This window comes from Malania oleifera, chromosome 9 (genome assembly GCF_029873635.1).
Source record: "Malania oleifera isolate guangnan ecotype guangnan chromosome 9, ASM2987363v1, whole genome shotgun sequence".
Classification (NCBI taxonomy): Eukaryota; Viridiplantae; Streptophyta; class Magnoliopsida; order Santalales; family Ximeniaceae; genus Malania; species Malania oleifera.
In genome coordinates, this window is record NC_080425.1 from 41,002,721 (window position 1) to 41,146,899 (window position 144,179).

The following is a 144,179-nucleotide window of genomic DNA, read 5'->3' on the forward strand; positions in this document are numbered from 1 at the left end:
GGTCGAATCTTTGTTACATTATCTTGACATATTAAATATTTTTATTGTTGTGGTTGGTATTTTACACTAATTAATTTATTATTATTGATGCAAATTCTTGTTGGGAGTTTCAGTGTTTAAAGGTCATATCTTGGTTACATTAGATGGACATATTAAATATTTTTATTGTAAATTTATTGTTGTCGATAGTATTTTAATGGTGGATCTTTATGTTTAGGTTGTTGGTTGTTATATTGTATCATCATGGAATTTATAATATTTGTTCTTAAAAATTTTAATCTCCAAGTTCATATTTTTGGTGTTAGTATTCATGTGTGTTCATAGCTTAAAACTTTCCTATCGCTTGTATATCATTATTAGTAAGATTATTATTACGCTGATTGTATATCACTATTAGTAACATTACTGTATTCATTAGATATTATTATCAATATTATTACTACATCGATTACATCAGTACTATTATCACATCGATCTTACTAGTATAAGCAATCCGTTGCTTGCATATTATTATTAGTATTATAGGTGTTGGGTTAGCAGTAAAATTATACCCTTTTGTACATGATTATTGGTAATATTATTATATTGTTCGTGTATTAATATTAGAAACATAAGTATACTACTTGTACATTATTATTAATATTATTGTAATTATCATCATCATTAGCATTATTATTATTTTTACTATATTCTATTTTAAAGTATACGTATATTCGATTGTGTTATTTTTAGTATTTGTATTAGCTTGTTGTTATTTTAGTATTACTATATTTTAGTTATTAAGTACTTTCGATTTTAATCCCTATGATTTTATTGCGGGGGGTATTAGCCTTTGGGCTTCACGTACCCTTAAGCTCTGAGAGAATATATATGTATATATTTATTTATTTATTTATCTATTTATTTTTCATAGGTATTTATAAATTCACAAAAAGGAGCAATTTAAAGACTTATTAGATTAACTTAGGGATAATTTCAAATTAATTAGGTACCGTTCGTAAGAACGGGCGCGTAGGGGGTGCTCGTACCTTCCCCTAGCGTAACCGAACTCCCGACCCCAACTCTGGTGATGTAGACCGATTCTACCCCTAACGGGGTAGTAATCATGTGTTCTAACCGCACTAAAGGTTAGTGGCGACTCCGACATTCCATGTTTTTCCATGAAAATATAAAAATTGATTTTTAGTTCGCCGCCCGGGGCACACGCGCTCCCGGGACGTCGCGACAAATGTCATGGTGATGCATCAATATAGGGAAGACAATAGTGCGGCTGATTTTCTTACTAAAGAAGGAGAAATGAGAACCAATGTAATCTACGAAAAACAGTACCTTCTACCACGTTATCTGAAATGTATTCTTCATATGGATAGGTGGGGCCTCATTTCCGTTCATCGTTAGTTCAACTCTAGATTTTTATTTGGTGTATTTTGATTTGTTTTTTGTTATATTTATGTTTTTATCTTCTTTGTTAGTTATGTTTTAGTTTTGTTATCTTGATTTGGTTGGTTGTTGGTATTATTTTTTTGGGAGGATTTTTCTATAATCTCTCTTTTGTTTATCTTGTAACCACGTTATTCCTCCACTAAAAGTGAGGGTATATTAATAAATAAATGGAAGTGCCGCCTTCTTTTAGTAAAAAAAAAAGTGAAAGAGAGAAATGGCTTTTATAAAGCTGGGGAGGCTCCCCTCCCTCATGAATTTTTGAAGTGGGACAAAAAGAATAGGAGATCCGCATACATGTTGAATGGCTAAAGTCATTACTCAATGCTCCCCATCCATTCTTGTCCCACATCGGATATGGTAGATATGTGAAGTCTCTCCTTCCTCTATAAATATAGGTTGTCCCCATCTACTTGATCACCAATCTGGCTATGCTTGCATTTAGTGTGCCTAGCGCACATTAGACTCCCCATCAACTTGTTTACCAATTGAGGTAGGCTGGCCTTTAGTGCGCCTAGCCCGGATTAGACTCCCCATGTTGCAGTTGAGTCCTTGAAATTTAAATATTTCATAGCTTGAGAGGCCAAAAATTTTAGAGGTTTCCAAATATGGGTTTATTATCCAAACCAAACCTTAGAACTGCTAAACCGATTAGAGAGAAAACTGTTGGTTCCGGTTCGGTTCGGTTTCGGTTTAGTAATTTTAGAAACCAAAATTTGCAGCTTGGTGTTTGGTATTGGCTAAGACCAAATCACACCGAATTGAATTCACCCATAATAAAGACTTCAATTTCATTTTACTGCAGGTACTAGTGCTCATAGTCATACCCCATGCTAATATGCTACATTGGGTGGATATATGGACTCCAAGATGAAGCAAAGCAATAAGCATCAAAGCTTATAAGCATAGTGCTCATGTTAACCTCATTTTCCCTTCTTTTCTTCCTATATGGTTAGGAAATTGGGTTGCACAATTCATTTAGGATAAATGAATATTTTAGTTAATTTCTTCCTGTAGACACCCAGTTAATAGATCATCAGTTCGTTCATTTCACCTCCTTAAGAAGGCTGACTACCGAGCACAAATGACGACCAAAATTGTGATGGAGTTCTACAAATTGCGTCTGGATGGGCCAATATTTGTTCCCAGCACAAATCAGGTCAATTGATTAAAACCCTCAATGGGCCATCCTTCAACCATGTTATTTAGATCGTTTGGAGTTGCTTAAGCCAAGCCAAGAATTTTGTCCGGGGTACCTGCTCCCCTATACTAGGATGTGAAGTTCCCATGCCGACAACAGACGATCAATCATCAATTTTTCACGGCTTTCCAAAAACGATATCATTACATGGTGGTGAACTAACCAAAAGCATGGTTGAAAGATGGTAATCCAATAGTCATATAACATAACTAATTCACGATTTAATTAAATTCCATCAAGCATAAAACAGCATCGTCTTCTGTTTCATTTAGAGTTCAGCGTATTATTCACTTCATAATCCTAGCCGGGAGAAGGAAAAAACAAAAAAAAAAATTCAATTAGGGAAACTTTTGATTAGCAGTTAAAGACGTTCTTCTTTTCTCGTTTTTGAGATGCACAATTAGTGCAATTTATTGTCCTTTAAGAGCTTAAGTAAGCGCTAAAAAGAACAATTCCTAGATATTTCATCATTTAGACAGAGCAGCATAAACAAACAAAATTCAAATTTTCCTTCATCGTTCCCCCTTACTCTCTTGTTATCCAAGCAGCTAAACAAACGGTAACATAATTAATTCAAATTAAAAAAATCGAAACTTTTTCTAATCGAATAATCATTCGCGTGTTGAAGCAAAATTTTTGAAAGGAAATTGAAGTCATGAAAGAAAAGCGATCGATTGGTTGATCAAAGGAATTGTCGCGAGAAGGTGGAAACTCTAATTATTCAGCTTGGAATCAAGATATCAATAAAAGAGCTTCGATCAAAACGGAAAAAGAACCGTACTTTTGAGGGAGGAAATTGTTCTTGGAAAGGCAAGCTTGAATGTTGCAGGCTTCCTTCTTGCAGGGCTCTTTGCTCCGCTGAGCCATCTTCGATTCCCCTGAGTCCCTGTCTCCCGACCTGCTGCAATCTTCAGTGAGTTAGAGACGTGCCGAAAACAGGAGCCGAGTCGGTCGAGTCGGGAGATTCGGTGAAGTCGGTGTGCCGGATGCAGTTTGCGTTCATGAGAAGCAATTCTTTTAAGTTTTTTAAATTATTTTATAAAGATTAAATTTTTACTATCGTGTATTCCCTATCATACATTATTGCATTATTAACTGAAACAGTTGGGAGCATTAATCTGGACATGAAAAAAAATAGGTCACCAGATAAAATTGAATTGCAGTAATCGGAATTAGAATGGATAATAAAAGTTATGAGAGGATGAATGTGGATTTGGAAATAAAAATGAACTTGGGAGATTATCTTAGACTTTACTGTATCATATGATTTTAATATAATAAATATTTATTTCTACTATATTATATGATTTTATTATAATGAATATATGTTTTAAGAAAAAAGAAGAACACTTATTTACCTTTAAAAGTGAACAAAATAGAAGTCAAATAAATTTTTTTAACTAGAATGATAGAAAATTTATCATTTAAATATTGTAAAGTTATTCGAAGTGAAAGTCTAACCTGTCGATATCTCTATTTTAATCAGGCATTCCCATGGAAACCTGGTGTAATAAAGTTAGCTTTGAGTCCGAAATGAAATCTTTTTTCAACAAAAATCAAGTCCTCGAGTCCTCTAGTTTCATACTTGAGTCCCAATATTTTATTGCAAGTCCTAGGAATTTTAGAAAAAATAGAGCCTCATTTTATTTCGAGTTTCAGTTAATTTTCGAGTTTCATTTGTTTGAAATATGATTTTTTCCAAAAAGATTGAGTCCATTTTTTTGTTTAGTTTAAATTAGAGTCAATGCCACTCAATATCAAAATTAATTATGGATTAAGCCCCATAATCACAAAAAAAAGTCCTCAATCTTAGTTTGAGTTTTCCTAATTTTTTATTAAATTCTTTGAATTTTGAAATTGGGTCCTTTATTGTTAATTTGAGTCTTAGATCTTAAAGTGAGTCTTTTAATTTTTGAAAAAAAATTAAGTCTTTTAATACTTGAAATCGGTTTTCAGTGGAATCACAAGTTCACTTTATTACCTGGCATTCTTAGGCAAGGTCAAAATTTGAAAAAGCAGATAAGATCACATTTTATTGAAAGGGGAGGGGGACATGTGCCCAATTGCAGTGCCGGGTACACGCATGAAGTGCAAAATACAAAAGAAATGTACATACAGAGAAATAAAATGACATACATACATAAGAAATAAAGTACTGGAGATATGCAGGATGTACAAAAAGATGTTGCAGGGAAAACAACCTGTGGGTACATACATCACAATACAGCAAAAAGGAAACTACAAAAATAAAAATAAAAAGATAGTGGGTTTGATGCCATGCCTGCCACTCCCAAACTGCCACCTGGAAGCACCCCAAAAGGCTCGCAAGTCCTAGGTTGCCACCTGGACCTTCACTTGCTCACAAAAAGGAAAATAGTGCAATTGGTTAACAGAAATTCAAAAAATGATAAAATAAATCACACGTGCAGGTTGTTAAAGGGAATTATTCCCTAACATGGGCCGTTGGTGGGAAAATTGGTTAAGGAATTGGCACCAAATGCACTCTCAGACTCCCTATAAATAGGGAGTCGTAGCACTGTAGATGGACACCTCTCAGGGTACAAAAGCACCCTGCAAAAATTGAAAGAAAAAGAGAGCGCAAAAGCACTCTGCAAAAATTGAGAGGAAAGAGTAATTAGGAGAAGCAAGGGAACTCTGCCAAAATACAGAGGGTGGAGAGAGGGTCGAGAAGAGAGAGAGAAAGATAGAGCAGAAGCTCTGCCCAAGTTATAGAAAGCAGAGGACCCTGAAGAAGTTCAAATACAAAAGGCCGAGGAGCTTACTCGGGTCACTCACTCGATTAGACACTAGACTCAAAAGCATTCAGACTCGAGTCTCCTCTCGTCTTCTACCTCTGCCCCCTACCATAATTACCTCTCCTTCACTAGCTCCGACAAGATCCCTGCTGATAGCCTGAAGGTGTGGACCTTTTCTTCTGTCCCTGCTCGTTTGCACCCATCCGCTCACCAACCTCAGCCACAGCTGCTCTATCTACCAACTCAGCAAAGTCTTACACTTTCAACACTGCCACCTGCTTATAAATTTCTCGCTTCAGACCTTTTTCAAACTGCCTCGCCTTCTTAATATACGGGGCAAAGCGGGATAATTCTATGAACGTGCTGGACTGACTGTTGTCTCTGCTTCAGATTCAGGAACTCCTTCACTTTGGCCTCCCTGATAGTGGCCGGAAAGTACCCGTCGAAGAACAAATCTTTAAATTGACATCGAGTCAAAGCTATAGGCACCACCCTTTGTTCCTCCAATAATTTCATCACAGTCCACCATCTTTTAGCCTCCTCTGTCAGTTTATAAGTGGCAAATAAAACCCTCTGCTCCTCTGTGCATTGTTGCACTGCCAAAACTTTCTTTGTCTCTTGCATCTAGTTTTCAGCGACTGCAGGATCCGCTCCTCCTAAAAATGCTGGAGGATTCATCTTGGTAAATTTCTCTATCGTGCACCTGTGGCCTGCAGACGGGCTTCCCTACTCTTTGGAACTCCATGCGATCTCAACTATGACCTACTAAGCCACACTGCGTAATACTGCATCTGAATCAACCCTACCTGCACCTGAGGGCCCTGCACCCTCACTACCATTGGCATGAGCACTGCCACTACCCGGGTCCATCCTAAAAAGATAATAAACATAGCTTAGGGACCTCATCCTTACAACTTACGTATCTAACCAAAACTCATATTATCCCTTTATATTGACATCCCTATCTTAATTCAAGATCAATTCTACACTTCAGAAACACAACCCGACAATAGTTTATTACAGCTTTCCTGAAATCGTCACCCCGGGAAAGGCATAGAAATCACCAAGGAAGTCTTGCCTCTAAACTGCTGAACAAAATCCCAAATCCTTTTCCTATACTCTGGTATTGTTTTCACTACACTCTAGAGTCTACAGAACCTAACAACTTAGGCTCTGATGCCAAACTATAACAACCTGCCTATTTTTCCATATATATATATATATATATATATATTTCCACATAATAATAATCCTACTAAACTGTTATAGTCGTAATCCACCTGGACTCATGAGTATTAGGGATATATCTGTTATACAACTCTGATACCTAAGTAGTGGGAAACATTAAATTACATACGTGCCATAAAACACCATAAATCATACCAAAGTTCTATTAAATCTATCACATACATATACATACAGTCATCCACAAAAGACCAAAAAGTACTCCTATGGTCTCAACCTAAAAATTCATCTAACCCTAACTCATCTACTTACCCTACAGATAGGGTAGTCCAGTCCTCTCTGTAAGTTCTCGTCGATGAAACACACGTCCATGTCGGCGAGCCTAAGAAGTCTGTTCGTTGATGAGAACTCCGCACTTGTCGATAATATCCTGTTGAATCCCTTTTTGAAAAATCCTTTTTCTCTCATTCCTTTTATTATTTAATTATTATAATTCTTTAGATCACTACAAATACTCTCAAAGATGATTTTCAAAATAAAAGTTAAGTGAGAGTAAAAGTTATGGATCAACAATACGAATGCCAAAAAAAATGTACTCTCTTCAAGAATATTTTTGAAATAAAAGAATGGAAGAAAATTGGAGAGATTTGTTTGAAAAAATTTTTCCTAAAGAAGAGATTTTTGCAATAAAAATGATTTTGGGGAACTTTTATTAACAAGGGATTTAAGAGAAAATTTAGGTTAATCAAAGTTACTAATTTGAGTTATGGAGGGAGTATTTATAGATTTTCAAGAAATCTAACCGTTGAGGGACACACTTAGTATTTTGAAAAAGTTTAATTAAAAAATTAATGAATTTTTAGCCCTTAAAAAATTTTAAACCCAAGAGGTTCGGTCGACCCAGGTAAAGGTTCGGTCGACCAATTTTGTAAGTTCAGTCGACCAGGGCAAATTTGAACTAAGGATATGGTCGACTGTCTCAAGGCGATTATGAACCCTTTGTGGGTTCGGTTGACCAAGACAAAGGTCGGTTGACCATTCATATAGATTTGGTTGACCAAACTCTTTTTGAACTATAAGTTCGGTCGACCAAGTAGTTGGAAAAAGTGTATTTGTATAGGTCGGTCAACCGAAGAAGGTTAGTTCAAAAACAATTCGGTCGACCAAGACATGGTCAACATTTTTTATTCCAGGGCGAACAATGGTTTAGTCGACCGTGGTAATATAACACACAATCGGTCGGTTAATCAAGCATGCCAAAATTATAAATATGCCCTCGGTGCGAGTTCAGTCGACTGAGGTCGGTCGACCGAGACTTTACAGTATATGCCTCACGTGGCAGGTTCGGTCAACCGAGTCATTTAGTACGTGAGGGTTCGGTCGATCGAGGCTTATTAACTAAGCCAAAAATCCAACGTCGGTCAACCGTGTTTTTGCCCCGATTTTGACCATAACTAATTTAAATCTTTTTGTATGATTTAGTTGTTAAGAAAAAAGGTTTTCTATGAAGTGTGTTGGTCCCTCTGGTCTATCTACGGTCGTTTTGAGCTTTCATCCACATAATGCAGACGTATGCATTATTACATACCAAAATAATAAAAATTAAATGTAATACAAATAAAATCAAAATGCGTTTTTCTTTTGCCATTTATTTTCCATGGAATTCGCAAGGAGAGTGAGCTTTATGTTTCTGCTAGCTTCCATTTTTCGATATCTTATGTTCGTGCTGAAATGAAAAACCTGTTCACATACTAAATGCACATATAAGATACTAGAACCTTGTCAGCATCAAAACATGGATCAGACTCAAAAAGTCAACAATTGTAACCCAAAGGTGTAAGCTTTAACATTATTCATAGTGAAAACCGAAGTACTGCTCCTGTGGACGTAGGCTTCTGATGAACCACGTATATCTTATGCGTTCTAGTTATGTTTTGCTTGGTCTTATTATTATTTGATTACTTTTTAGTATATTTCATCATTGAGTGTTTGCATTAGTGAGTGTTGAGTGACTTGTGATTGATTTTGTGCTTCCATTACGCATGTTCTGATCAAACGAAAACACCAACAGTATAATCGCTATTTCGTTTCTCAAAATTAATTACACGTATGGAGAATCAAGATTATGAGGAATCAATTGATTTTAAAACTTTAGAAAAGTAGAATTGAAATTATTTTAATTAAATCATTTATCTATCCATGCATATAGGGGTGGGAAAATGGGTCGAAACTTGACGAGTGACCCGTGACTCGTCCGTTTAAATCGGATTCGGGTTTGGTAGAAGTTGACCAATTTATAAGCAGGTCAACCAAAACCCGACCTGTTTAATAAATGAGTTAGGCGAGTTTGGGTTGGGTACCTGTCGGGTGACCTGTTTAATTTGATATATATATATATATATATATATATATATATGTATGTATGTATGTATATTACATTACAAAATATATTAATTAAAGAGATGTACTATTTTCTACATTTTATGTTTTTTTGTTAAGATATTAATAAATAAAATAAAAGAGTGCAATTTTTTTAATGAAAATATGTCATTTTATATGGAATGTTTTAAAAAATTTTAAATAAATAAATTATATTTTTAAACGGGGTCTTAATTGGTACCCATTTATTAAATGGGCAAATTTGAATTTATATGTTAGTCATTTGTTAACAAACAGGTCAACCCGAACTCGTTTGCAACCCCTTTAAACTCCACCCGCTAACCCATTTTGTCACCCCTATATGCATAATTTGTAAACGTCGAAGTAAAACTATAACTTGTATATTGAAAAGGATTTATTTTTATTTTTGTAGAAAGATGATTGTAGAAAATTGATTGAAAACTGCCTTGATTATACACACACACACACACATACTTGATCGGTTTGTGTACTGATGAGAATGTAAAATGTCATATTTTTCTCCCTTAAAATGTACTCATTATTCTTATATTTTGATTTAGGATGCAAATAGAGACGTTAAGTGGAAAATGAAGTTAATTGAGCGAATTTGGACAGTTTCAATATTGTTTCGTAATCTAAGCATAACTTTCTCATCCAAACTTTGATTGAAATGATTCAAGATGCTATGGAACTCCAAGAAAGAGTTCTACAACTTTCATGCTTTGAGTGTTGAGAGATACTAACTGCATCAAGGTCGAAATCAGGTTTCAAGTTGCTGCACGTGCACTACTAATGTTTTGGAACGTTCCTCAGCCTGTAATTCTAATACGCGGATCTGATGCGGTTTGTTTTCAAAAGTTTCCAGATTTGGTGCACAAAAAATTTCAACTTTAAAAACCACTTTCCTAGTTATATTAGGACTTTATTTTATTTTTAATATTTTCCTTAATTAGTTAGATTTTGATATTGTTATTAGAATATTTTTAGGAAATTTGGTTATTATTATTAGAATATTTTTAGGAGATTTGGTAGGCTTCTAATATGGGGAATGAATGTGTAAAAGGAAGAGAAATCATCAAACTTCTCACAGGCCTCTCTCTCCCCTCTTCTCACATGCCTCTCTCTCTCTCCCCTCCTCTCTAACTTCTCCTTCGAGTTTTCATCATGGCCCTGAATGGCTAATTTCTCCTTTGAGTATCAGATGTTCTTCTGTGCCTATTTTTTATTTTTGTCTCGTTTAATTACTAGAAGGCCTACTAATTTATTATTTGTTGCAATCTACTGCTAGGTTAGATATCAAATCCATAATTGTTTGATCCCTTTAATTTGTGAAGCAACTAAGATTTAATGATTTGCTGCACCGAAAATTATTAGCTCTTAGGAAGAATGCTCAACTATATTAAATGCAACCGCTTGTGCTTGTGTTGTTTAACTTTATCGATTTCTCTAATTCTTAAGGCTGCTACTAGATTAAACCTTTAGCGTTTGTCTTGGGTTGTTTAGTAGTTAGGGTCAATTAGATCGCTTGTTTCCTAATTAACTGCGACTAAGGAGAGAAAGGAAAATAGTTCAAACGGTGAATATTCAAAGTGTAAATCAATATATACTTGCATCACGTATTTTTAGGAGTTTAGGTTTTATATTTGGTTGCTTGCCATAGCACACCATGTACTTTTTTTGGTTTATCATAAATCCAACTCAAGTTTAGGCTCAAGTTATTTATTTCCATGTCAAGATAAATTGAATCTAAAAATAATATTATTAGAGGCCATTGAAAATGATCCTTAATTAAATTTTGGTGAAAAATTAAATCATCCAAACCGTTAAAGTTGACACTAATTAGGATGGAGGGGACTCAATCTAATAATTAATTTAAAATATAGTGGACATTGCTTAATTTGAAAATTTAGAGGAAATATTAAAAATAATTCTAAACTTTAGGAGGGGCAAAATAAAAATAATCCTAAAATTTTTTAGCACAAACAATGGGCGTTTGGTTTGACTATATCTATAAATGTTATAGGGATTTGATCATTTTCAAATTTAATCGGACACCAAAATCGTAGAAAGAAATAAAATATTTTTAAAAAATTTAGGCATATCCTATTCCCACCCTCATGGTAGGTAAGTTAATAGAAAATTTATTTTTATGAAAATTTTATTTTTAGAACCAAGCTGTTGTTATTTTGAGTTGCTGGACATCAATGCCCTTATATATAATATAACATTATTACATGTTATTATTATATTTAAAATAATAAATTATTAGTAAAATAAAAAAAATATTATTGTGTCATAATATGATATACAGTTAATACTTTAAGAGATTATATCGCTATAATTATCTCATTTACGTATTTAATAAATATTTAAAAAATGAAAATATAAATTACATTAAGTGTATATTCTTACTAGATTTTTTATTAAAAATAATTTATATATTATATAATAAATACCTTCTTAAAATAAATGTTAAATTTCATGTTAAACTAAATAAGTAAATACCGTTTTCAATATTTAAACCAAACAAAAATATTTCTATTTCCTACAATAGGGACATTCTACTTTTAGGACGGATTTGGTAATTGACATTATGGGAGTATTTCTCAGCGGGCACGCGCCCCCCACTCTGGTAATCTGCCCAGAGTGGGCTCAACTACTGTGCGTTGCGTATGAGCTCTCTCTACTTCTCACATGGAGGGCGTTTTGACAGCGAAAATAAAGCAAGCAACTGTACTCTGGTTTGAGGGGTTCAGGGAGGCCTGTTGTCTTCATAGAGTCCTCGTCTTTTGTCTCAGGTTACCTCTCTGAATCATCGCCTTCCATTTCTCGCTCTTGTTTCTTTCGATGGCTTGATGTTCATAATTACCTTTACTTCTATATTACTTCAGGTCAAGAAAACTTTTGATCCGAACGGGACAGTGCTTTCTCTTAAATGGTTTGATTTTTCTGGGAAGGTATAATCTGCAGAGAGCTCTCTCTCTTTCTCTGGTTATTCTGGACTGAGTTAGTTGTAAATCTTCTGATGGATGATTACATGCGCACATTTTGTTGCAGTGGTTAAGGGATTCCGAGGATTTGTCTTCTGTTAACAAGCCCTTCCCACTCAAAACAAAAAAGGAAAAGAATTTTATGAACTTCATCTTGTTCTGGATTTGTTATAAGAAAATGTAGGAAAATAAAAGAGTTTGAAGTTGTAGTTTTAATTTTCATTGTTTTGATAACAAAATTAGGATCTTGGGATAGTCCATATGATCTTTAAGGGGTTGGAGTTTCCTGGTTTTGTTGAAATTAAAGCAACTCCAGACCCTCAGCAATCAAAGGGTGGGTATGACGTACACTTTTCATTTATCTGTATAATGTATACACCAATTAAAATTTTAGTGACCTGACTTCTGATGTCCTGTACTGAAAATGAACAAAAAAGCACCCCCCAAGCCCTTAAGAGACCTGCTGGGCAAAAACAATTTGACTGATAAAATTTCTCTTTAGATTATTTTTAATTTAGTGGATGCTAGCAAAGTGAAATGTAATTTATGAGTATGACCATTCATCTTACTTCCCAATTGTATTTTAAAATAAATTAGTTATTAGTTTAACCATTTGGCTATAAATTTGATTACGCCTCTAGTAATCCCACATTTCTTTACATATCAATTTGAGTATTTTTGAATGCATAATTACTTCTATCTATCTTGTCAGCTGATATTTAAGACATTTGTTGGATGTAGAATTGTGCATTTGCTCTTACACATATAACGTGCATGCACATGCACATGGAGTAACGCCCCAGTGATGCCTCCAGTAGATGATGCCTTGGAATTACTCTGTTCTCATTATTCTCTATTTTCCCTGATCTCTCTTCCCAAATGAGACTGGTCACTCGTATCAGCAAAGGGTAGTCTCTGATCTCTTTTCCTAAACAAGAGTGGTCTTCTTTCTTTGTTCTTGTGACTGTGGGTGATGACCAAGAGAATGTGTTAGGATTCCCAGATCAATTGGGATTTCTAGCCAATATGATTCCCAAATCAATTAGGATTCTATTTAATGTTAGGATTATTTAATGTTTGTTAGTTCGGATCCCAAATCAATTGGGATTTCTAGTTAATATAAGTCCTAAATCTATTAAAATTCTATTTAATGTTAGGATTATTTAATGTTTGTTAGGATTCCCAAATCAATTAAGATTCAAGGGGATATATAACAATCCTAATAGGATTCGGTTTCTTTAGTCTATATATATGTGACCCCTATGGAGCTTTTGGCATTTAAGCAAGCAATGAAGCAATAACAGAATTCATAGTATTTGGCTAATTTGGAGATAGATCCCCTTGAAGTGATCAACTCTATTTCTCTTATTATTTTCCATTCTTTAAATTTCCCCAATTTCACCACGTTAAAATTCAAGGGTCTTATCATTTGGTATCAGAGCTGACATTCTTGTGGATGTCGTTTACCTGCCAAAAAAAGCAAGATTTTGGAATTCGTGATCTTCACTCGTACACAATGGCCTCAGAAAATCCAGCAGAGTCCTAGATGGAAGCTAGGCTAAAGGTTGAACTTAGCAATATGTTTAAGTCTCAATTTGAAGAGATCCAAGCATCGCTCTGTAAACTACTCAGTACATCTTCCCATAAAGAGAGAGAAGATGATTTCTCAACATCAGCTAATCATAGGGAGTAGTCATACATGCGTGAAGGAGGTTACCAAGGAGAGCGTGATCATGGTCCTTCTCGTATTAAGGTGGAATTTCTTCGATGGACAATGATGACCCCATCTGTTGGGTTTCTAGGGTTGAAAAATACTTTCGCTTTTACTGCACTCCAGAAATATCTAAAGTTGAGATTTCCACTATTAGTTTGGATTATTCAATGGTATGATTGGTTTGAAGCATGGTTTTAAATAAAGGCCGTGACCGTTACGTAACGCCGTTACGTAAAGGTTTTTTAGGTTACCGATACCGTTACACACCGCGAAATCGGTGGGAAGAAAAATCACGGCCGTAGCGACCGTTATGGACCGCAACCATTACGTAAAGGCCGCTATGGCCGTTACGTAACCGCTACAGGGCTATTACACCAAAAAAATATTTTATTTTTTACTTTTTCTTATCACTTTTTCTCTCTCTCTTTCATATATCATTCTCAATATACCAAGTGGCAAGAGGGGGAAAAGATTATAATGAGGATGACAATGATACAAAATTTACAATTTCTTTAAATACTCACAATAGATGCATTAATTAACAATTTCAAAATATTAACTTGTTAGGGAAATTTTTTTTTTAATAATATTAGTAATGTGATATTTATGTTCTTTATTTTTCAACTTCAACTTTCTTTCTTTTCTAGCTATTTTATATTTATATTATTCGTATGTCTTATGTGTCTAATAGATTAATGGAGTGTATAATGTATTTTATTTTATTAATTCATTTAGCACACATAAGAATTTATCACAGATAAGAACAATGAGAAGTACAAATACTCTTACACACGTAATTTTCTATCAATGATGTGTAAACTTGTTGCCCTTACCAAATAACTTAGTTACTCAAACTAAAGGGTCCAAAATACACTAAAACCCTTTCTAAGGTTGGCTAAAAGCTTAAAACATGCAAGTACGCTAATATGCACAAGGTTGTGTGTGCTCCAAAAAAATTCACGGCCGTTACACCCGCTTCCCGTTATGTAACATCCGCTACTCCTGCTTCCCGTTACACCCGTTACCGTTACGTTATGCTACCCGCTACCGTGATTTAAAACCATGGTTTGAAGTTCATTATGGAGTGCCTTCATGGGCAAAATTTGTTTCTAAATTACTTGTCAGATTTGGGCCCACTGGATATGAGAATATCAATGGAGAGCTTGCTAAAATACGCCAAACTAGCACATTGGAGTATCAAACACGATTTGAGCAGCTATCAAAGAGGACTAAAGATTGGAATGAAAGCCAACTTGTTAGTACTTTTATTGAAGGTCTCCTACTTGACATTTGGCGTGAGGTCAAAGTGCGTCGGCCACAAACTATGATTGCTGCAATTTCCTTGGCACGGTTAGGAGAACAAAAGTTGGGAGAAGAATGACGTCGCTCTAACAAGACCATTAGCAAGCAGAATCACAGCAGCACTATCACACCATCTCCTCCTCACAATCCCCCTGCCAAACAATTGACTTAGGAGGGATGTAAAGAGTGAATGAAAAAAGAACTGTGCTGGCATTTTGATTAAAAATGGCATAGAAGGCACCGTTGCAAAAAAAGGACAATTGATGATTGAACTAGTGGAAGGGCCAGAAGAGGTTGAGGATGACCACCCTTATTCAGATTAGGAAGGTATGAAATCTAATAATAATGATGAATCCATCACTTCTTCAGTTCATGCTTTAGTTGGTTATGCTAATCCTCAATCCATGAATATTAGTGGCTTCCTAAAACGGCAACCTGTTACTATCTTAATTGATATGGGTAGCACCTAATAACTTCATGGACACTAAAATTGCTAAACGACTAGCCTATCCTATGGAGCAATGTGAAAAGTTTGATGTGAAGGTTGTAGATGGAAGGGCCTTGACATGTCAAAGCAAGTGTCCTAAGGTTAAACTTACTATGCAAAATCATGGGTTGTATGTTGATTTCTTTTTGCTGCCACTAGAAACTATGAAGTGGTTTTGGTTATTGAATGGTTAAGGACTTTAGGTGATATGGCTTGGAATTTCTCTAAACTGGTTATGAAGTTCATTGTGAATGGCTAGAGAATGACTCTTAAAGGCAAATGTTGTGGTAATGTCACTTAAATTTCAAGCCATTGTATGGATAAGCTCCTTAAAAAGGAGTGACGTGGCTACCTAGTACAATTTCGTGTATCAAAGAGTTACAACATCCATCTGGGCAGGATGAAGGGTTAGAATCTCTTATTTCATAATTTTCTGACCTATTTGAGGAGCCATAGGATTGCCACCTCAATGAATGCATGATCATCGCATTCCTTTATTGGCAGATCATTTAGGTCATTTGCAAGCTGTACTCACCACTCTTCGTGAGCATCATCTGTTTGTGAAGAAATCTAAATGCAGTTTTGGTCCATTGCATGTGGAATACGTTAAGCATATTGTTTCCCAAGAAGATGTTTCAGCTGACCCTTCTAAATTACTAGTGATAACAAGCTGGCCTATTCCACAAACGATAAAAATGCTGCAGGATTTTTGCGGTTGATTGGTTACTACCGCAACTTTTTCAAGGATTATGGAATGATTAGTGCTCCAATGGCCGCTCTACTGAAAAGGATGCATTTAAATGGAGTAAGGAAGTTGAACAAGCCTTTGTCAAGCTTAAGCACACAATGACCACCACACCAGTTCTTGCCTTGCTAGATTACAATGAGATGTTCATCATTGAGCCTGATGCATCAAGAGTTGACATTGGTGTAGTTTTAATGCAAGACAAACGCCCCATTGCTTTTACCAATAAAGCTTTTTCTACATCCCACATTGGCACGATTGACAAAGAGATGCTAGCCATTGTGCATGCAACTACAAGATGGAGAGATTCTCGGAGTTTATTGCTGCTCAACGTTGAGGACAAGGCTGATTTGAAAGAGGTGGGAATGTTAGGATTCCCAAATCAATTAGGATTTCTAATTATGATTCCCAAATCAATTCTATTTAATGTTAGGATTATTTAATGTTTGTTAGTTAGGATTCCCAAATCAATTGTGATTTCTAATTAATTTGAGTCCAAATTTTTTGGATTTTATTTAATGTTAGGATTATTTAATGTTTGTTAGGATTCCCAAATCAGTTAGGGTTCAAGGGGATATTTTACAATCCTAATAGGAGTCAGTTTCTTTACCCTATTTTGTATATGTGACCCCTATGGGGCATTTGGCACTCAAACAAGCAATGAAGCAATAGCATAACTCATAGCCTTTGGCTAATTTGGAGGCAGATCCCCTCAAAGTGATCAACCCTATTTCTCTTATTATTTTCCATTCTTTAAATTTCCCCAATTTCTCCACGATAAAACCCTAGGGTCTTATCAGAGGAGTCACTAGCATAAATGATTCAAATGACAACACCTGTAGATTCCATAGGTCAGAAACTGTATGCCTCATATTCCTGTTAGAAACTTAGAAACTCATCGACATTGGTGGCATCGCACAATTTTAGATGATGATGACTCTTAATGGTTGAATTCTGGTGGTTGTGATGGAAGCTGCCGGTGTTCATGGTGGGCAGATGCTGGCGGTGAAGTGTTTATTTTCCTCTGGAGGCTGGTCAGGGTGCTTTCTTCTCTCAAAATAACTTTGGTATCTCTCTTATCTCTCTCCCTCCCCCCCTCTCTCTCTATGTTTGGTGATGAAAATTAAAGGGAAAACAATTGTACTGATAAGAAAAGCGGGTGGCACCTTGGGGCTGGGTTCCTTTTTGGTGCAAAGGTGCTGGTGAATTCTAGTGGTGAATTCTAAAAGAATTCAAAGGCATTGCTGAGGCATTACCTACAGGAGGTATCAATAGAGCATTGCCATGTGCATGCACGCATGTGTATATCAGAACTGAAAATTTTTGACTTCTTGATGTTTACTCTTTACTTCCCTGCAGTATCTTTGTTCTAAAGTCAGTTGTCATCCCAACGCTGCAATGGATATTACCTGATCAGTGGCCACAAATTAGCTCTCAAGAATCATACTCTTGTGGTGGTATTTTGAAATTTTATTCCTTTCTACATGTTGGGCTTGTACAACTCTTTTATGTAAGTACAACTGCATAGATTGATGTGTTTGTGATTGGGATAAAAGCTTAGTCATTGATCCATTAATGTCATTGTTTGTATAAAAATATATATGCACACAGGTTCCTTCATAGTTCATATACCCTTTTGTGCAATGTGTAACCATTATAAGAGTTGTATGCTTTTTGATTTGTGATGGTATTTAACTGTCTTGGCATTTCTATTGTAGAAGGGTTTAAATATAGGGAATTGGAGGAGCTTGCTTCTTAGTTTTGTGCGTTAGAGGACTGTCATATTTCAAATAGTAGGGTGAGTATTTTGGATTCTATGCGTAGGTTTCTTGCAAGTAATCTTTTTTTTTTTTCGTTTTGTTGGGGTTGGGGGTGGTGGTGGTGGTCATCTTATCAAGTCTAATATGCCTTTCTTTCTTCATTGTTATATTTGGGAGACGAGAGCCCATTCTAAGACCACGGCATTTGTTTGGTTGTTGGCCCCTCATGGAGTTAACATCAACAATCCTTGTGCAGGAGGAGATGTTCTGAGGCATTGCCCCTAGATGTTTGTTTCTGTGTTCATATCTCATCTATTTGTACACTGTCCATTTTCTTGGGGCATGTGGAATATATTGTTCGGATTATTTGGAAAGGATTGGATGTGCCTACTAGGTATTTCTTTCATTGGGTTTAAGAAGTGGAAGGATGTTGTAACTTTGTGCAGGTGTTTGCTATTTGCTGTTATGTGGTGATTCGGTTAGAGTGGAATGTGCATATTTTCTCTAGAAAGAAGTTGTTTTCAAGTTTTCTTTGGAACAAGACTTGGTACTTGGCATCTGTTTGGGCTTTTTGTTAAGGGTACATGTTTTGAGGATTTTCTGCAGGATTTGAAGGCTTTATTAATATGATTGTATTTCATTTATTTTATAATTTTTTTTGACTCCTTCATTTTATATTCCCTGCTCCCTATTGATATATATATATATATATATATATATATTGTATAAAAAAGGTGTTGTACCCTTGAATTGTGGTGTTGCATTGGGCTTATGGGTTGTCATATCCTAATTTCACATGCCCTTTATTTAGTTATTCTTATAGTAAAGTATGTAGCATTTAAGCATGTTACCCGGCTCTATGCATTATCTAAGGTGCTATTTGGTATCATTGTCATTATGAAAATGGAAACTAGAAACGAAAACTAAAAACCAGAAACAAAAAATTAAGGACTGAAAATCAGCAACTTGTTTGGTTAGTATTTCTAAACTATAACAAGTTAAAAATTTGATCTAACAAATGCTCATTTTTTTCCTTGAATCAAATAACAATTACAAAAAAAATATGACTAAAATAATAAAAGTACAAAGTAATATAAATTATAAATATTATAATAAAAATAAAAACTATTATAGTTATTTTATTTAATTATTATATTTCAAAGTTCACTTTACAAGAGCAATCTTATTGTACATGACAATTGAAATATAGTAAATATTTTGTAATGGATTTTATTATTATTTTTAAATTTTTATGGGGCATTTTTTAATTGAATTATGTTTAAAATTTATATAATAATTTTATTTTAATTTCACCAAAAAATGCAGATGAAATGAATGATTAAATTCAAAAAAGTAATTCTGGATACTACAATATTCTTGCAATAGGTTGCCAAAACAACTAAAAATCATAAAATTTGGTTTTCAGTTTTTTTTTTTTTCCGTAAATAGCTGAAAACCGTCAACAAAAATAGAAAACTAGCAACATAAACAATCACGTTTTCATAATCTGTTTCATCAATGTACAAAAACGAAAACAGAAAATCGAAAATAGCAATGATACCAAAAGGGCCCCAAGTATTTCATACATTTTTTGTAAAATTAGTTTTGAATTTGGGTTTGAAAAACAAAAGTAAAATAAATGCCAAAAGATTAGGGTAAAACCACAAGAAATTTTTCCACTTCATGTACAAGTAGGGCTGTATGACCAAAATGAGGGCTTCATGCATGGGTGAAAGTGATCAACATGCTTCATCAAGAATGATAAATACCATTCTTTTAAATCTGAAATAAATTGAAGAATTAAAGCAGAAAATACAGTACTTGGGGGTTAAAGATGAAGAGGTGAAGGTTAGGCCGTCCATTTGGCAATTGTGTTTTAGGCAGGAAATAGTGTGTATACCTCTTTTCATTTTTTTTAGTGACTTCCTTTTGTGTTCTGTAATTATGTGTTTAGTTGGGTCATATTTGTAAATATGTGTTAGTTGTAGTAGTGGTTTAAGTGCTGGATATGCAAGTTGATGTACAGTGTTTTTGATTTTAATTTCAGACTGCAGTTCTCCTCTCTCTCTCTCTCTCACACACACACACACACACACACACACACACAGAGGTTGTTGCTATCCTTCTTCCTTCTAATCCTTTGAATTCTCTCTCTGTATCTGAATTTTCTCACTCATCCTACATCAAATTGGCATCAGAGCGCAACCACGATCACATGCAGCCATTCAAAGTCAGAAATTGCAGAAAATTGCAATCATGCCCTGGATCTTGAAACACTAATTTTCACCAAGCGAACCACAACATCCCCTCACCACCAAAATCGGACACCGCTGAAACCCCCTCCCCTTCAATATCATCTCCATCCGACAAGGGGTGTGCCCCCAATGCCCCATTAGAAGCTACCCCAGCCGGTGGTCCCTCTAAATCCCTCATTTCTCACTATACCGCCACCCTCACTAGAATCCCCACCCCCCGATCGACCACCAGTTGGAACCACATTGTGGTGGCTCACCTGTCCCACTCACTGGCACGCTTGCTGGACTTCTCCTATTTTCCTAGACTTGTGAGATATTGCTTCTAGCTTTGAGAATTTGGATTTTCTCCTGATATTTTGAAGTTTTCTGAGTGAAACTCGAATTATGAAGCTTGGTTCACATTTCTATGGTCAAATTCAGCCTAGTCTTGGACTGCCAAAGCAAATTTCAGAGTTTTGAATCCTTGCCATTATTCAGATTGAGGTCCAGCTGCTGTTTGAAGGCTGTTTCTTGAGGATCTGAGAATAGGGAGTTAAGAAGTTGCTTGGTGTACCTTGAGAATTTGATGGTGAACTCAATTTGGACTCAAAATATTTGGTGAGGTGACCAAATGCTTACATTTTCTTCACTAATGTTTGTATGACTAGGGAATATTTGTAATTGCATAATTTCAAGTTTCTTGTTACCATCTTGGAAAAACAAAACTGCTGTGTCTTGTAAATTCCCCTAGTTGACTCATAATTTGAATCCTTGTTCATTCCCATATCTGGTTCATTCCTTGTTGCCATGTCATGTGACCGTGTCCATTCATATGCATTATGTTCTCTAGCTTCATGTGTGTGCATTGTAGTAATTTTGGGGCTCACATCACTTGTAGTCAATTAGAGTCTTCCTTAGCATCATTGCACCATATTGCATTAACCATGGTTACCAACAAAAACATTGAAACCAATCCCACTATACTTGCACCAAATGGTATGCAATCCTTATTTGCTCGGTTAGACACTCTTCAATAGTTTGTGGACCAAAAATTTGACCACCTCGTACAACAGTTTGGCCAAGTCATGAAGATCTTAGATAAATGCCTTGCTGTAGAAGATGTAGAACCATTAATTGGATACCCTAATGAGTCCCCATATTCAGTAAGGTCAGCCCAGGGTATTCTTCCTACTCTGAGGGTTCCTTTATAGTACCTAACAATATGAGTCAGGCTCCAAAATAGATGGGTAGGCTAGTTTAGCTCCTCCAACCTCAACAGAATCTAGAGTCTAGGTTTAAGGAAGGTAACCTTGAGGAGTTTCATGATATAGAGTACCAGCCTAACCCTAGGCATGCTCCACTATGAAGTTGCTACAAAAAGGGTCAAGGTGGATGTGCATGCCTATGATGGGAAATTAGCCTGAGCTCCTTTTTAGATTGGGTATTGGAGATGAAGGATTTCTTTAAATGGTACCATGGACAAAATTCAATTTTCCAAGATGAAACTTGTAGGACCAACAAAGAAGTGTAGGCAAACTGTGCAACAAACCCTTGAACTGTTGGGTGTACCTCCTATTACCCAGTGGGAAGCAATGAGTCTACAATTGAAAGAAAATACATCCCTCCTTCCTTTAAGATCTAGTTGTTCAATGAGCTTTTGGACCATAAATAGACTTTTACTGTAACCAACTAATTGATTTGAGCAGTTGATGCTGTTAAAGCTTGATATACATTGTTGGCCCACAACATAACAGCTTAAGCTTTTAGGTAAAGTGGTAATCTAACATGGTATCAGAGCTGGTTACTAGGAGGTCTTGGGTTCAAGTCTTGTTTCCTGCATTTATCATGTGGTGATTAAAAAAATATTATATTCTTTGTAATGGGTCTTAATCCATCGTGTGTATCTCTCCACGTGCTGTTGGGCTGCATGTGCGGAGGGAGTTTTAAAGCTTGATATACATTGTTGGTCCACAAGCTAACAGCTTAAGCTTTTAGGTAAAATGGTAACCTAACAGATGCTTAGGAGTGATATTGTTCAGGTGACACCTCACACTGTGGCTAGGTTTATGAATGGTCTTAAGTAGGATTTTAGGTGATAGGTTGAATTGTTCTCACTAGAGTCTTTTAGAGGCAGCTTATCAGAAAGCTCTTGCCATTGAAAAGTACCTCAATAACTCTTGTAGGTTTTCATCTTAGGTGAGTGAGTCTCGCCATTTCAGATCCTTTTCTCAGCTTAGGTCCATCATCTATCCCTAGAGAAAGTTCTGCAAAGCGAGTCCTAGCATTTTATTCGCTCTATTGAACCTAGTATTCCTCAGGCTAGTAGGTATCTGTGCAGTGTCATTATTGTCATGCTAGAGGTCGTATTGCTGCCCTTTGTCCCCAACAAGTCTTAGCTTTAGAGTGTGAAACTAATGATCTGCCTGATTGTCAGGTTGTAAATGCTGTTGAGTACTTGGGAGATGAGGGTGAGCTTGTTGATGATATCAAGGAGGATGACCATCGTGTTAGTGTGGTTAGGTCCACTTACCATGGATAGTGAAAAGTGGAAACGAACCACTATTTTACACATTTTCATTCATTGTGGAGGTAGGACATGTAAGTTAGTTATTGATGGGGCTAGTAGCATGAATGTGATCTCCAAGGCTGCTCTAGGTAGATTGAACCTTAAGGGAGAGCCATACTGTCATCCTTTTAAGGTGAATTGGGTAAAGAGGACAAATCTACTAGTTACCGAGAGGTTTCTTGCACCCATCCAAATGGGAGATTATAAGGATAGGGTCTATTGTGATGTACTCCCGATGGATGTAGCCCATGTCCTGTTAGGGCGACCATGGTTATTTGATCATGACATAATCAATCATGGTAAGGAAAACACTTATGTGTTTTGGCACAAAGATAAAAATATAATCTTGACCCCTACCAAGCCCACTCCTAAGAATCGTAAGTTAAGGAGCAAGATAGCCCTTCCAATCCTAGTTCAAAGAAGCATTCACTTGCTTGATCATAGGGCTTTTGAGTGAGAGAGCATGGAAAACAGATGCATTTTATAGTCATTGTCAAGAGATTCCTATTGAGGATTAAGTGTTTTATTGTGATTACCACCTATGCAAGACGTTTAGCATGCCATCGGTCTCATTCCAGGTTCTCAATTACCTAACTTGCCACATTATTGGATGAACCCTAAAGAGTGTGCTGAATTGAATATGTAGGTAGGATAACTCCTTGACAAGGGCTTTGTGAGACATAGCCTTAGTCCATATGTAGTACCGGTTCTTTTAACTTTGAAAAAGGATGGATCTTGCAGGATGTGTGTGGATAGTAGAGCCATCAACAAAATCAGCATCAATTATAGGTTCCCTATCCCTAGACTTGAGGATATGCTTGCTATTCTAGTTGTCTCTAGTTGGTACTCCAAGATTGACCTGTGCAGTGGGCATCGCCGAAGTAGAATTAGAATAGGAGATGAATGGAAAATAACTTTAAAGACCCAGGATGGTTTATTTAAGTGGTTGGTCATGCCTTTTGGACTCTCCAATGCTCCTAACACTTTTGTGAGATGACACATGTTCTACAACCATTCATAGGAAAGTTACTGGTGATCTACTTTGATGATATACTGGTCTGCAGTAAAACTAGGGATAGCACTTGATACATATTCATGAGGTCTTTATCACCTTAAGGGAAGTGAAATTGTTTGGTAACCTCAAGAAGTGCAGCTTCCTATAGTCTAGTGTGCTGTTTCTTGGTTTTATGATCTCTGTGCAGGGAATAGCCGTTGATCCAGAAAAGGTTAGAGCCATTAGAGAGTGGCCTGAGCCTAGGACTGTTATCGAGGTTCATAGTTTTCACAGTCTCGCTACTTTCTATAGGTGATTCATAGGGCATTTTGGCACCATCATGGTCCCTATCACTGAGTGTTTGAAAAAAGCAGAGTTTCATTGGATCCCATCAGCTGCTAGAGCCTTTACAGAGGTTAAACAAAAGATGATTGAAGCACTTGTACTTTGGCATTTAGGTTTTAGTAGAGTTTTTGAGGTGGCTTGTGATGCCTCTGGGGTAGGTATAGGTGGGGTCTTGAGTCAAGAGGGACATCCTACAGCATTTTTCAGTGATAAATGCTCAGATGCCAAACAGAGGTATATATGATAGAGTTTTATGCTTTAGTGAGATCCCTTCAACATTGGAGATACTACTTGTGCTACGTACAGTTGAGTTTGCTTATAATAATTTTGTGAACAGGTCCACGGGTAAGAGCCTGTTTGAGTGTGTATTCAGTTATAAACATGTGCACCCATTGATCTTGTCCCTTTGCCACCAAATGCCCATATTTCTAAGCCTGCCGAGTCTTTTGTTCATCACATTCAAGAATTGCCTGCTGAGGTCATGTGAAAACTTGCTATGATTAATAAGGATTATAAACTTGCTGTAGATGTTACCGTAGGGCTTGAGAGTTCAGTGTAGGTGATAGTGTCATGGTTCGCATAAGACCTGAATGTTGCCCTATAAATTCATTTATAAGGCTCCATGCTCATGCCATTGGCCCTTTCCTCATCCTAAAGAAACTTGGACCTAATGCATATTTACTTGATTTACCTACTCATATGACCATTAGTCTAGTTTAATGTTGAGGATTTGACACCTTAATAAGGCACTTTTGAGCCTCTTGGTTTGCCATTTGGTGCTCATGCAGGTTCAGTAGCTCCTCAGCCTCCCTCTATTTCTCAACCACAAGAAGCAGTAGAGTCTATCTTGGATGATGAGTTTGTAACATCTCCTAACTGTGGTTTTCATCACTACTTGGTTTGGTGGAGAGGTCGTCTTGAGTCAGACGCTACATGGCTTGCCAAGGATGATGTTCGTGAAAGTGCTCCTGACTTGCTGGAGTCATATTTTGCATTCCTGCTGAGCTGAGTTCCTGTCAGCTGGGGGAGAATGATAGAGGATCATCTACATCCCCTAGGCCGCCCATTCAACACACGAAGTTTTAGGAAATAGCGTGTATGAAGGACCTCTTTGTTTTTTTTTAGTGACTTCCTTTAGTATTTTGTAATGATGTGTTTAGTTGGGTCATATTTGTAAATATGTGTTAGTTGTAGGGGCGGTTTAAGTGCTGGACATGCAAGTTGATGTATAGTTAATTTGATTTAAATTCAGGCTGCAGTTTTTCTTTCTTTGTCGTTCTTGCAGTTTGTTTGTTTTGCATCACTTATGTACAGCTCCAGGTCTGCCCTCTGATACATTAATAAGAATAGAAAAGATTTAAGGACAAAAATACCACCACTCACACAACCTTACATATTTTTCTTCTACCACTCCCCCTTAAGCTAGAGGGGTATAAATATTGCCTCGCACCAGCTTGTTACAACTGTAGGCAAGGCGGGCATAATAAAAGCTTTGTGAAAATATTGTCAAACTGATCCACCTATTTACTTACAAAGTCCTCACTACCTTCTTCAATTCAGCATCTCTCATAAAATGATAGTCTACTTCAACATGCTCTGTCCTCTCATGGAAGACTCGATTTCTGGTGATATAAATGGTAGCTTGATTATCGTGAAGCATATCTATTAGTTTCACTACCAAGAATCCAGTCTTTAACATAAGAGACTTGAGCCACATAAGCTCACTCACAACATGAGCCATAGCTTGGTATGCTGCTTCAGCACTAGATATTGCTATAGTTCTTTGTTTCACAAATGTATAGTATCCAGTAGTAGAACTTTGATCATCAACAAAGCCATCCCAATCTACATCAGAGTTTCCCATGATCTCACAATTTTTATTACATTTATATACCAAACATTTGGTGGGAGAACATACCACAAAATCTTAGAAAGAGCAGCCCAATGTAGTTGTTTGGGATTTTCCATAAACTAACTCACTACCCACACTGCAAAAGATGTTAGGTCTAGTCAAGTAGATCAACTCGAGAACTGCCTATAGTGATGTTTTTCTTCAAAGCCTAGTTCAACACCTGTAGACAACTTCATGTTTCGGATCCATAGGAGTCCAAGTTATATTTTGCTCAGATAGATTCAACCCTTTCCCACACTATACAATCCTAATACTAGGAAAGTAACGCGGAGTACGTACCCAAATCCTTGATTTGAAATTTATCTTGAAGCCACTGCTTAACATTTGGAATCCTGCTCTGGTCATTGCTAGTTGTATGATATCATCAACATAAACTACTAGAAGGATCACTCTCGTCTCCTTTTTGCAGACCAAAGAATGAATGATCATAGTAGAGATGGCCAAATATAGAGACCACCACACTAAACTTGCCAAACCAAGCTTGAGGAGACTGCCTTAAGAGCATAAATAGCCTTATGCAGTGCAACCTACATACTTCACCATCATGGCATCCTCCCCTTGAGTGACCACCATACCCAGGAGGTTGCTCCATGTATACATCTTCCAACAAATCTCGATACGAAAGGCATTCGGCCAATTGTATTTATTCTGGCAACTAGAGGCTCTTAAAAATAATCAATCTTGTTTGTTTGGCTGTACCCCTTGGCAATTGATCAAGCCTTAAGCCGTTCCATTGAGCTGTTAGGAAGATATTTGATGGTGTAGACCCAATGACACCTAACTGATTCCTTACCAGGAGGAAGATCCACAAAGTCTCATGCCCCTCGACTGGCCAAGGCATCCATTCCTACATCCATTGTATGCTTCCACCTAGGGTTAACGAGGGATACGGCAGTGTGAGGAAGTGGTAGAAACAATGGAAATAGACAAGGCAAAAGAACACATAGGACTAGGAAGGTGAAGAACTAAAACATAATGAGCAATAGGAATGCAACTAAGGGCTGCTGAGTACGTGTTTGAGTACCCTTTTGGTGAGCAGTGGGCAAATCCATATGGATTTCGAGACCCAGAAATAGAAACAGTGATGGGCAGAAGAGGTGGTTGGTTGCATGGTGGCAGTGATATCTGTGCTTGCTTTCCATCGTTCATAAACCCTCAATTGTTTTTCTGGGTTGGTAACTATTGGATTTCGAAGAGGAGAAGATTTCTAGAGAAGGAGAATGGTAGGAACATGAGGATCAATACATGAGGGGGGATCATAAATTGTTGATGGACTCAAAATAGATTCATCCGAGAAGGACCCTGCACTAGAGAAATAAGGTGCCCCCTTAAAAAGGTGACATTTGCACTTGCATATTTCTTATGAATGTGGGGATCATAACATCTATAAGACTTCTCAAGTACCTGAAAAAGTCACATTTAGATGAGAGAACTTGTCTTGATTAGTATGTGGAACATGAACAAAACAAGTGCACCCAAAGACATGAGGCACAATAGGGAACATGGATGTTTTTGGGTACATGATGAGAAAGGGAATTTGTCCTCCTAGAACACTAGAGGGCATAAGCAGAAAATAGGCTGTAAGAAGAGCATTGGTTCAGCTACTCCATGTTGTTGAAGGGTATGCATACATGATGTTTGATGAATAATCCTTTTAGACAAGCAGAAAGACTGAAGCTCGTTCTAAACAAATTCAAGTGAATACCAATGCCAAGCTAAGTTTTTATTTTTTGGTAGAATTGAGTGAATACATTAAAAAATTTTGACCTATCTTTTAACTAATAGATCTAGGTCATATGTAAAAAGTCATCCACAAAGGACACAAAATGTTGATGACCAGTCAAATTATTGACTCTACACAGACCCCTAGTATTTGAATGAACAAGAGAAAACAATCATTTAATATGTGACTCAATTCTAGATGGAAAAGATGCTGTAAAATGCTTTACCAATTGACACGCAAAACACTCAAAACCAGAAATAGACTTGAACATATGAAAAACTTAGTTTTTGAAGAGATGGGTGACTCAAATGAGCGTGCCATTGATCAAGAGAAACAACATGAGTAGAAATTGAGGAAGTGGTATGACAAGAACTGGATCTACTACCAATAGCATCAAAATAGTGCAAGCCGTTCTTCTCAACCCCTCCCCCAATCCTCTTTTTTAATTTGAAGATCTTGAATAAAGCAATGAGAAGGAAAGAAGGTCGTAGAACAATTATGAGATTTAGTTAATTGACTAACTAATAATAGGCTTGCGGGAAATTTAGGCACATTAGCACATATAATGCAGAACAAAGAGGTATAGAAGGAAATGAAAGAATATTGCCACAACTACAAACTCATTTAATTGAACCATAGCAAGAGTAACTTTTTTTTTTTTTAAGTAACAAAAGAAGAGATTTCATTGAGAAGAAAATAATTTACAAAAAGGAGAATAAGACTTCTCCCATAAAATATCTGGAAAAATCCAGAAAAAAAAAACTAATAAAACAAATAAAATTTTGGAAAAAATTAGAGCGAAAGATTCCTCCATTCTTGCAGAACCCCCGGAAAGCTAACTCCCTTGAAGCACCCAAAGCCAACACAACATAAAGAGACTAGGTATTGAATCTTCTCCTAGACCAGCTGCCAATGCAATTTTCTCCCTGAAAAAATCCGTGCATTACACTCCACTCATAATCCTTAGAACCCTGCAAAAATGCCGCATTTGCAAAATGCAGCCTTCTCCTTCCTTCTTCCAAAGCCCTCAAAATAAATAGACAACATTCCCTCCACCGATGCTGGGCAAACCCAAGTTTCTGCTTACACACCAAATTATTCATTCCTGATTCTCCAAGCATAATCACAAATCTAAAATAGGTGAGGTGCTGTTTAAGAATTCAAATAACAGAGCACGCAAACATCTAAAGATAAGGCCTTGAAAGTTCCCCTGATCTGCAACAGGTTATTAGTATTGATTTTATTAAGCACAATCAGCCAAATGAAATCCTTATTTTTTGGGGAGATTTTGCCTTCCAAATAAAATAATATAGGGGATAACAAGAATTGGAATGGGTCAAAAACTAAAAAGATGATTTAGAAGAATACACCATCGAATGATCCAAAGCCCAAGACCAAGTATCTCTAGCTGAAGAAAGATTAAATTTTTTCAATAATGATAACAAAGAGGAAAGTTCTGTCACCTCTATCATTTAGAAATCTTCTGAAATGAAAGTTCCAAGAAACTAGATGGCTACTTGAATCAAGAGTAATTTGAGAGTGTAAAGTAGGGAGTTTCAAGGACTAAAACAAATTACGGCTACCTGCCATATGGGAGGAGGCACTACAATCAATTTCCCGAGGTGAAGAAGTCGAAGAGGCAAGAAGCCCAATTGGGAAGGGGCCATAATGGTATTAGATGTAGAAGGCTGAGTTTGGAGTGGTTGAACCCTGCAAAGTTTTGTTATACTCCTAGACACAGTAGATGATGTACTCAACTCACTAGTGGAGTGCCGAGGTGTACTTGAAGTTCCAATAGTGGAATCACCCTTGGTAGAGACTTATTGGCCCAAGTTGGTTTCTCATGGAGATCCTAACAGCGACGTATGGTTTTCCTTACAAGAATGTGTGCAAATTCAGGAATTGCCACGACGAACTCATCATCTTGATACACTTTCCTTAACATGGTTGGAGGCAGTGCTGGCCGTGGCTGAACTATCATGGGAAAAGAAGGTTGAGTGCCATCTTTGGTGATACATTGGATTCTGGTATATGCTTCATTCATGGATGGTATGGATTCATTGGCAAGAATTTAATCATGGCTGGGTTGAAGCTCGGTACTCAACCCAAACAAAAACTTGGTAGCAAAAAACTCTCGTTTGGCTCTTAATCATTTCAACATTGGAGCTAATTGGTTGATAAATGTTGAGTTCTTCCCACATAGCTTTCAAAGTGCCATAGTACTCACCCAAACAAAAACTTGGTTGCAAAAAACTCTTGTTTGGCTCTTAATCATCTCAACATTGGAGCTAACTGGTTGATAAATGTTGAGTTCTTCCCACATACCTTTCAAGGTGCCATAGTACTGACTAATGGACCTGCCTTCTTGGTCATATTTGAAAAACTTTTCATATTGGTTAAAAACATGAGTTTGATTTTTATCTTGTGAGAAGCTTTGACAGAGATCATTCCGTACGGCCTTGGCTGCTCTATGAAACATCACATTCCAGCAATCATGGCTTTGTGCAATTCCAAAGCAATATGTCATTCTCTTCATCCTATCTTCATACTCCTTGGTGTTTGGAGATGGAGGAGAATGCAACAAATACTTTGACTTCCCTTCTGCATTAATACACACACACACACAGCCAGAGACCACAATAGGTAGTTGGAGGATCCAGTCAATTTGGTGGCTGTGATCCATACGTTAATAGTATTAGCTGAAGCTCTCTCTGTAGAGGCCATCAAAAGCACCCCCATACACTACAATCAGCGCGCACCAATGTCAGGAATGAATAACACAGAAACTCTGCAAAATCAGGCAGCACACATAAGCAGAGAACAACGCCCACACACAGGCATAGAGGTGTACTTCAGATTTTAAAAGTTCCAGAACTTCGAGAGGAAGCTACGGCCACAGAACTGAAGTTACAGTATCCTAGGAGGAATCACGGACATAAATAGTCTCTCATTCACCTGTTAAAGTTTTGAGCATACACAGCAGAGAAGACCACACTTTGACCATACAGAACAGGGTAGACCACAACGAAGCCCTGTAGACACTTAGGCAGCAGTGCAGATACTCCACAACCATCCTGCCATCTGCTAGAAGCATAGGCAGGCATGAAAACAATAAGTACAACATTATAATTGTGTCATCACTAAAGTAGCTGTCAGAGGAAACATTAGAACAACAACAACAGTTCATGAGGAACAGTAGGGTGCTGTCTTTACAACATGAGTAACTACCATGAACCACACAACACCCACAAGTGTGGCTTACAGTTGAGAGGAGAAGGATAATAAACCCTAAACAACTCTCAAACTGGGACAAAATCTCTAATTTAAGGGTTGAAAAGGGAGAGAAAAAGAGAGGAAGAGAAGGGCTGTAACCGCATTAGGATAATCTGGTCTAGAGAAACTATCACGTCCATATTTCTGGCATGCGACTGGCCGTGACTCCATCTAAAACTAGATGGAGGCAGCAGGCCCAAAGAAGAACTAAATTTTTGCCAAAATCATCATTTGGATACAAGTAATAAGCTAGGTAAGAGAGAGTATTTGTTAAAACACAAGATACATGCTTATATTTCATAATGCAGTCAAAAAGGTTTTACATTCACCATCAGGCTCGTTACATTGGGCTTTATTTTACATACAACATCTTTCACTCTTCCTGGACCACACATGTTAACAAAACACATGCTTTGTGTCTTCTTGCCAACTTGTAGTACTTGTCAAAAAGTGGCGATCTCTTTGGAAAACTCATCTAGCGGAGCTTTCTTGGAGTCCAATTGAACCTAAAATTTTTATGAAAGTAGGATGAGCAACCATGAACTCAGTAGACATTCTTAATCCCCCTTATTCATATAAGGATTTCACCATTTTAAGATGTGACTTTTTTACATGCATGTTAATCACACCGTTATGAACACATTCCTCATTAGTGAGAAACTATTTATGCCTATGATTCCTCCTAGGATATTGTAACTTCAGTTTTGTGGTTGTAGCTTCATGCTCAAATTCTGGAACTTCTGAGATTTGGAGTGCTGTTCTGTGCCTGTGTGTGCTGCCTGGTTTGGCAGAGCTGCTGTGGTATTCATTCCCTGTACTGCTGTGCACTGATTGTTGTGTATAGGAGGTGTTTTTGATGGTCTCCATAGAGAGAGCTTCAGCTGATACTGTTAATGTACAGATCACATCCATCAAACTGGATGGATCCTCCAACTACTTGTTGTAGTCTCAGATTCTCAGGCAGTGTGTGTATATATTAATGCGAAAGGGTAGTCCAAGTATTTGTTGCTTTTTTCCTTCGTCTCTAGACTCCCAGGAGAGAGAATGACATATTGCTGGTGTGGTTGTGGAATAGCATGGAGCCACGAATTGCTGTAAATGTGATGTTTTGTGGAACAACCAAGCCATATGGGATGAACTTTGCGAAAGCTTCCCAATAAAAATCAAACTCGTGTTTTTGACCTATATGAGAAGTTCTTCAAATATGACCATGGCGGTCAGTCCATTTGTGAGTACTATAACACTTTGAAGGGTATGTGGGAGGAACTCAACATCCATCAACTAGTTAGGTCTGACATTGAGATGATTAAGAGGCAAAGAGCAGAGTTTTTTTGCTGCCAAGTTTTTGTCTAGGTTGAGTCTTGAGCTTCAACCCATTCGCCATCAAATTTTTTTCTATTAAATCTATACCATCCATGAATGAAGCATATACTAGAATATATTGTATCACCAAAATGACTCTTAATCTTCTTCTCAAGCTCCTGAAGCCGATTTTTTTGGAGTGTACAAAAGAAAACCCAACAAACATGGTCAAAGCAAGCTAGCAAAGAATTCCAGCACCAGAAGCTAAAGATCAAAGATAGATTTGGAAACTGCTCTATCCCAAAAACATATAACGTGGTTTAAATTTGTCTTTGCCTATGGTGTTTTGGGCTGATATGCTGATGTGACCAAACATTATCTTCATCCACTTCCAGAACTGGTGATCAATGAAAGAATCTCTAATTGAATTTATTTCATTAACATCCTGCATTAGATGTTATCTTGAGGTCTAAAAATATTTTGTTTGTTTTGTTTTAATGTTAATTGTGCTCTTGTAGTTTTTCTTTTTTCAAGGACTAGAATGTTTATATTAAATATAACTGCTGAATATTTTTGAAACTATCATAGAAATCAAGTTTAAATTGTTTGTTGATTTGTTTATTTTGGCTTTTCTTTGTAAAATGAACATTATTATTTTATTAATTTTGATTGGTTCTGATTGCTCAACTCGATTATCCCTTGCAGATATTTTGGTTCTATCCATTGTACATATTCAGCTTTATCTTGAGCAATATCTGGTATTGTTTTCTTTTTGTGTGTGTGTGTGTGTGTGCGTGCGTGTGGGGCTTTGTCCGTCATGTGGTTTGTTAGATTTCCTTAATGTGATGGAAACATTAACAACCCCCACCCCCATCCCCCATGAAAAAAATAAAAATAAAATTAAAAAGGTAAAAATACCTGCCTATATTGTTGAAGTCACTTCTGTTCCACTTTCATTTTGAACCAACCCAGAGCAGTTCAGACCTCCCATCTTGCTAACTAAACAACATTAAGTTCTGTTTGCATGATCATATTCTTCCTAATTCAAGTTTGTGTTCAATTCAGCCATTAGGCAATTTATTTGGCAAATTTAACTTTGCAACACACTTCTGAAACTGATTTATGGCTTGTCCATCCTCTCTTGGGCTAAAAATATGGAAACAAACCATTTCGTTGTTGCATTTCAATCTCAGCAATGCTACGGTTGAAAAATGTGGTGTATGTGCCATCTGATGCAAAATGTTGAATTAACCTCTCTGTGTGATGGAACTGCACGTCATGTGATATCTGATGCAGAATATAAAATACTTTGGAAGGACTTCTGCATTTCCTTCTTTCTTGATCTTATTGGTATCTCTATGCATTTGATTATTTTTTGTTGTTAATTTTATATACATCTTGTAATTGTTAAGGTATGAGCAAACATTGTTAACTGACTTATTCTAAAATAATGTTTATATTCATGCACCATCTGAAGTGGAATCAAGCTTTGTCAGTGATATAAGTGTGTTTTTGGTTGTTCATCGGTTGTTCTTTTGATGAACAACCAAAAACAAGTGGAAAAGGGGTGGAGGCCCCTTCTCGCTGCCCTGTTGGAATTCTTGTTGACCGCGGTTGAGATTCCTAAATCTAACAGTGTCAGCTGGAGGTGCTTGGACTGTGGATCATCAAACACCAGGCCAGAGGAAAAGATTGAGATGAGAAGTGTGTTCCAGTGACCTTTGCCAGATATATCCTATTCTGATGCCATCAAAGGAGGTTCAGTGTTGAGGATAGATTCTGGAATGGCAACAATTCGCAACCATAGGGACTGGGAGGGGGGGGGGGGGAGTTTCTTATCAGGCATCCCATCTCAATGTGAGAAAATCAGAGGCCCAAGCCAGCTGAGCAGAAGAAAACAGAAGCTGTATGGATCATTAAAAATAAAGGCCCAAATGCTAAGAGCTCAAACTCATAACTGCAGCAAACAAGGCCTCTGTTTGAGATGAAGAAGGACCTTACTTCAACAAAGGAAAGTAGAAGAGGTTGATGGCAGAGGTCAGAGGACAATCTATTACCAGGAGAACCTGTGGCAGAGTGCTTTGCTGAAGGGGATTTCACGATCAGAAAAAACATTGATGTTAACACCAAACAAGCTGATCCTTCAACAGCAGCTCATATAGAGATGATGAACATGATTTCAGAAGGAGATATGGAATGCGATTCGCTGTATGATTCAGATGAAGAGATGGGTAGCATATGCGAGTCTGAGAAAAAGCTTCTAGTTGATCAGATGATAGCTGTATTTGATGAAGAAGGATTGAATCAGTTTTTTGAAGCTCCCGACGAAGATCTTGAAGAGGATGGGGCAGATAAGGGGGAAATTCTTGGAATTGAGTTTGCAGCAAATGGAGAGTGTAAGCATTCACTTGAATTCAGATCTTGCATAATTGTGACCAGGTGAAAGCTTTAAATAATACGGGAACTTTGCCTTCTAACCCTGGCATGGGATCAGTCCCTACCTTGTATCTAAGTCGGTTGCTTCTTTTTGTGGTGTTGGGGAGGATCACACTTGGAAAATTGATTGTCTTTCAAGGGACCCTTGCACATCTAAAAGTAGTAAAGGCATTCTTCCCATCCCTATTCAATCTACGCCTTCTTCAAATACTCTTTGTCATAGGGATGACTTTTCTAAGTGGGAGGGCTGTTATCCTAGTTCTAGCGGAGGTGAGAGACTGCCTAGACCTGCAAAAACTTCTTGGAGACATGAGTTTGGAATTGGTAGACCTTGTTGGGAATGTGGTTAGGTTAGGTTTGAGTCCTAGGACGTATAAGAGAAGGAAAAAGAAAGCAAGAAAGGCTAGAAGTAGCAAAAAAATCCGCTGTCTTCAATTAGTTATGGGGTTGGTAAAGGTTTGGGAAGGGTGGTAAACGTGTAAGAATATGAAGATAGTTAGTTGGAATGTGAGAGGTTTAGGTAGCTTGAGGAAGAGGAGTTTGATTATGGTCATTTTGGATAATAATTCCCTTGATATTGTCCTTATTGAGGAAACTAAATTGGAATCGAAAGATAGTGGCGTAGTGAAGACTATTTGGGGTGGGATTTGTTGGAAACTTGGAATTGGGGATTTTTGTCTTCATGTGGTGCTTCAAGGGGTATTCTTGTCTTATGGGACCCACAATCTATTTTAAAAGTTGATAATTTAACGGGGTTTTTTTTCTTTGTCAGTTTTATTTGAAGTGAGAGGGAGGGGGCAGTGATGGGTCTCTTTAGTTTAAGGACCTTCTAGACCTTCGCTGAGGAACTCTTTTTGGGTAGAGGTTTGCTTTATATTTGGCTTTTGTTCCCCTAGTGGATTGTGGGAGGTGATTTTAATGCGGTTAGATTTCCTAGAGAGAAGAAAAGGGGGTGGGGGTGTGGTGGAGTTGGATGTATCACAATTATGCTCAAGTTTCATTCATTTATCAGGGATTGTGGGTTGAGAGTTCCTACTTCAGGGAATGCTTTGTTCAGTTGGACTGTTGTGGGGGAAAGAGTGGTGGCTAGTAGATCGGATAGTTTTTTGTTTTGTAGTGAGTGGGAGGATGAGTTTCCCAACCTCTCTCATACCACTCTTCCTAGGACTACTTCCGATCACTTCCATATTTTGTTGGAGTCTAGTAAGGTGTCGTGGGGTCCTACCCCCTTCAGGTTTGAGCACACGTGGTTGAACCATGCGACATTTAAACCTTTGGTTATGGATTCTTGGGGAGAGGAAGCGGAAAGAGGCTAGGAAGGTTTTTGATTCATGGGAAAATTAAAACGATTGAAGAAGAAATTGTAAACTTAGAATAAGGGGGAGTTTAGAGATGGTAGAATTGAAAAATCTAGTCTTTTAGGTGAGTTGGTGGGTTTGGATACAAAGAAGGAGGAGGTTATTTTGTCGGGAAGTGAGGAGGCTAGATTTGTCTCTATTAAAAATGAGTTGGAAGAGGTGATTTTTCAGGAAATGAGGAGTTGGAGGCAAAAGACCAAATTCAACTGGGTGAAAGATGGTGATTGTATTTCCTCTTTTTTTCCAAAGATGGTAACAAGATGAAAATTTGATTAGGGAGCTAGATTTGGGGATGGCAGGTTTACGAATGATCAATATTTGATCACATCTATTATTACTGATTTCTTTCGTAATTTGTATTCGGAGGAAATCCATAATAGACCAATGATTGAGGTTTAGTTTGGGATTCTATCTTCGATGATTAGATGCATTGGTTAGAGAGACCATTTGATGAGGAGGAAGTTGGGGGGGGGGGGGTTTGGTCTTTGGGATGGATAAAGATAAGGATCTAGGTTTTTACGGTTATAACATGGCTTTCTTTCAAGTTTGTTAGGAGATTGCTAAGGGTGATTTGTTTAAAGTTTTCATTAATTTCTATGGGATTGGGATTTTGAGCAAGAGTACCAATTCGTATTTTATAGCCTTGGTGCCTAAGAAAGCTAGATCTTCCAAGGTTGATGATTTTAGACTTGGTTCAGATTGGCCTCATAAGATTTGTCCCTATAATTGTAAGTGTGATGCATGGGGACCTATGGTCAGTCTACGGCGAAGGCTTTAAGCCCAAAAACCTGGCGTTCGGTCGACTGAAGTCTGTGTATGGTCATTTGACTTCCCTACGATCAATCTATGGTCCCGTCTAAGAATTAGGTTCATATCATGCAGATGCATGCATTTATTACAGACCAAAATATAAAAATTAAATGCATATACAAATACAATAAATGTCTTTGTCTTTTGCTCTTTCTTCATGGGATACGCCAAGCTGTGTGTATGCTTTAAGTCCCGTCTTGGCTTCCATTTTCCGGTATCTTATGTTCGTGCTAAAATTAAAGCCTGTTCACACACTAAATGCACACATAAGATACTGGTGGTTAGTCAGCATCAAAACAGGGATTGGACTCAAAAAGCCAACAAGTTAGAGCTGGAAGGAGGTCCTATCCGGTTATTTAGAGACAGTGAAGACTGGACGGTGTTGTGGGAATTATGGAGGTTCTCAAGTGGTGGACGTAGGGTGGCGGTTGGTGGTCCACAGTTTTCGGGGAAATTATGGTTTTCGATGGGAAGGGATTGATCGCAAAAGCACCAGAGGGTGGAGTAGGCTTCGATTCAGCTAGGCTAGGTATACTCAACATCACTATCCATTTGGCCTAAGTATTGGAAAAAAATTGGGGGCTTTTAAGGGAGATTTGGCCCAATTTCAACTAGTTAGTCTCTTTAAGGGAGCTTTTGAGGGTTTCAGAGATGTCTAATGCAAAATAGATTTTGGTGGCTAAAAATGAGACTGTTTATTATTCACAAGCCCATGCTCCAGGGGCCCATGTATAGACAAAGATGCTATACAATTGATCCACTTCATGCCCATATGCTAATTCAGAAGATTGGGAAAGGTGAGAGTTGTACAGTTGAGCCTCATGCTACGATGGGCTTTACACAGGGGGAGAACAATTGGTATTTCTTTAAGCAGAGCAAACAAGAGGAGGAGAATCAGATTTAAACACATATTCTTCAGCAAAAGGGGTTTGTGTGTGTGAGCAGCACATATCCTATTCTGATGGACAGTGAAATGAGGGAAGGAATGTTCTAAAGGTTAAAGTCCCTGAGAGGGGTTTCTTTGAAGGATGAAGGCCCCAGTATGCAGCAGGAGGCAACTTTGATTGCGGATCAGGTTGGGAATCATGACAGTGTGAGTTCCAGCAAAAACAAGGCGAGGATGCATATGGAGACAAAATTTGAGATTACTGCAAAGGCAACATTATCACGAGTGTATTCTCAATAGGGGCAGAAGAGTGGAAAAGGAGGACTCCTCAATTGAGAGGTATTCTGGTGCAGATGATAGGAAAGTTAAACTTTTGAGAAGACATGCTGATAGCAGCTTTTACATTGAGTAGTCTTTGATCGGGTTGAAAATGATCTACCAAAAATGGTTAGTGAAGGAAATTCTATTGGGAAGAAGAAATGGGGCGATGTTTTAGATGAGAAGATGAGTTGGATAGTGATTTTGATAATGATGGAGGGCTACTTATCCACGAGATTTGTAAACAACTCAGATCAGAATCATATTCTTTTGACCTCATGTTTGGGAGCATGGATTTTGGATCTTGGATTTTTATTTGTGTGAATTTGCACAAAATGCAATACAAAATTTTATCAAGTTTCGTCCAAATCCACACAAATCTAAATCCAAGGCCCGAAATCTATGCCCCCAAACACTACTTGATGAAATTTTGGATTCAGAGAAGGATAGAGTAGACAAGGATGAGTAGACTGAGCCTCTTCTTGGCTTTTGGTTTCAGCATTTGATGGATAAAATGGGTTTGTGGTTAGCTAATTTAGAGGGCAGGAAATCCGCTTGGATGGTGGTAAGGGTATGGCTAAGAAAGCTCAAAGGGAATTGACAAATTTACAATGCTCTATTAACTATGAAGGAAACTGAAAAATGGGCTTTCTTCTATAGTGTTTATTAGATCTTGGATTGGTGGGCTGTTCGACTTTGGGCTTTTCTTTTTTTCTTTCTTTGTTTTTAGCTTTCTTTCTTAAGGCCCCTCGTCCTATTTTGTTTGTATTCTTTGTTCATATATCTTATATATATATATATATATAAAATTTCCTACCCACCACTACATTATGAAAGAACTCATAAAAAAGTTTGAGAAGATCCCAACAGTCCTTAAAAAAATGCCTTCATAAATCCATTTGTCACATAACCCTTATCTCTATCCATTTCAAACAGTGCGCTTCTAACGACTATGCTTTGCCTGCGGAAATAGGGAACTGATCCAGCCCCTCAATCATAGTCATAGCTCTTCCCCCTTCCTCCTCTAAGGAACAAGTTAGTAAGTACACATGCAATGCAGTCAGGGTCCATAGTAGTCACCCTTATCATCCTCTAATCCTTTTATAAAATTCTTCCTCCTCTTAGCACTTGCCATCCGGTGAAAGAGTTTCGTCTACAACCTCCTCAAGGACCTTAACCCAGTTCATTCAACACTTTTGCCTTTAGCTAACCTCTTCCCTCAAAAGGACCTTGCTCAAAGTCATTCAAGTGAACTCTTCTTTTAGCTGCTTCTTTTGAGATAAGTCCCTCCATTGCTAATCTAACTATAATACCTTATTCCTGTAAAATATATTTATTCAATGAGCGCACATCAACAAAAACCACACATTCCAAAATTTGACCTTTTCTTTTTATATATTTCAACCACCTCATAAAACAAAAACCCTCCCATCCTTCCTCACAAACTTACCTGACCTCTACCTAGCCAATCGAAAAAAACAGTAAGTTGTTAGCCACATATTTTCAAATTTAAATGGAGTTAGCCCCACTTCATAGGATTAAATTCGAGTAGAAATCACTCTTGGAAGCACTTCTTGAGTTAAGTTAGGAAAGGAGGCCTCCCAAACTGTATTGAACGAAAATCTATGAGATAAAAAATGGTTTTCTCACTCTCGCTCTTGCTCTATTTCGCTCTTGCGAGATCCTTCATTTGCTCTTTCTATGGCTTTGATTCAAGTTGGTGTAAATTAAAAGGAAGATTTTGGGTTTGCATTTGGAAAAGATTGAGGAGGGATGCTTTGTTCATTTGGAGGAGAGATCTCGAGTTAGGTCTTGGTGGAGTAGGATCATTCTTTTAGTTGCAAGATGGGTGTGCGATTTGTCTTTCATAATCTACAATTGTAGCATTTCTCTTGTGACAAAACATTTAGTAGACTGCTTTTTTGCCCAGTGAGTAGATCAAATCACAAAAGGTAAATTTTTGGAAATGGGAGGGTGATCGACCAACAAAAAAAACTCCAATCTTCATTTTGGGGGGCTTAAAATGGGAAAATTGGCATAGCTTTGTTGAAGCTTTGGAATCGGTGGGAGGTACGTAAGAGATTCCTAATTCCAAGAGAGAGGTTGGGGATGAATTTGCACAACTTAATAATCATCGGACTTGGAAGGATGTCTTGGTGGGTGATTTTTCGGCAAAGGTCTAGAAAAGTGGGTGGCGTTGTGGCAATTGTGGAGGTACAATGCAATTTTCGACGGATGTGGCAGCAACGGATGATATGGAGGACATCACTTCAGCTAGGGTTTCTGATGAGGAGAGGGCTAAAGATTGGAAGCCCAAGAGTAATGAAGTGGTCTTAGAGTTGGGTGGGTCAGGGATTGTATGCATTGCTTTGAACTTGGGTTAGCTGATGGGTGCTACTGGGCTAGACTTAACTATATTTAAAGGGCAGCCTGTTCCAACTAATTTATCTTCTCGGGAACAGAAATGGATGGGCATTGTAAACTTGGTCTTGGGCAAAGGGAGAAGGTGGAGGAGAGACCACCTTGTGGTACCTCTCTTCTGATGGGGGTGGTTTTTGCGTATGAGCGACATGAGCTGTTTTTTAGTGGGAAAAGGGATGGGGAGAGGTGTATATTAAAGATAGATGAGTTTACCAAAGGGATTCCTATGGAGGATGGTTGTCAGGAGGTACTTATGGAGGATAATGGTTCAATCTTTTTAATTGGGCATGAATATGGTGCAAGTTCCAGTAATGACAAGGTGAGGATGGATGGGGTTAAAAATCCTCGGCTTGCTGAAAAGCCAGCAACATTAAAAGTTCACACTCATTGGAGGCAGAAGAGAGAGAAAAAAGGTTGATTTAATTGAGAAGCTTTTCATGGCAGATGGGAGGCCAGTTAAGTTCCTCAGAAAACAGTGTTCTTATTTTTTACATTGAGGATTCAAATGGGTTGAAAACAGATATAAAAAAGAAGGTTAGTGGGAAATTCCTTTGGAGAAGAAGAAGAAGTAGGGTGATGTATCAGATGTGGAGGGTGATTTGGTTAGTGACTTTGATTGTGGCGAAGGGCTAGTCATAGATGAGGTTTGTGAACAACTTGGTCAGATTATTATTATGATTTTATGTGTGCTCATTCCTTGCAGTCTTCATCTCCATTGGAGAGAGGGACCTATTAGTTCAAGGAATGTTGAATTAGAAGAGGTAGAAGGCAAGATTGAGTAGAATGAGGCCGGTGCTGATTTTGTGTCTTGTCTTCAACATATTCTGGATAGAAAAGGCATGCAGTTTTAGCTGATTCAGAAGGAAAGGAAGTCTGCTTGGATAGTGGCAAAATTAAGGTTTGGAAGGGGCAATGGGAATTGTCTAGTTTGCAGTGTGGCATTAATTATGATGGGAAAGGAGTAAGGACTGGAAGGAGGTTTTCTTGGGTAGTCTCTTGTTTAGGCTTAGGTAGGGTTTTGGGTGGTGGGCAATTGTGGTTTGGATTGTGGGCAGTTGTGGTTTGGGTGGTCGTAGATTTTTGTTTGAATAAATTTTCTTTGAAGATTCCTTGTCCTCTCTTGTTTGTGTTTCTCTCTCTCTCTCTCTCTCTCTCTCTCTCTCTCTCTCAATACATCTTCTTTTATAAAAAGAAAAATCTCAATCCTAATAGCTACTGACCTGTTACCAGCAGCAAACCAGGTGAAATGAACTTTAGAAAGAGGCATGTCCCTTAAATTACCATCCCTGATAAATAAGTCTAAACCCTTCCTTCATGCAGGAAGTGATCCTCAAACCTCCATTTCTCATTAGTGGATTTGATAACCTTAAAAGTCTCCCCTAACCACCAATTTGAAAAACAGAAATCATAAACTGCTGCTAGTTCATCCCACCAAAAACACCTCAACTGAGGACAATTAGGTCCATAAACTGAGGTAGTTCAAATCATTTGGTGATGTCTATTGGAGTAGAATTATATATAATATTCTTGTTTCTTTCGGAATGTTGCTATAATTGGTGATTATTGTTGTTTTTTTGTTCTGTGCTTCTGTACTAAGTATAATTGATTTCCTTTCTTGTTCTACATTTCCCTTTCAGTTTATTCAAACTGTTTTTTTTTAGAAGTCTGCATATGCAGTTTTTGAAAGTTGTCTTTCCAGGTACATTGACATTGCTAAATATGGTTTTGTTGCGATGGGTAAATTTGGGCCATCTATGGCAGAAACCGTAGGCCGAAAGGAGTCATTGAACACACAGAGAATTGCCCACGTAGTTAAACCTGCGGGCCTTGGGGGGTAAAGTATCATCTTAGTTGCTTTTTCATGGTTTTATTGAATGGAGTCATTGTTGCTGTATGGACATATTTCTTTTAGAGAGAAAAAAAATTCTATTTGACAATAGATGTCTTATTTGTGTGTATTATTTTTGTGCAGTGTTATATTTGGTATGGCAGAACAAGTCTATTCAGTCCTACTCTTAAGCTTCTTCTTCGTAGAGGTGAAATGAATTCTAATATGCTTTTTACTTTGAGAGTTGCTGTTCATTTTATTTCTTTAGATAATAATTTGTTTGGTGTTGCATTTCCTTGATCATATTTCATGAGCAGGCATGTGTAGACTGTGTTTTGGTTGAAAGTATAGTTACTTCATAGAAACAGACTGACTAGTAATTGGGAGTCATATTCAGGTTTATGCGACAGGATTCATACCCTATATTGGGAAGGCACTCAATTTTCTGCTTCTTTCCTGGATGTATGCCTATTATTGTTTCGAGTATGATGTGAATTTCCACCCTCTGTTTTATATGTTGAATTTATTATTGCCTGTTTCTCATTGGAAACTTCAATATTTTAGGTACAAGTGGAATCTTACTGAAATGGGCTTGGACAGAAGGCTGGACTTCTTTGAATCCAACTGGTCATTTTTTTTAGGTTTTGGTAATATGCCTTTTAACTGGAGTTGATTGCTACTCATCTCTTGCATATGACTTTTCTATGGAGTGTACTGCTTGGTTTTGTGTGGCTAATTTTTATTTTTTATTTTCTGCTATGTAACTTCCTAAATCATAAACAAAGAATTAAAAAGTCCACTGGACCAGACAATGGCTCCTGACATAAACAAAATTTCATAGTTATTATGTTTCCTTATTTATATGGTTCATCTGTTATCAAGGTCTTAAATTTCGATTTTGACTAAAATTTCAAATGCCAAAAGTACAGAAATTTCAATCTCAATGTCAATTTTGATTTTGATTTGGAAAAATGATGGAAATTAGTGGTAAAGCATTGAATTCTTTAGTGGAACTTTAGTAATGATTAAAGACATAAGAATGTAAGTTTTAGGACAAATATGTTATAAATTAAATACATCTTTGTTGTGTGTGAAGCGTAATAGTTGTAAATTAAACATACTTGATTAATATGAATGATTCATAAATCAATTAAATATTATTTATCATATAAAATAAAGATAATTCAGACATGAATGGTTAAATAAAATATTGTTGGTAATATCTAAGTTTCATTTTTCATATAAATTCAAAGGCCTTGTATTCATAAATCAATTAAATTTTATTTATTATATAAAATAAAGATAATTTAGCAATTAATGGTTAAAATAAAATATTGTTGGTAAGTTTCATTTTTCATATAACTTCAAAGGCCTTGTATTGGTCTTTTGTTTAAAAAAAAATAAATAAATTGAGAGAGAAATTTCACTTGCATTGAAATCTTACATTTTAATTCCTAGAAAAGTTCATTCTATGGTTGAAATTTCGAAAAGCTTCTCTAAAATTTCGAGATTTTGATAAATTTTGGAAGATTTGTTGAAATTCCCATGGAAATTTTGTTAGATGCTCCCACCATGGTTTCTTGCCTGCCATTGTTAGAATCAACACCTCTTGACACAAGAGCAGAGCTCTCAGGGTCCAGGTTGAAACCAGGTTTGGTGTTGCGCAGCATGATTTTTCTCGTTGACTCCTCATGTCTAACTTCAGAAAAAACTTCCCGAATCGAGGGCAATGGCTTCCTGCCAAGAATGCGGCCTTGGACCTCGTCTAAACTCCGATTAAGGCCGGCTAAAAACATGTAAACCCTGTCGTTTTCCTCTCTCTTCTTGTGGTGAGCATGGTCGTTCGAATTCTCCCAAACATCATCATTACACTGATCAAGTTCCTGCCATAACGTTACCAATTTGTTGTAATAAGTAGTAACATCGTGATCATTCTGCTTGGATCTCCATAGTCGAGTTTTCAACTCAAATATTTGAGAAGAATTCTCCAGGTACAAATAAAGATCTCGAACGGCCTCCTAGACGTCTTTAGCAATGGGAATAAATAGGTGAGATTTTCCAATGGTAGGTTCCATGGAATTGATGAGCCAGCAAAAATAAGAGAATTTTAGGACTGCCATTTTTTTAGATTAGGCTCACCAGCAGCAGGTTTCAATATTTCGCCAGTTAAATGCTCCATTTTGCCTCTTCCATCGATTGCCAATTTTACGGACTGAGCCCACTTGAGATAGTTGTGCCCATTTAGTTTTGTAACCGTGAGATAAAGGGCTGAATTCTGGGAATAGTAATCGGCAGATACAGGCTTGGGAGGAGTAGTGGGATTGGGCGGAATGGTTTCGGAAGTACCGGAAGAGCTGGTAGGATTTCTTTGGGCGGTCATCGTCAACGTATACGACATCATCAGAAGAGAGAACAAAATAGAAAAAGAGCACGAGGCTCTGATACCATGAAGGTTTTTTGAGAAGAAGAATAACCATTCTTATTAAATTTCAAGAGACTAGATTACAAGATAAATAGCAGAGGAAGGCCACCAAATTAGGAAGGCCACAAAATCAGCAAATCAAATCAGCAGATCTTTAGGCTAGAAAATAGGAAACAGAAAATACTAGAATCTGAAATAGTAATTTCAGATTTTATTTGTAAAAAAAATATAATTTCCTAATTTATTCCCTAGAAATCCGACAGTGGCTTTCTGGGATGAGTGTTAATCAAAACTGGAGGAGGTGGATTAGGTTAAGGTATTTTATATTAGTTTCTCCTATCAATGCAGATTAAATTTTTCTTATATTGATAAGAATCGTTGTGTGTTCGATGAGTAAAATTGTTAAATAAAGAATGAAAGAAGTCTGAGGATCAAGTAGATTTTGTTAAAATTTTTTAAAATATGTTTAGTCATACATAATGTTCTTCAGAGAGTTTAAATGGTACAGACAGTGACATAAGATTGTCCTTGGTGAGTTGTAGTTAATATTTTCATTTCTTGACCTCATCATGCTCTCTCTCTCTCTCTCTCTCTCTCTCTCTCTCTCTCAATAATTGAACATCTTAACTGGAGTTCTCTTTGGTGGCCATATGTCCCTTTCAAGTTCTCTATTCACTATAATCAGGACTATTTATCTGCTTAACTGGATTGCATATGTAACTTTCAGGTAATCCTTGTGTTCTGGCTATTTTCTTTTTCTCTCCACTTGTGAGCTATGGGGTTATGGCCATGCTCTTTCCACTGGTATATATTCATCATTTATCTTTATCTTCTTCTTCTTCTTCCTTTTTTTTTTTTTTTTTTTAAATTTATTTATAAATTTAATGCTTATGTATTGATTTTTTGCTTACATTGTTGAACCATACTGATGATGGTAAATTTATATGTTTGTTTTTTGTACTCGCTCTTCCTCCACGTATTCTTTTCATGTGCACCCTGCTTTAAGTTTATTCTATATTGTTAATCTTACTGTTTTTAGCTGCCAGTTAAGATCCAATGATGTATTAAATTATAACCTAGTTTTAGTGGGGGAAAGTGTAGCCTTTTTGTCCATGCATCCAATCGCATATATCAGAAGCTTATCAAACTGAAATATCCAAGATGTTACCCCATCAGTGTAATGTGAATATCTATATGAACTATGATCTTACCAGTTTGAGTACTGTGACAGGCCAGCACCCTATCAAATTATCTATTTTTGTTTTATTTGACTGAACCATTTCAATTTGATAGAAGTAACTGGTTTGGTACTTTGGTTTGGTCTCCTAAAATGTATTCTTCATGTGAGTCGGGGTTTTTGGGACCTTTCTTCATTTTCAATCTTAGATCTGACATATCCTTAGCAGTGGCAGTGGTGAGGCAGTTTATGGAAAACCCCAAACAACCACAATACGATGTTGTTTGTAAAATTTTGCAGCATCCCAAAGGCTCTCTTGGTGAAGGTTTAATATATAATGTAATAGAAATTGTGAGATTGTGGGATACTTGGATGTAGATTAGGGGGGCTTTGTTGATGATTGAAGGTCTACTACTGAATATTGTGCATTTGTGGGAGGTAATCTTGTTGTGTGGCGTAGCAAGAAACAAATTACTATTGCAAGATCTAGTGCTGAAGCAAAATATCGTACTATGGCGCATATTGTGTGTGAGAAAACTTATGTGGCTGAAGTCTGAGATGGGATTTCTTGGTCACGAAGCCTATGGATAGGTTTTTTGGTAGTAGTGGTACTCAAGCTGCCGTTCATACTGCTATCAATCAACTGTTTCATGAGAGGACAAAGAACATTGTCATTTGTGTGGGATTCTGTGTTGAAAGAAGGTCATCAGGACTCTTGTGAAATCTACGGATCAGTTAAGCAATGTTTTTATGAAAACTTTATTTAAGCCTACCTTGTCTAATGGTTGTTATGAGTTGGGGTTAGGTGATATTTATGCACCTCTGGCTTGAGGGAGAGTGTAGAACTTAGAAGAGAATGTATGTTATTTTATTAATTAGTTTGTGGCTGTGCTAATGGGTATATTTTTGTCCATAAGACTTTATTGTTATTAGTAATATATAAGAGGGAAGATATGGTGGACATAGACCCAAAGAAATTACTGCCCTGTTTTTCTATTTGTTCTTTTCTTCACCTCATCTCTTCTGTTCTGTAATCCATATCTAACTTCACAACAATTATTTTTCAATATTTTCTATTTTTATTCAAAAATTTGTGGCCTAGAAAAATAGTTAAAAATTGTCAAAAAATCCACTAAGCTTAGAGAAAATCCGAAACAAAAACCTCAAAGAAATTGAAAAATCTCGATTTTCCCTGAAGGATTTGAACCATCCTGTGCCATTCCTGTGCATCTCCAGGCAGCTGGTAAAGGCTATGATAGGATCTGAGGGGGGAACTAAAAAAACTGCAAATAAGATGATAGATAGCGGTAAGAGAGAAAAAGGAGGGAGGTTTTTTAGGAGGGTCTAGGCTGGTTCTTGAAGTCTCAGGTCTTGATTGTTCACTTCATATTGATACTGGATCTTCTTGGTTCGCTTCATATTGATACCAAAAAGTAAAATAGAGGGAAAGAACACGCAAAAAAGCTTCAAAAGATAAGTTAAAGGAAGAGAAAGAAAAGATGAGAGGAGAGAGGCTCTCTGGAGTGGCTCTGCCCCACCCTTCCTCAGAGGCTAGGATAATCCCAAGTCACTTTTCATTGACCTCAGAAAGTAAAATAAAGAAAGAGAATAGAAGAGCATTGGAAAACCAATATAATTAGAGAGAGAAAGAGGAACACAAACAGGAGGAGAGAGAAAATGGAGAATAAGGTAAAAAGGGTTTCTAGGAAGGAATATAGCTCCTGACAAAATGGTCTATTGACATTACCTAATATAAACAAATATTAAATAAAATATATTTTAAGCAGCATTTAATACATAAAATTTTTTTTATGTAAATAATATTTTCATGTTTGCTCTAAGAAACATTTAATATACAGTTATACAATATTTAATGCAGATGGCATTTAATATCTGAGCCACATGGCAACATCATAACAACCACCTTAGTAGGCAACTGAGTTCAAATATTTTTCCACATGGGCAATCCTGAATGATTTTTTGCTGCCACCGTTGAATTCATTTTTTTTTTATCTTCCTGGAATTGTAGAGCTTTGGAAACTTGGTGAAAATTGGCATGTGTTTCTACATTTTCTTGAATTGGATTGTAACAGATATGTTTTACAGTTCGTTCTGACAGCAACAGGCTCTGAGGCTGAAAACGTTATTGCTTCTCAAAGAAGAAAATGTGAAGGTGCTGAATTGGGCAGGCTTCCAATATTTTATGCAGCCAATACTTTATCGTAAGTTAGCATATTCACTTTTATTTTTATTTATTTATTTATTTATTTTTTGCATACCGAAAGAAGAGATTCCATTAGTAGATTAAGAATTCAATAAAGGAGAATGAGACATCTCCCAATAAAATCTGGAATATACCTGAAGGAAAATCTAAAAACACTAAAAGAAAGAAAAGAAAGCAAACAAAACCATGGTTGCCAACAGATTACTTCATTCTTGCTGAACTTCCAGAAAGTCCGCACCGTATACCCAAACCCAACACACCACATTGATGCCATATAATGAATCTTTTTCCAAACCAGCAACCAATTTGACTTTTTCCTCAAAAAGATCCGTGCATTATGCTCCAACCATAAACCCCTGTAACACTGCAAAGAAATCACATTCCCGTAACGCAGCTTTATCCTTCCTCCTTCCAAAACCCACAATGAAATTTCCAAAAGTTCTTCCACTGATACTAGACAAACCCAACTTTCTCCCAAAACACGAAATAAGTTGTTCCATATCCTCCATGCCGAATCATAATGGGAAAAATTTATGAGATGTGGTCCCTGAATTATTATAGCAAAGCATACAAACATTTGGAGAAAGTGCCTTCAATAGTCTCCTAATTTGCAACAATTTCACTGTATTGATTCTATTAAGCACAGCCCAACAGGTAAAAGCCTTAATTTTTGGGGGTACTTTGGCCTTCCAATAATAGAATAAAGAGGAAAAGGGGAAATAGAATGGGTCAAGAACTCACAAAATGATTTACAAGAATATATCCCAAAATGATCCAAGGACCAAGAACGAGCACCCCCCCCCCCTCTCTGAAGAAACATGACAATTATACAATAACATCTATAGAGGACAGCTCAACCAACTCTCTGTCATCAAGAGGTCTCCTAAAATGAACCCAAGAAGCCAAGGGACTATCTGATTCACTAATAAAGAAAGAAATAATGCTATTTTGGCATGAGCTCAAACAGAGGAGTTGAGGAAAAGATGTGGATAAGACACTATTTCCTAACCGTCTTTCCAAAAATGAATGCAAGAACCCCTTCCCACCAAAAAATAATGTAAGGAGTGAACAAAGGATAAATCGGAGAAATAGATCTTTTTGGACACTCCTAAGAACATTGAAATCTAGCATTGGTATCCCACTCATTCTCATTCAACCCAAACTTGCATCTAATGACTCTATACCAAGCGAAGAATCTTCAAGGGGAGAACACCATAGCCATTTAGCTAAGAGAGCAGTGTTTTTAGATACCAACTTTCCAAGACCCAACCCACCCTTCAATTTTGATTTGCACGCCACATCCCAACTCCCTAAATGATCCATATAACCCCCAACTATAGACCACAAGAAAACTTTCATGATCTTCTTAATCTTGCTAGCAATCCTGTAGAAATCCTGAGTATCTTGGAGTGATTTAGGGGCTATTTATGTGGAGAATTGTATATTATTAAGAGAGATTATTCTAGGAGATTGTTTCCATTTTTAGCATACCCGATTGTATTATAAGTAGTGTATTAGCTTGTACAAAGAATTATCAAGAAATACAGAAATTATTCATTCTGATTTCATGGTATCAGAGCTAGGAGATTAAACCTAGCTATCAATGGTGGAAACCGCCGGCCAAAGTAGAGGTTCGATGACCTTTGAATCTCATGAGGGTGAGAATGAAGCTATCTCCACCATGGGCTCAACATGTCTCGACAACTCGTCCTTCCAGCTCACGGTGGAGAAGATGAATGGCAAGAAGTTCTGAGAATGGGCACAATCGATCAAACTTGTGATCGATGGCAAGGGAAAGTTGGGATTTCTTACCGGAGAGACATGGAGTCCTGCCCCAACCGAAGTTGCCGCCCTTCAGAAATGGAAATTGGAGAACTCCATGGTCATGGCGTGGCTGGTGAACTCCATGAAGCTGTCGATTGGGAGGACTTATCTTTTCTTGCCGTCGGCGAAGGAAGTCTGGGATGCCGTCCGTGAGACCTACTCCGACGTTGAGAACTCCTCCATCACTCTACATAGCATTTCGCAAAGGCAGTTGCCCAGACCAACCACACCCATCCCCATGGATTCCTCTTCGTCACTCGGCGTCGTCGCTGCATTTGGCCATGGCCACCTTGATCGTTGCCTCTGTCATGGCCATCTCCGCCTTCTACATTCACAAGCGCAGCGTTGACTAGGTCCTCCGCCACCTCATTGACATCCGACGCAAGCTTCCTCTCGATAACGCTGACCGTCGCTCCGCGTTGAGAAGAAGAAGAAGAAGAAGAAGAGCTTCATCTTCCACAAATATTTCTTCGGGTTCTTTAGCCCAAAGAGGTAATTTTTTGCAGGCCTTGAGTATAACCTCTAGATCCAAAACTCCTTGGATTATTTATTCTGGTGCTTCTGACCACATAACCGATGCCTATCATCTTTTCTCATCATATTCACCTTGTGCTGGAAATTTGAAAGTTAAAATTGCAGATGTATCACCCTCGTCTGTCACAGGCACGTGGATTATCTGACTCTCTGACTCTATCACACTAGAGTCTGTTCTTCATGTTTCTAATTTATCCTGCAACTTACTATCCATTAGCCAGTTAACTAAGAATTTCAATTGTTCTGCTAAATTTCTTCCCTCTCATTGTGTTTTTTAGGACCTATCATCGGGGAAGACGATTGGCAGTGCTAAGGAGTGTGAGGGACTCTACTACTTTGAGGAGGCTAATGTGAGTGAACAATGTCAAACTGCTATTTGTGATTCTACATCTGTTTCTAGGAATAGTGAGATTTTGTTATGACATTTTAGGATGGGTCATCCAAATTTTCAATATTTAAGACGTTTATTTCCTTCCATTTGTTCAAATACGACGTCTTCTGATTTTCAGTGTAAGATTTGTGAACTTGCAGAACACCATCGTAATTCCTTTCCAAAATTCACATACAAACCATCCAGACCTTTTACTATGATTCATAGTGATTTATGAGGGCCCTCACGCTCTCTTAATCGCACTCACACGAAATGGTTTTTTGCTTTTATTGATGATCACACTCGTATTTATTGGGTATACCTGTTGAAAGATAAAACTGAAGTCTGTTCTATTTTTATCAGTTTCCACTCCATGATTTTAAACACAATTCCAAACTCATATTCAAATCTTGCGTACTGAAAATGACAAAATATTTCAATACTATCTTGGGAAATTATCTTCAAGAAAATGGAATTATCCATCAAAGTTCCTGTGTTGATACCCCTCAACAAAATGGGGTTGCCGAACACAAAAATAGGCATATTCTTGAAGTAGCTCTGGCATTGATGTTCACTACAAATATGAAAAAATATTTTTGAGGCGATGCCATTTTAACAGCTACATATCTCATTAATAGAATACCTAGTCGGGTTCTTTCTTTTGCCACTCCTCTCTAAAAATTCCAAAAGTGTTTTCCTAACTCTCGGTTCAACTCCAATCTCTCCCTAAAAATTTTTGGGTGTTCTGCATTTGTAAATGTTCATGCTCACAATAGGGATAAATTGGAATCTCGTGCCTTTGAGTGCGTTTTTATTGGTTACTCTCCTACTCAAAAAAGCTACAAATGTTATGATCTTGTCACAAAAAAAATTGTTTGTTAGCCTTGATGTCACGTTCTTTGAAACCACGCCTTACTTCCAAAAGCCCTCTCTTCAGGGGGAGAATTGGAGTGAAGATTGGTTCTTTGATTTCTCTGTTGATGAATCTGTGCCATACACTGAGTCTGTCGACACCACTACACCATTCCCTGATCAGTCACCTGACCTGTCATGTACAAAAGACCATTTAAACTCAGGGGGAGATGCAGAAAAACAAAATAACATGGAGATATTTGTTTACTCAAGGAAGCCAAAATCAAAAACAGGGAGAATCTCATACCTGAGGCACCAAGAGTGTTGGAACCAGTGATCTGTCATGTACAAAAGACCATTTAAACTCAGGGGGAGATACAAAAATAAAATAACAAGGAGATACTTGTTTACTCAAGGAAGCCAAAATCAAAGAACAGGGAGAATCTCATACTTGAGGTACCAAGAGAGTTGGAACGAGTGATAGCTCTGAGCAACCATGAGTCCACGCCCAATCCTAATCAGGTAATAGATCCAAATGGCCATGAGCTTCTTTCTGATAAGTCTGCACCTGATGACATCAATTTATCCATTGCTCTCAGAAAACAAACTAGGTCATGTACTCTTTATCCCTGGTCAAAATACATGTCTTATAAAACTCTGTCTACAAAGTATCGTGCTTTTACCTCTAACCCTGACTGGATAAAAATTCCAAAGAATATCTAGGAAGCTTTGGAGATTCCTGAATGGAGGGAAGCTGTCATGGAGGAAATGCGGGCCCTGGAAAAGAATGGAACTTGGGATGTTATGAATTTTCCAAGAGGGAAGAAGCTAGTAGGCTGCAAATGAGTCTTCACAATGAAATATAAAGCTGATGGGACTGTTGAACAGTATAAAGCTCGTCTTGTTGCAAAAGGGTTTACATAGACCTATGACATTGACTATACGGAGACGTTTGCACCGGTGGCAAAATTGAAACAGTTCGGGTCCTCCTGTCCTTGGCAGCCAACTTGGATTGACCATTTCAGTAGCTTGACATTAAGAATGCATTTCTAAATGGCGAGTTAGAAGAAGAAGTCCACATGACGATACCACCAGGTTTCAGTAAGAAAGGTGAAGAAGACAGAGTATGTAAACTCAAGAAGTCTCTGTATGGACTCAAACAATCTCCTAGAGCATGGTTCGATAGATTTGCGAACGTGATAAAGGGCTAAGGATATCGACAAGGGCAATCAGATTACACTATGTTTTTCCAACAGTTTGAAAATGGGAAGAAAACAATTTTGATTGTGTATGTTGATGATATAATACTAACTGGAGATAATACAATGGAGATGGAAAGATTGAAGAAAGTCTTAGCTGCTGAGTTTGAAGTTAAAGACCTGGGACAAATGCGCTGCTTCTTGGGAATGGAAGTTGCTAGATCAAAAAAGGGTATCAGTGTCTCTTAGCGAAAGTATATCCGTGTTCTCCTAACCGAAACTGGTATGCTTGGATGCAAACCTAGTGAAACCCCAATTGAAGTAGTAAAAAGAGAGTTGAAGACTGCGGAATGTCAATTGAAAAGGAGAGGTATTAGAGATTGGTTAGTAAACTAATCTATCTATCACATACCAGACTCGACATCGTATTTGCAGTAAGTATGGTAAGCCAACACATGCATTCACCAAATAAGACACACCTAGAGGCTGTGTACAAGATTCTCAAGTATCTCAAGGATTCTCCAGGCAAAGGAGTCTTCTTCAAGAAGTGTGAAAGCAAGGAAGTAGAAATTTTCAAAGATGCTAATTGGACAGGATCAGCGGAAGATAGAAGGTCTACCACCGGATATTGCACCCTTGTATAGGGAAATTTGGTGACTTGTGGGAGTAAAAAATAGAATGTAGTGGCTCAAAGTAGTGCTGAAACTGAGTTCAGGGCAGTTGCACGAGTGATATGTGAAGGATTGTGGTTATGGAAACTTTTGGAAGAATTACAGATCACGGTGAAATTCCCTATCAAACTCTACTATGATAACAAAGCAGCCATCTGTATCTCTCTCAATCCAATTCAACATGACATAACTAAGCATGTAGAAGTGGACCGGCACTTTATCAAAGAAAAGGTTGAAGAAGGAATCATTTGTATGACATATGTGCCTACCAAGGAACAAACAGTAGACATCTTTACCAAAGGTTTAGCCCGACAGAGTTTTGATGATTTTATTTGCAAGTTGGATATGATCAATATCCATGATCCAACTTGAGGGGAAGTGTAGAAATCCCAAGTATCATGGAGTGATTTAGGGGATATTTATGTAGAGAATAGTATATTATTAAGAGAGATTATTCTAGGAGATTGTTTCCATTTTTAGCATACCCGATTGTATTATAAGTAGTGTATTAGCTTGTACAAAGAATTATTTAAGAAATGCATAAATTATTCATTCTGATTTCAAATCCCCATAGGGCTTAAAAATTGACAAGTAATACAATGGGATACTAGACATACAAGCTTGAATAAGGGCGATTCTACCCCAAGAAAGAAAAAGCCCCTTTCCTACCATCTAAACGCTTTACCACCCTTTCCACTACTGGATTCCAAAAATATACAGATTTGGGATTATCTCATTAGCCCCTATATGTCGAAGGCCAATCCAATAAAACATAACCCACTTCAAAGGACCACTCCATAGTGTGCTCATCAAGTGCATTAATAGCTACTAGACCACTCTTCCCCATGTTAATCTTAAGCTCACATACCCTCTCAAAAACATGGAGAATATTCACACCTAAAGTAAGGGCTATGATCATCTAAAACAAAAATGTTGTCCTTAGCAAGTAGAAGGTGTGATACCACCACTCACTCTCTCTACACTGCCAACCCTATAACTAGCCCCCTATCTGTTATCCTATCCACCACCCTACTCAAAACAGTAGTTGCTAAGACAAACAAAAGGGGGAAAAGTGGGTCACCTTGTCTAATACCTCTCGAGCCACTAAACCAAGACTTAGATTAACCATTCACTATTATTGAAAAATACACATTAGGCATACAACCCCTCATCCACCGATGTCATTTCCCACCAAATTCCTTTCTCACAAAAATTTTATCCTAGAAACTCCAACTAACTCTATATAGGCTTTCTCGAAATCCAATTTAAAAATGAAATCCCTCTTCTTTCTTCTTCGAATATCCTTACTATCTCATTAGCCACAAAAATAGCATCCACCATTTGTCTACCCCCATGAACACAATCTGAACACTAGAAATGGTGTTATCAAGCATTGTGCTCAGCTTATTAGCTTATACGATAGTGATAATCTTGTACACACTAGAAACCAGACCAATAGGTCTAAAGTCCACTATCGTAATAGATCTACTCTTCTTAGGCACCAAGGAAATAAAAGTGGAGTTCATACTTTTTACTCCAAATCCCATTCCCATAAATTCAGGAAAGACTTTAACCAAATCTCTCTTAATCACATCTTGTCAATCTTTAAAAAAATGGCATATTAAATCCATCTTATTCTGGATCCTTATCCCTCTCCATCCCAGAAATATGACATCTCTCATTTCCTCCTCATCAAATTGTCTATCCAACCAACTCATTTGATCTCTAAAAATTGGATTTCATTTTAACCCCTCAACTATCGGTCTTAAAAAATCCTCCTCAAAATACATGTTAGAATAGTAATTAATGATCTCAGAGGCAATCCAAGTAGGATTAGCAATAGTCCTCCCTCTTCCCACATCCAACTCCCTAATACAATTTTTTCTTATTTTCCATTGGCCAGCCTATGAAAGAAACTAGAATTACAAGCACCATCTTTAACCCATTTAAACTTAGTCTTCTTTCTCTAGCTCCTCATTTCTTTAAAGATCGCCTTGCCCAACTTATTCTTCAAAGAAATCCTTTTGGCCTTCTCACTTTTTGAGAGGTAACCATCCCTTTCCTTCCTATCCAAAGAATCCAACTCACCTACAATGCTAGATTTTCTAATGCTAACATCACCAAACACCTCCTTATTCTAAACTTTCAAATTCTCCTTCAGGTGCTTTAGTTTCCTCATAAATCGAAACCCTCCCCAACCCCTCTCCATATCCTCTGCCCCAAGATCTCATCAACAACTTAAAAGTTGCATGACCCAAGTTAGCCTATTCACTTACCATTTGTTTGGGCAATCAATAGTATTCTGAGCTTTCCTATGTTACTTGTGATGCACATGTTGTAAGAGACAATTGGCAAGCATGACCTCCATTAAGCCCCTTGTCCATTTCTTTTGCTTGAAGGTATTTGTTCTCAATTTTGGTCACTGCAACCCTGTATCTTTGTGTAGGTTTTTGGTACTTGAAAAAACCATCTTAAAAAGGCTAGCTACCTGAGTTACTTTCTCTAGATTTTGTACCATAGATCTCAGAGTCTTTTTTTGGAAACAAGGCCAGACAATTATTCCTTATGATCTCTACAAGCAGATGAACATCATTTTCTTTTTTGAAACTTATTTATTGCCGAAAAATGGATAAACAAAATCTTTTGAGCATATTTGTAACACTAGGATGTTAATATGTCCATAGGGCTTCAACAATTCTTTTACCCTTGTGATTGGAGATCCATTACCCTTTCTTTGTTTTTGTTTTTGTTTTTGTTTTTTTTTTTTGGGGGGGGGGGGGGGGGCGGGGTTGGGGTTTGGTAGGGTTAGTATTGTTGCAACCCTCTAAGGGAATAGTTCGGTGTTTCAAACATTGGTTTGTCACTTTGATGTGGCTTGCTGGAGATGTGTAAATCAATAATGGACTCCTAGATATCTGGGTCAAGGTTTTGAATTTTTATTTTGACTTAAATTTTTGAGGCTTCAGAATTATAGATATTTTGATGGAAATTTCAATGTTTGTTTCCATTTTAATCTCAATATTTAAAAAATGATGGAAATTAGTTGAAGCATGGTATTTTTCGAATAATACTTTAGAAATTGTTGGTGGACATAATAATGTTACAACTAAAATATATATATACTTTTTTATCGCAAAAGAAATATATTAAGAAAGAGGAGAGAAAATCATAATGTAGGAGAGAACAAGAGATCCTAATAGGTAATAGCAAAGAAGACAAAAAAAAATTAAAAAACTAAAACGAAAATAAAAATAAAGGAAAAGAGAACTAGCAAAACTCTTCCTTTCACAATTGATAGAGCTCTAAAGCCTTGCTAATTCCCACTAACTTTTATTCACTTTTCTTTTAGCTCCATCCAACCAAATTTTATCCAGGACAACCACAATATGACAATCCCATTCCATGCAAAAGATCTAGGGCAGCAACATCTGGCTAACTAATCTTCTCCCCAGGGGTAGGAAGGATTCCATCTTCAAATTTTTTACTCACAGCCATGTTCTCACCCAAACCCCCTCCTTAAAAATAGATACATTATCTAACCTTCAAGTGGAGAAGGGGGCTCATAAGAAATATTCCTTGTGCATTAGAGAAACAAGAAGTATGAATCCAAATTTTTGTGAATTTCATCCAACAATATACCACTATCACATGAAAAGTCTAGTAAGTTCACTATCCCTTTCCAAGATATCCCCCAAATTTTCTCCTTGTGATTACCTCTTATATGTCAGGCTTTGAGCAATTGAGACTTGTCAACATAAAGTTTCCCAGCATCATCTACTTTTAAAGATTTTCCTGTCCCATGTTTGAATTCATGCAACTGTTTGCAAGCGTATATTTCTCAACTTTCCCCTTAATTGCTGCTGATTGAAGCTTGTACACCTTCATAACCATCTTACATTTATTTACATTCTGTAAATTCCCAGAATTATTAATCTCTTGACATGAGCTGTTGTTATGCTTAACCTGAAAGATTCCCCCTTTTGACTTCTCCAACCATTTTCCCTTTTGAAAGATTCTGCTCATGTTTTCCTCTTAAATCTTGGCTCTTGCTATGAGAACCTTCTTGGGCCTCTCACTACTGCCCAAGTCCCCACTAAAAGAAACCCTCCGGCCATTACTAGAAAATAGATCTGACGATTGGGTTTTAATACCTGGCTCTTGGGCTTTAACAGCAGTACTTGAAGAATAGACTTGATCCTTTAATTGGTCCAACTCAGAAGCAGAAGAGCTCTCCATTTTATCCAATACAGTATTGTTGTAAAGTTAGATATGGAGGAGAGAAGAAGAGAGGGAGAGAAGAGAAGAGGAGAAGAGAAAAAGAGGAGAAATATGAGTGGCAGTTTCCTGGAGTCCACATACGGCTCCAGGTCTGTCCTCTTATATTATTAATAACAAATGAAGTCTTAAGGACAAAAATACCCCCATGAGCACATCCTAATTATTAAAATAACATATTCTGTTCTAACACCTCAAGTTGGAGGTGTATAAATATCACCTAACCCCAGCTTGTAACAAACATTAGACAAGGTGGGCGGGCTTAAGTAAAGGCTTTGAGAAAACATCGCCTCATTGATTGACAGATTTTATAGAGGAAGTCCTCACGACCTTCTTCAAAACAGCATTCCTCACAAAATCACAGTCAACTTTTATGTGCTTTGTCCTCTCATTAAACAGTGGGTTGCTAGCAATATAAATGGCAGCTTGATTATCACAAAGTACATATCTTGGCTTCATTACCAAGAATCCCAACTTTGACATATGAGACTTTACTCACATAAGCTCAGTGACAATATGAGCCATAGCTTGATATTCCGCTTTAGCTGAATATACCTCCCTGCAATTGTACAATATCCAGTAGGAGCCCTTCGATCACCAATAGATCTAGCCCAATCTGCATCACAGTATCTTACAATCTCACAATTTCTTTTACATTTATATATCAAACCTTTGCTGGGAGAGCCTTTGAGATACCACAAAATCCCACAAACAACACCCCTATGTGGTTGTTTTGGATTTTCCGTAAACTAACTCACCGCCCTACCTGCAAAAAGATATGTCAGGTTTAGTGACAATCAAGGTCTTAAATTTCGATTTCGACTAAAATTTTGAAGCTTTAAAAGTACGGAAATTTTGACGAAAATTTCGATTTCAAAGTCAATTTCGATTTCGATTTGTAAAAATAACGGAAATCAGTAGTAAAGCATGGAATTCTTTGTGAAATTTTAGAAATGGTTAACAAACATAATAATGTAAGTTTTAGGACAAATATATTACAAGTTAAACACATCTATGTTGTGTATGAGGTGGAAAAGTTGTAATATAGTTTGTGTATCAAACATATTTGTAAGATAATGTACAACAAACATATTCAACTAATACAAATGAAATTCATAAATCATTTAAATATTAGTTATTATACAAATAATGAGAATTTAGACATAAATGGTTAAATAAAATGCTACAGTAAGTTTATTTTTTCATATAATTTCAAAAGCATTTGTAATAATATTTTGTTTTAATAAAAATAAATAAAATAAATTAAGAGAGAAATTTCACTTCACTCCTAAGTCTCTCATTTGAATTTCAAGGAAATTTCATTATATAGTTAAAATTTCGACAAGTTTTGCTGAAATTTCGAGGTGATTTGTTGAGATTTCGATGGAAATTATGCAAGACAGAAATTGACTACCCTTTCGATTTCTAGGATGACGGAAACTGGAAATTTCGATGGGAATTGGGACAATTTCGTGCAAATTTAAAACCGTGGTGACAATCAAGTAGATCAACTTGCCTACCAACTGCCTATATTGACATTTGTCTTCAAAGTCTTGTCCAAGATCCCTAGACAACTTTAGATTGGGATCTATAGGAGTATTGACTAGTTTAGCTCCCAACAAACCAATCTCACTTAGCAAGTCCAACGTATATTTTCATTGAGGTAGTTTTGAACCTTATCACACAATCTCAAAACCAAGAAACTAACGTAGAATACCCGGGTCCTTGATTTGAAATTTTGCTTGAAGCCATTGCTTTAACATCTACAATCCTGCTATGATTGGTACCAATGATGATGATATCACCAACACAAACTATTAGAAGTACCACACTTGTCTTTGTTGGACAAATACAGAATGATCAAAGTAGCACTGTATAAAGCCAAATGTAGAGATTACAACACTAAATTACTAAAACCAAGATCGAGGAGACTGCTTAAGACGAAAAATGACCTTATGCAACCTTCTTACTCTACTCCCCCCCCCCCGGAGCAACATACCCAAGAGGTTGCTCCATGTATACCTCGCCTTCAAATCTTCGTACAAGAATTATTCACATCCAATTGATGTAAGGGCCAATCAAAATTAACTGCCAATGAAATCAATACACAAACATAATTTAATGAGCAACCTAAGAGAAGGTCTTAAAATAATCAATACCATACGTTTGGGTGCACCCCTTAGCAACCAACTAAGCCTTAAGTTGTTCAGTAGAGCCGTTAGGAAGATATTTGATGGTGTAGACCCAACAACACCTAACCAACTCTTTACTAGGAGGAAGATGCCCTAAGTTCCATGTCCCTTGAGTGGTCAAGGCATCCAATTCTACATCCATTGCATGCTTCCACTTAGGGTTAGCAAGTGCTTCAACATGTGAGGAAGGGATAGAAACAGAGGGAATAGACAAGGAAAAAGAATGCATAGGATTAGGAAGGTGAAGAATTGAAACATTATGAGTGATAGGATAAACGACTAAGAATTTCTGAGCACATGTTTGAGAACCTTTTTAGTGAGCAATGCGCAAATCCAAGTCACATTGGGATGGATCTCCAGAACCAGAGGTTGGAATAGTAATGGGTAGAGGAGGGGCTTGCATGGTGGTAGTGATGTCTGTGCTTGCTTCCTATTGTTCATAAGCCTTCAATTGTTTCTCTATATTAGTAACTAATGGATATGGAAGAGGGACAAAAAATTTCTCGAGGGGTTTAAGTGTAGGAACAAGAGGATCAACACAAGAGGGGGGATAGTAAATCATTGATGGAATCAAAATAGATTCATCCAAGGAGGACCCTACATTGGAAAAATAGGGTGTCCCCTTAAAAAAGGTGACACCAATACTAACATATTTATCACGAGTGTGGGGATCATAACATTTGTATCCTTTTTAAGATTTCGAGTACCCAACAAAAACACACTTAACAACACGAAGGGTGAACTTGTTCTAACCATGTAGAACATGAACGAAACATGAGCACCCAAAGACATGAGGCACAAAGAACATGGATGTTTTTGGGTACATGATGGAGAAGGGAATTTGTCTCCTTAGAACACTTGAGGGCATCCTATTAAGCAAAAAACAGGCTGTAAGAGGAGCATCGGTCCAAAATATTTTAGGAACATGCATTAGAAGGAGTAGAGACTATGCTATGTCAAGTAAATGTCTATTTCTTCATTCAACTACTCCATTCGGCTGAGGGTTATGTATGCATGATGTTTGATGAATAATCCCTTTGGCCAAGAAAAAAGACTAAAGCTCATTTTGAACAAAGTCAAGTGCATTATCAGACAAAAACTTTGAGTATTGATGCTAAATCGAGTTTTTATTTCCTGGTATAATTGAGTAAATTTTCAAAAATTCAAACTTATCTTTTAACAAATAGATCTAGGTCATACATGAAAAATCGTCCACAAAGGACACAAAATATCGATGATTAGTCAAATTCTTGACTCTTCATGGACCCCAAATATCTAAATGAATAAGAGAAAATAATAATTCACTATAAGACTCAACTCTAGATGGAAAAAATGTTCTAATATGCTTTCCCAACTGACATGTAGAACACTCAAAACGAGAAACAAACTTGAAAATAGGAAAAACTTGTAGTTTTTTAAGAGATGGATGACCCAAATGAGCATCCATTGATCAAGAGAAACACCATAGAGTAGAAATTGAGGAATCCGTATGACCAAAATTGGGCCCACCGACCACCATCGAAATAGTACAAACCATCCTTCTTATGCCCTGCACCAATCCTCTTCTTTGTTTAGATCTCCTAAATAACACAATGAGAAGGAAAGAAAGTTATGGAACAATTATGAGAATTAGTTAATTGACTAACTGATAGCAAGTTCAAGGGTAATTTAGGCACATATAACACAGACAAAAGAGGAATAGAAGGAATTGAGAAAGTATTGCCAAAACCCACAGGTGTAACTAGACTTCAGCAAGAGTAACCTTAGAGTGTAAAGTTGTGGGGTTCAAGGACTCAAACAAATTAGGACTACCTGTCATATGAGAGGAGGCACCAAAATTTATAACCCAAGGTGATGAGGATGAAGAGGCAAGAAGCCTGATTATACCTGAATGTGTCATAGTAGCACTAGATGTAATTTATGTGAAAGACTGAGTTTGGAGTTGTTGAACCATGCAAACAAGATTGTTAAACTCCTCTTGGGACACGGTGGATGATGTACTCAACTTCCTTGTAGTGTCAATAGTAGAATTGCCTTTCGCAAGAGACTTTTGGCCCAAGCTGGTTTCCCAAGGAGATCCCAACAGAGATTAATAGTATGATTTTCCTTGCCACTCTGTGCAAATGCGAGAATTGCCGTAACAAACTTCTCTTCGTATTACACAACTGCTGCCACGACCACATTCCGAACCTCGTTTTCATCCTCCAAAATTTTCCCTACTACAGTTAGAGGTGGTATCCTTGGCTGACTTAGTGCAGGAAGGAGCTTGAGTTGTCAGGAAGCACACACAGAAACAGATCTTTTAGGACTTTAAATAAATGAGAACTTGTAACGCTTCAAACTCTCCAAAATCCAGAGCTTCAATAGGCAGCTATGACTTCAGAACCAAGCTTACAATATCCTAGGAGGAATCACAATATCCAGGCATTATGGCTTGCAGCAACTGGGAACGAATGCAGAGAATGGGAAATAAGCATTTGAGCGCCAATCAAAACCAATCAGCAATAGGCACAAGGTTGCAAGCAGATCATGAATACACATCATCAAAACAGCATCATCCGCTAACCACAGAGTGACAGAGAAGCAACAGCGGCAGCAGCATATAAGAAACAGAGTATAACTGAGTTCACATCAGCAAATCACGATGAAAGCATGCAGCTTCCTGTCATTGATGCTGCTCAACCAACCAGAAAATTAGATATGAGGACTGATTAGGGGAGGGTAAGAAAAAAAAAACGAAAAACAGAGTATTAAAACCAATTCAGATAAATCAGATTTGAAGGAGATCAGTGCTCTGATACCATGTTGAAAAGTTGGAGATGGAGGAGAGAAGAGAAGAGGAGAAGAAAAGAAAAAGAGAAGAAAGACCTGAGCAACAGTTTCCTGGAGTCTTACCGCTTACGTACGGCTCCAGGTCTGCCCTCTTATATATTATTAAGTCTTAAGGACAAAAATAACCCCATTAATACAACCTTATTATTAAAATAACATGTTCTCTTCTAACTGTATTTAAGTCTGAACTTTTGACACTTTGTCTTTCTCTACAGCCTTGCCCAGCTTAGACAAAGAACGAAGCTCCTCCTTTTACAAATAATAGGGCCCAGTCTTAAAGTATTAACTAGCTACCCAGCTTAATTTTCATTTCATCCTCTTCAAGAGAAATCCTAGCTGCCTCTTCTACCTTCACTACTCCAGCTGCAACCTTAGTTGCCTTAACTGTAGGAGTTGACGTCTCCAAATGAGAACTAAGAGCTTATGTGGAAATACCTGATCCCTGATTTTCAGGGATACCGTTGCAGCAATTCTGATTTTTTTGTTAGTTGACTACGTTAATTTAGGAATAAAGAGATTTTGGAAGATTCTTGATATCTCTATTAGTTTGTTTCTTATTTTGTAGTTTCCTGAATTTGTGGTAAATGGTAATTAGTATCTTGTTACCGAATATGGTGAAAGGAACTTTTCCTCCTTCCATTATATACAGGCTGTACATTTTTCATTAAAAAAATAAGAGAATTATTTTCTTCTCTAAAATCAACATGGTATCAGAGCCACCTCTGAATCGTAGATAGATGACAAAATATGGGGTGACAATGGCTCGGCAAAGTCAATCCTTCTCTGAAGTCACCTCCCATCCTGAAACCTCAGCCACAGGCAGCAATGGAAGATCAGATGGCAATCTTCTGCCCATTACAGGGCACAAACTCAATGGAAAGAATTATCTTCACTGGTCACAATCAGTAATGATGTTCATTTGCGGAAAGGGAAGAGACGACTGCCTCACCGGAGTAGCAGCCCCATCAAGCAAAGAAGATCTGAAGTACTGAACATGGAAGTCAGAGAACAACATGGTGATGTCCTGGCTTATCAACTTAATGACAAACAAAATAGGAGAAAATTTCCTATTGTCTGTGACCGCAAAAACTATCTGGGATGTAGACAAAGAAACGTAATCTAGCTTTGATAACCCATCCGAATTGTTCGCTGTTGAAAGTATTCTTCATGATCTACGCCAATGAGATCTCACAGTCACTTAATACTTAAAGACTCTCACACGGAATTGGTAGCAATTAGACATGTTTGAAGAATAAGATTGGAACTGCCTAGAAAATGGAATCAAATATCGGAAAATCATTGAAAAGAAAAGACTATAAGTTCCTGTTGGGCCTCAACAAGGACCTTGATGAAGTTTGAGAAAGAATCAAGGGGCTGAAAATGCTACCTAGTATTTGAGAGGCTTTTTCAGAAGTTCGCATGGAAGAGTCGAAGGAAAGTGATGATGGGACCACCAACTATGGCTCACACCCCTGAAGGATTTGCACACTCGGTTTAAGTGCCTTAACATCAAGATGGAGACAACAGATTGAAAAAAGGATGACCTTGGTGCAATCACTGCCGGAAGACTGGTCACACCAAGGAGACCTGTTGGAAGATTCATGGTAAACCCGTCGATTGGAAGCCCACACGTCCATTCAACTACAAAGAAAGTCGTGGACATCTGGCTTCCTTTGACGAGAACCACACACAGCCATAACAGAGTCTATTCAACAAAGAACAAATGGAACTTTTGCAAAAATTGATCAACTAGCAACAATCCTCCAATACCTCAGTCATTGGAACTGGATTCTTGGTTAACAAAAGTAATTTTTTAAACGCTCTCAGTGCAACAAGAGAGAAAATCGGCCTATGGATTGTGGATTCAGGAGCCTCCCATCACATGACTGGAGATGCAAGGATTTTTAGTACTTAATAGTCCATGTCATGAAATTTTTTTTATTATAATTGCAGATGGGTCTCTCTCAAGAGTAATAGGAATAGATTCTGTGGTTATATCAAATAATCTCACCCTAAACTCCGTCCTCTTAGTCCCAAACTTAGATTGCAATTTACTTTCTATTAGCAAACTCACTCAAGAGCTTAACTGTGTCATTGAATTCTTTCCTAACTCGTGTGAATCTCTTGACTTGAATTCGGGGAAGATGATTGGCAATGCTAAGATGTGCTCAGGGCTCTATATCCTCAAGGTTGGTGATCTTTCAGAACAACAAACTCACAAGGTAGATTTGGACAAGGCAAACAATCAGTCTACAAAAATTTCTTTTTCTATTTCTCGTTTCAATAATGTTAGTGTAGTTATGTTATGGCACTATAGACTAGGTCATCCAAATTTCGTGTACCTTCAAAAACTTATTCCCTTATTATTCACCAATAAAATTCCAAAAGATTTTCAGTGTGAAGTTTGTCAGTTCGCTAAACATGTCTGTAACCCTTATTCAATTCAACAATATAAAAAATCCCATCCATTCTCAATGATCCATAGTGATGTTTGGGGACCTTCATGTATCAAAAGTATTACTGGGACGTGCTGGTTTATTTTATTTGTAGATGATCACACTAGGATCACTTGGGTGTTTCTCATGAAAGAAAAATCAGAGGTTGGACAAATCTTCAAAAACTTCAACACTATGATTCAAACCCAATTCCATACCAAAATACAAATCTTTGGGATGATAGTGCAAAGGAATACTTAAAACACATTCTCGAAGATTACTTGTAAAGTCAAAGTATTATACACCAAAGTTCGTGTGTCGAGACTCCTCAACAAAACAGAGTAGCGGAAAGGAAAAATAGACATATCTAGAGGTTGCTAGATCACTTTTGTTTTCCACTCATGTTCCAAAACACTTCAGGGGGGAAGCCATACTCACAACAACTTATCTCATAAACCGAATGCCTTCGTGTCTTAAACTTCCAAACACCTTGTCAACTCCTTCTTCACTCTTCTCCCAACACCCAAATTGTCTCAACAATACCATTCAAAGTATTCAGGTGCTCCGTGTTTGTCCATGTCCACCAACAACACAGAAGTAAACTCGTCCCCAAAGCACTCAAGTGTATATTCCTCGGTTACCCTCCAAACCAAAAAGGGTACAAATGCTATTCCCTGGTTACAAAAAGACTATACACTTCCATGGATGTTTCTTTCTTTGAACATCAACCTTACTACCCAAAATCTGATATTCAGTGGAGAATCTCAAACAGGAATACCAGCTTTGGGATATTGATGCCACAACAACCAACAGCCACCCAAGTCCACAAGTCACCATCCCTCCTATCTCAACTACTCCTACTCCTACTCCTACTCGAAACCATAGTCACCAAATAGAAACAGAATCTAAAAATCTTCCACCTCCTTCAATTCTTGTCCAACGTTTGAAACTTGCAACCAATGGTGAGTTCATTATATATTCTCAGAAGGAGAAGATTCAAGAAGATTTAGAGCAACAAGCACCTCCCAAGCCAAGTCAAGAATTTGACCTGAATTCAAGAACACATGAAACTTCACCAGGTAACACTAGCTCTGAATTCATTACTAATGAGCCTACATCTAATGACCTTGATTGTTCCATTGCTTTAAGGAAAGGCAGGAGGTCATGTACCAATCATCCAATCTACCACTTTATCTCTTATAATGGGTTGTCACCTAGCTTCCAAACATTTGTGGCAAATATGAACAAAGTGCAGGTTCCTAACTCCATTCAAGAAGCCATTTCAATTCTGGAGTGGAAGACTACAGTATGTGAATAAATGCAGGCACTAAAGAAAAATGGAACTTGGGAGATTTCAGACCTATCGAGTGGGAAACATCTAGTAGGATAATGGATAATCACCGTCAAATGCAAGGCTAATGGAAGCGTGGACAGATTTAAAGCGCGACTGGTTGCAAAAGGGTTCATTCAATCCTATGGCATCGACTATAAAGAGATGTTTGCTCCAGTAGCCAAATTAAACACTATTCGGGTACTACTATCATTGGCTGCCAATCTTGATTGGCCTCTTCACCAACTTGATGTTAAGAATGCCTTTCTCAATGGAGACCTTACAGAAGAAGTCTACATGGACATTCCTTATGGCTTTGAAACACAGGCAACTATGAATAAGGTATGTAAGCTCAAGAAATCCCTTTATGGACTGAAGCAATCCTCGAGAGCTTGGTTTGACTGCTTCAACAAAACAATGAAGAAGTATGGGTATTCTTAGTGTCAAGTAGATCACACTTTGTTTATTGAACACTCAATCGAAGGAAAATTCTCGATTCTCATTGTGTATGTAGATGACATCATCTTAAAAGGTGATTTTGAAGATGAAATGATCAACTTGCCAAAGAATTCGAAACCAAGGATATTGGGAGCCTAAAATACTTCTTAGGAATGGAGTAGCCCAATCAAGAAAGGGAATTTCAGTGTCACAAAGAAAGTATGTACTAGATCTTCTTAAAGAGATAGGAATGCTTGGGTGCAAACCGCCTGAAACACCCATGGAGTCAAGTACTAAGCTTGGAGCTAATAAGCACAGTGTTCCGGTGGACAAAGGCAGATATCAAAGACTTGTTGGGAAGCTGATTTATCTCTCGCACACCAAACTTGATATTGGGTTCTCAGGTAGTGTAGTCGGTCAATTCATGAATGATCCAACTGAAGAACATATGGAAGCTGTCAATCGGATACTGAGGTACCTTAAAATGACACTAGGTAAAGGCTTGTACTTTAGGAAAAACACAAGGAAAGATATTGAAGTGTTCGCTGATGCTGACTGGGTCAGATCAATAACTGACCGAAGGTCAACATCTGGTTATTGTACGTATGTGGGGAAAGCTAGTAACATGGTGAAGTAAGAAGCAATCAATAGTTTCTCGGAGCAGTGTAGAAGCGGAGTTCAGAGCTATGACACTCGAAATTTGTGAGGGAATATGGTTGGAAAGACTAATGAGGGAATTAGGAATCATCACTTCTGAACCAATGAAGGTATTTTGTGACAATCAGTCAGCTATTAACATTGCAAAGAATCTGGTGCATCATGACAGGACAAAAAATGTGGAGATAGCTCACCACATCATAAAGGAGAAGATAGAAAATTGGACAATTAGTCTACTATACACGCCTACAAGTCAGCAAATAGCAGATATCCTCACTAAAGCTCTACCAAGGAAGAATTTTGAAGATTTTAGTACCAAGCTTGGCTTGATTAACATCTATGCCTAGCTTGAGGGGGAGTGGAAATACCCGATCCCTGATTTTCAGGGATACTGTTGTAGCAATTCTGATTTTATTATTAGTTGACTACGTTAATTTAAGAATAAAGAGATTTTGGAAAATTCCTGATATCTCTATTAGTTTGTTTCCTATTTTGTAGTTTCCTATATTTGGTTAGTTTCTTGATTTTGTGGAAATTAGTATCTTGTTACCGAATATAGTGAAAGAAACTTTTCTTCCTTCCATTATATACAGGCTGTACATTTATCATTAAAAAATAAGAGAATTATTTTATTCTTTAAAATTAATAGCTTCCATTGCAGAACTCTTCAACTACAACTCACCACCACATCGAGAACACGTGTCTGTTCTCTGCAATCACACTACCTCCACCTTCACTTTTGATGTTGTTCACTGCCACAACAACCCAACTCCATGTTGATGATCTGGTTTTTGACTTTGTGAGCCTCATAACAGGTATCTTGCCAACTCACAGAATTTATTTTCAAAGCTTTGCCACCTTTCACCTTAGATCCATTAGGGATGACACAAAAAAAAAAAAAAAAAACTAAATATATGTTCCCCTCCCACCCCAACTGTTACTCCAAAAATCTCTCCACTTTTCTCAAAGGAATCATCATCCAATAATGCTACTTGGTCGAATGCAATGATATACTTTACCTAGCCAACCAAAAAATGACAAACCATGAGGAAATTAGTTAACAGCACTTGTAGATAACCTATACCCAGCCAACCTATTTTCTAATTAATCGATCATAACCACTAGCTATATATATTACACAAAATTGTGCACCAAAAATAGGAGCTAATGAAGAGACCTGCGATCCCTTAGAAAGACATCACGATCCCTTGTGGAAAAAGAATATTATTTGTTGATATGGAAATAAAGATATCAAATTCCTACCCAAATAATTGGAAGTTCCAACCAATAAAAATCCTAAGGAACCTAAAAAAAAGGATAAAAGCCCAGAAAAAATTACTTTTTTTTCGAGAACCTATTATAAGTTCTATCCATATATGTTCTGATTGCCAATTAATACTAGATCTAGTTTCATTTTTTTTTTTGGAATTGAGTTTATTGGAATTGAAAGAAGAACCTAAATGAATTTGACTCTCCTTTTTATTTTCGAAGCAATGCTCATCAACTAGCACTATTCTGATGTGAACCTTTAGAAGTAATGATTAAATAACATCCCCCTCGTATGATCCTACTATAGATATCTACATATTTCTAGATACATTGACCTTCCATTTCATACATCTGACGATCCTAATGAAAATAGCTATAATTCACTTGCCTATATCACATTTCCGCACGCATGAGAGTTTATTTATATTCGGAGGAAGCGACATGTTATCCCCTATTCTTTTTCTATTTTTCTCTATATTTCTATATTTATTTTGTTCGAATTCTAGAATCCAAGTCTAAGTCTTTACAGAAAAAAGTAATAAGATTTGATCATATCAGTCTAAACAATCTTGTTTTTTTGAACATGAAAAAAATAAAGAAGCCAAGAAGGGGGGGGGGGGGTGAATTGGGTTTATAAAATTCTTTTAAGCCTTTTTAAAAATTCACAATCCTTTTTATACTTAGTAACCACACAAGGAAGTTTTTGATTTTAAATACTCAATCACATCAACCACAATCACAAACACAATACCAATCACAAACCAAATAGCAACCAATCAACAATCACAATACTTAACCAATTTGTGGGAGCTGCTGCACTTTCTTATTTCAACGTTTGCAAAATTTCAATTTATAGCCCTATATGAATGAATATTTTTGTGCTTCTTTTAATCAAGATTTTCACAAGCGATTAATCAACGTACTCCCTTTAAGGTTTCCGCAAAAGATTAACCAACATACTTTCTTAAATTAAAAGGTCTTCTCAATCTCAGTTTCAGCCACTTGCACTTAAACACAATTTATAGATGCTGAAAATTTAAATAGAAAAGAGTAGAAAGTGAGACCGAAGTTTTTTACGAGGTTCGGCTTATACCCAGCCTACGTCCTCGCCTTAGGCAAGACCACCTAAGGATTCCATTATAGCGTTCCTTTACGGGCGGAACAAACCATTACAATCCCTCCTTTAGGGTGGAGCCCCCTCTCCAAGCAATACCCCACGCTCGGTACAACGATTCAACCAACCTTGAACCGTCAAAAACTACAAGAGAAACAAGAAACAATTTGGTGTACAATGACACTCTCAAAAGAGTAGATTAGTACAATTGAAATCTATGTACTTCAATCAAAATCTCAATATAGAAAAATGAAGCTCAAGTATATATATCACTAGGTTCTTTCTTAGATTGAATAACTTAGTAAAAATGCAAAGACCCGTGAGCTTTTCTCAGCAAAATCACAGCAAGTAATTCAACGAGAGTATAGGCAAGGTAGCTTTGAAGAGTAGAAAGAATTTGATTGATTTGCTACTTGTAGGTTGTTGGTATATTTGATCCTTGGGTTTAATAATGTATTTATAGAGTTTAAAGAGTATTTTTCGTGTTGCCCAAGCTGCTTGGAGTATTCCGTAAGTTTTCACAAAGTTTGGTGGCCAAGAAATCACTTTTGGAAAGTTTCCTACCTGTTAAAATTTGAATTTCGAAGGTTCAGGTTCCTGAACTCAAGGGGTAAGTCGCCTAGACTTTAAATTTCAGCATATTTTTGAATTCAGTACAGGGTCAGACGGTTAAGGTTACAAGGTCATGCGCCTGAAGTGGTTCTGTCTGCTATTTAGTCGCCTGAATAGACAAGGTCAGTCGCCTTACAGCTTTCATCACCTTTCAGTATTTTGGTCATAACTTTTTCTGCACAACTCCAAATTAGACGTTGTTGGTATCAACATAAAGTTAAGAGAAAATCCCACAACTTTCATGTTAAACACTTTTTAAGATAAGGAGTTTTTGATAGAGAAAAATTCACATCAATGCGGATATAGAAAAAATAACAGAATTTGGAAAATCCTGTTTTGGTGCTTTTCATTCCAAAAATAATTTTAACCATTTTGAAATAACTTTTGACCTTAAAAAATATTTTTCAAGTATTTTAAAAGGTATCTAGGTCCAAGTAATTAACTTAAGAGCTTCATGTATCCATATTGAAATTGTTTGAAGTACTTACATAAAGACTTCTTAAGACTTTGACATTCTAAGCACTTAAGTCTTCATGCTTTTCTATCTCTTGAGTCTATCTTGACTTCCAACTTCAATTCACTTTAAGTTTCGTCAAATCATCTTTGAATCCATGCTTTAATAGTATAAGCTTTATGAGATTTTTGTTCTTTGGAGTATAAGCTTTCAATAATCCTTGTGTGCACTTGACCTTGTATTCACATACTTGAGTCCTGAAATATCATCACTTAACCTAATATGTTAAGTTCCTCTGATTTGTTATTATCAAAATAAGATTTTAAGCCTTGTAAGGCCAACATTTATTTTGTTCGAATTCTAGAATCCAAGTCTAAGTCTTTACAGAAAAAATGAATAAGATTTGATCCTATTAGTCTAAATAATCTTGTTTTTTTGAACAAGAAAAAATAAAGAAGCCATTGCAATTGTCGGAAATACTAAGCCAACTAAAGGCACAAAAATAGAGGGTAAGTTTGGAGTTGTTATAGAATGGATACCTCAATTGTATATTTCTATTTGTACTTATTATTGTTAGTTATTGTATTTCTATAAATTGATTATTTATTTTACAAGTAGATAAGTGGAAGGATATCTTCTAACTAAAAAGTAGAATTCGTATATTCTATAATTATACTAAATAGATCTTAAGTATCTAAGCGAGTTAATTTAATAAATAATAAGTGAAAAGAATACAAAAAGAATGTAGAACTAAATAAATAAACTTATTCATCTTTCCACAATTAGATCTTATGTCAGCAAAGAAAATTTCATTCTTTTGATTTTGACTTTGATTCCGATAAACTAACTACTTGCTTTCTACAAATAAAATAATTGAACTTAATACTCTACTTGATTGAATTTTGATTCAATGGAAAGAAAACGTGGAACTGAAATAACTCACTCAAAACGCCTTTTAAAGGATTACGTGGTATGATTGGATTGAATAAGCGCTTATGGAATAAATATTCAGCCACTTGTCGTATTCAATATTTGTTCAATTACTATTTTACCTGCAAATGCAATGTAGGCATTGGGTAGGCATTGGGTTCAACAATGATGATATCCCCCAACATACCAAAACTAGCTGTCACCCCACCTGTAGTGGGAGATGTAAAGATTATATCATTGAATAATTTTTTATTCGATTGATAATCTTGTAAAACAAAAGCGATTTTAGCCATTTGCATCAAGCTCAAACATCGTTCTTGCATACGTGCCTCCTCGGAAGCACACACTGTAATAAGGGGTAAAAATTTATCGGTAGCGTATTTGATCAAACGGTGATTTTCTCCCCTACTTCGGATCCCATACTACCCACCATAAACTGAAAATCCATAACTCCAATTGCTACGGGAATATCGTGATGTAGGACGGGGATGGGCGACCTAGTCCTACGGGTTTCAACCCTCAATCACATACATGAGAAACACTTTAAAACGAGAATTCAATCAACCAAGCATAAACAAAATGAATCATGCTTTATCATGTGGTCCCAGCATCTTGGGGCTAACATAGAATCCGCTCAAGGACCTACTGGTTTAGGTAAATATCTAATGCGCTCCCCCACTAGAGAAGTCATTTTTGGGGGGAGAAACTATGCGTTTTTGGGATCTATGTGCTCCTTGGTTAGAACCTCTTAGGGGTCGCAATGGTTTGGATTCGAGTAGACTGAAAAAAGGCATACAACCTTGGCAAGAACGACATTCCGCGGAATATATGACTCATGCTCCTATATATATATATATATATATATAATATTGTATTATATTATATTGTTAACTATTGTATCCTGGCTGTATCATTTCCTTCCTTTTACAAATTGCTGTATTCCCATGTTAGAATCATGTTGTATCCATATGTTTCCTAGGTAAATTCAAAAGGCACAATAGAACCAACGATATTTCCACTTTTGTACAACCAGGGAAACGTACTTGTCTGCCTATATCAGATTCCATTCTGTGGATCGTTGATGGGTAAATGCTCAATTTTCTTCCTTGAATAAGTTTCAGTTTGCCTTCTCCATCGGTCTTGCTGATTGTAGTTCCCACTTCCCACGTGTGGGATTGTTGAATTGTGGTCCAGTCATTTTCTGTGCATCGTGTTCCTAATCCTTCTGCTGATCAATTACCCGAATCATTCAACAATCCCGTAAGTTTTACTTTTCCTTCTTGTTTAGGGACTGAAATATCCTTTGAAAGTCTTTTTTGAAATGAAGAATCTATTGGATTGTTAGAGAACAAGGGTGGATGGATTGTAAGCATGTCAAAAAGACAGGATTTTTGAACTATGAAAAGTATTCTCTTTTGACATTTTTTTTTTCTTGAATGACCTTTCCTCACTGGCATCTTAACACTTGCTTCTCAGTGAGGGAGGACTAAGACTCCCTTCCCTTGGAAAGCAGTTTGGTAGATGAAGGCTCCAGTCAAGGCAGTTTGTGTGTTTGTAGTAAACTACTAGGGAAGCCATGTTACATTGGTTGTTCTGAGAGGCCAGATTTCTGTAAATTAGCATGTTCGAAAGGTCTGGGGACAATGTAAACATTTATGTGCTTATATTGCGGCTAGCAAGAGAAGCATCAAGCGTTATTTTTCTGTGTTTGAGATTGCTTGGATTATGCCGGAGGCTATTAGGGAGCTTTTGTTCTGCTGGAGGAGTGGATGTGAGGAATGACATGGGAGGAAGGCTTGGATGGCAGTTGCTTGTGGTAGGTTGAACATTTGACTTAGGAGGACAGTAAAGCTTTTGAAGGCTAACAGCTTCCTCTTTTCTTTGAATGCTCTGTTAAACTCTTTATTTTCTTGAATTTTGGTAGAAAGCAATTCTTCCTCTCAAGATTGATTCTTTTGTAGAGTTTTTGTGTGGAATACTGTTTTTCTTCTAGTCATTTGTTATTTATTATTTTATAAAAAAAATTGTATACATCAGGTAAATGAACTGCACTTTTTTTATTTTTATTTTTTATTATTTTTTTAGGGTTCTTTTGGGTCTTTTTGGATCAAGAATTTTATATGGGTAAAGGAAAGGAAAGGAAAGAAAAATGAGGTGTATTTTCCTTCTATATTAAATGCTACTGAAAATGTAAATTTGTTTTAATGTGATTGAAAAATATGAGAAAACCAAATATTAATGATGAGTAGAATTAAAATTTTGTTCAAGATTTGGTGTACTTTTTATTTTCTTTCACTTTCCTTGATAACCAAAAATGAAAATTTGAATTCCTTGATATTTTCTTTTCCTTAGTGTTTTCCGAGTTTCAAACAGAGCCTTGGTATAACCATGTATCAATGACAGAGAAAAAGATTGCTTCAATAGAAACAATATTGTTTGTCATGTTGCATTAGCTACAAAGCACGGTAGGCAACTATTTCTGTGTTGATTCATCTTCTTGTTTTCTAGGATGCGGATCTTGTCTTTCTTCCCCTTGGAACCTCAAGATCGGGAGCAGGATAATAAGAATCTCTGAGGAGTCTTGCCATATTTTGCCATAAGCTATTCCACGGTAGAAGTTGTATGTAAAATTTATTTATTTACTTAAGCTCAAAAAAATGCAACGCATAGTTGTATACCGACAAGCTTTTAATGTGGGTGGCAGAAACAGTCTGTTCTTCAGATTGTATATTAAATGCTGCCATAACCTAAATCTTTTGATTGGTTATCGTCTTGGTTTCACAGGTTGGTAGTTCTTAAAGCGATGCTACTGAATCTCTGGCTCATGTATGTACCTGGTGCCCTGGTTCATCTTTATCATCATTTTAACAGGATGCTCATGCTGGTCCCATACTATGGAGTTCTGCATGATGTTTAGACAAATTATGTGCGACCTAGAACTAAAATGAAGACCACGCCTCAAGGTAAATTATGTATAGAGAACGCAAATGTAATTAAAAGTTCAAATTTACAGCAGCAAGACACCTGATTAAGTTTAAATACTATTAAATTGTTCTATGATTATACACATAAAATACATGATGACGTTTCTGGACTCCATTGTGTGAGTTAAACATGGTTATTTACTTTCTGTTGTCAGACCTTTGTATGTCCTTTAGGGGTTGAGAATTTCTTGCAAGGCTACTCTTAACTGATAAAAATAGAAAGGGAAATAAACCCCAGGAGGACTGGACTTATCATATTTCTAATTATAATCCTGCTACAGAAGACAGGCGGTATATTGGGCGTGTTTTTGTGTGTGTGTGTGTGTGTGTGTGGTGTAGTGTCGGTGACTTTCATCTCACATTTTTGGTGATGAAAAGGATTCTGGTGGGGCAGCACTGCAGGAGGTAAAATAATGATAGGACTGCCCACGTCAGTGCTTTTTACTAAAAAGCATATAATTAAAAAGAGTGGACCTTTGAACGGTTTTCATTAAATATGAAATTTTCATTTCATGCTCTTCGTGGGGGTATGTTTTATTGGAATTTTTTTGGGACTAGAGTGCTTGCTCACTGTTGTGTCTAGTTTGACATGAGTGTTCCATAAATCAAGAAAATAAAAATAAAAATAATACTATTATCATGTTATATGATAATACAGCACAGCAGTTGCAATTTTGAAATCATAATATCCTCATTATTTTCGTTTATTGGAGCTTGGTATTTGTGAAGATGGAAAATGTTAGGTCATGGGGTTCAGTTCTTTAATAGGACTTTGAGTAAAATTGGTAAAATAGATAAAAATTTGTTAATTAAAATTATACCCAACATTTTTAAACCGTATAATTGATCTGCACGATAAATGAGTGGATATGTTTCTTTTTTTAATTATCCACTCCTAAATGGGTTGGATTAGATTTATTTAGGGGATATCTACCAATTTGTTAACACATAGAGCTAAATCCCTAGAAAATTTTGTATGCTCATATCTATCTAGCATCAATTCAATCAACGCCTAATTGATCAAGACCTAGACTCACACTCCAAACTCGTGCACTGCTGTTTATGCCTCTAAGTTTACGTCACACCCACACTCAAACTCAAATCTAAATGCACAATTTTCATGATCAAAATAAAATTTTTGAATTGATTATCTGGAGGGAGAAAAAAAAAAAAAAACCTCTGATATCAAATTTAAAAAGGAACCCTAGGAATCACAATATCACATTCATTATATTTGCACGCCCAATCAATAGTTAAGTACTTCACCCTTTATGGCTCAACCCCACACTTGGTTTAAAATTGTTGAGAAATTCATTGGAAACTTAAAATAATTTTAGAATAGTTAATGTTTTTTACAGACCCATCGTGGTCTGCTCCTTTGAACTCTACTTACAAGAGACTTTTGAGCACCTAACTTTCCTTTTTTTTTTTTTTTATATTTAAATTTATATGCAAAATCTCATTTTGAAATTTGAATTTTTGTAATTTTTAATATGGCTACTACAAATGGGTTAGGTTAGCCCAATTTTTTCAACTAACTTGGCAATTTCGGTTTGAAGAAAATTTTAATCGAACCCAATCCAGATCCACTACAGTTAGGTTAGTTTGAATTAGGTGGTTGTAATGGGCGATTTGGGTCAAGTTAATTGATTTGAGCCTTTCTAAAAATGGTGATTTGTCCTATATCAGTTTAGGACCTTAAGGTTTTTGTTAGGGTGGCAAAAATGAGTCACAATCGAATGGGTGACCCATTTGCTTATTTATAACAAATTTGAGTTTAGGAGAGGGTAACTCATTTATAAAAGGGTCAACTCAAACCCAATTCAATTACAAAGCAAATTGGCCAAGTTCGAGTCAAGTACCTACCAAGTTACTTGTTTAAATTTTTAAAAAAGTATTATTAAATTATATATATATGTATATATATATATATATATATATATATATATATATATATATTGAATCTTGTTTTGATGATAAATAAAGGATAATTTAACAAGTTATGGTTTAAGTGATGATATTTCAGGAAACCTAATATAACAAGGTCAAAAGGTTCAAGAAATGAAAGTCCAAAGATCACAAGAATCATAGAGTTATACTCCATTCACAAGGTGATCAAATGAAAGCTCAAAGAGATCCAAGACGGTCAAGACATATGAAACTTAAAGAATACTTAAGCTCAAAGCAAAGATGACTCAAAGCAAAAAAATTCATGAAGACTTCAAGTTTAAGAGAGTTTTAATGTTTTTAGAAAGTCTTATGTAAGTACTTCACTTTAAATATCATTTTGAATACTTTGAAATTCATTAGGGGGTTAATATGGACTTAGAGACCTTACTTTAAAAACCCTGGAAAATGCATTTTAAATGTAACAAAGTAAGATGGCTAAGAGTTTTGGAAACTAACTTGAAAAATAGAATTTATAACTATTTAGGCGTCTGACCTGTGTTTGGTCAGGTGACTAACATTTTACCTGAATTAATTTTGAACAAATAGTGAAGGATCAGGAGACTGGCCCTTGGCACTTAGGTGATTGACCCTGTTTAGAACTGAAAAATTATAGTGTTCAAAGGTCAGGCGACTAACCACGATGGGTTAAGGCGACTGACCCTCCTTAACGACTAGTTTTTTAAAAGGTGTAAAAATTACAAATTCGATTTGCTTGTGCCCCAAACTTTCTAAAAACTTAGGAAACACATCAAGTAACTTGGGCAACATGAATTTATTGCTTTTTGAGTCTATAAATACATGGTTTCTCAAATCAAATTAATTACTAAGAATTGAAAATCAATTTTCAAGCTATATTGCTCACTCTCTCTCAAAGCTCTCTTGTACACATATTCTTACTGAGAAATTTATGAGAAAAACTGATGTTTAGCGTATGTATGTGCCCTCGGTTTCAATCAGCTCCTAAGGAGTCTCATCAAATAGCTGTGAAAAGAATTCTAAGATACTTTGATAGGAACTATTGATTTAAGACTTTGGTACCCTAAGGACACTGAATTTGAAATGATTAGTTATTCGGATGCCGATTACGCTAGTTGTAAGATTGATAGGAAAAGTACAAGCGGGACTTGTCACTTTCTAGGATGGTCTCTTGTCTCTTGGTTTTCCAAGAAACAAAATTTCGTAACTTTATTAACCGTTGAAGCTGAGTATGTGGCAGCAGGTAGTTGCTATGCACAAACACTCTATATGAAACAACAATTAAAGGACATTAATTTAGAGTTTTCAGCCATACCAATTAAGTGTGATAATACAAGTGTAGTAAACATTTTCAAAAATCCGATATCACACTCAAGAGCTAAGCATATTGATATAAGACATCATTTTCTAAGAGATCACGTACAAAAAGAAGGCATATTACTTGAATTCATAAACACAAACGATCAATGTGTAGATATTTTCACAAAACCCCTTCCCAAAAAGAGATTTATATCAATTAGAAGAGAACTAGGTTTATTACATAGTAGGGAAGTTGTTTAGGAAGAAGTCATGTTGAGTGAAAAGAGAAAATTTTAAAAGATTAATGGGGTCAGGCGACTGAGCTCAGAAGCTCAGTCAACCAAGCAGTGCAAATTGGAGGGTCAAGTGCCTGAGCCATCTAACCTCAGGCGACTGATGTAGTACTGCCTATTGAAATTTAATTTCCATAAATTGTCAAGTGAGTAAGCCCAAATCATCAGGCGCCTGAGCTATCGGATCCTATATATTTTAAGTGCGAAAAACCCTAACTTTTCAAACTCTAGGCTACTGACCTCTGTTCCATCACTCACTTGAGGCTCCTACTCTTGGTTTCCATTGATTCTTAGCTCAAAAACCCTCAAATCAAAGCCCCACAAACACTCTCCTACATCTTTTCCCACATTTTCTAAGGCTTCACTTGGCTGTTCGATTGATTTCTCAATATCACGATTCCTCGCACCAAAACTATAGCAAACCAAGGTGCTTCTTCAGGAAGAGATGATAATAATATCAAACAATGGCTCGTAACTCCTCAATCAAAGAATTGATACCGAATTTATCTTTGTTATACGGAACCTAGCTTTGGTAAAATTCTTGATACGTCCTTCTTTCGTTCTGAATTTTATGAAATTCTGCCAATGTTTCAAGAAATTGGTTGAAATAATTTTCTGCTTTACCAATCAAAAGGGCTGTATCCAAACTTAGTGAAGATCTTCTATGCAAATATGATACATCGAGAAAATGTACTAACCACTGAGGTTAGAGGAAAGAAGATAGTCTTAACACAAAAAACTTTGGCTCCTATCTTGCATATGAGCCCGGGAGAATTTGAATGTCCAGCTCTTGCTCAAACTTGGATTTTGGAGCAAGGTTTCACTCTCGAGGAATTCTTGCCGCTGATCATGGTAGAGGAACTGGTATACTTTGGCCATCCTCCATTGTATAAACAACTGAACTTAAAAGCTCAAATACTCCAGAAAATCAAACAATATCATACCACAAGCTGGTTCATATGATCACATTTCCTACGTAGATTGTTTTGTGTTTTGGTGTTTTCTAAAAGGGAAGAAACTCGATCTATCTAGCTTAATTCTGAAGTGGATGTGGGCAAAACTAGAAGCTAGACGAGTCACTCTTCCATTTGGTGGTGCTCTAAACCTTCTCATTGCTCACCTCAATGTTATTACCCCCACTGAACTATTCATAAAGCGTACACGGTACAACCTTTTCAACTCTACAACCCTAAATCAAATGGGATACAAAAAGCATGAGTAGGGTTGGTTTTTGAAAGGAGGATGACCAAAAAGGCCATAAGCTGTACCTCCTCCTCCAGAACAGGAACAAGGACCTACATCTGACACTCCTTCTTGGTTTGTACCCTTTCACCATAAGTTCACTATCTTTAGCATAGATATGCATTCAGGTCTCCAGTCACTTCATGAGAATGTATCCTCACTCCACACAACTTGCTCTTCACTTGACTAGCGCATTACTTGCATAGAGTAGTATAGGGCTAGCTCATCTCGAAGTGTTGATCCCATGGATACTAGCTCTGTTCCTCGTAGTGATGATTCATTTGATGAAGAATCTGAAGAAGGAAGTGAAGAGAGTACTGAAGAAGGTGATGAAGCAGCTGATGATGAAAAAGATTCTGATGATGATTGATCCATTTGTCATTTTGTGTTGTATTGTAGTCTTATCTATGTATTGGCTTTATCCTTATGTTTCTTTTTTTGGTTGTTTTTCTTTTAGTATGGCTTGTAACTCCCTTGATTATGACTTTATGTAATCTTTGATGACTATATGACTATGCTTATTGTGTTCTATCCTAAGACTCCTTGTGACTATGCTATTTATTTCTTTTTGATTGATGTCAAAGGGGGAGAGATATCTTAGAGAGCAAAGATGAGAACATGAGAGCATGAAAAACATGTAAAACACATAATCTTGACATGAGATATAGCATGGGGGAGAAAGCACAAATGAGAATATATGCAACATAAATGAGCTATAATACTTGATTATGACTTATTGAGTTTTGACCTTATATTTGGAATCATCATTTTTTTATATATTGTTAAAAGGTAAGCTTATTGTAAGGGGGAGCCTTATCAAGGTTCTCTCATCTTTGCTCCTTATTTGTTATCATCAAAAGGGGGAGATTGTTGGCCTAACATGGCTTTCGAATCATGTTTTGATGATAACAAATAAAGGATAATTTAACAAGTTATGGTTTAACTGACGATGTTAGCTTTACTATGATCCCAAGAGGGGGGGGGGGATGAATTGATATTTTTAAAATTTAAGCCCTAGGTCAATTTCCTAACACCAGTATATTCACAATCCTATGGTCAATCTAGTGCAAGTAATGTAAATGTATACCAAAAAGTAAATAAAGCAATTTAATCAAACACACATGCACCAGAAGACAGTAAAGTAATGGTGACACACAGAAATGTCATTGAGGTTCGGCCAATTGCCTACGTCCCCGCCTTGGCTAACAAGCACAAGGATTAGCACTATAACTTGCTCACTTAAACGGGTGGAGCGACACCTAAACAAACTAGGTCAATTAGTACAGGGCTGACCTCAACCTTTACAAGCAATCCTTACTGGACTCGATTACCACCCTCTCAGGCCATGCCTGGAAACACTCAAATTTTACAATCAGATGGTACAGAAAAGGTGCTTTTACGTAAAGCAGAAATGTACCCAAATAGGCACATTCATATACACATCAATAACATGGATATAGTGTAAGCTCAGTGATGCAAGTTTTGTTCAATCAATACTCAACACAGTATAATTAGTATGATGCTCAAGAGTATTCAACACAAGTAATATCTTGGAATAAAAACAAGTATTTTAATAGCACATCAATATTCCAAATACATGAATCAGATAATCAAACTAGTTCAAAAAGAGTTTTCCTCAATAAAAGATGCACAACACTAGTTTGAAAATAGTTGGCTTGTTTGAGAAATATTTGCACACCAAAAATCAAGCTATTGGGTATTTGCAACAAATATACAAATATCCTAAGCTTACTTGGTTTATCCCCACACAAGATTTATAATAGGCAAATATGTGGGATAAACCTAAGCTAAAACTCTCCAAAAGAAATATAGCAATCAATCACTCAAATGGGAGTTTCTAGCAAGCTATAGCAATCTTAAGCACTCTAGAAGTGTTCACACAATCTCAGAAGATATCAAATGAACGGAGATTTGAGAGTATTTGGCCAAAAGATGTATTTTCAAAAGAGAGGATATTTTGGCTAATCTATTTGCTAATCTTGCCCTAATATTGTAAATGAACTCATATTTATAGTCAAGGGTAAAAATATAACCGTTTGGGATAAAATGGGAATAATTAAAAAGGTTATAAATGATTAAAATCCAATTAGCCCAACTTAACCTAGTTTTACCGCGGTTAAAATTATTTTAACCGGGTTCGGGTGGTTGAACCTGAGTTCGGTCGCCTGACAATACACATGCTAAAAAGGTGTTTAATGTAGTTCGGTTGCCCGGATAGAGCTTCGGTAGCCCGAATCAAAGTCAGTTGCAAAGTTTTATGACTTCAAGTGCCCGGTCCAATGTTCGGTGGCCTGAACGCATATGTTCGGTCGCCCGGGGTCCTTTTTGAACTAAAAACATTGGTTGCCCAAGTTGGTAAACAGTCCCTATCGAAGGGTTCGGGCGCCTGTGGATGGTGTGTGCATTCAAGGGTCGGTCACCTGAGAGCCTAGTCAACATGTTGACTTGTCAACATTCGGGCGCTCGAGGAGTTTTGTACTCCAAGGGTTCGGTCGACCAAGCTTTCTCAAGTTGCGTAGATTTGTTCAATTAAAGCACAGTTTCAACACACTTATATATTATATGCTATGTGTGTGTGTTGGAGCCTAGGGTCTTGCTATGGTCTAATTGAGCTTATGATATATCTTATATGCATGATGTGCAGATAAGATACATACAAACCACAACCCAGGTTACTATTACAGACCCATATTACAGACATTACATTTATAATTACAAATTACAAGTCTTTAGGGTCTTCTTGTTTCTTCAAGTGTCCTCCCTTGGGATATTTATTTGAGCCTGCACAAACACTTGAAAAACATCAAATATTAGTATTTGTCATTATCAAAACCGGTGCGACCTATAAGGTCAACATTCTCCCCTTTTTGATGATGACAAATACAGCCAGCAAAAGTAAGGGTATAAGTCTAAGAAGGCTCCCCCTATCAATGTGCATCTAATTATTTTAACCAATATATTTTACCAATATAATTTACGCAATTATTTTTGCCTCCTCCATCTCCCCCTTTTGGCAACAACAAAAAAGGCCATAGGGGTTAACACTCTAGGTAATGGGTAAATGTTACATTTATACATTAGAAATTTTTGGAAAGATTTTGAAAAAAATTCGACAGAGTGCCGTTTTTAAATCGGACTTTCCAAAAAAAATCCTGTATAAATAGTAACCTGTTTGAGTTTGTATAGCCTAACAGTTTATCCACAACTATTCAAACAATTCAGTATGGTCCAATAAACAAATATAAATTTTAATATCATCATGAAATGGACAAAGGAGTTGTACACTACAAGTAAAAATCAATATCCATTACATCCAATATGATCATGCTATAGATATAAGACATGTGCACACAAGTAATAATCAACATTCACAAAGTCTAAGGCAAGAAAACAAATAAACAATGATATTGGTTGCTAAGACTTGTTAAATTTCACTTGAGAGTTCCCCTAAATTTATGCAAACTATAAAACATCTAAGAAGCTTCTCTACTGTGCATTAAGCCTAATTCACATCTAATTTGTATGAACCTATCCTCGGGAAGTGGTTTAGTGAATATATCCGCCCACTGTTCATTAGTGCATGCAAACTCAAGAGCCACATCTCCTTTTTTGCATATGATCACGAAGGAAAAGATGTCTAATCTCAATGTGTTTAGTTTGTGAATGTGAGATAGGATTTTTAGAGATGTTGATTGCACTAGTATTATCACATTTAATCGGTATCGTATCATAGTGCAATTCAAAATCCACAAGTTGTTGTTTCATATAAAGAGTTTGGGCACAACAACTTCTAGCCGCAATATATTCAGCTTCGACTGTGGATAAAGAAACTGAGTTTTGCTTCTTGGAGAACCAAGAAACAAGAGATTGTCTTAAATAATGACAAGTGCCGCTAGTACTTTTTCTATCAACCTTACTACCGACAAAGTCAGCATCAGTATAACTAACAATCTCAAAGGTAGTATGCTTAGGGTACCACAAGCCTAACTCTATAGTCCCAACTAGATACCTAAGGATTCGTTTGATAGCTTTTAGGTGAGATTCCTTAGGGGTAGCCTAAAACCTAGCACAAATACACACACTAAACATAATATCAGGCCTACTAGCAGTGAGATATAGGAGACTCCCAATCATACCATGATACAATTTTACGTCAACAGAGATTCCTTGCTTATCTTTATCAAGTTTAATGGAAAAGTTCATAAGTATACCAAGAATTTTGCAATCTTCCATATTAAATTTCTTTAGCAATTCCCTTATATATTTAGATTAACATATGAAAGTTCCATGATTAGCTTGCTTAATTTGTAGCCCTAAGAAGAAACTAAGTTCACCCATGGTGCTCATTTCAAATTCACTTTGCATGCACTTGGAAAACTCATTACACAACTCATCATTAGTTGCTCCAAAAATGATGTCATCCACATAAATTTGAACGATAAGCATATCATCATTTTTGGATTTGATGAAAAGTGTAGTCTCAATCTTGCCATGAGTAAACCCATTTTCTCATAGGAAACCACTGAGCCTCTCATACCAAGCTCTAGGAGCTTGTTTCAATCCATACAAGGCCTTAGACAACCGATATACATGATCTGGATATTTATGATTTTCAAAACCCGGTGGTTGTTCTACATATACTTCTTCATTAATAAAGCCATTTAGAAAAGTTCTTTTAACATCCATTTGAAACAATTTAAAATTTTAAAAAGCGGCAAAAGCAAGTAGCATACGAATGACTTCTAACCTAGCAACAAGAGCATATGTTTCATCAAAGTCAATCCCTTCCTGCTGGTTATACCCTTGGGCAACTAGTCTAACTTTATTCCTAGTTACTACCTCACTCTCATCTTTCTTATTTCTATACACCCATTTAGTTCCAATAATTGTGTGATCATTAGGCCTAGGAACTAGAGTCTACACTTTGCTTCTTTCAAATTGATTAAGTTCTTCTTGCATGGACATTACCCAAGATTCATCCTCTATGGCTTCTTTAATATTTTTAGGTTCTTCTTGGGACAAGAAAGCGGAATGATTTGCTAGATTTCTTAAGGAGGATCTTGTGGCTACACCACAGGATGGTTCACCTAAGATTTGATCAATGGGATGATTTCTAATGAATTTCCAATCTCTAGGTAACTTCTAATTTTCATTATCCTCAGATGATTTTTCATTTTGTTTTGGGTTTTCACTTGCATTATTTTCAATTGATAATTTATCTAAGTATTTTCTAATATCAATATCATCTTCATCATCTTTCTTAGAAAATAGATTAGTTTCATCAAACACAACATGAATAGATTCAATGACAGTCAATGTTCTTTTATTGAATACCCTATATGCTTTGCTATTTAGTGCATAACCTAGGAAAATACATTCATCAGATTTGGAGTCAAATTTTCCTAGATGTTCATTATCTTTAAGCGCAAAGCATTTACAACCAAACGCATGAAAATAGGAAATATTTGGCTTATGGTTGTTCCACAATTCATAAGGGGTTTTATTAATTGACGGTTTAATCAATACCCCATTCATAACACAACATGCAGTATTAATGGCCTCGGCTCACAAAATATTTAGGCAAGTTATGTTCATTCAGTATAGTTCTACCCATTTCTTGCAGTGACCTATTCTTTATTTCTACCACACCATTTTGTTAAGGTGTCCTAGGTGCAGAGAAGTCATGTGATATGCCCTCTAAGTTACAATATTTTTCTATACTTTCATTTTTGAATTCAATGCCTCTATCACTTCTTATATGAGTTATCTTATATCCTTTTGCATTCTGAATCCTCCTACAAAGCTTGGTAAATTGTTCACATGATTCATTTTTGTGTGTAAGAAATAATACCCATGTGAATCTAGAAAAGTCATCCGCAATTACAAAAACATAAGATTTACCACCAAAACTTTGCACAGAATTAGGTCCAAACAAATCTAAGTGAAGCATCTCAAGTGGTCTAGTAGTAGATTTGAATTTCTTTTTCTTAAAACTAGATTTTTTTTGCTTACCCATTTGACATGCATCACAAATTTTATCTTTTACAAATGACTTTTTAGGCAAGCCTTTTACTAGTTCTTTTCTAACAAGTTTTGACAATAAATCCATGCTTGCATGTCCTAAGCGTCTATGTCATAACCAACTAACTTCATTTACAGCAGAAAAGCATGTTACTTGTTACGAAGTTAAATTATCAAGAGAGGTAGTATAAACATTTTCATGGTGATCGGCAGTAAAAAGCACTTTATGATCTAATTCATTTTCTACTGTGTATTTATCGTTTTCAAAAGATACTTTATATCCTATGTCACATAGTTGACTTATGCTTAGGAGATTATGTTTCAGCCCATCAACCAGTAAAACATTATCAATAGTAAGGGAGGAATCCTTACCAACCTTACCTACTCTGATGATGCGTCCTTTTGCATTGTCGCCAAATGTCACATAACCTCCATCCTTGGGAATAATTGAAGTGAATTTTCCCTTGTCTCCGGTTATGTGCTATGACCATCCACTATTTAAGTACCACCGGTCCTTGAAGGAGGACGATCTTAGACATACCTGCAAAATAAGTTAAGTAACTAATGCTGGTCCCCAAATTTTGTTGGGTCTACGGGGGTTAGTAGTAGGATCTCCCTTAACTACTTATACTTTCCTAATTCTAACACGCTTATTCCTAAGTGGACAATCAAATTGAATGTGACCAATTTGTTTACATTTAAAGAATCTTATTCTACACTTAGGATCTTTAGGAGGAATATTGGACTTTGACTCACATGTAAAATGTCCTAAGTAAAGATCAGGTCGTCTAACATTTTCAATACCATTAAAACCAAGGCCCTATTTACTTAAGGAGTTTCTTTGGGCACCAAGTAGTTTTTCAAAATTGCGTTTGCCCTCGGTGAATTTAAAAATGATTTTGGAGCTATCCTTCAATTTCCTCTCAAGCTCAACAATGGTAGCATCTTTTTCTTTTAAAATGGAAGCATGAGAGGTTTTTGCAATATTAAACAATTTTGACCAATTTTCACATTTCTTTTTCAAATCATTATTTTCTTTGGTTATTTTGCCTAACAATTTAGATACACGAATATATTTCAGTTGTAACTCTCTAAATGTTGGCACGCAATCAGAACCACAATCATCAGATGAAAAATATGAAGATAATGAGCTAGAAGATGATACCTCATCATCGTGTGCCATCAAGCACAGATTGGCAACCTCCGAGTCGCTATGGTCTGATTCTGAGTTGCTGCTGCTAAGCTTATCCCATGATGTCCCAACCTTTTTCAATAGTGGGCAATCTGGTTTGATATGCCTGACCTTGTTGTAGTTGTAACACGTGGGAGCATTTGATTTCTCTTTTCTTTTACTTGACTCTCTCTTTTCAGTCGTAGACTCCCTGTATTTTTTATATAGCTTCCTGTTCTTCCTAAAAAATCTGCTAAATTTTTTTTGTTAGCATGACCATATCCTCATCAGTGTCAGATTCACTACATTCACTAGATGTGTTCGTGGAGATTTTTAATGCAATCACTTTCTTAGCCCTATTATGCTCATTAAGTCTCTCACTTATGGCTAATTCATAAGTGATCAGGGAATCTATCAATTCATCTAGAGTCATGGCCTTAAGGTCTCTACCCTCAGCAATGGTTGTAGCTTTAGCTTCCCAAACTGGAGGTAAGCCTCTAAGAATCTTCCTAATCATCTTATATGTGGCATAGGTATTTCCTAATGCATGCTGTGAGTTTATGATGTGTGTGAATCTAGTGTACATGCTCTGAATGGACTCACCTACATTCATCCTAAAGGCCTCATACTCACTAGTTAACATGTCTATCCTACTATCTTTCACATCCCTAGTACCCTCATATGTGACTTCTAACTTATCCCATATTTCTTTAGCAGTAGAGCATGCCATAATTCTGTTAAATTCATTTACATCAAGACTACAATACAAAATATTCATGGCAGTAGCATTTAAACTAACAGCTTTCATATCATCATCATTATATTCTTCTTCAGTCTTAGGAACCCTAGCTATACCCTCAGTTTTCATAGGGACATAATTTCCCTTAGAGAAAATCCTCCATACCTTCAAATCAGTATTTTGAAGGTAGATGCACATCCTCTGTTTCTAGAAGGTGTAATTAACACCACTGAAAACTGGAGGTCGTGTGGAAGATGGTCCCTCAGGGAAAGGGGTCATGGAGCTATGAGCTATATGTGATCTTTTGCAAATTAATAGCTAGTCTATGCTACGTGGCTCTGATACCAATTGTTAGCTTTACCATGATCACAAGAAGGGGGGGGGGGGTGAATTGGTATTTTTAAAATTTAAGCCCTAGGTCAATCTCCTAACACCACTATATTCACAACCCTATGGTTAATCTAGTGCAAGTAATGAAAATGTATAGCATAAAATAAATAAGGCAATTTAATCAAACACACATGCACCAGAAGGCAGTAAAGTAATGGTGACACATAGAAATGTTATCGAGGTTCAGCCAATTGCCTACGTCCTTGCCTTGGCTAACAAGCACAAGGATTAGCACTATAACTTGCTCACTTAAACAGGTGGAGTGGCACCTAAACAAACCAGGTCAATTAGCACAGGGATGACCTCAACCTTTACAACCAATCCTTACCGGGCTAGATTACCGCCCCCTCATGCCACTCCTAGAAACACTCAGATTTTACAATCAGATGATATAGAAAAGGTGCTTTCATGTAAAACAGAAATGTACCCAAATACGCACATTCACATACACATCAATAGCATGGATATAGTGTAAGCTCAGTGATGCAAGTTTTGTTAAATCAATACTCAACATAGTATAATCAGTATAATGCTCAAGAGTATTCAACACAAGTAATATCTTGGAATAAAAACAACTATTTCAATAGCACATCAATATTCCAAGTACACGAATCATATAATCAAACTAGTTCAAAAAGAGTTTTCCTCAATGAAAGATGCACAACACTAGTTTGAAAATAGTTGGCATGTTTGAGAAATCTTTGAACACCAAAAATCAAGCTATTGGGTATTTGCAACAAAGATGCAAATATCCTAAGCTTACTTGGTTTATCCCCACACAAGATTTATAATTGGCAAATTTATGGGATAAACCTAAGCTAAAACTTATCAAAAGAAATATAGCAATCAATCACTCAATTGGGAGTTTCTAGCAAGCTATAGCAATCTTAAGCACTTTAGAAGTGTTCACACAATCTCAGAAGATATCAAATGAATGGAGATTTGGGAGTATTTGGCCAAAAGATGTATTTTCAAAAGAGAGGATATTTTGGCTAATCTATTTTCTAATCTTGCCCTAATCTTGCAAATGAACTCATATTTATAGCCAAGGGTAAAAATATAACCGTTTGGGATAAAATGGGAATAATTAAAAAGGTCCCAAATGATTAAAATCCAATTAGCCTGACTTAACCCAATTTTACCACGGTTAAAATTATTTTAACTGGCTGAGGTTCAGGTGGCTGAACCTGAGTTTGGTCACCTAACAAGACATATGCTAAAAAGGTGTTTAATGCATTTCGGTCACCCAGATAGAGCTTCGGTAGCCCAAATCAAAGTCAGTAGCAAAGTTTCGTGACTTTGGGTGCCCAGTCCAATGTTCGGTGGCCCGAACGCATGCGTTTAGTCGTCCGGGGTCCTTTTTGAACTAAAAACATTGGTCGCCCGAGTTGGTGAACAGTCCCTATCGAGGGGTTCGGGCACCCGTGGATGGTGTGTGCATTCAAGGGTCGATCGCCCGAGAGCCTGGTCAACATATTGACTTCTCAACATTTGGGCGCCTGAGGAGTTTTATACTCCAAGGGTTCGGTTGCCCAAGCTCTCTCAAGTTGCTTATATTTGTTCAATTAAAGCATAGTTTCAACACACTTATATATTATATGCTATGTGTGTGAGTGTTGGAGCCTAGGGTCTTGCTATGGTATAATTGAGCTTACGATATATCCTATATGCATGATGTGCATATATGATACATACAAACCACAACCTAGGTTACTATTACAGACCCATATTACAGACATTACATTTATAATGACAAATTACAAGTCTTTAGGGTCTTCTTGTTTCTTCAAGTTTCCTCCCTTGGGATATTTATTTGAGCCTGCAGAAACACTTGAAAAACATCAAATATCAATATTTGTCATTATCAAAACTAGGTGCGACCTATAAGGTCAACATATGATATTTCAGGAAACCTAATATATCAAGTTCAAAAAGTTCAAGAAATGAAAGTCCAAAGATGACAAGAATCATAAAGCTATACTTCATTCACAAGGTGATCAAATGAAAGGTCAAAGAGATCCAAGATGGTCAAGACATATGAAGCTTAAAGAATACTCAAGCTCAAAGCAAAGATGACTCAAAGTAAAGAAATTCAAGAAGACTTCAAGTTTAAAAGAGTTTTTAATGTCTTCAAGAAGTCTTATGTAAGTACTTCACTTTAAATATCATTTTGAATGCTTTAAAGCTCATTGGGGGTTAATATGGACTTTGAGACCTTACTTTGAAAACCCCGGAAAATGCATTTTAAATGTAACAAAGCAAGATGACTAAGAGTTTTGGAAACTAACCTGAAAAATAGAATTTATAACTATTAAGGTGACTGACATTTTACCTGAATTAATTTTGAACAGGCAGTGAAGGATTTGACGACTGACCTTTGGCCCCTCAGGCAACTGACCTTGTTTTGAACTAAAAAATTACACTGTATTCAAAGGCCAGGCGACTGACCATGATGGGTTTAGGCGACTAACCCTCATTAATGAGTAGTTTTTTAAAAGATTTTCTGAGCAAATGCACATGCATAGTAGGACACATGAGTTCATAGGATTTCTCCTAAGTCACAAACTCATATTTCATAGTCTTCAAAGTTAAAACAAAAAGTTTGTCAAAAATATCCTATACTCAAATATGTTTTCTAAAGGGACAAGTTTTGAACATCTTAGTATTGCAAATAATTACATACTTAGTTCTGATTGTGTCGAAGTATGTTTTATGTCCTAAAGACTCAAGAAAGTTAAGTAAATTTTTATAAAAGACATACTAGTATATAAGATATCTAATAGAGCTTTCAAATGTGTTTTATTAATCAAGATATCTTATATTCAAGGGAAAACTCATTTGGACAAGCATAAATCTTCATTAGACTTAATATCTTTAATATACTTTTGTCCAAGTTTTGTTTAAGTCATAAAAAGGCTTTTTGGTATGAAAAAATAGAGCACTCGTCGACTAATGGGATGCAGTTATCGACTAATAAAACCAGTAGCCTAGTAGGGTTTCGTCTCGCCAAGGCTTGGGTTCTAAGCTACCAAAAATAAAATTTATAAACCTAACTACTCCCAAGTTCAGTAGAAAAGTGAGTAAGTTGGGTGTTGATCTTTAGGGACTAAGGTGCAATTTTTTACCACTTCCAACCTATTTACTATAACTTTGTGTAAAAATAAAAAGATGAGATTTTGATGCGGTTTTCTAACAACCTACTAAAAGCATGTACATTCTATATTATCACTACTCCTACAAAGCAGATCTAAGATCATGAATAACGCCTAGACTGTCGTTTGACACAAGTTATGTTCGATTAACTATCTGTCTTAGGCTAATAGCTAAGTGGACCATTCGAGGGCATAGAGTAGCAAAGGTGCACCAATCGTCCGAAGCACGACCGGAAACTAGGATATACTCTATATCAACGACCACGAATCCACCTCGTACATGAACTGTAGTATAGAGACCCAAGGGATTATGGTAATTAAATAATAGGAGAAAGGAGAGAAAAATGAATTTTTAAAAAGAGATTCCATAGGGTCTTGTCGACGAGTGTAGAGTGCTCGTCGACAAGACAGACTTTCTAGGGCTCATCGACATGGACGCGTGTCTCATCGACGAGAACTTACTGAGAGGGTTGTTTCCTGGATGTGAAATTCGTCGATAAGGGTCAAGTGCTCATCGATGAACCTCCTTTATGAACCCGTAGATGAGGTGTTATGGCTCGTTGACAAGGCCACATGGACACACACTCTATAAAAGCTAAAAATCACTTTTCTACGAGAGAAATTCATCCATAACCCTTTTCTCTCTCTAACTTCGTCTCCCTCTCCTTCTCTCTAGAATTATGGCTTCGTTATTCGCCGTATCGACGATATGAAGCCGCCATGTTACTCCTGGGAAGATTCTCTACAAATTTGCTGGAGTAAATTGTTGGTTAGGTTAACTTGGGCACCATTCCAAAATCTGGGTAAGTTGGTTATTTTAATATTTTATAAGGTATTTGGTATTTCTGAGCTAAGGAAAGGTAGTAGATGGAATATATTAAAGTTGTATTTGGGGAAATATAAATTTCAGGGTGTTGAACTAGGAACACCACAAGTGTAGTTTTGGAATATTTTGTGGACTTCTCAGTAAGTCAGGTAAGGGGATAAATTAAGTCAGAATTTTTCATGTATTTATTATGAATTAAATAACATTTATTTTCAGGAAAATATGTATAATTTAGAACTATGTTTGGGAATACTGCTATTGAATAGGGAAATTATTTAAGCATGTTTTATATGGAAATATGATTTAGGAATTAATTATGAGTTTATAAGGTTATGTATATTTGTGTGGCATGAGTACAATATTTTCATGAAATTATGTTATTTTGAAATATTATGAGTTTTCCCAGATAAGTATGTTATAGTAGTTTTCAGGAAAACCCTAAAAACAGTACAAAAAATATGTTTTAAAGATTATGTTAAATAATGCGAGAATTTATGATTATCACGTTATGAATTATGTCGAAGAAAATGCCATGATTTACGTTATGAATTATGCCAGCGTAAATGCTGTGAATCTTATGTTATGAAATATGCTGACATAAATGTGATTTTTATGTTATGAAATATGTCGGCATTAATTTCGTGATTACATATGATATGAAAGAAATCATGAAATATGTTTATGTCAGATGTTACTCTGAACTACGAAACAGTTATGTTTTAAATATGGAATGTATTATATGTTATCAGAACTCAGATAGTTTAGTTCAATTTTATGAAGCATGGTACCATAGCTGTATGTTTATCAATATGAATATGTTAGTGCTACCACACATCTTATGTAGAGTGTGGGAGATGACAGTCGATGTGGTTTTATGGGAGTGTCGTAGTTCCCCTGATAGACAGGTACATGTGGAATAGGCCCATCGTAGTTACAGACTTATGTTTGATATAGCATAGTTGGCTAGCCATTGCTAGGTCCCGCCTTCTGGCCGCACAACCCTATCATGTGGGGGGGAGGGTAAGACATGATGATAGCTAACTAACTATCTATCATGGCTAATAAGTTACGTATGATATGGTTATATAAGATGATTTCTATGTACAGAACTTTAGTATGATATGCTATGTTATGATAAACTATGTTTTTATGCAATATGATACAATTGTTATACCAGTTATGAATTATGTACTGTTTATGTGTATACCAGGAAAAATACTCATGTTGCCACACACTGATATTAATTTGTCTTCCTTACTAAGAGGTGTCTCACCCCAACATTACAAAATTTTCCAGAAAATCTAGATAGGAGGGCGAAAAGAGCTTCGTAGCAGTAGAAGTGGTTTAAGCTACCCTGTCTATAGGGTAAGTGGATGAGACAGGATCAGGTGGACTTTTGGGTGGAGACCCTAGGGGTACTTTTCTACTTTTTGGTGGATGACTGTATGTATATGTGTATGACAGATTTAGTAGAACTCTGGTATGGTTTTTGGTGTTTATGGCATGTATATGATTTTATGTTTTCCACTGCTTAAGTATCAGAGTTTTATGATAGATATATCCCTGGTACCCATGGGTGCAGGTTGATTATGACTATGACAGCTTAGCAAGATTAATACATATGTTATGATGTGGAAAAGAAAATATATATATATATATATATATATATGTAATAATAAGCAGGTCGTTATAGTTTGGTATCAGAACCTAGGTTGCTAGGTTTTGTAGACTTTAGAATGCAGCGGAAAAAAAACTAGAGTATGGGAAAAAGGATTTGAGGTCTTGTTCTGTAGTTTAGAGGCAGGTCTACCGTGGTGGTTTTCGTGTTTTTCCTATGGTGACTACTTCAGGAAAGCCATAGTAAACTTATGCCGGGTTATGTTTCTGAAGTGTAGGACTGAATCTTAAATTAAGACAAGGATGTCAAGATAGAGGGATAATATGAGTTTTCGTTAGATATGTAAGTTATAAGGTTGGGGGTCCCTAAGCTATGTTTATTATCTTTTTAGGATGGACTTGGGTAGTGGTAGTGCTCATGCCAGTGGTAATAAGGGTGCAGGGCCCTCATGTGCAGGAGGAGCTGATTCAAATGCGGTATTACACAGTGTGGCTTAGCTGGTCATGGCTGAGATCACACGGAGCTCCAGAGAGCAAGGAGGCCTATCTATAGGCCATGGGTGCACGATAAAGAAATTCACAAAGATGAATCCTCCAGAATTTTCAGGAGGAGCAAATCTTGCGATCGTTGAAAACTTGATGCAGGAGATAGAGAAAGTTTTGGTAGTACTGTAGTGTATGGAGGAGTAGAGGATTTTATTTGCCACTTATAAACTGATAGGGGAGGCCCGAAATATGGTGGGCTGCTATAAAATTATTAGAGGAACAGAGGGCGGTGCCTGTAGCTATGACTTGGTACCAGTTTAAAGATTTGTTCTTTGATAGATACTTTTTGGCCATTATCAGGGAGGCGAAAGTGGAGTTCCTGAATCTAATGTAGGGACAACAGTCATTGCAACAGTATGCGGCAAGGTTTATTGAGTTATCCCGCTTTGCCCTGTACATCATACCTGATGAGGCAAAGAAGAAAAGGCAATTTGAAAGAGGTCCGAGGCGAGAAATTTATAAGCAGGTAGTAGTGTTAAAAGTGCAAGACTTTGCCAAGTTGGTAGACAGGGCAGTTGTGGCTGAGGCTAGTGAGCAGGTGGGTGCAGAGGAGTAGGGATAGAAGAAGAGGTTCACACCTTCAGGATATCAGTAGGGATCTAGTCGGAGCTAGTGGAGGAGAGGTAACCATGGCAGGGGATAGAGGTAGGAGATGAGAGGTCGTGAGGCATAAGGTATGCAGGTCTACCTAGTTTATCAGATGTGTGGAAAGAGACACTTGGGCGAGTGTCGAGCAGGGAGAGAAGTCTGCTATTGTTGCGGTGTACTGAGACACATGGTGCGAGATTGTCCTACACCACTGGGTACCGTACCTACTCCCAAACCGCACTAAGGAGGTTATCAGGTGCCTCATGGAGGCTAGCAGAGGAATGTAGCCCCGACGAGGGTTTATGCTTTGACGCCGGGAGATGCGGAGGCTGCAGATAATGTCGTGACAGGTACCTTTACTGTTTTATCATATCAAGTTATTGTTTTATTTGATACAGGTGCCACCCACTCTTTTATGTTTGCGGGGTATGTTAAATTGGCTAGTGTTGAGACACAATTATTAGATGTTGAACTGTCAGTAGCAACACCAACAGGGTTAGTGGTGAGATGTCGTAGGGTGCTCAGGGGTTACCTAGTAGAAATTCAAGGGAGAGTATTACCAGCCGACCTAATTGTGCTAGATTTGCATGGATTCGATGTAATACTGGGTATGGATTGGCTGTCTACTAACCATGCTAGTATTGATTTTCATCTGAAAGAGGTGATTTTCATACCACTAGGGAAGCCAAAATTCAGATTTATGGGATCGTGGGTGCAATCTCCACCTTAGTTAGTATCAGCTATGCAGGCGAGAAGACTACTTCTGGACGGATGTTAGGGGTTTATGGCTTATGTAAAGGAGGTGACAAAAAGTGAATTAAAGCTTGCCAGTACACCCGTGGTTAAGGAGTTTTTAGAAGTATTTCCATAAGAATTACCTGGGCTGCCTCCCAACCGCGAGATAGATTTTACTATTGATTTACTTCCAGGAACGGTGCTGATTTCTAAAGCTCCTTAATGAATGGCTCCAGTAAAATTGGGAGAATTAAAGGATCAATTGTAGGATTTATTAAATAAACGGTTTATCAGACCTAGTGTATCGTCCTGGGGAGCTCTAGTGTTATTTGTAAAGAAGAAGGATGGGTCTATGGGGATGAGTATAGATTACAGAGAAATAAACAAAGTAAAATTAAAAAAAGGTATCCTCTACCTCGTATTGATGACTTATTTGATTAGCTTTAGGGTATAAGGGTCTATTCCAAGATCGATCTTAGGTTAGGTTATCACCAGGTGAAAGTTAAAGCAGAAGATATTCAAAGATAGCTTTTAGGACCAGGTGTGGGCATTATGAATTTCTAGTTATGCCTTTTGGTATGACGAATGCTCCTACTTTATTCATGGATTTGATGAATAAAATCTTTCACTAGCATTTAGACCAGTTTGTTATGGTTTTCATTGATGACATACTAGTTTATTCGAGGAGTTTTGAAGAGCATGAGATGTACCTAAGGCTAGTACTTCAGATGCTCAGGGAAAAGAAATTATATTCCAAGTTTAGTAAATATGAATTTTGGTTGGAAAAAGTTATGTTTCTGGGGCATGTTATATCAGGGGATGGAATTTCTGCAAATCCCTACAAGATAGTGGAAGTGCTGAATTGGGTTAGGCCGAGGAACATACAGGAAGTAAAAAGTTTCTTACGACTGGCGAGATATTACCGTTGGTTTGTAGAGGGATTCTCAGCATTATCAGTACCTCTAACACGACTAACTAGAAAGAATGCCAGGTTTGAATGGGATGACAGTTGTGAGCAGAGTTTCTAAGAATTGAAGCAGAGGCTCATCACAGCACTAGTATTGACTATTCCATCAGGAGGTGATGGTTACGTGATCTACTGTGACACATCTATGATGGGGTTCAGATGTGTATTGATGTAGCAGGGTAAAGTAGTAGCATATGCCTTTAGACAATTGAAAGAATATGAAAAGAATTATCCCACTCATGATCTAGAATTGGTTGCAGTGGTTCATGGACTAAAGATTTGGAGGCATTATCTTTATGGAGAAAGATGTGAAATATTTTCAGATCATAAGATTTTAAAGTACTTCTTCACACAGAAGGAGTTGTACATGTGATAGAGAAGATGGTTAGAGCTCATCAAGGATTACAACTGTACTATCAGCTACCATCCAGGTAAAGCTAATGTGGTGGCTGATGCTTTGAGCAGAAAATCAGGGGAAACAACACAGTTAGAAGTAGTAATTTAGCACCCGATCCAGATGGACTTGGAGAGGCTTGGTGTGGAATTAGTAGAGAGTGATCACCAGGCATTTATTGCTAACCTAGTGGTGCAGCCTACGCTATATGAAAAGATTAAAGCAGCCCAGAAGAATGACGTAGAGTTGATAGAGAAGGTGCAAGATGAATAGGGAGATGAGTTCATTATTTTTGACGATGGCGCTATGAGGTTTCGTACCAGGCTGTGTATGCCTACAGAGTTGGATATCAGAAGGATGATCCTTGAGGACGCTCACAGATCCTTATACATGATTCATATGGGTAGCACTAAAATGTATAGGGATCTGCGAGAGTATTCTAGTGGAGCGGTATGAAGAGAGAGATTACTGAGTTTGTGCAGCAGTGTTTGACATGCTAGCAAGTTAAGGCTGAGCACCAGAGGCCGGTGGGCCAATTACAACTGCTTTTTATCCCAGAGTGGAAATGGGATCACATTTCTATGAACTTTGTGATGGGTTTACCACCGGTACGACAGGGGTAGAATGCTATTTGGGTAGTCATAGATCGATTTACGAAGACTACTCACTTTATTCCTATTAAAATTAACTACTCTATGGACAGACTGGCATAAATATATATTCAAGAAATTATATGATCACATGGTGTGCCAGTGTCTTTAGTATCAGACTGAGACCCGTGTTTCACGTCACGCTTTTAGAGGAGCTTGTAGGATGCTCTGGGGTCTCATTTGTCATTCGGCACAACATTTCATCCTCAGACGAATGGGTAGTAAGAGAGGATGATTCAGATATTAGAGGATATGCTATGGGCATGTGTGTTGGATTTTGGGGGTAGTTTGACCCAATATTTTCTGCTGGTAGAGTTTCCATATAATAACAACTATCAGACCAGCATTGGCATGACATCTTATGAGGCACTATATGGTAGGAGATGTTGTTCTCCTTTATACTGGGATGAGGTTGGTGAGAGGTGAGTTTTGGGACCAGAAATAGTGCAGTAGGCTTACGATAAAGTCTGGTTTATTAGAGAAAGAATTAATATAGCTTAGAGTCGGCAAAAGAGTTACGCAGATAATCTCCATCAGAAATTGGAATTCGAGGTAGGAGACCATGTATTTCTAAAAATAGTGCCACTGAAAGGAACTATGAGGTTTGGGAGGAAGGGTAAGTTGAACCTTAGGTTTATTGGCCCTTTTGAGATACTTGAAAGGGTGAGGTCAGTTGCCTACCGGCTAGCTTTACCACTAGTTTTATCTAGAATACATAACGTGTTTCATGTTTCTATGCTGAAGAAATACATCCCAGATCCCTCCCACGTGGTTAGTTATGCAGGGATAGAACTTAGAGAATCACTAGTCCATGAGGAGATACCAGTGCATATTTTAGACAATAAAGAATAGGACTTGCATAATTAGAGGATTCCATTAATGAAAGTTCTGTGGAGGAATCATGCGGGGAAAGAAGTTTCATGGGAGCTTGATGAAGAAATATGACAGAAATATCCGCATTTATTTAGTGAGGACTAGCACTAATCAGGGAAGATGCAGGTATGTATGCTAAGTTTATTTTGTGTAGGTTAGTTAAGTACATGTAATAATTTTCTGTTAGTAGGTAGTATTTTGGTTTTGGGAGAATTTTTCTTTTGTGTGTATGTAATCTCTCAGAACTCTGATGTAACCATGGTATTCCTCCGCCATAAGTGAGGGGAAGTAATAAAATAAGTAGTCCATTTTCCTCAAAGGATGGTGTTCAATACAGATATTAAATTTTCAGGACGAAATTTTATAAGGAGGGGAGAATGTAGAGACCCAAGGGATTATGGTAATTAAATAATAGGAGAAAGGAGAGAAAAATGAATTTTTAAAAAGAGATTCAACAGGGTCTCGTTGATGAGTGTAGAGTGCTTGTCGACGATCAGGCTTCTTGGGCTCGTCGACGTAGATGCGTGTCTCGTTGACGAGAACTTACCGAGAGGGTTATTTCCTAGATCTAAAATTCATTGATGAGGGTCAAGTGCTCGTTGATGAACCTCTTTCATGAACTCGTCAACGAGGTGTTGTGGCTCGTCGACGAGGCCACATGGACACGCACTCTATAAAAGCCAAAAATCACTTTTCTGCGAGAGAAATTCATCCATAACCCTTTTCTCTCTCTAACTTCGTCTCCCTCTCCTTCTCTTTAGAATTAGGGCTTTTTTATTTGCTGGATCGACGATATGAAGCCGCCATGTTACTCTTGGGAAGATTCTCTACAAATCTGCTAGAGTAAATCGTTGGTTAGACCAACTTGGGCACCATCCCAAAATATGGGTAAGTTGGTTATTTCAATATTTTATAAGGTATTTGGTATTTCTGGACTAAGGAAAGGTAGTAAAATTGTACTAAAATTGTATTTGGGGAAATGTAAATTTCAGGGTGTTGAGTTGGGAACACCACAGGTGTAGGTTTTGGAATATTTTATGGGCTTCTTAGTAAGTCAGGTAAGGGGATAAATTAAGTCAACATTTTTCATGAATTTATTATGAATTAAACAACATTTATTTTCAAGAAAATATGTATGATTTAGAACTATGTTTGGGAATACTGCTGTTGAACAGAGAAATTATTTAAGCATGTTTTATATGGAAATATGATTTAGGAATTAATTATGAGCTAATAAGGTTATGTATATTTGTGTGGCATGAGTACAATATTTTCATGAAATTATGTTATATTGAAATATTATGAGTTTTCCCAAATAAATATGTTATAGTAGTTTTCAGGAAAACCCTAAAAACAGTACAAAAAAATATGTTTTAAAGATTATGTTAAATAATGCAAGAATTTATGATTATCACGTTATGAATTATGCTGGCGAAAATGCCGTGATTTACGTCATGAATTATGCTGAAGTAAATGTCGTGAATCTTATGTTATGAAATATGCCGGCGAAAATGCCGTGATTTTTATATTATGAAATATGTCGGCGATAATGTCGTGATTACGTATGATATGAAAGAAATCATGAAATATGTTTATGTCAGATATTACTCTGAATTACGAAACAACTATGTTTTAATGTGGAATGTATTATATGTTATCAGAACTCAGATAGTTTAGTTCAGTTTTATGAAGCATGGTACCATAGCTATATGTTTATGAATATGAATATGAATATGTTAGTGCTACCACACATCTTATGTAGAGTGTGGGAGATGGCAGTCGATGTGGCTTTATGGGAGTGTCGTAGTTCCCATGGTAGACTGGCACAGGTGGAATAGGCCCATCGTACTTATAGACTTATGTTTGATTTAGCATGGTCAGCCAACCATTGCTAGGTCCCGCCTTTGGGCCCCACAACCCTATCATGTGGGGCGGGGGTAAGACATGAGGATAGCTAACTAACTATCTATCTTGGGTAATAAGTTACGTATGATATGGTTATATAAGATGATTTCTCATTACATAAATTTAGTATGATACACTATATTATGATAAACCATGTTTTTATGCAATATGATACAATTGTTATACCAGTTATGAATTATGTACTGTTTATGTGTATACCACGAAAAATACTCATATTGCCACACATTGATATTAATTTGTATTCCTTACTGAGAGGTGTCTCACCCCATCATTACAAACTTTTTAGGAAATCCAGATAGGAGGGCAAATAGAACCCCACAATAGTAGAAGTGGTTTGAGCTTCTCTGTCTATAGGGTAAGTGGATAAGCTAGGATTAGATGGATTTTTCGATGGAGACCCTAGGAGTACCTTTCGACCTTTTTGGTGTATGACTGTATGTATATGTATATGACAAATTTAATAGAACTTTGTTATGGTTTCTGTTGTTTATGGCATGTATATGATTTTATGTTTTTTCGCTTCTTAGGTATCAGAGTTTTATGACAGATATATCCTTGGTACCCATGGGTCCAAGTTGATTATGACTATGACAGCTTAGTAGGATTAATACGTATGTTATGATGTGGAAAAGAAATATGTATATATATATATATATATATATGTAAAAATAAGCAGGTCGTTACACGTAGCCTCATCTATATAGATGACTGAATCCCTAACTAGGCTATCCTATCCCCTAGGGTATCATCATTCTCAAAGATGTAAACTTGCATGGTATCGAAATGAAAGTAGGAAATGAAAGCATGTAATAGAAAGCAGTGAAGAAAAGCAGGTGAAGAAAAGCATGTAAATATGGCTTCAATTGCAAACTCAGTAGTTCGTCACTAACAATCAAGCATACAACTAAAAACCTTAATCTACAAGGCAACACAAGGAATTAGAAGGTTGTCACAAGCCTTCACGAAACCAAGCATGAACCATAACAAGAATGTAAATCAAAAGCAGTAAATCTACTCTACTTTGGTTCTCAAAGGCTTTCTAGGTCTGTCACTAACCCAAAAGAGGCCAAAGAGGAACCCTAAGCACATAGATGGAACTAAGTTTTATACCTAAAAGGGTTTACAAGATTTGAAATTCAAAATAGGAAAGTTTGTAGGAAATCTCAAACAAAAAATCATCGCTATCGACCTAGTTGCACCCATACTTTCTCCTGCTCGAGCCCTAGTTGAGGCTCACAGGAAATCAGGAATTCAAACTTTAGCATCTTCAACCTAGTCGCGCCAATGGGTCTTTCTAGTCGAGTTGCTGGTCGAGACTTGTAGGATCTCAACTTCAATTCAGCGTCAGGGTCTCGACTTGGTTGCCCTTCATGGTCTCTTGGTCGAACACTTGGTAGAGACTCTTAGTATCTCTGGCTTAGCAAGCTTCAGTATCTTGACATGGTCGCCCCAGAGGGTCACTTGGTTGAACTTTGCAGCATTTCTTCTTCAGTCTAAACCTTGGAGTCTATAGCTTGTGACTTGGTCGCCCTGTGTCAGCTGGTCACACCACATGGTCAAATAGGTTCTTCTTCTCTTTTGGTACATTGAAGCTCTAGGGGCTTGGTTGAGCATCTGATTTAGGTTTTGTGCACTCCAATTATTCTCTTGGCTTCTTATAATGCTTAACTCCTTAGTTTTTAACATGTTTTTTGTTAGCTTTACCGTGGACCCGAGAGGGGGGGGGGTGAATTGGTATTTTCAAAAATTAATACCCTAACAGTAGTATTACACAACCTTATGGTCAATCTAATGTAGATAAATTAAATATATTTAAATATGCAGGGGATATTAAATTGGACAATAAAATTAATTAATCCAACACTAGAAAGCGATAAATAAGAGATGACACCTAGAAATGTTATTGAGGTTCAGAAAATTGCCTACGTCCCCGCCTTGGCTAACAAGAATAAGGATTACCACTATAAGACTCACTTAACGGGGGAAGTGGCACCTAAACAATCAGGTCAATTAGCATAAGACTGACCTCAACCTTTACAAACAATCCTTACCAGGCTGGATTACCGCCCCCTCAGGTCACGCTTGGAATACAACGGTATTTTCACAATATGACAAGGTACAATGATTATGCTTCTCAGTAAAGTAGATGTGTACCAAATGTAATCAATCACAAGCACATCAACAGTATAGAATATGTAAGCTTAGTGATGTGAATTTTTGTGCAAACAACACTCAACAAGATATTAACACCAGAATGTTCAAGAGTGTTCTAAACAAGCTATATCTTTGAAACAAGTTATATTAAATCAAAATAATGAATCAAGGTTTCAAAGATGCAAATAAATACTCAAACTAACTCAAAAGATTTCCTTCAATGAAATATGCACAATAGTAGTTTGAAAATATTTTAGCTTGTAGAAAATATTTTTGCACAACAAAAACAAAGCTATATGACACTTGCATTAATAATGCAAATATCCTAAAGCTTGTTAGTTTATCCCAACACAAGATTTATAATAGTGAAATCGGTGGGATATACTTAACTAAAACTCCCCAAGAATAACTCAAACAATCAAACAAGAATAGTGGGAGTATTAGTAATATCTAGTAATCATAAGCACACTCAATAAGCTCTCACAATATCAGGATGTATCAAGGGAATGAATTTGGAGAGTATTTAAGCAATATGAGCTTTTGGAAGAAGAGAGGATTTTGCACTTAATGATTTTTGCTAATCTATATTTAATCCACACAAATGAACTCATATTTATAGACCAAGGCAAAAATATAACCTTTTAGGACCTATAGGGTATTATTAGAAATGGTTTAAACTATTTTAGAAAAATTAACCCTACTTTAAGCTTTTTAACCTCGGTGAAAACTTAAGTAACTCGAGAAGATTCGGGTGGCTGAACTTTAGTTTGGTTGCTTGAAAAGACTTAGCTGAAAAATTATTTGAAATGGTTCGGGTGCCTGAGTTTGGATTCGGTTGGCTGAACAAAAGTCAGAAACATTAGTGCGCGATTTTGGTGCCTTAAATATTGTTCTGTTAACCGAACATACCAATTCGGTCACCCGAGGCCTGATTTGAATTAAGAGGTTTGGCAGCTTGAATTGGTGAGAAGTCCCTTTCTAAGGGTTCGGTCGCCCGAGGGTGATGCGTTCATTCTTGGTTCGCTAGCCCAAACCCAAGTCAAAATGCTAACTTTCCAGCAGTTCAGGCGCCTAATGAGTTTTGAACTCCTAGGGTTTGGTCGCCTGACCTTACTCATTTTATGCTTTTTATGTTCAATTCAATTCCTTTTTACACACTTGATTATGAATGATATTTGTGCATGAGTGTTGGGACCGAAGGTCTTACTAGGGTCTTATTGAGCTTACAGTATATCGTATATGCTTGACATGCAGGTAATTATTATAGACCTTATATCCCACTTACTATTACAGACCCATATTACATAAAATGAATTTACAACATGAAACTAATGTTCAGTATCTTCATGCTTTGCTTTCATGTGCCATTACTTGATTTGCTAAAATAAACCTGCACATACACTTGAAAGCTATCAAATACGTGAGTATTTGTCATTATCAAAACCGAGTGTGACCAATAAGGTCAACATTTTTCCTAAAACATGAACAAACCTTACATAAATCCAAACTACGATAACAAAGAGCATTTATAAAATAAAAGAAGACAAAACAAAGGTAAATGAGGATCTAAATTAGTGCATTTTAGGGACTCATCACAACCCCCAACTTACACTTTGTTAGTCTTTGAGCAAAGCAAAAACTAAAAAAACTAAGAAAATCCTATCCAACCTCTCTTTCGTGGGAAACATGGTTGCATTTACCGTATGCAACAAGACTTTAAACCCCTAGGTCGACCCTAGTGGATGAGTTGTATTCTTGTGAGGGTTTCAAGGGTGGTACCTACAAACACCAATATTAGTGAACATCCAAATAAGATAACATGCAACACAGTCATGTCATTTCACATATATGTATATAATCTAATTCCAAGTAGGCTCCTCCATACATAACTTCGTCATACTCACAACTCCATAACAAATTACTTATGAAAGTCTCAATAGTGTACAACCATCATGAAAAGCATAACTCACAATGAATCAACGAGCAATTGCAATTCAGAGTTAATATCATCATGTAAATTCAAGTATGGATAGGCCACATCACAAGGCATGTGTAGAGTGCATGATTCGTTACACTCAGGTTAACTCTTGGACACCTACACAGTAGTCGTCTTGACTTAGCCTCACTAGCATACCCTAAAAAACACATAAGAAAATAGGTTCACTCTCATATGTGAGGAAAAATGTCATGATCAAACATCCCACATATTTTGAAGAACTGACTCTAAAAATGGAGTTAACTAGTCTCAAAAGAATAGGAACTAGCCTATTAATGAGGTGGGTCCTTCAGCCTAGCGCTTTCTCACCTACTCGCCACATCCAACCAAGACTACCCTAGATTGATCTATTCATAGACTAGGTGTGAGTACATCTCATGCATCGGACAGCTGAAGAATCTTCATACGTGTAGGATCATGAGTGTTGTGTGAGCTTGATCCTTTTATATTTGGAGCAAGTATTCTATGTGTTTTTCATTTCTTTTTCTCTTCTGCTCATTATTTATACATTTTTTTTCTTTCATGGTTAACTAGGAAAATTTTCAGAACTTTTACGTCTTCATACCACCGAAAGGAAATTAGGCTCGAAAAGGAGTAAAGGAGTCCATGAAATAGGTCTATATCTAGGGGTGGCTCAATTTTCATGTCTTGAGTACGCTACAAGACCTAGGTTTATATATCCCTACTAGACATCACCTCTAGGCTAGCAAATGCAAGAACTGAGACTAGTAGACAAAGAAAATCCAGAAAAGGAAAGTTGAGTTTCGTGATCTTAGAGTTTGACATCAAAAACTCAAGAAATAAACGAAAAGCTCAATAGTACCTCACAAGGTGTCATAGTCGCCATGGTTGTTCTCTCAGTGCTCTCAAGGAACTCTAAGTTATACGAATCATGTGAAAGTGCATCCTAACCTCGTGAAGTACCATGTGAATACAAGAGTTTACACAATAGTATTAAAATGAATGAATCACTAATCCATCCTCATAGAGTGAGAAAGTAATATATTCTCTACATTATATGAAACTACGCATAAGCAACTCACTACATCGTTAGTGAGCATAACAAGAAAAAAAATGATAAGCCTATGCATGTAACATGTAGGTAATATAGATGTAAGTAAAGGGCATAAACAGTGTTAACATGACATAACTCAGGATAATTTCATAGAAAATTTTGAAAATTTTAAAAATGTATCATTTTTGTGCTTGAAATGTGCTATGTAGTGTTTTCCTACCCCCTACCCCCAAATTAAAACTTTAGTGTCCCTACTAAAGTGTGAAAAGAAAGAACCTGGAAAGAAAGGGAAGGAAACACTGCATGGTGCTAAGAAATCAATTGGTATACTTGCGTCAGTAGTAACCATAAAATCTAGAAATAGCATGCACGCAATAATACACCGAAGCTGTACGTCTCGATTTTTATACAATTTTTTATATAAAAAATAATAAATATTCACTCGTAACCAACAATATTCACCAATTGGCCACATCAACAACCCTGTTACCACTTATATGACCCGACCTGCATTGGGTACCGGGTAAAAAGTCATTTCATTTATTACACCTAATAGCAGAAGATAGTATATACTTAACAACCAGAATACAATACCCAGAGTATCAACATAAATATATACATTACCATCCCGTACTAAAAAAAACAACTCAACTCTAGGGGAATTACACCTCCCTTAGTCCAAAAACTCACCCTGTGTGTCAGGGTCTCAGCTCCCTATGGTCTCGAAGCTCTATCATCTGGCCTATCTTTGTTCCCTGAAAAATTTAGATAATTTGGGTGAGACACATCTCAGTAAGAAGGAATAAATTATTTATAGTGTGTGGTCATATGAGTTTAGTTATAGCACATTTTACTTTTCAAATCAACATTTCATCTAAGAAAAATGCACTAATAAACATATTCTCATAATCATATAGATATACAACACAAGCTTTTATAAGCTTTAAAATCATTTCTCAAATTCAATCATTTCCAACACATATTTACCTGTGAAGTTCCTGAGAATAGGGAAGACTAACCATCCATATAGGTAGCTTCCCTCTGGCCTAACATGTTATGCAGCTAGGTATGACCACATCTAATACCTATCAGGGGATTCACCATACTCAGTAAGCCCTCAAGCGGAGAGTTTCACTTCGTCTCAATTATTTATATTATTAATTCACACGGTTCCATTTCTCAATTTTATCATTCTCTATTTCTCAAATTCCATTATTTCTTTCATTTCTCACTTTAGCCCATTTTATCATTCTTCACTTTTCATTTCCATTTTACTATCTGACTCATGAGTATCCTTGGTATCTAGTACCAACATCGCGTCTGTAACTCATGGCTACCATGGTGATCTTTCTTTCCACGCCATGCTTCCCCCCATGGTCAAGGTTGTGCGGCCCGAAGGCTGAATCTAACCGCGGTAGGCTGACTCAGTTAGATCAAAATATCATATCACATATCTCGCGTCTATAGTACAACAGGCTGGCCTATAGCCCTGATCCAGATTCAGGGGGCACAACAACTTTACTAAACAGTTCAGTCGACTGTCACCATGTTTTTTGCACTACACCACTAGCAATGGTACCGTCCTCAATATCACAACCCATCATTAGGGTTTCCATAACCATCCATCATAGTTATCATTACCACATACCCACAATCATTATGCAGTATTGGCTTTTCATCAATCACATTTCAATTTTCATATTACAGTATTCACATTGCAATATTCTCGTTTTCTCATTCTCAACTCAATATTCACAATGCCATATTTACGTTTCAGTATACTCATTTCAATATTCATGTTTCAACTATTCATATTGCAGCATTTACATTATGATGTTCGTATTTCCCATTTTCACATTTTAGTATTTACCTTGCAGAATTCTCAATACAATTTTCACATTTCCAATATTAATAATTTCAGAATTTCTCCATCTCAATATACACATTTCATTCTCATAATAATATATATAACCCATTTCGTGAATTTCCACACTTTTCAACAATACAAATCATATTCTCATATTTCCCCATTTATTATAGACAATATTTCTATAATCATATTTCATACTCCAAAATATCACAATTTAATATTACTCAAATGCCACACAATTTATTTGATATTTATATCATAATAATTTTCATACAAAATAACATATGCTCATTTTCACATATCAATTCAAACAGTAGCTCTAAAAATGTTGCTATAATTTATTCCCCTTACCTGACTTACTGAGAGTCTCGTTAAAACCCCAATCCTATACCCTTGGCGTCCGAAACTCAAATCCTGCAATTCACATTTTTTCCAGATTAATTAACTCATTTTCCAACATAAAACCCATATAACCTTCCCTAGGATCCATATACCCCCAATTAACATTTAAACTAATATTTAACACCCTCACTTGAGTTTCTGAACTATGCTTGCGGGGTCCGAAAATTACACCTGCGACGCTCACCTGGGCCCTAAATTTCAAAAACCCTACTTCAATCTCAGAATGCCTAATATTCTAGCATTTCTAAAACAACACTAATTAAATAACAATTAGCTCCTTAATAACCCCCTTATCCCAAATTTGGGGCTATGTCTACGATGACCACACGACAAATTTGCTTCGTTAGACTTGTAGAGAATTATCCCTAGATTCTCGTGGTGGTGTCCGATCATCAATTGGACTTAAAATTTACAAAATAATTGAGTAAAAGCAAAAATTTAGCTTACCCCAGGAGATACGCCTACGCCGCTCCTACCACCAATCCGCTCTGGTAGAAATGACGGCAGAGGAAAATGGAGTCCAGCGATATCTTCTGATTTTCAATTGGGCGAATATCCATTGAAAAAAATAAGGAGAGAGAACGAGGAGTGAGAGAGAGTGTATGCAGGAAGCCTACACAGAACAAAACGGAGAACGAGGAGTGAGAGAGAGTGTATGCTGGAGGCCTACACAGAACGAAATAGAAAAGAAAGGGGGGGTTAGTCTTCTTGAAAAATTAAGATACTTTAGGAAGTTTATATATATATATATATATATATATATAAAATAAAGTTAATAATAATAATAATAATATAATATTTAATAATAATAATAATATATTTTATTACTAAAAATAAAAATAAAAATAAATTTAATCATTTTTTATTATTTTAATTGGTTAATTAATTAATTTTAAATTTTAATTTTTTAATTATTTTTTAAAATTATTAATTAATTAATTAATTTATTTATTTTTGAAATCACCCCACTAATCTTTGTATAACCATTTTTGGGGTTATTACATTATCCCTGCTTTCAAAAAATTTTGTCCTCGAAATTTTCTATCTATCTGTTTCCCATCTTTAGAGAAAATACTTCCAATTTTGTTAATTACTCTCACTTATGATGGAGGAACACCGTGGTTACAAATAGGGTTTTGGGAGATTACAACTATTCAAAATTCTCCCAAAGCCATTCACGTTCCAAAACTAAAAAACTCTATCTATCCTATGTTACACTATACAAATAAAAATACACAGTATTATTCTCTTTATTTTGACTGGCTCAACTCTAAATTCCACTGAATAAGTGTGGATATCTCTGACGCATCTAATCCTCTAATTCCCAAGAAGCCTCCTCAATGACATGATTGCGCCATAAAACTTTTATTAGTGGAATCTCCTTCGTGCATAGCTCCTGTTCCTTCCAATCAAGAATCTACATTGGCACTTCCTCATAAGCTAAGGTATCACCCAACTGCAGTGCTTCATAGCTGATCACATGAGAGGGGTCTGAGACGTATTTCCTTAGCATAGAACCGTGGAATACGTCATGGATCCTAGACAGGACTTGTAGTAATGCCAACCGATAGGCAACTGGACCCACTATTTCAAGAATCTCGAATGGCCCAATATACCTAATGCTCAGCTTACCCTTCCTCCCGAACCTTATAACCCATTTCATAATTGCCACCTTCAGGAACACGTGATCTTCTGTTTCAAACTCCAATTCTCGCCGGTGAGTATCTGCATAACTCTTCTGCCGGCACTGTGCTATTTTGATCCTGTCTTTGATGAGTCTGACTTTATCATGAGTCTGCTGTATTAGCTCTGGCCCCAACATCTGTCTCTCCCCAATCTCATCCCAGTATAACGAGGATCGGCACCTCCTTCTATACAACACCTCATACGGTGCCATCCCAATGCTAGCCTGGTAGTTGTTGTTATACGCAAACTCGACTAGTGGCAAATACTGCATCCAACGGCCTCCAAAGTCCAGCACACATGCTTGCAGCATGTCTTGTAAAATCTGTATTGTCCTCTCCGTTTGCCCATTTGTCTGAGGATGAAAAGCTCTACTGAACGACAAATGAGAACCCATAGCCCCCTGCAGACTCTTCCGAAAACGAGATGTGAACCATAGGCTTCTGTCAGAAACTATGGACACTGGGACGCCATGGAGCCTAACTATCTCCTGGATATATAACTCAGCCAATCTATCCATGGAGTAGGTAACTTTGATCAGAAAAAAGTGGACAGTCTTTGTCAGTCGATCCACCACTACCCAGATAGTGTCCTATCCATGCAACGCCGGTAGTAATCCTGTGATGAAATCCATCGCTATATGCTCCCAGTTCCACTTAGGAATGTCCAGTGGCTGCAATGATCTCGTCGGTCTCTGATGCTCGACTTTCACTTGCTGGGACATCAAACACTGATCCACATACTAGGCTGTCTCGCTCTTTATGTTGCTCCACCAGAAGGACTCTCAAAGATCCCTGTACATTTTAGTATTACCTGGATGTACAACATACAGGGACCGATGTGCTTCCTCTAGAATAACCTTCTTGATCTCAGGGTCGGCAGGAAAGCATAACCTGGTATAGTCCCTCAAGGCTCCATCATCTAAGATGATGAACTTTGTTTCGTGACCATCTTGTACCTTCCCCATAAGCTCTACTAGTTCTGCATCATTCATCTAAGCTACTTTAATTCTTTCCTGTAGGGTTGATTGTAAAACTAGGTTAGCAATAAACGCCTGGCGATCTCGCTCTACTAGCTCCACTCCGAGCCTCTCTAGATCCATCTGGATCAGATGCTAAATCTCCACTTTAGACACAAATAAGTCCACTGATTTTCGGCTCAAAGCATCAGCGACCACATTTGCCTTTCCCGGGTGGTAGCTGATAGTGCAGTCATAATCCTTTATTAGCTCCTGCCATCTTCTCTGCCTCATATTTAATTCCTTCTACGTGAATAAATACTTTAAGAACATCTACCCCCATATAGATAGTTCCTCCAAATCTTCAATGCGCAAACAACCGTTGCCAATTCTAGATCATGGGTATGGTAGTTCTTCTCATATTCTTTCAACTTTCGTGAGGCATAGGCTATCACTCTCCCTCGCTGCATTAACACGCATCCGAGCCCTTTATGAGACGCATCACTGTAAATTATTAACCCTTCTTCTGCTGAAGGAATCGTTAACATAGGCGCAGTGATGAGTCGCTGCTTCAATTCCTAGAAGCTCTGTTCATATTCATCAGACCACTCAAACTTCACTCCCTTCTTGGTCAATTTAGTCAGTGTTCCTGATAGTTTAGAGAAGCCCTCAACAAACCTGTGGTAATACCCAGCCAATCTTAGAAAACTTTTGATCTCGTGCACAGTCTTTGGCCGTACCCAGTCTACTACCGCCTTAATCTTACCCAGATCAAAAGAAATACCACCTCTGGATATAACGTGTCCAAGGAAGGTAACCTGTTCTAGCCAAAACTCACACTTCTTGAGCTTCGCATATAACTTCTTCTCTTAAAACACCTAAAGCACTTAGATGCTCCTCATGCTCATCCGGGCTCTTCGAATACACCAATATATCATCAATAAATAATACCACAAATTGATCCAAATACTGGTGAAATACCCTATTCATCAAATCCATAAACCTGCAAGAGCATTCGTCAACCCAAACGTCATAACCAGAAATTCATAGTGTCCATACCGTGTTTTAAATGCCGTCTTTGGAACATCTTTCGCCTTTAATTTCACCTGATGATACCCGGAGCGTAAGTCTATCTTCAAAAAGATCTATGTCCCCTGTAACTGGTCAAACAAATCATCGATACGCAGGAGCGGGTATTTATTCTTGATAGTTACTTTATTTATTTCTCGGTAGTCGATGCACAACCTCATCAAACCATCCTTCTTCCTCACAAACAAAATCAGTGCTCCATAGGGTGACACACTGGGCCAAATAAAATCTAACAGTTCCTGCAACTGTTCTTTCAATTCTTTGAGCTCTACTAATGCCATTCTATACAACGCCTTCAAAATTGGCGTTGTTCCCAAAACCAGATCAATAACAAACTCTACGTCACGATCAACAGGTAGTCCCGGCAAATCTTTAGGGAATACATCAGGAAAATCCCTCACCACTAGGATATCTTCCACCCTTAGCTCCCCTTCTGATACTGCCTTCACACAAGCTAAATATCCCTGACAGCCTTCTAATAGCAATCTACGTGCCTAAATAGCAGATAGTAACTGAGGTGGGGTGTCCACAAATGATCCCATGAATCTGTACTTTTGTCTTTCTGGGGGTCTGAATACTACCTCTCTCTGATGGCAATCAATGCTAGCATAGTGGGCAACTAGCCAGTCCATTCCCAAGACTACCTCGAACCCATGCATATCTAAAACCACCTGATTAGCTAACAAAGACCTCCCCTGAATACCCACTGGATAGTCCTTGAGTACCTTTGTACATATCGCTACAGCCCCAGTTGACGTAGCAACAGACAAACTAATATTTAACTACTGAGGTTCAAACCCACACAACTTGACATATTCCTGGGCGATAAAAGAATGAGTTGTCCCTGAATCAAAAAGACAGTAGCTTTAAATGACAGAATTGAAATAGTACCTGTCACCACATCTACTGTCGCCTCAGCATCTCCCAGAGTTAGTACATAAACTCGTGCCTGAGCAGTATTCCTCAGCTGTCCACCTCGAGGTTCCTGATAGCCTCCTTTATAAGGTCGAGAAGAAACTGCTATCGCTAGTGGTACCTGACAGTTTCTCGTGATATGCCTAAGCTGGTGGCGCTGATAGTAGACAACCTCCCTTGCTCGGCACTCTCCTAGGTGCCTCTTGAAACATCTCTTCCTTTGGCTCTGTGCTGCTACGCCTTTTTGTAGGCTGTTCTCAATCACTATAGCCCTGTCTACCATCTCTGAGAAGGTCTGAGCTCGAAAACCTACCACCTGCTCATACAGGTTCTGCCTCAGGCCCTCCTCAAATTCCTTGCCTTCCTCTTCTCATGTGGCACCAGATACGGGGTGAATCGGGACAGCTCAATAAATCTTGTTGTATACTGCTACACCGTCAAAGGTCCCTGCATCAGATATAGAAACTCTGATGCCTTTGCACTCTTGAATGTAGTGGGAAAGTACCGTTCGAGGAAAATATCCTTGAAGCAACTCCGCATCATCGCTATAGGGTCAAGTCTCTCCTCCTCTAGTAATCTCACCGACCTGCACCAGCGCTTTGCTTCCCTAGTCAACTTAAATGTGGCAAATAACACCCTCTGCTCATCTGTACATGAGAGAACTGCTAGTATGTCCTCTATTTACTGAATCCAGTTCTCTGCTACTAGTGGGTTTGCTTGTCTAGCAAAAGAAGGGGGGTCGTATATGCGTGAATTGCTCGATCGTGCAGCTCTCCTCCCTCGAGCTCCTGGCCATCTTAGCCATCACCTACTAGGTGATTCTACTCAATACTGCGTCAGGGTCTCCACCATGGAAGGTCCTACTTCGTCACCTTCTGCACTCGTGTTACTGTTCCCCGGATCCATCCTGCAAAGAGAGCAACTAATCTTAGTATATCATTGCTATCACACAACCATTACACTACTATAATTAATAAATTACTCTTCTATGACCATATATCTCTATATCCTTAATCCTCATTTAAGATTCTGTCCTACCACTTAGAAACAAGACGCAGCGATAGTATCCATGGTTTTCCTGAAATTGTCACCCCCAGGAAAAGCACAGAACTAACCTCGGTACTCCTGTCTCTAGGCCGCAAGATAGAACCCTAAATTCTCACCTCATCCTCTAACAATCACTAACACACATTTCAATATACTCATCTTCTATTTCCTCAAAATCCACTCCTATACTCTGGAATTGTATTCTACTGTTCACTAAAGTCTACAGAACGTGAAAACCTAGGCTCGGATACCAACTGTGATGCACTATTTTTGTACAATTTTTTTTATAAACAATAATAAATATTCACTCGTAACCAACAATATTCACCAATTGGCCACATCAACAACCCTGTTACCATTTATATAACCCGACCTGCATTGGGTACTGGGTAAAAAAGTCATTTCATTTATACAACCTAACTGTGGAAGATAGTATATACTTAACAACCAGAATACAATACCCAGAGTATCAACATACATACACACACACACACACACACACACACACACACACATTACCATTGCATACTCAAAAAAAATGACTAAACTCTAGGGGAATTACACCTCCCCTCATCCAAAAACTCACCTTGTGTGTCAGGGTCTTAGCTACCTATGGTCTTGGAGCTCTATCGCCTGGCCTATCTCTGTTCCCTAAAAAATTTAGATAATTTGGGTAAGACACATCTCAGTAAGAAGGAATAAATTATTTACAGTGTATGATCATGTGAGTTTAGTTATAACATACTTTACTTTTCAAATCAACATTTAATTTGAGAAAAATACACTAATAAACATATTCTCATAATCATATAGATATACAACACAAGCTTTTATAAGCTTTAAAATCATTTCTCAAATTCATTCATTTCCAACACATATTTACCTGTGAAGTTCCTGAGAATAGGGAAGACTACTTGCCCATAAAGGTAACTTCCCTCTACCCTAACACGTTATGCAGTCAGGTATGGTCACATCCAATACCTATTAGGGCACTCACCTTACTCAGTAAGCCCTCAGGCGGATAGTTTCACTTCACCTCAATTATTTATATTATTAACTCACACAGTTCCATTTCTCAATTTTATCATTCTCTATTTCTCAATTTCCATTATTTCTCTCATTTCTCACTTTAGCCCATTTTATCTTTCTTTCCACGCCATGCTTCCCCCCATGGTCAAGGTTGTGCGGCTTGAAGGCTGGATCTAACTGCGGTTGGCCGACCCGGTTAGATCAAAATATCATATCACATATCTCGCATCTGTAGTACGATTGGCCGACCTATAGCCCCGATCTAGACTCAGGGGGCACAACAACTCTACTAAACAACTCAGTCGACTGTCACGCCACACACTCCTAGAGTCTATTTGGTTGCACTACACCACTAGCAACGGTACCGTGCTCAATATCAGAACCCATCATTAGGGTTTCCATAACCATCCATCAAGGTTATCATTACCACATACCCGCAATCATTATGCGGTATTGGCATTTCATCAATCACATTTCAATTTCCATATTGCAGTATTCACATTGCAATATTCTCGTTTTCTCATTCTCAACTCAATATTCACAATGCCATATTTACATTTCAGTGTACTCATTTCAATATTCATGTTTCAACTATTCATATTGCAGCATTTACATTACGATATTCATATTTCCCATTTTCACATTTCAGTATTTACCTTGCAGAATTTTCAATACAATTTTCACATTTCCAATATTAATAATTTCAGAATTTCCCCATCTTAATATACACATTTCATTCTCATGATAATATATATAACCCATTTCGTGAATTTCCGCACTTTTCAATACTACAAATCATATTCTCATATTTCCCCATTTATTATAGACAATATTTCTATAATCATATTTCATATTCCAAAATATCACAATTTAATATTACTTAAATGCCACACAATTTATTTGATATTTATATCATAATAGTTTTTATACAAAATACCATATGCTCATTTTCACATATCAATTCAAACAATAGCTCTAAAAATGTTGCTATAATTTATTCCCCTTACCTGACTTACTGAGAGTTTCGTTAAAACCCAAATCCTATACCCTTGGCGCCCGAAACTCAAATCCTGCAATTCACATTTTTTCCAGATTAATAGACTCATTTTCCAACATAATACCCATATAACCTTCCCTAGGATCCATATACCCCCAATTAACATTTAAACTAATATTTAACACCCTCACTTGAGTTTTTGAACTATGCCTGCGGGGTTCGAAAATTACACCCGCGACGCTCACCTGGACCCTAAATTTCAAAAACCCTACTTCAACCTCAGAATGCCTAATATTCTAGCATTTCTAAAGCAACACTAATTAAATAAAAATTAGCCCCTTGATAACCCCCTTATCCCAAATTTGGGGCTATGTCTACGACGACCCCACGACAAATCTGCTTTGCTAGACTTGTAGAGAATTATCCTTAGATTCTCATGGTGGTGTCCGATCATCAATTGGGCTTAAAATTTACAAAAAAATTGAGTAAAAGCAAAAATTTAGCTTACCCCAGGAGATACACCTACGCCGTTCCTACCACCAATCTGCTCCAATAAAAATGATGGCAGAGGAAAATGGAGTCCAGCGGTATCTTTTGATTTTCGATATGGCGAATATCCATTGAAAAAAATGAGGAGAGGGGGAGAGAGAACGAGGAGTGAGAGAGAGTGTATGCAGGAGGCCTACACAAAACGAAACAGAAAAGAAAGGGGGGGGGGTTAGTCTTCTTGAAAAATTAAGATACTTTAGGAAGTTAATATATATATATAAAGGGGGGGCTTCCTGAAAAGTTAAGATACTTCAGTAAGTTAATATATATATATATATATATATATATATATATAAAATATAAGTTAATAATAATAATAATATATTTTATTAATAAATTTAAAATTTAAAAATATTTTAATTATTTTTTTATTAATTTAATTGGTTAATTAATTAATTTTTAACTTTAATTTTAATTTTTTAAATTATTTTTTAAAATTTTTAATTAATTAATTTTTGAAATCACCCCACTAATCTATGTATAACAATTTTTGGGGTTATTACATTATCCCTGCCTTCTAAAAATTCTGTCCTCGAAATTTTCTATCTATCTGTTTCCCATCTTTAGAGAAAATACTTCCAATTTTGTTAATTACCCTCACTTACAATGGAGGAACACCGTAGTTACAAATAGGGTTTTGGGAGATTACAACTATTCAAAATTCTCCCAAAGCCATTCACGTTCCAAAACTAAAAAAACTCTATCTATCTTACGTTAACCTATACAAATAAAAATACACAGTATTATTCCCTTTATTCTGACTGGCTCAACTCTAAATTCCACTGAATAAGTGTGGATATCTCTGGCGCATCTAATCCTCTAATTCCCAGGAAGCCTCCTCAATGACATGATTGCACCATAAAACTTTTACCAGTGGAATCTTCTTCGTGCATAGCTCCTGTTCCTTCCAATCAAGAATCTACACTGACACTTCCTCATAAGCTAAAGTATCACCCAACTGCAGTGCTTCATAGCTGATCACATGGGAGGGGTCTGAGACGTATTTCCTCAGCATAGAAACGTGGAATACATCATGGATCCTAGACAGGACCGGTAGTAATGCCAACCGATAGGCAACTGGACCCACTATTTCAAGAATCTCGAATGACCCAATATACCTAGGGCTCAACTTACCCTTCCTCCCGAACCTTATAACCCATTTCATAAGTGCCACCTTCAGGAACACGTGATCTTCTGCGTCAAACTCCAATTCTTGCCTGCGAGTATTTGCATAACTCTTCTGCTGGCTCTGTGCTATTTTGATCTTGTCTTTGATGAGTCTGACTTTATCATGAGTCTGCTGTATCAGCTCTGGCCCCAACATCTGTCTCTCCCCAATCTCATCCCAGTATAACGGGGATCAGCACCTCCTACCATACAACACCTCATACGGTGCCATCCCAATGTTAGCCTGGTAGTTGTTGTTATACGCAAACTCGACCAGTGGCAAATACTGTATCCAACGACCTCCAAAGTCCAGCACACATGCTTGCAGCATGTCCTCTAAAATCTGTATTGTCCTCTCCGTCTGCCCATTTGTCTGAGGATGAAAAGCTGTACTGAACGACAACTGAGAACCCATAGCCCCTGGCAGACTCTTCCGAAAACGAGATGTGAACCATGGGTTTCTGTTAGAAACTATGGACACTGGGACGCCGTGGAGCCTAACTATCTCCTGGATATATAACTCAGCCAATCTATCCATGGAGTAGCTAACTCTGATCGGAAAAAAGTGGGCAGTCTTTGTCAGTCGATCCACCACTACCCAGATAGCGTCCTATCCATGCAACGCCGGCGGTAATCCTGTGACGAAATCCATCGCTATATGCTCCCAGTTCCACTCAGGAATATGGAGTGGCTGCAATGATCTCATCGGTCTCTGATGCTCAACTTTCAGTTGCTGGGACGTCAAACATTGATCCACATACTAGCCTATCTCGCTCTTCATGTTGCTCCACCAGAAGGACTCTCAAAGATCCTTGTTCATTTTAGTGCTACCTGGATGTACAGTATACAGGGACCAATGTGCTTCCTCCAGAATAACCTTTTTGATCTTAGGGTCGGCAGGAACGCATAACCTGGTATGGAACCTCAAGGCTCCATCATCTGAGATGCTGAATTTTGTTTCGTGATCATTTTGTACCTTCCCCATAAGCTCTACTAGTTTTGCTTCATTCCTCTGACCTACTTTAATTCTTTCCTGTAGAGTTGACTGTAAAACTAGGTTAGCAATAAATTCCTGGCGATCTCCCTCTACCAGCTCCACTCTGAGCCTCTCTAGATCCATCTGGATCATATGCTAAATCTCCACTTCAGACACAAATGAGTCCACTGATGTTTGGCTCAAAGCATAAGCGACCACATTTGCCTTTCCCGGGTGGTAGCTGATAGTGCAGTCATAGTCCTTTATTAGCTTCAGCCATCTTCTCTGCCTTATATTTAATTCCTTCTACGTGAAAAAATACTTTAAGAACATCTACCCCCATATAGATAGTTCCTCCAAATCTTTAGGGTGCAAACAACCGCCGCCAATTCAAGATCGTGGGTATGGTAGTTCTTCTCATATTCTTTCAACTGTCGTACGGCATAGGCTATCACTCTCCCTCGCTGCATTAACACGCATCCAAGCCCTTTATGGGACGCATCACTGTAAATTATTAACCCTTTTTCTCCTAAAGGAATCGTTAACATAGTCGCAGTGATGAGTCGCTGCTTTAATTCCTAGAAGTTCTGTTCATATTCATCAGACCACTCAAACTTCACTCCCTCTTGGTCAATTTAGTCAGTGTGCCTGACAGTTTAGAGAAGCCCTCAACAAACCTATGGTAATACCTAGCCAATTTCAGAAAAATTTTGATCTCATGCACATTCTTTGGTCGTACTCAGTCTACTACCGCCTCAATCTTACCCAGATCAAAAGAAATACCACCTCTGGATATAACGTGTCCAAGGAAGGTAACCTGTTCTAGCCAAAACTCACACTTCTTGAGCTTCGCATATAGCTTCTTCTCTCGAAACACCTAAAGCACTACACTTACATGCTCCTTATGCTCATCTAGGCTCTTTGAATACACCAATATATCATAAATAAATACTACCACAAATTGATCGAAATACTGGTGAAATACCCTGTTCATCAAATCCATAAACCTGCAGGAGCATTCGTCAACCCAAACGTCATAACCAGAAATTCATAGTATCCATACCATGTTCTAAATGCCGCTTTCGGAACATCTTTCGCCTTGAATTTCACCTGATGATACCTGGAGCTTAAGTCTATCTTCAAAAAGATCTATGTCCCCTGTAACTAGTCAAACAAATCATCGATACGCAGGAGCGGGTATTTATTCTTGATAGTTACTTTCTTTATTTCCCGGTAGTCGATGCACAACCTCATCGAACCATCCTTCTTCCTCACAAAAAAAATCAGTGCTCCCCAGGGCAACACACTAGGCCAAATAAAATCTAACAGTTCCTGCAACTGTTCTTTCAATTCTTTGAGCTCTACTGATGCCATTCTATACGGAGCCTTCGAAATCGACTTTGTTCCTAAAACTAGATCAATAACAAACTCTATGTCACGATCAAGAGGTGGTCCTGGAAAATCTTTAGGGAATACATCAGGAAAATTCCTTACCACTGGGATATCTTCCACCCTTAGCTCCCTTTCTGATACTGCCTTCACACAGGCTAAATATCCCTGACAACTTTGTAATAGCAATCTACGTGCCTAAATAGCAAATAATAACTGAGGTGGGTTGTGCACACACGATCCCATGAATCTGTACTCTTGTCCTTCTGGGGGTCTGAATACTACCTCTCTCTGATGGCAATCAATGCTAGCATAGTGGGCAACTAGCCAGTCCATTCCCAAGATTACCTCGAACCCATGCATGTCTAAAACTACCTGATTAGCTAACAAAGACCTCCCCTGAATACCCACTGGATAGTCCCTGAGTACCTTTGTACATATCGCTACAGCCCCAGTCGACGTAGCAACATACAAACTAATATTTAACTACTGAGGTTCAAACCCACAGAACTTGACATTTTCCCGGGCGATAAAAGAATGAGTTGCCCCTGAATCAAACAAGACAGTAGCTTTAAATGATAGAATTGAAACAATACCTGTCACCACATCTACTGCCGCCTCAACATCTCCCGGAGTTAGTACATAAACTCGTGCCCGAGCAGTATTCCTCTATTGTCCACCTCAAGGTTCCTGATAGCCTCCTTTATAAGGTTGAGGAGAAACTGCTACCTCTAGTGGTACCTGACAGTTTCTTGTGATATGCCTAGGCTGGTGGCACTGATAGTAGACAACCTCAGTCTCTCGACACTCTCCTAGGTGCCTCCTGAAACATCTGGGACAAAGAGGGGGCATCTGTTTGCCCTGTACTACTCGATCTCCTCCTCACTATCGTCGTCTCCCTCTGCTATCATACCTCCTCCATGGCCCTCGACTGGACCCTGCCTAAAAATCAGAAGGCAAGGGCCTCTTCCTCTAGCTCTGTGCTGCTACCTCTCTTGTAGGCCGCTCTCAATCACTATAGCTCTGTCTACCAGCTCTGAGAAGGTCTGAACTCGGAAACCTACCACCTACTCATACAGGTTTTGCCTCAGGCCCTCCTCAAATTCCTTGCCTTCCTCTCCTCATCTGGCACTAGATACGGGGCGAATCGGGAGAACTCAATAAATCTCGCTGCATACTACTGCACCGTCAAAGGTCCCTGCATCAGATATAGAAACTCTTATGCCTTTGCACTCTTGAATGTAGCGGGAAAGTACCGTTCGAAGAAAATATCCCTGAAGCGACTCCACGTCATCGCTATAAGGTCAGGTCTGTGCTCCTCCAGTAATCTCACCGACCTCCACCAGCGCTTTGCTTCCCTAGTCAACTTAAATGTGGCAAATAACATCCTCTACTCGTTTGTACATGAGAGAACTACTAGTATGTCCTCTATGTACTGAATCCAGTTCTCTGCTACTAGTGCGTCCGCTCCTCCAGCAAAAGAGGGGGGTTGTATATGCGTGAATTGCTCGATCGTGCAGCTCTGCTCCCTCGAGCTCCTGTGCATCTCAGCCATCACCAACTAGGTGACGCTACTCAATACTGCATCAAGGTTTTCACCATGGAAGGTCCTACTCCGTCACCTTCTGCAATCGTGTTACTGTTCCCCGGATCCATCCTGCAAAGAGAGCAACTAATCTTAGTATATCATTACTATCACACAACCAATACACTACTATAATTAATAAATTACTCTTCTACGACCATTTATCTCCATATCCTTAATCCTCATTTAAGATTCAGTCCTACCACTCAGAAACAAGACCCAGCGATAGTATCCATGGTTTTCTTGAAATTACCACCCCAGGAAAAGCACAGAAATAACTTCGGCACTCCTGTCTTTAAGCCACAAAATAGAACCCTAAATTCTCACTTCATCCTCTAACAATCACTAACACACATTTCAATATACTCATCTTCTATTTCCTCAAAATCCACTCCTATACTCTGGTATTGTATTTTGCTGTTCACTAAAGTCTATAGAATGTGAAAACCTAAGTTCGAATACCAAATTGTGATGCCCCGATTTTTGTACAATTTTTTTTATAAACAATAATAAATATTCACTCGTAACCAACAATATTCACCAATTGGTCACGTCAACAACCCTGTTAGCATTCATATGACCCGACCCGCATTGGGTACCGGGTAAAAAAGTCATTTCATTTATACAACCTAACTATGGAATATTGCAGTATTCACATTGCAATATTCTCGTTTTCTCATTCTCAACTCAATATTCACAATGCCATATTTACATTTCAGTATACTCATTTCAATATTCATGTTTCAACTATTCATATTGCAGCATTTACATTACGATATTCATATTTCCCATTTTCACATTTCAGTATTTACCTTGCAGAATTTTCAATACAATTCTCACATTTCCAATATTAATAATTTCACCCATCTTAATATACACATTTCATTCTCATAATAATATATATAACCCATTTCGTGAATTTCCACACTTTTCAATAATACAAATCATATTCTCATATTTCCCCATTTATTATAGACAATATTTCTATAATCATATTTCATATTCCAAAATATCACAATTTAATATTACTCAAATGTCACACAATTTATCTGATATTTATATCATAATAATTTTTAGACAAAATACCATATGCCCATTTTCACATATCAATTCAAACATTAGCTCTAAAAATGCTGCTATAATTTATTCCCCTTACCTGACTTACTAAGAGTCTCATTAAAACTCAAATCCTACGCCCTTGGCGCCTGAAACTCAAATCCTACAATTCACATTTTTCCCAAATTAATTAACTCATTTTCCAACATAATACCCATATAACCTTTCTTAGGCTCCATATACCCCAATTTAAAATTTAAACTAATATTTAACACCCTCACTTGAGTTTCTGAACTATGCCTGCGGGGTCCCGAAATTACACCCGTGGCGCTCACCCAGGCCCTAAATTTCAAAAACCCTACTTCTACCTTAGAATGCCCAATATTCTAGCATTTCTAAAGCAACTCTAATTAAATAACATTTAGTCCCTTCACAAACCAAGGGTCTTTCTATGTATTCACAATCCCAATCAAATGTTTAAACAATAAACATAAACATACAGGTACAGAAAGTAAATTGCAAAAAATAAAATCAACACCAGATATGTTATCGGGGTTCAGCCAACTATGCCTACGTCCCCGCCTTTAGCTCGCAAGGCCTAGGATTCCACTAATGCTCACTTAACGGGTGGGGCGGCACCGATTACAGTTAAGTCAATTCACGGGGCTAACCTCAACCAACACGCCTTACCAGGATAGCGCACCTTGCTTTCCTAACCGAATCTAAGCCAATCCAGGACTATTCCACAGGGCTAGTCTCCCTCTTCAAGCCCACGCCTGGAATACAACAAATGTGAAATACGTACATGGAAATATGCTTCTCAACTAAGCATGTATGTACTACAATACGCACAAGTAACAATCAATCCACACCAAACATGTAAGAACTATAAGCTCAGTGGTGTATATGTGCAATCTACACTCAATATAATGATTATACTCAATCAAGCACAAGAGTGTTCAAACAAACTAATATTTGAAAGCAAAGTATATCAAATCTCAATATCATATTAGTGTTTCAAAGATGCTAGCAATATTATTTAAAAGAACTCAAAAATATTTTCTTAGATTGTGTCAAGCACAAGAGTTGTTTGAAAATATTTTGGCCTGTAGAAAAATATTTTACACAACAAAATTAAAGCTATAGGAATCTTGCAATGAAAATGCAAAGGTCCTTAAGTTTGTTAGTTTATCCCAATACAAGATTTATAATGTTCAAATATGTGGGATAAACCTAGCTAAACTCCCCAAAATAATATCAAATAATCAATCAAACAAGTGGGAGTATTAGCACTATCTAATAAACACAAGAACAATCAATAAACTCTCACAATATCAAGATGTATCAAGGGAATGAATATTTGAAAGTATTTTGGGCAAAATGAGATTTTGAGATAGAGAGGATTTTTGTTAATGATTTTGGCTAATCTCATATTAATCTTCACAAATGAACCCATTTATAGACAAGGTAAACAATATAACCATTTGGGACCTATTGGGTATTCTTAGAAAAGTCTAAAAACACTTAAGAGTCATTTATCCATTTTAACCCATATTAACCTCGGGTAAAATAAATTTAACCCGGAAGGTTCGGGTGGTTGAACCGAGGTTCAGTCTCCCGAACATACTCATTTTAAAAGTTATTTTAAAACAATTCGGTAGCTCGAAAATTAGATCGATAGCCTGAACCAAAGTCAGTAGCATTTGTTCGTAGGTTCGGGTGCCCGGTTCCAAGTTCAATTAACCGAACTAGCCAATTCGGTCGTCCGAGCCCATTTTGAACGTGATCGTTCAGGCGCCTAGGTAGTTGAAAAGGAACCTGACACAGGTTCGGGTACACTAAGGAGATACCCTCAATATAGGTTCGGTTGCCCGATAGCTTGGTCAATTGTTGAATTTCAACAGTTCGGGCGCCCGAGGAGTTTTGAACTCCCGAAGTTCGATCGCCCGACCTCTCTAAATTTTTTCAATTAAGTCCAATTTTTAATTCAATTATTTTCCCTAATAATATATGTGATATGGGAACTTTGTGCACTAAGTGTTGGGACCTAGGGTCTTTCTAAGGCCTTTTTAAGTACGCCAAAAAACCTGTCGTCGGTCGACTGATCCCTGAGGTCTCTCTAAGGTCTTGAGTTTATAGATCCTACATGCATGCAATGCAGATTATTACAGACCTTTGCTTAAATGAAATTATTACAGACCCAATGATAAAAAATACAACAATAAATATGCTGGGTCTTCACTTCTCTTCAGATTGCCACATGCCATTATATGAGAATTTGCCAATAAGAACCTGCACGCAAACTTGGCAACCATTAAATGCCTGAGTATTTGTCATAATCAAAATAGGGTATGACCCATAGGGTTAACAATCTTCCCCTTTTTGATGATGACAAATACTTGCCTACTTCTCCTCCTTTTGGCAACAGAAAAAAGGGCTTAAATAAATCATTTAAGTATATAGGAAAATAAAAGATAATTATCAATCAAATACAACTATAGTTTTGGGAAATCTTAAAAAAATTTCGGCAGCATGCCGTTTTGAAAATAGAATCATTTTCCAAAAGAATATATGTATAAAAATGACGTGATTGAGTTTAAATGTACAATTTATCCTTAACAATCAACTCAAATAGTCCAGTATGATCACAATAGAAAAATATAACTATCCACATGCAAGGGATATGATGGCTATGCATTACAAACCATAGAATCATTCCCAAAAGAATATATGTATAAAAATGACGTGATTGAGTTCAAATGTGCAATTTATCCTTAACAATCAACTCAAATAGTCCAATATGATCAAAATAGAAAAATATAACTATCCACATGCAAGGGATATGATAGTTATGCATTGCAGACCATAAACGAATTCACAAAGTATAGAGCAATTAAGCACACAGACTATATATAACTGGTCATTTAAAGATTCAAATGACATGAAAACAGAATTAGACCATAAACATGCACACACCATTGCAATTGAAACATATCATAAGACCCGTGGAAGATATGAGTTTAAAAACACACGGTATATGATAGTAAATAGTTGGTTTGAACACAAACACATTCTAACTAGTTTGCATGCATTTTCATATGAAGTTACTGAACCATTTATGCAATTTAAATATATATATATATATATATATGTATATATGTATATGTATATAATAAATATATATCCCCCTTATGATGTTTGCAAAAGGGTATTGGGGGTTGCTTGCTGAAAAAGAAACTTTAATTTAAAACACATGCAAGCAGAATTTTTCTAGTAAATATTTAAGCATAGAACATCTCATGACCAGAAAAATACAACCATATGAAACTTAAAGATATATTCAAAGATAAAAACAAGATCATATGGCAAATACGAATGATTGTGGCAAAACTACAAACTTCAACTTAAGATTTTCGATATAACCATGCCCCATTTTATTTAAACAACATATCTAAGCTAAACATATGGGTGAGCAAAATAAGGTAGTAATTTAATTCTAGATGCTCCCCCTATCAATTTGAATTATTGCTTAGATGAAATAAACTGCTTATACCAGTTAAAGACTAATTTCATTTAACATGTCATGTAGTATAAGCCTTCATATTTAAGTCTTTTAAAAGGAGCATATTGGATTAAGATTTATTCATTTTACAATGCGTTTAGTATAATCATCCCTATTTATTACACATGCATTAGAAGATATATACTAAGGCATGAAATGATACTCATAACCTAGAACAATCCATATATATTCATAGACCATTAAGCACATGATATGATGTTCAAGGTTTTCTAAAGAGCCTCGATATTCAAAAGGTGAATTGATGCATATGAGATCATTATTCTCTTTCTCTAGGGATGGAACCGAACTTCTCTAAATATGTGATGATTATGCAAGGATGAAAGTTTGATATTTCTATTTAAATTTTCACTCATCCTTTCAAAAATATTTTAACGTTTATTTTATCATAATCATCTTTGTTCAAGGTTTTACTTTTGGGAAAAATCCACCAAAATTTCGACAGCATGTCGTCTATAAATTGGATGTTTTCCCAGAAAAATTTGTACCTGATAGGTTCAAATAAGCAATTTATAACTCAATTCAAGGCACACGAGAACCTATATCCACTACCAGCATGCAATACACATCAACTGCATCCGCCATGTAGGAGGCTTTCAATAACAAGCATGCAATCCAGTAGTAAACAACTTAAGATATTCAATATAGCTCAATAGAAGTTTGTGCCAAAAAAAATATAAACTATCCATCAAAGAAATTTTAATCATTTATTGAATTTTGGATAGTGCAGCAATGTTGTACACATATATAAGCATAAGGCATAACCGATATAAGGATATGAGAGCATTTTTATTTATATAGATATGAAGCATAAATGCTCCCCCTGAGTTATGCACACAACCAAGTCATGCCTTTTCTATTTTTCAAATTCTTTAGCCAAGTGTTTTAAGATTTTCAATTATTATATCTTGGCGGTAGATGCATAGGCTTTAAAGGAACAAAGAGTTACAATCAATATTCCTTCAATGAATAAAGCCTATAACTGCCTCTTTTCTTATGATCTTCAAAATGTGTGAGAGGCACAAGTTAGAATGACTTTTAAATCAACTGATCATGCATAGGTTTCTTGAAACTTTGCATTTTCATATATGTTGAAACCTATGGCCATAATATTAGTCATTCAACTCACTCTAAGGATATGAAGCTTTAAAGGATATGACTTAACGTTTTGAGAGCTTATGAGACAAAGTAAAGAATAAATACTCTTAATAGTTAAATTTCTATTAAGTTCAGAAGAGTATTTAAGAGAGGTAGGACATTATTAAAATAATTTTATGATAGTGAATATGTCCAAACCATTTAGACAAAGAGCAACTAGAAGTATATGAATTTTTGAACACTATTCTTTGGTGATTGGAAGTATCCTTCAAACATGATCACATAGAGGAGCAAGGATACGAACTAAGGAATGGGTGAAACCTTACTGAATATGATCGTGGTTTGGTAAGGATTTCCTATGAAGGGATTAAACGAAAATTAAAGGATTTACAATTTAAACTCAAAGGGATCAATCCCCTAGTGGAACCCTCAAATTTGGTTATAGCTATGAGAAGCACTCTATATATATTATTCATTTATGATCAATAGTGCTTTAAGCCTAGCGTGATGACTTGATTTTGATTTAGGCTTTTCATATTCAAAAGTGAGTTTAGGGTATAGTGATATATGATATAAGATGGATCCCTAACACTCAATCTTGTGCAATGGACAATAGTGGCTCAACTTAAAGTATTATATTTAAGCATGGGTTAAGCATTTGAAATTAATTATTTGGCAAAGATGTCATGTCCATTTGGAAGTGGATTTTATTTCAGCAAATTGCCAATGTTTTCATATTTTCACTAATCATTAAGATATATATGCATTAAGTTCAGATTGGATATATTACATATATTTACACACTGACGTGATTCTCTAAAGGTTCTTGGTAAAACAATATTATATAGTGAATGCATATACCAAGATTTGATATTTTAAGCAAATACCACTTCCTAGCCTTTTGGTCATCACTACCCCTAAACCTAAACCTAGGATCTAAGGATGGATTAAATGATTATATAATATTAATTTATATCCATTTTTCCAAAGGTCTTATGGGGTTTGCTTTGCTGATTATCCATTTCATTTCTTTTTCTAAGCCTCTGCACTTCTGAGTAAACAGTTAAACCAGACGTGCCACATAGTTTTAAGCAGGTATTGAATATACAAAAAATATTGTGCTTATTTATTTTGTTTTTACTCAATGAGGCATGCCAATTTTGATGACTATGGGATTTATAAAATGAACCCTTTTTAAACGATTTACTTTGAAAATCATTTCATAATTATCTTCAATCTTTCTTTCTAAGCAAATGATTTTCAAAATTCTTCCGACCTTTTTCTTGTCTAGAGTGACATGAAATTCTTTCAATTCATTTAAATGCTTTGCCATTATTTCATTTTCATTTTTCAAAAATGTTTTCTTCTTTGATATCTTAAATAGAATTTTATAGATTTTGAATGAAGTCTTTTCTAGTTTTCCACATGAAGGCATCTCATCAAATGATTCATCATAAGATTTATCAAATTGAATAACACATGAATCATTGCATGCAACAATGGCAATATTTTCACAAAGTTCAATAGATGATTGAACACATGATATTTCATAAGCTTCAGTATAAGAATCATCAAATGAATTATTAACAGAATTATCATGAAATTCAACAGATGATTCAGCATTTGATATATCACAACATTTAATGTAAGAATCATCAATTGAATTTGAGTTAGAATCATATACCTCTTCTTTTGTTAATGCCATTTCCCTATCACTTACCACTTCTTGAGTGGTGGTCTCATTCCCTTGGGATTCTCCATATTTTCTTTCAAGTTCATCTCAGATTTCCTGTGCACTTCTTCATGCCATGATCTCATGAAGAATATCAGTATCTAAAGCACAGTACAATAAATCCATGGCATATGAATTTGCATGCATCAAAGTAATATCATTTTCTACGGGCATACAAATTCCCTTATCAATCACCTGGAAGCCCCTCCATTTCATAGATTTTACAAATATGCACATTCTAATTTTACAGGCGGTGTAATCAACACCACAAAATAACGGAGGACTGAAAGGTGATCATCCCTCTCTAAATGGGGATGCACCAAATTGAGCCATCCCAATCTTTAGAAAAAACGTCTAAGTCAATGCTACGACGCTCTGATACCAATTGTTAGCCTTGGTGTATTCCCAAGAGGGGGTGAATTGGGTATTTAAAAATTAATCCCCTAGGTTCAACTAATCTAGCAAATAGTATTTCACAAACCTAGGGTCTTTCTATGTATCACAATCCTAATCAAATGTTTAAACAATAAACATAAACATAAAGGTGTAGAAAGTAAATTATGGAAAATAAAATCAACACCAGACGTGTTATCAGGGTTTAGCCAACTGTGTCTACGTCCCCGCCTCTAGCTCGCAAGCTCGAGGATTCCACTAATGCTCACTTAACGGGTGGAGCGGCACCGATTACAACTAGGTTAATTCAAGGGGTTGACCTCAACCAACACGCCTTACCAGGATGGCGCACCTAGCTTTCTTAATGGGGTCTAAGCCAATCCAAGACTACTCCACAGGTCTAGTCTCCCTCCTCAGGCCCACGCCTGGAATACAACAAATATGAAATACGTACACGAAAATGTGCCTCTCAACTAAGCAGGTATGTACTACAATACGCACAAGTAACAATCAATCCACACCAAATATCTAAGAACTATAAGCTCAGTGGTGTATATGTGCAATCTACACTCAATATAAAGATTATACTCAGTCAAGCACAAAAGTGTTCAAATAAGCTAATATTTAAAAGCAAAGTATATCAAATCTCAATATCAGATTAGTGTTTCAAAGATGCTAGCAATATTATTCAAATGGACTCAAAAATATTTTCTCAAATTGTATCAACCACAAGAGTTGTTTGAAAATATTTAGGCTTGTAGAAAAATATTTTGCACAACAAAATTAAAGCTATAGGAATCTTGCAATGACAATGCAAAGATCCTTAAGCTTGTTAGTTTATCCTAACACAAGATTTGTGATGTTCAAATCTATGGGATAAACCTAGCTAAACTCCCCAAAAAAATATCAAATAATCAATCAAACAAGTGGGAGTATTAGCACTATCTAATAAACACAAGAACAATTAATAAACTCTCACAATATCAAGATGTATCAAGAGAATGAATATTTGAAAGTATTTTAGGCAAATTGAGATTTTGAGATAAAAAAAATTTTTGCTAATGATTTTGGCTAATCTCATATTAATCTTAACAAATGAACCCATATTTATAGACAAGGTAAAAAATATAACCGTTTGGGACCTATTGGATATTCTTAGAAAAGTCCGAAAACACTTAAGAGTCGTTTATCCATTTTAACCCATATTAACCTCAGGTAAAATAAATTTAACCCAAGAAGGTTCGGGTGGCCGAACCGAGGTTTGGTGGCCCGAACAGACTCATTTAAAAAATTGTTTTAAAACAATTCGGCAGCTCGAAAATTAGATCGGTAGCCCGAACCAAAGTCAGTGGCATTTGTTCGTAGGTTTATGTGCCTGGTTCCAAGTTTGGTTAACCGAACCAGCCAATTCGGTTGCCCGAGCCCATTTTGAACATGATCATTCGGGCGCTCGAGTAGTTGAAAGGAACCTAACACAGGTTCAGGTGCCCGAGGGAGATACGCTTAATATAGGTTCGGTCGCTTGAGAGCTTGGTCAACTGTTTACTTTTCAACAGTTCGGGTGCCCAAGGAGTTTTGAACTCCTAGGGTTCGGTCGCCCAACCTCTCTCAATTTTTGCAATTCAGTCCAATTTTAATTCAATTATTGCCCCTAATAATATATGTGATATGGAGACTTTGTGCACTAAGTGTTGAGACCTAGGGTCTTTCTAAGGCCTTTTTAAGTACGCCAAAAAACCTGGCGTCGGTCGACTGATCCCTAAGGTCTCTCTAAGGTCTTGAGCTTATAAATCCTACATGCATGCAATGCAGATTATTACAGACCTTTTCTTAAATGAAATTATTACAGACCCAATGATAAAAAATATAACAATAAATATGTTGGGTCTTCACTTCTCTTCAGGTTGCCACATGCCATTATATGAGTATTTTCCAATAAGAACCTACACACAAACTTGACAACCATTAAATACCTAAGTATTTATCATAATCAAAATAGGGTATAACCCATAGGGTCAACATGAGGCTTTATCATTCTTCGATTATTTAGCTGAGAGTACCTAACAATGGAACACAAGACATGAACAGGCACCAATGGCAGCACAACCTCTCATAGCGATCAGTGGTGGAGGCAAATACGAGGTTAAAGAGGAAACTAGTCTACAGGCTTTTGTATTGCGTTGTCTAAGAAATTAGAGATTATGAAATCAGAAAAAGTGAAAGCTGAGGATTGCTCTATTTGTGAGACCTCAGACCACAGAATTCAGGATTTGTCATTTACTACCAGCTTGGCAGGAGAGTATATCTAATCGGGTATAATCAGTAAATTGGGTCAACGAACCCTAAAATCAGCCATTCTCGAACACTTATAATCCTGGATGGAGAAATCACCCGAACCTCTTATTGAGGAATGATCAGTCTAGTCCATCTTCCTCACAGTATCAGTAAGTTCCTCAATCTTGTGTAGCCCTCCACAACAGTTGTAGTATCAGTTGCAACAGGTCTCTCAGAGCTATGCACCTCCGTGATTTCAACCAAATTTAGCTCCTATTCCAGCAAATAAATCTCCTGATGATAGCATGATGCAGATGGCGAATAGGTTTCAATAATTAATGTAGATTTATGTCACAACTAACAATCAGTACACTCATGCTATGCATGAATTGCAGGACACCATTAATGAGATGAGCACGCAATTGAATATCTTAGAAAAAGGGGATTTTCTAGTAGAACCTCAACCTAATCCTCAAGAATACCAGCACCAATAGCAACAAATGCATAATGTTTCTCTTGAGACAACGGAGGCCATTATTACTCCAAGAAGTAGAAAAGAAGTTTCCCAGCTTGAGATACTCATCGACAGACCAACAGTTGTCCCGACACCTCAACTTACAACTGAGCTAGTTGAGGTCAAATAAAAATCAGAGGAAGCGAACCCAGAATTGAGCAAGTTGGTTAACGTGGATACGAAGACCAATAAGGAGTACCAACCTATGGTACCTTACCCTTAGAGATTAACAACCATGGATCCATCACTTCCTACTAGAGTAGATGTCAAGGAGTGCAATGCTGAAGCAAATCCCCATAGTGGTAAGGTGATGGGTACACCCGATAAAGAGGGTGAGCAGACTGGTGAGAGTTTAATTTTCAAATAACTAGGTAAAATTTTTAATATTGATGCTTCTGAAGAACCAAAGGTAACTACTCTAACAATTTTGCCTCAAAGACCGGTTCTTAAAGAAGTGATTTTCCAAGAAAATATACTAAATAAAGATCCTTTCTTGTTAAAACAAAGAAGGCGGTCTACACATGTTTTGTCTAGTACCTTAGAACGTATTGATTTATTTGAGGCTAACTTTATACGTCTATACTATATAATATCATCTATATTATATAATAAAAATATAATAAATATAATATATTAAAATAATATAATTAAAATATAAAATTACAGAGATAAAGAAAGACCTTTTTCAATCCTTAATTTATTAATATTGATTTTATTATATTTATGTCTAATGTCACTAATTATCCCTTTTCAATTGGGAGAGATGGCTGAGTGGCCTAAAGTAGCGGATTGCTAATTTGTTGTACGAGTTCTTCGTACTGAGGGTTCGAATCCCTCTCTTTCCTTTTTCGTTGATAACTTGGTATTGTATTTATCTTTCGCATTTCTCAAACCCCTTAATTGATTTTTTCATATCTTTCATATCATAGTGAATAGTTAACAAGACTGATTCATTGTGACAACTCAAATTTGGAGACTCGCCGGTTCAATTTATAGACTTGCACCCACTAGATGAAATTCCTCCAGAGCCTCCGCCAAACAGACTGTGATGTTATTCTTTCCTTTATTTTCATTTTTTTTTACCCTGTTTTATTTTTAGTTAATTGTCAGTTACATTTTTCCTTAGTTTCAGTTTTTCTTTCCCCTTACTTCTCCACCCAGGTACGCTCCACTTCCCCCGTGCACATCTTTTCTATTTCCTCTATGCTTTCACATTGAGGACAATGTTACACTTTAGTTTTTTTTTTGGGGGGGGGGGGGATGATAAATGGTTGAAGCTCTTAGGAATCATTATTGACTTAGAAACCAATTTTTGAAAACCCTGAAAAATGTTTTTAAATAAGTCTCATTTAAGTTTTTCGAAGATCAAAGGGATAAAGTGTTGAAAATCAAAGATTTTTTGAAAGTTGTAAGTTCAAGCGACTGACCTTGTTAGATCAGTTGACTGACATTTTTATGTTTTTTTAAGTATGTAAACAAAACTGCATAAGGTGACTAACCCAGTACTGACTTTCAGAATACGCTGTAATTTCAAGGCACGGGCGATTGACCCTTTGGGATCAGGCAACTGACCTTCGTGTTTTAAATTTTAAAACAGCGAGTGAAGTTTTCAAAATTGTTTGCTTGATCCCCAAACTTTGTGAAAACTTGTGAAACACTCTAAGAAACTTGGGGAATACGAAAATTAAATTTTTCTATCTATAAATACTTGGTAAACATAAAGATCATACATACCTACAAGCAGCAATCAATCTAAATTCTTCCTACTCTTCAAAGCTTTCTTGCTCAAATAATCTTTGAAGTCTTGCTGTGTTTGTGCTGATATAACTCACGATTTTTTATCATTCTCTATTATGATTTTCAAATAAAATTAGAATCCCGGTGATAATAATCTGAGCTTCACTCTTTTATATTGATTATTGATTGAAGTATTTTGATTTTAAATTATACTAATCTACTCTTCCTGAGAGAGTTATACTTGTACAAAAAATTATTTTTTTGTTTGTTGTTATTTGACGATTTAGGGTTGTTGAATCATTGGCTAACGAGAAGGGGTATTCTTGTTAGAGAGGGATCTCCACCTGATACAGAAAGGTTGTAACTTGCCCTATAAAGAAGTTGGAAAGGAAAATCCTCATAAAGGTTACTTAGGGCAAGGACGTAGGCCGCTGGCCGACCTTGTAAAAAATACGGTCTTAAGCTCTTCTCCCTACTCTCTTTAATTTTGTGAAAACATATAACCTGCTTGTATGATTATTTAACACTTGCTAAATATTGAGAGTTGCTAAAGTTTCTTACTTTGATCCATATTTGAAATCAGCATACTATATTGATTGATTGATTGAAAAATTAGATTATCAAATTTTGAAGCTCACTGAATTATTGAATTTGTTTCATATTTAAAACCAAGAAATATATTGGTTATCATCATTTGGTTGTTAAGTGGTTTGAAAAATTCAGAAGTAATCTTGAATATTGATTTTACTACACTGTTGAAGTAAATCTTGCTCCATCAATTAAAAGAAAGTTTCAAGTCCTGAAAAATCAAATCTCTGAAAATTATTTATTTTAACTGTTCATTGATTAAAAATTCAAATTTTGAATATTCAAAGATTTTATTCAAACTTATCTTTGTTGACTAAACTTAAAAGGTTTGTTGGCTGTGCTTGTAAGATTGCAAATCAGTATCATTGTAATTGTGTAATTGCTAAATATTTATTTGTTCGTTTAATTCTTAAATCAAGGAATTTGTAGAACAAAAGTTTTAAAGAAATTTTAATAAACCCAATTCATCTCCCCCCCCCCCCCCTTAGAATTACTCCTTACTTCTCACATGGCAGTGGCATTTACTTGAACACCTTTCATATCGTCATCAGTAAATTCATCTTCAGTCTTAGGTACTCTCTTTTCTCATACTATTTTCATAGGGACAAAATCTCCTTTCGAGACAACCCTCCACGCCTTCCAATCAAGGTTTTGAAGAAAAATGTGCATCCTTTGTTGATCTTATAGGTCATATTCCGTTTTGATTATGACCAATACTTTGGTACTTAATGTTTGCCAAGTTTGTGTGCAGGTTAATATTGGCAAGATCACATGATGGCATGAGGTGACTTGAAGAATAAAGACCCAGAATAATCATATTTGTAATTTATATTATGTTTAATTCGGGTCTGTAATAGTATATAGGAAATGGTTTGTAATAATCTGCATATCATGCATGATAGGAACTGATAAGCTCAAAACCATAGAGTGACCTTAGGGATTTTCAGTTGACAGACGTTAGGATTTTGGGACTAACTCAAAAGACCTTAGAAAGACCTTAGGTCCTTGCACACACACTTAACATAGTCCCCAACATAACATATATTATTAGGGGAATTATTTGGCTTAAGTCTAGACTTAAAGGGTAAAAACAGTGAGGCTTCGGACAACCAAACTATAGTGTTCAAAACACTTCAGGAGACCAAACCCTTGACTAGTCAGAAGGTTGACTTGGTTTCGGGCGACAAAAACATTTTGACCATAGCGTCCATGGGCGACCGAACCATTACTCTGAATTTTCCCACCAACTCAGTAGCCCAAACTTCACGTTTAAATTTGCCTCGGGCTACCGAACACATAAGTTTGACACACTTAACTTAGGACTAGGTGACCAAACCGCGGTCTTTTGAAATTTCCTTTGATTCAGTAGATTGGACCCTTATTCAGGCACCCGAATGTTCAAAAATGAGTTTCTCTATTGTATCTGTTCGGGCGACCGAACTTCAAGTCAGGCTCCCAAAACTCTCGGGTTGCACAATTTTTCACCGCGGTTAAGAGGGGTTAAATGAGTTTAATTTTCTTAAACAGAATTAAAAAAATTTAATAATTCCCCTGGTGTCCCCCAATGGTCATAATTTGTGCCTTGCCTATATATATGAGTTCATTTGCACAAATTAGGAAAGATTAGCAAAAAGGATTAAGCCAAAGCTCTCCCAAATTTCCAAATCCTATTTTGCTCATACTACTCTCATACACTCTCATACACCTATTCCTTTTATCATCCAAGCTTTGTGAGAGTGCTTTGAGTGTTTATATTTCACTCCAATTTGCTTAAAACTCTCATTGTGTTATTTGTTAATTGATTTTGATACTGAGAGTTAAGCATAAGTTTTTCCACTAATTTAATCTAATAAATCTTGTGTGGGGAAAACTTAGTGGCTTATTGGTCTTTGCATTGATATTGCAAGTACCTTAGCCCATATTTTTGTGTGCAAAAATATTTTACAAGCTTGATTTAAAACAACTCTTGTGCTTACTACATTGAGAAAATATTGTTGAGTTTGTTTGAACATTATTGTTTGCATCTTTGAAACACTAATCTGACATTGAGATTTGGTATACTTGGTTTTCAAAGAATAGCTTGTTTGAACACTCTTGTGTATATTTGAGATTATACATTATACTGAGAATTATTTGCACATATACACTCTGAGCTTATTATTATTACATTATAGGTGTGCATTGATTATATTGTGCTTAGTGGTACATATCAACTTGTGTAAGAAAAATTTGGTTGTATGCAAATTTTCATACATTTGTTATATTCCAGGCGCAGGCCTGAAGAGGGAGACTAGGAAAGCTAAGTGCACGATCCTAGTAAGGTGCGGTTGTAGGTTGGGGTTAGTCCCGTTAATTGACCTGGTTGTAACAGGTGCCACTCCACCCATTAAGTGAGCATTAGTAGAATCCTCTAACTTGTGAGCTAAAGGCGGGGACCTAGGCAGTATTGGACGAACCCCGATAACATATCGTGTGTGCACTTTACATTTTTACAATTTATTTACTACACGTATATGTTTTATTATGAATGTTGCGGATGATTTAATTTCTGCATCTTACATTTATCTGTGCATTTGGGTTTGTTGACCTTATTGGTCATATCCTGTTTTGATTATTGCAAATACTATGATATCTAATGGTTAATGAGTTTGTGTGCAGGACTAATTGGAAGTATCATATGGTGCACGCACATCGGCTTAAAGCTTAAAGAAGACAAAAACCCGTTTATGTTGTATTATAATTTATTCATTTATTTGGGTCTGTAATAATAAATAGGATATGGTCCGTAATATTTAATGCATTTCATGCATGTAGGAAATACATAGCTCAAAGACCATAGAATGACTCTAGGTCCCTACACATCTCCTGAAAATCAAATGACCATGGAGAGACTTGGAACACCCTTCAGTCGACCGACACCGGATTTTTTCGGTGTCCTCAAAAGGACCTAGAAATGACCCTAGAATACTCACTATTGCTCATGTATGTGTCAGACTTTTGAATAGGGTGTTTGTTGCATGAAATAGGACCGAAATGCACAAAATGTGCATACTCGGTGGATCGGACCATCAAGTATATTTTCAACCCGGTCGACCGAACTCGGTCCAAGTCAACAAGTTGACCACGTTCTCGTCTACCAAACTGTATAGTACAATTGGCCCTCGATTGACCGAACCTCCTAGGGAGTCAGTACTTTGACCTCCCGATCGACTGAACCATGACAGTTCATTTGACCCTGGTCGATCGAAACCGCTTGAAGTCAACAACTTGACTTCCTGGTCGACCGAGACCTTTTTGAACTACACCAACCTAGTCGACCGCAACGGTTTAGTCAACCGACCAGGTAGTTCATTTTCACCCTAGCCGACCGAACCATGCTATTTTTGAAAAATCGCCTTTCTATCTCTATATATAGGGCTTCATTTGTAATAATTAGTATGAGATTAGCCAAAATAATTAGCAAAAATTCTCTCAATCTCAAAACCTATTTTTGCCTATTTCACTCGAAATACTCACACATACTCATCTCCTTGATACATCTTAGCATTGTGAGTATATTTTGTGTGCTAGTGTTTATTAGGTATTGCTAATACTCCCATTGTCTTGCTTGAATACTTAATATTGATTTTGGGGAGTTTGGCATAGTTTATCCCACATATTTTTTATTGATAAAATCTTATGTTGGGATAAAAACATAAGCTTAAGGATCTTTGCATTTTCATTGCAAGATTCCCATAGCTTTATTTTTTATGTGCAAAACGTTTTACTAAACTAGATTTCAAACAACTCTTGTGCTTGATACAATTTGAGAAAATCCTTTTGATTTCGTTTGAATAACATTGTTGGCATCTTTGAAACCCTAAGCTTGCATTGAGATATTTTATATTGTGTTTCAAAGAAAACCTTATTTATACACTTTTGTGCATATTTAAGATTATCCATAATATTGAGTGTAGATTGCACACACACACCACTGAACTTATAGTTCCTACATATATGGTGTGGATTGATTATTGATTATAATATGCGTAACTGGGTACATATCTGCTTTACATGAAAGCACAATCACTGTACCATTTGATTGAGCGAATATTGTTGTATTTCCAGGCGTGGCCTGAGGGGGTGGTAATCTAGCCCGATAAGGATTGTGTAGGTTGAGGTCAGCCCTGTGTTAATTGATCTAGTTGTAAAGGTTGAGGTTAGCCCTGTGCTAATTAACTTGGTTGTTTAGGTGCCGCTCCACCCGTTAAGTGAATCTATAGTGGTAATCCTTGTGCTTGTTAACCAAGGCGGGGACGTAGGCAACTTGGCCGAACCTCGAAAACATTTTTGGGTGTCGTCTCGTTTACTACTTTATTGTGCATGCTTGATTAAATTTCCATTGCAATTTAAATTCCATTGTTTATTTGCATTGATTTATTTTGCATGCACTAGATTGACCTTAGGCTTGTGTAATACTATTGATTAGTAGATTGACTTAGGGGATAAAATTTTTAAATACCAATTCACCCCCCCCCCTCTTGGGATTGCACCAAAGCTAACAGGGTTTATGAGTATATAAACAGACCCTAGGTTGAGTATTACTGCTTGTGAAATTGAAATCAACCTAGGAAGTTTTAAATACCAAATTCACCTCCCCCCCCTCTTAGGGATACACCAAAGTCAACAATTGGTATCAAAGCCTCGTCGCATAAACTTAAACGTTTTTTCAAAAGATCGCAATGGCTCAATTTGGTGTATCCCCATTCGGTGAAGGATAGTCACCTTCTAGGCCTCCTGTATTTTTTGGTGTCAATTACACCACTTGGAAAATTAGAATGAGTGTATTTATAAAATCAATGAATTGGATGGCCTTTTGGGTGATTGTTAATAGGATTCGTATGCCCTTGAATGAAAATGATATTAGGTTAATGCATGTGAATTCATATGCCATGGACATGTTATATCTTGCATTAGATTCTAATATTTTTGTTGAGTTTGTGCCACGTCAGAGTGTAAAGAAAATCTAGGATGAACTCGCAAGGAAATATGGAGAATCTCGAGAGGATGAGACCACCACTCAAGAAGTGATAAATGATAGGGTAATTGGTTTATCAGACATTGAGGTATATGATTCTATCTTAGCCTCTATTGATGATTTTTGTGTTGAATGTTGTGATATAACTTATGATAAATCATCTGTTGTTTTTTATGATACTACTGCATGCAGTGATTCATATAATATTGATTATAAGAATACTTGTGATGAATCATGTATTGAATTTGATGTTGAAAGCATGCCTTCAAACAAAGAACTAGAATGCACTTTATCTAAAATGCATAAACTTTTAGTTTAGATGTCTAAACAGAAAATTTTTTTGAAGAATGATAATAAGCAAGTGGCAAATTAGTTGAAAAAATTGAAAGAATATTATGCCACTCTTGAAAATAAAAAGATTAAGAAAATATTGAAAATTATCTGCTTAGAAGAAGTAATGGATGATTATTCTAGCATAACACCCAAAGCTAAGAATGAAAGGAATTATCATGGTAAACCCTTAGAAGTTAAAAGAAGTGAAAGTTTCAAAAAGGGTTTATCTTACAAGACTTATTACCATGCCTCATTGAGTAAAAATAGAATAAATGAGCACAATCTTTTATGTATATTCAATGCCTACTTATTTTGCAAAACTATGTGGCACGTATGGTTTAATTGTTTACTTAGAAGTGCCATAGGCTTAGAAAAAGAATTGAAATGGATAATCAGCAAAGCAAACCCCGTAGGACCTAAGGAAAAATGGATTTAAATTAAATTTATCAAACTAGTAATTTTCCTTTAGACCCAAGGATTAGATTTAGGGGCTAGTAATGTCAATAGGCTTGGGAGGTGGCTTTGGTTCAAAATATAGAAGCTTAGTATACATGTCCACTTCCAAATGGACAGGGCAATTATGCTCGGTATATATTTCCAAATGCTTAACCCATGCTTAAATATAAATCTTTAAGTTAAGCCACTATTGTCCATTGCACAAGATTGAGTGTTAGGGATCCATCTTTTATCATATATAACTATACCCTAAACTCACTTTTGAATATGAAAAGCCTAAATCAAAATCAAGTCATCACTCTAGGCTTAAAGCACTATTGATCGTAAATGATTAATATATATTAAGTGTGATTTTCATAAGACATCTTGTTATAATCAATAATAGAGGAAACCACTAAGGGATTCAAATAATTAAATCAAAATATTTCCTTGGAAATTAAAATATAAAAATCCTCTATTTTGGTTCACCATCCCATCCATAGGAAATCCTTACGGAAATGAGGAATAGCTTCCCAAGAGGGGGGGTGAATTGGATTCTTTTAAATTTTAATGATTTTTAAGCCTTTGATTTTAATTACCCAGAAAACAAGATGTAGAAACAATACCCATACTTAAAAATACTGAAATTTAAATACACAACTCAATTAATGAAATCAAGATAATTCAATCACTCAACCAAGAATATTAGAGTTTTTGTTGATTTCCCTATAAACTCTTAGTATGCACTTTACTTGATCAAGATTTCCGCAGATTAACCAACGTACTCCCTTTTTGGGTTTCCGCAAACAATTAATCAAAACGTACTTTTTAAATATCAAGTACCTTTGTTTCTTTCTCACTTAAGAACCTGCAACCTACATTTTTAAGTCATACAACAATAGTAAGTGAACTAGAGAGAAAGACACAAAATTTTTACGAGGTTTGGCTTCAACACAGCCTACATCCTTGCCTTTGGCAAAACACCAAAGAATTCCACTATATCAGTTCCGTTACCTGGTGGAACAACACCTATTTACAACCACTCCTTTTGTTAGGATAGAGCCCGCCTCTCCAAACAACAATCCCTTGTTTGGTCCAACAATTCAACAGCTGTGAATCGTCTAAGAATGATGATAAAGAAATTTTGTGTACAAAAGAGAACTCTCACAAAAGAGTAAATTAGTACAATGATCAGCACACTTATACTCCATGGTAATTCGAATATAAGAAATTTGAAGTTCAATACTTAGTATGAATTACCAAATAATTTTTCAAAGAAAATGAAAGATTCTGATTTTTGAAAGCTTTGCTTCAAAGTATAAATCAATAGTAGATAAGAAATTTAAGCTCAAAAGAGTTTTAGATACTTTGAGAATTTTGAATACTTGAAGATCGGTTGATCTAAAAACCTTTATAAAAGTTGCTTGATCTAAAAACCTTTGAAGATTGCTGGATCTGAAAACTTTTGAAGATTGCTAGATCTGAAAACTTTCAAAGATTGCTTAATTTCAAAAACCTTTGAATATTGCATCAATGTTAAAATTTTTGAAGATTAGAACTATTTATGGATGTTTTAGAAGCCATCCATTACTCCCAAAGAATCCTAAAAATCATTTCCAGGTATGTTGAAATAAATATGTCCAAAAACATGGTTTAAAAAATCTTCCCGTTGAGAGAATTAATGCAAACGTTCAAGCGACAGTTGCCTATCACAAAGCAAACTCTCAACACAAAATGCTGGCAGTCGCCTGCCAGAACCAAGGCAGTCGCCTAGCTTGTTCGCGCAGGCGCTTGGCAGGTTAGGCAGTCGCCTATCTAGCTACTGACTTTTTGAAAAACCATTTTCTTAATGTGGTATTCGCCTGGCCCTTCATTATTTCAAAAAGTTTTCTTTTCTTAAACTCTTTCTTTTTATTGATTTAAAAAATATTCTTTAGAGTATATATATAAAAACATATTTTTGAATTTCTATGAGCTTCAGACCACTTTATACTTGAGATTAACTTTGAAGTACTTACATTTAGAATATCTTTGAGAAAAAATAATTCTTGAGTGAGATACTGGATTTTTTGAGATATTGATAGCACTTGTGTTGTCACATTTGATAGGAATAGTTTGGTATTGTATGTGAAAATCTTTTAATTGCTATTTCATATACAATGTTTGTGCACAACAACTTCCTGCAGCAATGTATTCTGCTTCTACTGTGGATAATGCTATAGAGTTTTGTTTCTTTAAAGACCATGAAACTAAAGAATGTCCTAGAAAATGACACGTTCCACTTGTACTTTTTCTATCTATTTTTCATCCAGCAAAGTCTGCATCTGAATAACTAATCATTTCAAATTCGGATTCCTTTGGATACCATAATCCTAGTTCAAGTGTGCCTAATAGATATCTAAGGATTCTTTTGACCGCTGTTTGGTGTGATTCCTTAGGAGCTGATTGAAACCTTGCACACATACATACACTAAACATAATATCTGGCCTACTTGCTGTTAAATAGAGTAAGCTTCCTATCATCCCTCGATAGTGCTTAGTATCAACTTGTTTCCCTTTTTCATCTTTGTCAAGATTAGTTGAAGTACTCATAGGAGTTCCTATAGGTTTACTTTCTTCCATGTCAAACTTTTTTAACATATCTTTAATGTATTTAGTTTGATTTACGAAAGTTCCATTTTTCACTTGTTTGATTTGTAATCCAAGAAAGTAATTTAATTCTCTCATCATGCTCATCTCAAACTCTTTTGGCATACATGTGGGAAATTCTTTACATAGATCTTTATTTGTAGCTGCAAAAATAATATCATCCACATATATTTGAACTAATAGCATATCTTTGTTTTTAGTTTTAATGAATAAGGTACTATTAACCTTTCCTCTTGTAAATTCATTTTTAAGTAAAAATTTTACTTAACCTCTTATACCAAGCTCTTGGAGTTTGTTTCAAACCATAAAGGGCTTTTGTCAATTTGAATACATGGTTTGGATTTTTAGAATTTTCAAACCCTGGAGGTTGCTTGACATATACTTCTTCATTTATATATTCATTTAAAAATGCACTCTTCACATCCATTTGATATAACTTAAAATTCTTATGGGCTGCATAGGCTAAAAGCATCCTAATAGCTTCCATCCTTGCCACAGGTGCAAAAGTTTCATCATAATCAATTCCTTCTTCTTGATTATACCCTTGTGCCACTAGCCTAACTTTATTTCTTACAACAACTTCATTTTCATCCTTCTTATTTATAATTGATTTATCTTTGGGTTTTGGTATTAGTTCTCATACTTGACTTCTTTCAAATTGATTTAATTCCTCTTGCATAGCTGTAATCCAAGAATCATCATTTAAGACATCTTCAACATTTTTTGGTTCATCTTAGTATAAAAAGGCATAATGATTACAAATATTTTTTAATGAGACTTTAGTGGTTATTCCTTTTCATGTTTCACCAAGAATTTGTTCTTTTGGGTGATTTTTGTCATATTTCCACTCTTTAGGGAGTTCCAGATTCTCTGAAAAGTTTTTATTTAGAGCATCCTTATTCTTTTCTTCTTTTATTTCAAGAACTTCTTCCTTTTGTGAAGTGACTTCTTTTTCATCATTCATATCTTTAATGCTATAATGATTTGATTCATCAAAAGTTATATGAATTGATTCCATAATTGTAGAAGTTCTTTTATTATAAATCCTATAAGCTTTGCTATTTGTAGAACAACCTAAGAAAATGCCTTCATCTGTCTTTGTATCAAATTTTCCTAAATCATCTTTAGTATTTAATATAAAGCATTTACACCCGAATACATGAAATTAGGATATATTAGGTTTTCTATCTTTCCAAAGTTCATATGGTGTTTTATCTATTTTTGATCTTATTGATACCCTATTTACAATATAACATGCTGTATTTACAGCTTCTACCCAAAAATATTTAGGTTGACTATTTTCATTGAGCATTGTTCTTGCCATTTCTTGCAAAGTTCTATTTTTCCTTTCAACAACTTCATTTTGTTGTGGAGTTCTAGGTGCTGAAAAATTGT

The 144,179-nt window shown here is 36.7% G+C and overlaps 2 protein-coding genes across 16 annotated transcripts in view; one reads left to right on the plus strand and one right to left on the minus strand.

Moving 5' to 3' along the window:
- The window catches only part of LOC131164667 (uncharacterized), a 9,391-nt gene extending 5,747 nt beyond the window's left edge, over positions 1 to 3,644 (minus strand). Inside the window, exon 1 of the mRNA XM_058122028.1 lies at positions 3,423 to 3,644. Coding sequence (XP_057978011.1) covers positions 3,423 to 3,508 — 86 coding nt within the window. The 5' untranslated portion in view covers positions 3,509 to 3,644. The remainder of the gene's footprint in view (positions 1 to 3,422) is intronic.
- A 7,907-nt stretch (positions 3,645 to 11,551) lies between these two features.
- Positions 11,552 to 75,294, plus strand: LOC131164669 (protein EI24 homolog). 15 transcript variants are annotated; one of them, XM_058122029.1, is made up of 14 exons: positions 11,578 to 11,780; positions 11,874 to 11,939; positions 17,580 to 17,730; positions 33,035 to 33,087; positions 42,258 to 42,392; positions 42,531 to 42,594; positions 42,784 to 42,869; positions 42,951 to 43,033; positions 45,536 to 45,612; positions 48,105 to 48,207; positions 73,177 to 73,282; positions 73,392 to 73,457; positions 74,706 to 74,817; positions 74,982 to 75,294. In XM_058122029.1, exons 1-13 carry the CDS (start codon positions 11,677 to 11,679, stop codon positions 74,770 to 74,772), a joined length of 1,161 nt encoding a protein of 386 aa, XP_057978012.1. In that variant the 5' UTR covers positions 11,578 to 11,676; the 3' UTR covers positions 74,773 to 74,817; positions 74,982 to 75,294. The 15 variants fall into 15 exon arrangements, 13 of the variants coding, with proteins under 13 accessions (XP_057978016.1, XP_057978012.1, XP_057978020.1 ...); XR_009139322.1 differs by lacking the exon at positions 74,982 to 75,294 and having other exon boundaries at positions 11,584 to 11,780; positions 48,092 to 48,207; positions 73,231 to 73,282; positions 74,706 to 74,773; XM_058122033.1 differs by lacking the exons at positions 73,177 to 73,282; positions 73,392 to 73,457 and having other exon boundaries at positions 11,552 to 11,780; positions 48,092 to 48,207; positions 74,706 to 74,808.
- The last annotated feature ends 68,885 nt before the right edge of the window (positions 75,295 to 144,179 follow it).

What these genes read in the sequence shown, in the direction of transcription:
- LOC131164669 (XM_058122029.1), top strand. Translation starts at nt 11,677, where the DNA reads ATGGAGGGCGTTTTGACAGCGAAAATAAAGCAAGCAACTGTACTCTGG. An exon ending in GTCATTTTTTTTAGGTTTTG is followed by an intron (nt 43,034 to 45,535) that starts GTAATATGCCTT and finishes TGTAACTTTCAG; the next exon opens with GTAATCCTTGTGTTCTGGCT. An exon ending in ATTCTGTGGATCGTTGATGG is followed by an intron (nt 73,283 to 73,391) that starts GTAAATGCTCAA and finishes ATTGTGGTCCAG; the next exon opens with TCATTTTCTGTGCATCGTGT.